The sequence below is a fragment of the Wolffia australiana genome, chromosome 4 (genome assembly GCF_029677425.1).
Source record: "Wolffia australiana isolate 7733 chromosome 4, ASM2967742v1".
Taxonomy (NCBI): domain Eukaryota; kingdom Viridiplantae; phylum Streptophyta; class Magnoliopsida; order Alismatales; family Araceae; genus Wolffia; species Wolffia australiana.
In genome coordinates, this window is record NC_135838.1 from 20865704 (window position 1) to 21009882 (window position 144179).

At 40.4% G+C, this 144179-nt stretch overlaps 6 protein-coding genes and 2 long non-coding RNA genes across 16 annotated transcripts; 4 read left to right on the plus strand and 4 right to left on the minus strand.

Annotated features, from left to right (window-relative positions):
* The first annotated feature begins 3265 nt into the window (after positions 1 to 3265).
* Positions 3266 to 6836, plus strand: LOC144702330 (uncharacterized). The gene is made up of 4 exons (XR_013581230.1): positions 3266 to 6128; positions 6235 to 6294; positions 6374 to 6433; positions 6530 to 6836. It is a non-coding gene; the product is annotated as an uncharacterized LOC144702330 (long non-coding RNA).
* Positions 6837 to 25926: 19090 nt separating this feature from the next.
* On the plus strand, positions 25927 to 35476 carry LOC144702331 (uncharacterized). 6 transcript variants are annotated; one of them, XR_013581233.1, is made up of 6 exons: positions 25927 to 26424; positions 28763 to 28908; positions 29516 to 30538; positions 31307 to 31423; positions 32604 to 34943; positions 35268 to 35476. It is a non-coding gene; the product is annotated as an uncharacterized LOC144702331 (long non-coding RNA). The 6 variants fall into 6 exon arrangements; XR_013581236.1 differs by having other exon boundaries at positions 25934 to 26424; positions 30481 to 30538; positions 31375 to 31423; XR_013581232.1 differs by having other exon boundaries at positions 25928 to 26424; positions 30481 to 30538; positions 31307 to 34943.
* Positions 35477 to 42497: 7021 nt separating this feature from the next.
* Positions 42498 to 44570, minus strand: LOC144702332 (transcription factor bHLH25-like). The gene is made up of 4 exons (XM_078574338.1): positions 44377 to 44570; positions 43917 to 44294; positions 43041 to 43385; positions 42498 to 42955 (listed from the first exon to the last, which is right to left on the minus strand). Exons 1-4 carry the CDS (start codon positions 44419 to 44421, stop codon positions 42881 to 42883), a joined length of 843 nt encoding a protein of 280 aa, XP_078430464.1. The 5' UTR covers positions 44422 to 44570; the 3' UTR covers positions 42498 to 42880.
* Positions 44571 to 52690: 8120 nt separating this feature from the next.
* WDR5A (Transducin/WD40 repeat-like superfamily protein) lies at positions 52691 to 56150 on the minus strand. The gene is made up of 2 exons (XM_078574339.1): positions 55394 to 56150; positions 52691 to 53266 (listed from the first exon to the last, which is right to left on the minus strand). Exons 1-2 carry the CDS (start codon positions 56063 to 56065, stop codon positions 52967 to 52969), a joined length of 972 nt encoding a protein of 323 aa, XP_078430465.1. The 5' UTR covers positions 56066 to 56150; the 3' UTR covers positions 52691 to 52966.
* Positions 56151 to 67356: 11206 nt separating this feature from the next.
* Positions 67357 to 70420, plus strand: SUT4 (sucrose transporter 4). Its single transcript, XM_078574341.1, has 5 exons — positions 67357 to 68447; positions 68840 to 69576; positions 69663 to 69726; positions 69803 to 69846; positions 70095 to 70420. The coding sequence occupies exons 1-5, from the start codon at positions 67991 to 67993 to the stop codon at positions 70254 to 70256; spliced, it is 1464 nt and encodes a 487-aa protein (XP_078430467.1). The 5' UTR covers positions 67357 to 67990; the 3' UTR covers positions 70257 to 70420.
* A 397-nt stretch (positions 70421 to 70817) lies between these two features.
* On the plus strand, positions 70818 to 72860 carry LOC144702334 (protein DETOXIFICATION 48-like). The gene is made up of 2 exons (XM_078574340.1): positions 70818 to 71247; positions 71335 to 72860. Exons 1-2 carry the CDS (start codon positions 71182 to 71184, stop codon positions 72772 to 72774), a joined length of 1506 nt encoding a protein of 501 aa, XP_078430466.1. The 5' UTR covers positions 70818 to 71181; the 3' UTR covers positions 72775 to 72860.
* A 654-nt stretch (positions 72861 to 73514) lies between these two features.
* Positions 73515 to 78314, minus strand: DBR1 (debranching enzyme 1). Of its 4 annotated transcripts, none has more exons than XM_078574345.1 (11): positions 78164 to 78314; positions 77837 to 78009; positions 77645 to 77754; positions 76885 to 77042; positions 76557 to 76678; positions 75901 to 76094; positions 74458 to 74640; positions 74266 to 74381; positions 74078 to 74181; positions 73919 to 74014; positions 73515 to 73846 (listed from the first exon to the last, which is right to left on the minus strand). In XM_078574345.1, exons 3-11 carry the CDS (start codon positions 77741 to 77743, stop codon positions 73749 to 73751), a joined length of 1170 nt encoding a protein of 389 aa, XP_078430471.1. In that variant the 5' UTR covers positions 77744 to 77754; positions 77837 to 78009; positions 78164 to 78314; the 3' UTR covers positions 73515 to 73748. The 4 variants fall into 4 exon arrangements, with proteins under 4 accessions (XP_078430471.1, XP_078430470.1, XP_078430468.1 ...); XM_078574344.1 differs by having other exon boundaries at positions 73515 to 73840; positions 77645 to 77761; XM_078574342.1 differs by having other exon boundaries at positions 77645 to 77761.
* A 43113-nt stretch (positions 78315 to 121427) lies between these two features.
* Positions 121428 to 123069, minus strand: LOC144702339 (homeobox-leucine zipper protein HAT22-like). Its single transcript, XM_078574346.1, has 3 exons — positions 122378 to 123069; positions 122206 to 122285; positions 121428 to 122082 (listed from the first exon to the last, which is right to left on the minus strand). The coding sequence occupies exons 1-3, from the start codon at positions 122786 to 122788 to the stop codon at positions 121776 to 121778; spliced, it is 798 nt and encodes a 265-aa protein (XP_078430472.1). The 5' UTR covers positions 122789 to 123069; the 3' UTR covers positions 121428 to 121775.
* Positions 123070 to 144179: the final 21110 nt, after the last annotated feature.

Here is a 144179-nt window from a genome sequence, read left to right on the forward strand (position 1 = left end):
CCTTGCCTACTTCAGAATTTAATATCTTATACAAGCTACTAACCTTATTTATTTATTTTTGTTAGCTTATTTATGATGGATTTATATATTTTAATTAATGGGATGTGGAATCCTTTTATATCTCCCCTGGCATTATTTAATATTATGTTTAGCATTTCTCAGGTTAATAAGAATAGATCTATGTTTCTTCCCATGACAATAATTACCTTGAAACCTCTCCTCATCCATACAGATGTTGAATATATCAAGACTCCATACACCTTCATTTGAAATTCTTCTTCCTGAAATTTTGTTTATTTAATATATTATTAAGGACCATACATATATATTTATGGGGGAAGAATCTTTTCAAGTTATGAATACAATACTGTTTTAATCAGAAGAAGTTATGATTTAAACAGAGTAGGGGGGGATATGCTTCATGAATTGAAAGATTAATCATAAACCCACTTGAGGAAGGCCTTTCATATTTGGTCTTAAATATATGATCAGAGAGATTAGGTTTTTGTAGCAGATTAAAATGATCTGTAGATGTTATGAGTCATGAATAAAGACACTCTTTATTGGCTTCTTAGTGTCTAGGATATCAACTAGGAATAGTAAAAGGGTAAAATTATGAGCATTGTGAAAATGAGTGATGTCTTAATTGATTGTACCAATATTCCTAGTTTTTAGGATTGTACCAATATGCCTAGTAGAAGAAAATGAGTGACTGATATCTCAATGAAAATAAGAACAATTCGATAAAGTATGAGTTATCATGTTGAGATATAATTGAGATAATGTTTTTAATGTGACGTTCAAAGTTAAATGGGCTTAGATATTGGGAAACATAGTTCTAAATACGAACACCTTTAAAATGTCAATTTCCTTAGTTTAACTGCATTTAGGCCGACGAAAATGAAGTACAATAACATACTGAAATTTAACAATTACATACTGAAATTATCTTTTTTAAAATGCTAAATTTATTAAATTTGAGACATTATGACTGCTTAATTCAAATTCGAGCATCTTATATTTCAATTATAATTTCGCGCTGCATGAGAATTCCAAAGTTTTCATTTCTAGTGTCTACCACCTCTTGCTGATATTCCTTTTTTTCTTCTATTCATCATTATCTTTTATCCAAATCTCCTCAGATTTTCTCTCTTATGTTTCCTCTCTCTCTCTCTCTCTCTTTCTCGCCCACTCTATTCTGTTCTCTCTCACTCTCCCTCATTTCCCTGATCAATCATCCTAATGAAGATCATCCTAGTGACTAATGACGGATAACATGAAAGTAATTCCTTCAGTCATCCATCCTGGCCTCCGGATGAAAGCGAATGCCGGGTTCTGGAAGGACGAAAGACGACCAATCATCCATGATTAGCAACTCTAGATTGACCAGAACGGATCGATCAGATCGCTATCCGAGCCGTCCTTTCTCCATGGCACCAGCGAAAATAGCGTCAAAGAGTTTCCGCTTACATCACTCGTCGTTGGATCCCGGATTGCTGGCTCTCACGGTATCAACATAATCTCCCTCTCTTCCACTATCTTCTCTCCTTTTCTTTGAGTCTCTCCACTTCTTCTAGCACTGCCTTTCTCTGCCACTCGCCATGGATCGCCGCGGAGGCAAACGCCAAGCAATGTCCAATCCTTCCACAGACTCGGTAAGGATCTTGGTCCTTTTCTTTTCTCTTTTGGATTTTCCGCAAGGCTTTGGCGTGCAACCGTGGAATATTCTGCCTCTTTTGCTCCATTTTATTTTTCATTTTTCTCTGCGCGAGTCGCTTTTAATTTCTGCAATCCATGGCCGCATCTTCTTCTTCTCCTTCAGTCCATGGCTGCATTGTTGGGGTTTGTCAGCCCCCCCCCACTGCGGGAATGCGGGAGAGGGGGGGCTTGACTTGTCAATGCCCCAATGAGGTGCATGGGAATTGAGGGGCGCCCCCTCCCCTCTTGTCCTTTTGTAAGAAATGGCCCATTTGGGGCCCATTTCTCTGTTATTCAAAGGGGTGTTCATCCCCCTTGAACCCTAATCCGTTTTAGCAGCCATCAAGTGTTTTCCTTGTTTATTCTTCTTGTCTCTTCCTCTCTTCTCCTCTCTGTCTCTCTCTCTCTCTCCCCCCTGGTTTGTCTTCATCACTCCTTGGTGGTTACTCCCTTGGCTTGGGAGTTGAATAAGGGGCTGCTCTACTGCACCACACGAGAAGCCAATGCCCTGCACCAAGAGCCTTGCATGTTGACGTCACGCTAGTGACGTAAAGAGGTTCTTGTTATCTGTCTATATATGTCAACATTTATCTCATCTGAGTTGATTCCGCATTTCTACCGTAGCATCTGTAGACTCCTCACGAAGGTCGCCCGTGCCTCTCAGCCGCTCTCACTCAATTGGAACAATCGAGTTTGAATGAAAAAACAATCGAAAAATGGAAGCGTCTCGTCTTGACAATACATCGAGCATCTTGCTCTTATTTAAAGTGCAGTCAACGAAAGAGAAAAGAAAGAAAACAGCCGTAACGGCCTCCCACGTGGCGGTCCAAGGTTGTTAGGGTAATCTTCCATCACACGAGTTGGCATGTGACGTGGAGTGCCGATCACCGTTATAACTCATGACAGTGGACGGCTGCGATCGAACCTGAAACTGGAAATAACAAACTGAGTGAGCACCGAAAACGGACTTCCTTGTTTTAGAAACAAATCTCCGTTCTCTACTGAAGAGTCTGGATCTTCTTCTTCAGCATCTTGGGTCGTTGTTTTCTTCAATGAGTTTCAACACGCAGTTTCTAGTTCATCTACGAGACATTTCGACAATCATCTTGGCTTCTCTCTCTCACTCACTTATTCACCCTCTCCGTCTCTGACTCTAGGGATCTCTTTCTCTCTATCATGGTCCCTCTCTATATATCTCTCTCTCTCGGACTCACGTTTCTTTGTCATGGTGTGCGTGTGTTTCTCTCTCTCTCTTCGCTCTTTCTCTTTTTCCTTCTTTAGGTCTGTGTTGCTCCATTCTGTTCGCTCGTTCTCTGTTTCTTTATTTTGGTCTCTGTTTCTTTCTCGGAATCTCCCCTCTATTTGTTTCTTTCAGTCTATGCCATGGTATGTTTCTCTCTCTCTCTCTCTCTCTCTCTCTCTCTCTCTCCTCTTTCTCTCTCTATCGATCTCCCTCTCTCACCGCTCTTTCTCCATTTCTTTCTTTCGGTCTGTGTTGCTCCATCTCGCTCGCCTTTTGTTTTCTCTCAGTCTCTCTTTCTCCCTTTATCTCTGTCAATCTTTCTCTCTTTTTTTCTCTCGCGGTCTGTCTTTCTCCCTCTCTCTCTGTTATTCTTTCTCTCGCTCTATTTCTTTCTCTCTCTCGGTCTCCTTTCTCCCTCTCTCTGTCGATCTCTCTCTCGCTCTCTCTCACTCTCCGTATATCTCTTTTTCTTGCTCTCTCTCTCTCAGGCAATCTCTCTTTCTCTCTTTTTGTTTTCTCTTTCTATCTCGGTTTACTTACTCTCCCCGTCTTCCGGTCTCTCCTTTCTCTATTAGTCTCTTTTTCTCCCTCTCGCGGTCAATCTTTCTCTTTTTTTTTCTCCCGCGGTCTGTCTTTCCCCCTCTCTCTCTGTTGTTCTTTCTCTCTCTAGGTCTCTCATTCTCCCCCTCTCCGTTAATCTCTCTCTCTCTTGCATTTTCTCGCTCTCTGTACATCTCTTTTTCTCTCTCGGACTTGCTTGCTCTATCTCTCAGGCAATCTCTCTTTCTCTCTTTTTGTTTTCTCTTTCTATCTTGGTTTACTTACTCTCACTGTCGCTGTCCTTCTCTCTCTCTCAATCTCTTTTCCCCTCTTTCTCTCGATTCCTTTATTTCTTTATGTATCTCTCAATCTCGCCGTCTCTTTCTATGCCTTTCTAGATCTCTCTATCTGATTCTGAGCGTGGGGTTTTAGGTATAGAGTGGTTTAAAGCTAGATCTCTCTCTCTTTCTCTCTCTATCGACACTCTAGAGGTCTATCGGCAGCTATTGTCGTCTCAGATCATAGACTTTTTGATGGGGGACCTAGATTTAACAACCATTGTGAGCTCGGCAGCGGCCTGGTGATGGCTCACGCCATCAAAGACCTTCATCGACGTCATCCGCCCCTCACGCCCGCGACGTCGAAGACCCGGTGATCGTGCTCAGTTATCCATTCTGTTTTCTCGTCTCTATTTCTCTCTCGTGTTTTGTCTTTTCCATTCTCGTTCGTCTCGTTTTTGTCATGTTTTGTCGCGCACGCGACGCCTTCGTTCATGTTTTGTCCATGTTCTGTCCATGTTTTGTCCATGTTCGTCCATGTTTTGTCCCTAAGGGGGAGCGGACCGTCCGTTGACCCCTCCTCCCCCCCTTGCCTCTTTCCCCTCTCTTTTCCCCCTTAATTTCCCCCTTTTGTTCATGCGTTTTCCCCCTTGTAATGGGGGAGCCCACTTATAAGGGTTCCCCAAAGGGACCTTTGTAGCCCACTTAGGGCCCATCCTTTCCCCTTTATATGGGAAGAGACGGCGCCCTAAGAAGGTTTAGACCTGTTTTTTCTCATTGGGACATTTCATCGAACAGAAGGCAGGTCTCCTTCCTCATGCGTGAGAAGTGAACAAGGGAAGAAGAAGAAGAGAAGGAAGAGAAGAGAAGAGAAGGAAGGAGAAGGAGAAGGGAAGGAAGAAAGAAGGCGCCGCCGCCCCCTTGGGTGATATCGCCGCGCCTTCGCCTCCCCATCCGCCGCCGCTTGCCCCTCACGCCGCCGGCCGCCACCGCGCCGATCTCCGCACGCGCTACCGCCGCCGGTCGCCGCGTTCTTCACCGTTCGGGCTTCCCTGCCGCGCCGCCGACTGTCCAAACGATCTCCCCGTCGCCGTTGAGCCGCCGCCGCCTCCGCTACCGAGCCGCCGCTGCCGCCGACGCCGAGCCGCCGAGTCGCGCCGACACTAGCCGCCGCGAGCCGACCGGTTCCGCGACGCGGACCGGACGACTCAGGGCCGACCGGACGACCGGTCTTGACTGGTCGACCGATCGGTCGACCCGACCCGATCGGTCGAACCGATCGTTCGGCCGGCGAACGATTGGCCAAATCAACCCGATCGACCGGGCTGATCTAGCCGGTCAACCAGACCTCGTTAGGCGGATCTGCCGGTCAGATTGACTCGGTCTATTGGGCCGGATGAGCCGACTGTCCCTTCTCGCCCCGCCGGGCAAGCCGAGCAAGCTGAGATGGACGCACGCAAGCACTTCGATTCCACCTTCCCTCCGTTGCCCTTTACATCGCTCTGGCACCCCGTGCACGTCGAGCTGCCGTATCTACTCCAGCGACCCTTCGTTCCACCCACTCCGAATCGCCGCCCGACGAAGACGAGGTCCTGCATTACGAGCCCGTTGACGAGGTACGCCGTCCTCTCCGTCGCCCGTTTAGTTATTCCTTGCATTATTTCTTTCATCCCGTCTCCTCCACGCTCGGGCTAGGTAGGTGAGAGAGGACAAACGAGTGATAACTACGTATTCGAGAGTCTTACCGGTATGGACGAGAACGTCCGTTACGTGCGCGCCCTACGGATTGAGTCCGTTCGGCCGTAGGTGCCTTCGTCGCTCCGAAGAAGTTCGAGAGGCCACCGTCGCCGTCACATGACGACCCGTCCAAGCTAGAAGCTCGGCGCCTCCCTCGAGTCAGAGCCTGCACGTACGACACGCAGGGCATCTCACTGCATCGTAGTTACATAGCCATTAAGGCTAACCGTTGGACGACGACACTGTCGTCTCCCGATACGTATCATTTATTGTCGCTGAGCCATCATACTCGGTGACGATGGGACGACGTCTTAGATGCCCGTCCTGCATCAAATGGCCACTGGTGAGCTACCCTCCAGAACTATAGCCGCCAACGCGCACCTCGAGCGCGTGCCATGAACCAGGCCCAAGCAACGCCTTGAATGACAACAGCGTGACTCCTCAGATTCCCCCAATCAAGAGATTGGCGGGATAGAGCTCCCTTCTTTCCAAAGCCCCCTGTCGACCATTGAAACCACTCGAGTCCATGAGACAGTTGGTGTGATATCTGGCACCGCCCATTGAGGAAGCGGCCGAGGGACCCTGCGTCCAGATAAATGGCTCTGAAAGCATCCCAACTGCACTAGTGACCGGTGCGCACATCACTTACTCTCTTAGCGTTGATTCTTTTTGTTTCATTGTCATGTGTATCATCATGGGCATCACAATGCCAATCGTCTTCTTTTTTTATTTTGCTAGATGTAGGAATGGAAGATGATTCTATTGATTGGAAGTCGCTCAAGGCCATGCTAATGGAAGGTGTTTTAATCACCTTCATGGTCTTCTTCTTTTTCCTCGTCATCTTACACACATCTTCACCTTTATTGTGTAAGTGTAGACTTGGACGACATCATTCCTCAGAGTTGGACCCATGACGTCTCGGTCCCGTCTTTGATCGGTGCGTATATGGCCCTCTTAATCTTTTTTCTCTTATCATCTTTTTCATCACCTTGGGCATCACTATACTTCTCATGATCTTTTATATTTTTTTTAGATGCAGGACCAGAAGATAGGATTTTTTAGAGTGTGAATATTCACTCGGAAGGAGGGCTTACGGAACTCGACGAATTTTTCGCGTTACTAGACGACACTCCTTGCCCAAGCCATTGTCTCCTGGCAACTCGTAAAACCGTTGAGGGCCGAGGCCCTCAGGCCTCTCCAATATATTCCGATTTTGTTGTTATTTTTGTGTCGGGTAACAACATGTAGAGGGCATCTATAAGTCATTCTGGCCCTGAAAATGTATGTTTCTTTATTATTCTCGCTTCCCCCTAAAACACACGCTCGACCATTGGTATCGTCATTCATGAAAAGTCAAGCTCGTCTTGTCTCGTACACCTCAACAGGTCAGTTCGGCCTAACGAGTTGTTGTGACGATGGCATTGTCATCAGTTCCACCGCTGGCAATCTTAAAATATATTGATAAAATTACCTTTTTAAATTTTTTATTATTATAAAATGATATTTACAAGTAAATGCTAAGAAGGTAGTCTTGTGATGATCCGAATAATCCAGATAAAATGCCAAAGTTATATTCTTGCCTACATCGCCGAGGAGATCAACCTATTAAAACTTTACAGAAGTCAGGGACAGATGCGCATGTTATTGATCTACCTTATGAGTGAGATACAAGCACCCACATCCAATGTTTCCGATCTAGTTGTAATATCCCTTGGGCCACCAAAAGAAAACTTTGAAACCATGTTCACCAGCTTCACTTCACTAGCTAGTCCTGACCAATCAAATATTATGCACCAAATCATACATATATATTTATAAGCCCTGTTTAGGCATAATTATGCTTTGTATTATCTTCATTCTAGTAAAAAATTAAAAATAAAAATTTATCTTCCATTGATTCATAGATGTATATTTAATTAAGTCTGAAACTGGATTTCTGCATTTTATCAAACATGTTGTACTCCAAAATTCTAACATTTTTTTTCAGATTTTCCATTCAAACTTTTATAATAAATAACTATTAAAACATATAAATCTATCTCCATTCGCACTCTCTTATCTAACCTACCTTCCTTTTATCTTATTTTAATATATAAAATTAAGCCTTAGTTCCACCTTATTATTCATATTTATCACCCATTCTCCTCTCTCTACTTGATCTCTCTCACCCTTTCTAAAGAGATTAATATATTTTGAAAATTTCTCTAATTCTTTATCTTCCTTAAATCACTATAACTAACTCTCCTATCAATTGAAATAAATAATATGTATCCGCTAATAATAGTATTATATTAATTAATCCATCTCTCTCTTTCACTTTTCCTCTCTACCATAATTGTTTTATACCGCATTGAAAATTGAAAAGACATTTCCTACTATAAATCTAAACCACTATTCTACTAAAAATACTGTAGGATCATTTCTTATCCTCACAATTATGCACTTCATGTCACAATATGTTATTTCTAAGATATTATTAGATAATAAATGATAGTTAAGATGAAGTGATACTCTAGAGCATATGGTCTAATTCAAATTATGAATTATGAAATGAAAAATTTCAGTGAATCTCCCAACAATTTTTCAAAAAGTTACAGTCACAATTACAGTAATTTTTGAGAAATTAAAATTCAGGGAATATATCATGATGACATCAATGATGGATGAATTTTCAAACCAATTTTAGAACTTGAATGCAACATTTTTGGGGAGTAACAAAATCAACTATTTACAGTTAGAAGAAGTGTTATTGAATCACAAACAAGGCACAGATCTGGAAATTCTTAAAAGAATGATAGATCAAGAGCAAGATCAATAGGGAACTTGGACTGATCCAATTGGGAAGCTCTTTAGGATTATCAAGGAACTTGAGGATGCCACGCTACAACAGGAGATTCACCATCTCCAGAAATTGTGCATCTAGTGGCTTCTAGAAGGTGATATAATTACACATTTCTTTCACGCCTCGATTCGTCATAGAGCTCGACCTAATTATACGACCCTATAGGGGCATATAATTACTATCCATAACAGTTAGTGACAACTTGTATAACGTACTTTAGTTCCCTTATTACCTCACAATCAATTGAAGTGACTGAGGATCTAGTAGCCTCCATCCCACACTTGATGACCAGCCAAGAAAATGCCATACTTACACCCCTTCCTACGCACGCAAAGATCAAGGAGGTGGTCTTCTCCTTTAGTAAGAACAAGGCCCTAGGGCCGGATGGGTTTTCAACTAAATACTACAACACTTGTTAGGATATAATATGCACAGATTTAGTGCAAGCTATCAAGGAGATATGTAGATGTAAAGTCTTCCCTAGAAATTAGAAATTCCTTATTCGTACGCTTATCCCAAAAGTGGATAATCAAGTTTCTTTTCGAAACTTTCAACCTTTTAGTCTTTGTAATGTACGGTACAAGGTTACATCCAAAATCATTAAAAACGGTCTTGGACCTTCCTTAATAGGCTCATCTCTTTTGAGTAGTATAGTTTTGTCAAGGGTTGATAGATCCACGACAATATCATGCTAGTTCACGAGTTGGCACAATTTGTTGGAGACTCATATTCTATGTTTGAATGGCATCATCAAACTTGATAAGGAGAAGGCATTTGGTAATGTCGAGTGAACTTTCCTTACCATAGTGTTACGATGCTTTAGTTTCATTGATGTATTCATCGATCTAGTTGACACTTGTATTAGAGAGAATCACTTCTCTCTCTTGGTGGATGAAAACTCCACTAGTTTCTTCATTGCCAAAGGAGATCTATGACAAGGTGACCCTATCTTATCCAACCTTTACATATTTATGGAGGAAGACTTTAGCCGATCACTCTTACCAGTGACCGCCCGAGGACTCATCCAACCATATTATTCAAAAAGAGGTTGCCTGATCATCTCGCATTCTCTATTCATAGATGATGCTATTCTTTTCCTCAATGGATCTAAAAAATCCATTAAGGGGCTTATGAGTGTACTCACCATGTACGAGCAAGCCTCTGGCCAACTTGTCAATTCCATGAAGATTTGCTTTATGGTCGAACATCCACCATCATAAGTTGTTCACATATAACCCAACAATATACTTGATACTCATGAGGATACCTTCCTTTTAACTATCTTGGATGCCCCATCTTTCTCGACCCCCACAACATCATTATTTTGATGCCTTGTTGGCCAAGATGAGAAAGAAACTAGATGGATGGAAACTTTGCTTTCTATCTCCTAGGGGATGCATCCAACTCATATGACATGTCCTCATGAGCTTTCTATTACAGACCTTACCCGTACATTCATTATTGCTCCTTGTTGTTTACTCTATGGAGAGCGTATGTGTGTGTTTCCTATGGTCGGGTCACCTCGAAGGAGTCCATAGACACCATTGGGTCTCTTGGCAAAAAGCTTGTCGACCAACGGATGAGGGGGGGGGGGTCTAGGGATGAGGCACCCTCAAAGTGTCCAAGACATGCTTCAAAAGAAGCTTGTGTAGTGTATGCATACCACAAACTTGTTGGGGTGCTTCATACCAGCCAAGTACAAGCAATGGGCTTGTACGGAGTCGGAGTTCAAGGGTCACATAAGGTGGCATACTTGGCAACATCATTGGCTTAGCTCATCACCCTAACTTTGTCCACCATAGCCTACCAATGACCATGTCCTTCCCTTAAATTCCTTACTGCAGGCTATGGCTATTGCAACAGAGACCTTCCCAAATTGCCTTATTTGAACACTCACACTTTATGGGAATTTCTCATGTCGGTCCTCTTGGAATCATTTTTGAGAGAGATTCCTTACACAGACTTGGGATGGACGCATCTAGCACTCGGCAATTGTTACTCACGTCTCATTCTTCTTTTGGAGATTCATGCACCATGTCTTCCCTACAGATGATTGGGTGAACCATTTTGGTCACTAACTTAGTCTGTGCTGCCATTGTTACCCAATATCTTCTCATGTTGAGACTATGGAACACATTTTCTTCCATAATGAGATAGTTATAGACTGTTGGAGCCAATTTACTCGCCATTGGCATCCGCTATAATGCTCCCATACTACGTCAACACCGATCGAGTGTTTTGACAAGATCTTTATCTCGTCAACACACTCTAAACCTAGCCCTTATCTATACATCACTATAGCATACTTGCAATGGTAGCTACTAAAAGGGAGAAATTCTTCTTGTTTTGTAGGGACTACCATGAGACCATTAGACGATATGCAACACGTCAAACAATGACAATGGAGAATGCACCATCTTGTACCACCCATTGCCCAACGCTCCTCTGTTACATGTGATATACTTCACACCTGGGGAATATTAACTGCTTTGACTTCCATCTTCACTTGGCTATAGATTGTCCTTTGGTATCCACCACTAATAGGATTTCTAAAACTCAATGTGGTTGGTGCAGCCAAAGGGAACCCGGGCCCATCATGTGGAGCTGGTATCCTATGAGACCACACATGGAGTATCATTAATTGCTTTCTCATCTTTCTATGGAGTACATTCTAATACAATAACCAAAGCTATAATGATACGTGATGGCTTGCTCCTCTACGAGGAGTAAAATCTTTACAATAACATCCCAGAATCAAACTCATATTTGTTGGTCAACATGCTTCGTGTAGGCTCATGCTCCTAGAAGCGTGTACAGAGAGTCCCAAAAGACATCATACGATGTCGCCCATACTTGGCCAGCATTGGCCATCAATTGCGTGAGGGGAACTAGACATTGGATGCACTTGCCAACTATGTGATACGCTCTCATATCCCTTCCCTATACATCACTTGGCACGACCTTCTTGAGGCGAATCGCAGCTGCCATCACTTTCAAAGCCTTGGCATGCTTGCTCTCCGCACCCATCACATCCTTTTGAATGCTTGCCCTCGTGAGTGGCGTATTACATGGAGCACTAGAGGTGGGAGTGTGCCACCTCTCACCTAACCGGTGTATCCTCTATGCAACTCCATGACGATATCTGATGATGGCACGAGGACTGCTTATACTCCATGCATCAACACCTCCGTAGGACACGCGCACGCGATGGACACCTGCGGTCTTCTCCGAGAGTTGCACCGATATCACCTTTGTATATTTTTCTTTTTTGCGTCATGGGCATGTACGAGTCGGGTACAAGTGTAATTGGGACATTTACGCTCGTCCCACACCTATAAATGCTTATAAACACTTTATTTAATATATAAAACCTCCCTATGTGGTGTCCAGGGCAATGTAAGATCGGTCCACGGACATAACCTTAGGTTTGGCTGTACCTGACACCATATTTTTTACCAATAAAAAAATAGCTAGAGAAAAAAGAGTGCAAGGATGTGATAGACATAGGGGATGCTAGATCATGGGAGAGAGAGACAAAACGACAAATTGTGAGAAAGAGAGAGAATGTCAGATCAAGAGACGAGGAGAGAGATATAGAATGCTAGATCATGAGTGAGACAAAGAGAGCTTGATCATGAGAGAGAGTGACAGATCATGAGAGAGAGAGAGAGCCAGATTGTGAGGGAGACAAAGTCAGATCATGAAAGAGAAAAAAGAAAGAAAAATAGTTGAGAGAGAGAGAGAATGCCAACAGTTTTATTTATTTACTTTATGGTTATTTCTTAGGTTCTAAGGTCTTGAAGTAGAAGATGAAGAACAAAATCAAAATAACATCACTAAAACAAGGAAACATATCACTTCGTCTCATATCACATCAGTGATTTTTTGGATCTTTGAGGGAGACGTGTCAAGATGCTCATGTCTACAACATTTAGAAATGTTCACAAAGTCGATGGCATGTTGAATTTCCTCCTTTAATGTGATAACCTTTGCGCACACTTTGCCATCATCATCACATCTTCTCAATTACATCAGAAATGGAGAGGAGCTAAGGGAAGAAGGGAGAAGAAGGGGAATAACCTTGAACAATACTGGCATGGATGAATTCTTTTCAGGGCCATTCCCTATTTATGCTAAGCGGTTATTTTTCATAAAACCCCCAAAATTGAATTATATCTTACAAATTCTAAAAGACCATTTTTGTGTGACTCTTTACGCATATGTATCATTCTAGTTAATAAATCCTACATCCAAATATACTTTATTGATAATTCAAATTAACTAACTATTTCATCATATAGATTAATTAATGACATACTGATTCAACCCAATCGATAGGTAGAGTCTCTAGCCAATGTTGTGCCAAGCTACACCTAATGCTCTAGAAGATACAAAGGATTGTGTTTGTCATGTAAGCTGTTTGTCATTATTTTTGTGTACATATAGCCCCTTATCCATTTGGTGCACCAAGGACAACTTAGGTTATCTTCAATTGTCAAAGCCTAATTGGTCATCCAAGTTAGTACTAATGCGATAAAATATCATATGAGAACTCTTGTATGATATTCTACTGCGTTAGCCAATACTTCATCACATCTTCCTTGAGCTGTCTCCTCTTATACATAGGACATATGATCCCATTTTGACTACTAAATTCTTTTCATGAAATTCTTTCTGTGTCCGAACTAAGATGATTTAAAATTTCATGATTAGGAACTCATTGGCTATAGTAAAGTAAAACCGTCCATCCACAAGACTTATTTTGGTACAATACCATTGAAGGATTCGTATGGATCAATTCAATTGAGCCTTTCTACTGAAGAGTACACACTATCTATCATTATTGTCTCCACCTTAATGACCATGGAATTGGCATATTCATGATATGAATGAGAAAAGATAATTCTATTCTGTCTCGATACTTTGAATATGAATATTTAGAAGACATGCTTAAAGACTAGTGATCTCCGTCTTACAATCTCATCATAATTCACTAAGTTTAATCATCAATTCATGTACTCCATTATAAGCATCACACATGTGTTATAATAAATGCAATGTATTAATGAATATAGAATGAGAAACAAATGTTTGATTGGCTTGCCAACCACATGTACTTCTATAAGTCTGATCAATGTTGGGTCGTCCAGTTCTTTAAAGTAAAATAATGGTTCATTACTTCATAAAAAACCATTTGAATAATAAATCTAAATGGTTTAACAACCCGAACAAACTTCTAATTACCATCCTCGAAATGTGTCATATTCTTCGTGATGTCTCTTCAACTTTTCGTAAAAAATATTCGTAGCCTTTATCATTTATTTTAAAAAACAATACATGCAATTAAAATACTCAAATAATCTATATAATGAACCAAATACTAACATTAAATTTAATCATTAAAAATTTAATACTATATAATGAGAAAAGATAATAGGAAAATATGATAGTAGAAATTAGCATGTTCGTTTGATCATTTGGAATAAAAAAAATCATTTTTAAGGATTCATTACATTCTGACGTCTAGGGTGTGGTAATGGTCTCCCGAGTACTTCACATATCTCCTTGATAACTGCATTCTATTTCTAGGGATGATGATTTGTTTGCTTTCCATTAGACGACTCCTGATATTGGTTCTTGGAAAATGCATAGAGTCACATGACTCAACCTGCTAGATTTATTCAGGGACATATGTTAGATTTGGTTCATGCATTGTGATATTGGTACATTTGCCTGACTCACACTTGGTCAAATGTGCCTTCCTATTTACACAGTCCTTCACGTGACCAAGTTTGTTTCATAAATGACACTTTATCTTATGACCTTATTTGTTTCCCTTTTATGTATGTTCATAGTATGTTTCTTGGGTTTCAAGATAATGGACTCTTGGTTCGTCATGAACTAAAATGTTCACACTATTGATCTTGGACTCAAGCATCTTATGTTCTTAATTCATTAGAAGATCATTTTCCCTTTAGAAAATTATAGGGAAGTTTGAAATATTTGAAACTGCTGCTGGTAGCATTTAAGTCTCAAGATAAATAATTTGTCTTAAAATGTTCCACGTGATGTCCTCATCAACACTTTATTCTCATGTATAGCGAGTCAAGCTTGACTTTACAATATAAAGTGTTGCTTTATGGTGTTTATATACCCAGAATCTGGAAATTCTTGAGAAACTAGACCCCTAATATCACATGGTTCATGTTTTCATGTAAGATAGTGACAAATTTAACATAATGAAATTTGACCCTGGATCACTCTCCTTGGAGTACAAAATTTAGGTTATAAGAAGCATAAGCCTAATTCCATTTGCTCATGTTGGAAGGCCAGTGCTTCTTCTTTTCACGTAATTAGCACACTCAGTATCATAACCCTAATATTGTGCACAAAGTGAGTCATGCTCAGCCATGCTAAGGCATGTACTTAAGGCTCCAGAAGGGAAAAACTTGGTGAATAAAAAAATGCAAAAAATTATTTGAGTTTAATCAATAAAAATTATCAACTAATTCTCATGTAATAATTCTTGCTACTGGATGAGTAGGGGTTGTCTCCATAGGGCACATATCATAGGGATTTAACTGTCTCTAGATTGATATTTGGGTTGGACGATAAGAGATATGTGTAAGGTAATATATAGTGATGTGATCAAAATGGTGAGATGAGATGAAAAATATTAAGTATTTCACTTGGGTGTGATGTGATGAGTAAGATGAGGGGAAATTAGGGAGTATGATAAGTGAAGACATAAAGGCGAGATGATGGATGTAGGAGGTGAGTGATAAGGGAAGTAGATGAAGATAGTAGTTTAAGGTTGATGATTATTATAGAGGGGAAAACACGGGATGAGATCATGAAAAGTTAGATGATGTATGATGTAGATGATAGATGGTAACATAGGGATTTACCATCTATCAAATGATAGATGGTAAGGAACGATGGTGGATGCCAATGAAAATAGTAGTATTGATCTACCAAACGTATTTGAGAGAGAAAAACCAATGTAAGGCAAGAGACCTCCCGTAGATACCCATGTTTCACTGGGATTAAGGTATTTTCCTGATATAGATCAGCCACTCCTCTTCTCTATTGATATTATCTGAGAACTCAAGACACATAAAAACTCCTAATGGAGCTTCCCTAAAAATTTCATCTTGTTCAACCTTGCCATTTGGATCATCAAATGTTAATCCCCAAAATTGGATGACATCAAGCCTTTGATTTAATCTAAGATTTTTCTCTCATCATTCTCATCACTAATGTCACATATCTTTTAGGTTTTTTTTTGTCTTCAGCATTGCATTAAATGAAATGATTGGTTAAAATACTCTCACTTCATGATATAACACGATGAGAGCCATGATTGGTCGGCTCGTGTTACAACACAGGTTAGACATTGCAATTGCTGATTAAGGCAATGAGTTGAGATTAAGGAAATGTACGGTTAAAACCAATGAGAAAGACGTGGCAGTTGCTGATTAGAACGACAATCGACTAAAGATTCGGGAGTAGACTGATCGCATTCAGACTCCCAATGACCCAATGGGATCAACTAGACTTCTAAGAGGTGAGGAACACAATGTGTCCAGAGGCGTCATCGACCTCCGCTGTTAGTGTACTTGATCGTCGTCTCTAGGAAAACCCTACCCCTCATGAATTGGTGGCTATCTGTATAATATCGGTTTAAAGTCCTGCAGAGGAGCACACATGAACACGTCACTTAAAGAAATAAGACTATTGCAAAATAAAGGGACGCATGGCGGAACCTGAGGTTCATGGCCCCTAAGTCTAGGGTGGGATCGAAACCGTGATAATCCATGTCCAAGTGTAGAAGGTGAGAGGCTGGTGTTGCCGATCGCCAAGGCTCAAAGCAATTGGGGGCCGATGAACTGGGCAGCCGCACAACCACATAGTTTGGATGATGGGCCAATCGGATCGTGGCCGCAAGCTGGTTCAATGTTGGGGAAGGGGTGACTGCGACAGCAACCTTCGATGGGCGAAGTCTACAGCGGTGAAAACCCAGTGGGTTGTAACTGTTTCTCTTCAGCGAAAAATTCATCGTCTATGTTCTCACGGTCGAGAAGTCTTGGGAAAGATCCGTTAGGGAGAGAGGGCCAAGATAAAATGGATCTAGTCAAACGACGACTGCGGGGTAATCTCCTGTGCACCGCGGTGGCAGGCGAACAACACCACGATGACCGCGAATAAGAGACTGAAGAAAGAGAAGGATGACTTGAGAGAAGATGGCCGTTGATCGACTAGTCACGATGGAAGTCTATAGAGTGTCACTAACCTAGCGATGTCGGCGACGATGATATAATCTGTGGTACGACGCATGAAGATGCATGCACATTAATCCATGGCACAATCAAGAACAATCTTCGGGATCGTTATGGTAAGCAAGAAGAACCAATAAGCAGTGGCGGCAAGGGTGTCGGGGAATCGGACAATGCTCGATGTGAGGCTTCCCACGTCCCACTCTAAAATAACTGTAAACTATAACTTCCCAAAGGAAGGAGGGCGGGAGCACAGTTGAAGAAAATGCTTTCAAATTCAAAATGAACTCCAAGGGCTTCCTTGGGCATGCCTCTCTTTAAATAGAGTAGGGAGGATGCCCAATTGGGTCAAACAAGGGAAAACCGTCTTGCAATGAGAGATTTCCCCTTAAACGTACATCAAAAAAAATAAAACAAACATAAAAAACGAACGAGGCCCAAGCACGAAGGCCCATCGAGCAATTCAGAAAATCAAAATACATAGAAATAAAACAAATGCTCACGACTCATCGCTAGGTCGTGTACTTGAAGCTGAGGTAGTGGATGTTGGCTTGAGCTGCATGGTGAGGTTGTTGGTGTCTCGTCGCCTGGCTAGTGCGATGGTCCCCTATCACTTCATCCTCTATTGACGGTTAGCGTCGCACCACACGTACCTGCAGGCTGATAATAATATTTGGTCATCATAATAGTAAAAGCACTAGTATGATGTGGTAGTGCATTAGTGCATGCTAGATGGGCACACTTTTTATAAGACACAAGACAAATGTGTTGTATTATTTGAATATTATAATTAATAAAAAATAAGGAAAAAGTACATTATAGTTAATAAAAATGTATGTTGTAATCAAATGCGCCCTACATTGTTCACACGCATATTTATCGCAAAAAATCTCCTTTTTCCATTTGGCCACATCGTCCTGTAGTTACAGAAATATACAAATAATGCATTAGTATAATTTTAATGATTGGCTGATGCATGAGTATGAACATGCTGTTTTTTTGTTGATGAGCATAAAACTAACCATCTTTATACCTACATGACTTTCATTAGACTAGAATGTTACATGATTTTATGCTCATCAAGCTTGCCTTTATCTTTTCAGCTAACATTGGGTATATATTTTCTCAATTTAAAGTTCTTCAATAATTTGGATGGTTATAATCCATCTGGGATTCTGATGGACACCATAGTTTTCATTTAAATATGTAAATATAGTAACGCCATTGCCCACTAATAATGTGGTTCCTATAGTGTCATGTCAAATCACAAAGGAAGTGAATTTTAAAATCAAAAGTGATGTATCATTTTGTTTGGAGTTTAGGTAAATAAGTTTGTCTTGCTTAAACTGCATACAACAGAAAGAAGAACAAGTTTTGTCATTCTGCAGGCATGTATAAAAGTCTCATCAAAAGGTTCGCCTGAAACTGATGAGAGAAAAAGAAACAAAATTAATCTCTGAATATTCAATTGTCAGTTTGCTTCCTAAATGTATCAAAGTTGGTGCTTGATAATCACAAATAACAAGCAAATCTTAATGCAATTGATTTATTATTATTATTACCACTGAAATTATCATGTTAATGTTACTATGATTTATTAGATTTTAAGAATGAAGCTCATAATTTTTATCTTTTTTAATGGTACTTTAACAGAGTTTATGAAATTAATTTGTTTCCAAAATATATTTTTATAAGTCAGAAAATAGAATTTATATAAAATTTATTAGTGTTTTAATATTCCAAGAATAAAATTCTGCCTTCTCTAGATTCTCTAGTATTTGTATGGAATTGTCTGATGTTAAATTCATGAAGAAGTAATATCAAACTAATAATATAAGCTATTTGATTATTTTTTAATGAGATTTTTGAGCTTTTTCAAGTCTTCCTAAAATTTTGCACCACCAATCTGCCACAGGGATTGAAGGAAATAGAAAATTGGATGAGAGAAAAAATTGAATGGCTCAGATTGCTCCAACCTCAAAATGATGATGTCAAACAATCCAAAAGGAGTTTTGAGCTGAAATTTTGAGAGTAGTTCCGCCTGTACCTTCTCTATCCACCCATATACATACATATATATATATATATATGAACCTTCTAATCCTTTAAAAAAATCACCTTTATATTATATTCCTAATTATGATTAGTGGAGTGATTTGCTCATTCAAAAGTCCCTTCTCATATGCAACAGAGACGGAATAAGAGGTGACATTCATATCAAGACTCATAAAGAGAAAACACAACTTGGCTTGTTGGGGACTTCAGAATGAGGTTAATGTGATCTTTGTCTTTTTCTAACTCATGTCTTCATCCTTTTTCCTAGGTTACCGTCACTGATAGCCAAGTTTTTCACTATCACACGCACCACCTCCCATCTACTGCTCATCGGCACTTATTCTCCTCCATCTCCATTGCCACTGACAATGATAAAATCATAATCTCTCACCCCCCCTCCACTACTTGTTGATGTGTATCCAACATCATTTCCATTGCAATCAGCAGTGGTGTTTATGTCATCCCCTTAAATTCACTCACATTCATCATCATAGCCCTCACCAAAGTAGTCGGGGTGCAGAAAAATTTGCTTTCATTAGAATTAGTTTGTATTTCAAATTATTAAATTTTATTAAAAATTATTCCATAAAATTTATTAAATTATATTATTGATAAATTATTTTTCATTAATTTTCGAAGTCATTTTGAATCAATTTTAATGTATTTTCCCTATTTTATTTTATTACATTAGAAAATAAAACTAAATTAAATGGAAACCAAATTTTAAATTCACTTTTTCATTACTTTCTCCCTATGGAGTCGACCCTTACTCTCTTTGTGCGTGTATGACAAAAATACAAATATTTTTGTGTACAAAAGTCCTAAATGGCTTAATTAACCCTAATTTCATGTTTATTAGTGGTCACATGGAGAAGTTTCTCATTTGACAGAGATGATCCTTAGTTGTGCACAACTTGTTACTGATTTCATTTTTCAGTCTTATTCCTAAAGTTATCAAAGTCAGTATTTATTCAGATAAGCTTCTTCTTTCTCATGCTAATCTTGGTCAAAAGCACTTTGACTTTATTGGCTAAGTCCTCCCTTTTTAACTCCACGCCTTGGATCATGATATTGATTATGGAAAGTGTATCCTTTTTGCCACTGAGTACTTCCTTGTAAGCCTTGATGAGAAGATTGATGGGAGCTCCCTAATAATTTAATTTCCTTGCTCTTTCATCACTGTATGAGAATGTGGAATGTCATACTTATGGGAATCAGATTTTTAAGGTTTAGTGCTCTAAAATCTGAGGAAGAAACTTGCCTCAGAACAAATTCTTTAGTGTTGTTAACAGCCTCTACTAAACCTTTTTAATTGTTTTATTACTTTTCAGGATTGAAACAATAATCGGATCGATTTTTCTTTGATATTATATGATACCTGGTGGATCCTACTCAGGTTATCTACTCATCAGTTGTGAATAGATCTTTAAAAGAAACTTCAATGCACATGGACAACATATGTTTTTATAGCTTTGTCAATGCACATGGACAACATATACCTCATAAAATCAATACAAATGTGTTTTTATAGCTTATTTTGCAACTTATATTTAGATTTGAACATGAATTATTCACCATTAGATATAAAATTGATAAGATTATAATTTATTTTTTCTACTTTATTTTACTGTATATTTTATTGATTTCTGAGACTAATCCCACTTGAAAATTAGGAATCAAGTTGAATTTTTGGCATCTTCTAGTTGTTTTATTTGAATTAATAATGCAGTCGAATTAAATGGTGTCTATAGATGGCAATTGAAGAAAAAAGAGAAGCCCGAACCACGTCCAAGACCATAACATGAACCCAAGATTTGTCTACGACTGAAAAAAGGTGCAATAAGTTTATTACCAAAACCAAATAAGCCCTTTAATAGCGAGGTTAAATAAAGGTAAGAATTTTTTTACGAGCCCTTAATTTAAAATTTAAAACTATATTTTTCAAATCTGGAAAGGAAGGGTTGTCGATTAACGCTGGAAATTAAGTGACTCTAGTCCTTCAATTCCTTGACAAGTGTAATAAAGCTTGGGAGAGTTAGGGCAATGTTATCCCCTCTCTTTGTATATGATTTTAGATTATGCTCATAATAGTTGTTGGAATCCAAGTGAATTATATGTATTTGGAATCCTAGTGAATTATATGTCTTTGATACATATTTTTTTACAGAAGTATGGGAGAGAAAGTTCATGTTTGATTGAGATTCTAGTAAAGAGTACCACTAAGCTCTTGGGGGAAGTGAGGATGAGATTTATTTTATCATCAACAGTTTTTATTTATTTTTATCTTGGTAAATATTTCACAGGATATTCTAGATGAAAATATTTCTAATGCCACTCGACACACTCAACACTTCCTTTTTTCTTCAGCATTTTGTGCCCACTGCACATCTTCATACAGCTATGCCACCTATGACCATAAATTCTGCCCTGGGCAGTGCAACTATTTACAAATTATACTGCACATGAACTGGCCAGTGGTACTGAATTTATTTATATGTATTTTATTTTAGGTGAATTTGCCTCCGAGAAAATATTTTAAATATTAGAAAAGAAACAATACATTTAAAACAATTGTTACTCTTCTATTACATGCTGATAAAAAACAAGAACCTCTACTTACCTTGAACTAAGGAACTAAAGTTTTATAATTTTTTTTCACAAATCACAGCCTTAGAATGGCATATTTTAACATTAATCTTTGGTTTATCAACAAGAAAAGCTAGGTAACCAACGGTTATTAATCGCTTTCAATAATAAAATCAGAGCCAGATTTTAACTACCTTCACCAACAAAAACCTTGAGGAAGATCTGTAGATGATACAACTTGAGGTTTGTACATTCATGGGGTTTAAAAAAAAATCAAGGATTGTGAAAGCCCATCTTATGTTGAAAGCAAGATCTTATGAATTCATTAAGATAGAAGATGAACCATGTGTGTAAAATAAAACCAGTAGATGATGTCTTACTAATTAAAAATGATGTAAGAATTTTATGGTTAATAAAGGTATGTATGTCGAAGAACTTTTCCATGAAAAATTGGAGAGAAGCAACATACACATTAATAATAATTATATATAGATAATTATATGATTAAAATCTTTGGGGTTCACAACTCTGAGAGATGTCCAATACTATTAAGCATAGATTTCAGACATTTAAGGAGCATTTGTGTAAGACTTCTAATTATATAATGATGACAAAGAAAATCACAGATGTCTACGTAATTGAAGCCATCATGTATGTAATGCTATGGACAAGTACTGATGTGGCAGTGCCTTTAAATATTATAAAAAAATATCACCATGAGATGCATCTAGCTAGTAGCCATGAGATGCATCCTTTACTAGTTGAAGACTAATAATTTATTTACGATTTATGGAGGAGTGGAGCTAAAGCTTTAAGGTTACACTGATTCGAGATTTAGTGATACCTAGATGACATGAAATCTACATCTATATTTTGTTGAATAAAGGCACATTGATCTGGAAGAATTCCAAGAAGCACACAGTTTTGGACTCAAAGACAGGAAATAAGGATTTCTTTGAACTTAATAATGCTGAGGTGGTATGGTTGAAGACATTAATTAATTGAATTGAAATTTTTCCATTGATATTTGAATATATTCCCTTGTTACGTGACAAACACTTGTGTGATAACATTATCAAGAGTTAAGGTCCCATTATAAGTCATAACACATTCTGAGGCACATTCAACCAACAACATTGCCTACCAACGAACAAAGCATCTAGCTCATTATATTATTCAGCATCACAAAAAATCTTGGATTTTTTCATAAAGGAGATTGATATTAGTGAAAATGGTAGATTGATTGATTTCTTTGGCTTGAAAGGCAATCACACTCTATGTCTAATTTATGTCAAATAAATACATTTATTCATTATGATTATCTCATGATGTTTATGTTGAACTCCATGAATATATCTAATGACTAAGGGAATTATGATCATACCATAATTTAATGATCATTAGTTTTTGAATATGTACTAAAAATATTTTTATTTGAAGAAAACTTGATATGGACATCAAAATATCTAGTTAGATGTAAATGACTAATCTAATTCATATGATGAGTACAACTAAACATTTATCCATTAGTACGTAGTTACTAAGGATAGATAGTGAGTGCTCCCTAGTAAATAGTTCACTAAATTTAACAATATGAAACCATTAATAGTTTTATACATAATTGTCAATGAAGTTGATTCATGCCATAGTTTTATAATTAGTCGTTAGACTTTAGACACCAAGTAAACATTGTTGATGGACATGCATGACTAACAAGTCTCTAACAACATGATTCAAATTAGAATCAACTTCAACACGTCAATAATGCGATAAGGGTGATTAATGCAGCTTTGGTACTAGAACAGTGTAGGAACACAACTTGAATCTATAAGCCTTGTTCTACTTAAAGCAGCCATGTCTTGAATCCATAAAACTCACGTCTCCAACCGTCGAGTCCATAAGGGGGTAGTGCTTGATTCCACAAGCACAAGAGCACTCTCTCAAAAAGAAAACACTAAGAGGGGAGAAATAGGGTTATCAGGAAAATAAAATATATACAAAATGATCCTTTTATAGACAAGTGCAAGGTTGCCCATAATGACAGTTTGCTTGAAAAGACAACTTAAAACATTGGGAAAATATCTCTAACATGAGAAAACAAAATATTGGGAGCATGTCAGGCCTAAGTAGAGCTATTATGTTTATTCTGTTGCATGTAGAACCTTTCAGAAGATATTATGTGGCTCAAGAAAACCCTCACAAGACAAAACAAAGGTCTGGACCTTTAAAAAGGTGCAGGAGTGATGGTGCACGCCATCAAGGATCGTCAACGACACCGTCCACGCCACCTGCCACCGTCATCGAAGACCGGGTGAAGATGCTCGTTAACGCTTTTGATTTTCATCGTCTCTTGTCGTGTTTTGTGTTTTGTTTGTGTTCATCATCCCATTTTTGTTGCACCGCGACGCATCCCATGCCCGCGTTTTCATCGTCTTGGGAAGGGGTCTTCATGTTCCCCTTTTCCCCGTTTTATTTTACATTCCCTCCACTGGCCAAATTTGGCAATGATTCACTGCCGACTGCTCGCGTTCAGATTGGCGGAGGCCCAATCCCCTTTTGTTTTGGACCAGGGATGGACAACCTGAGCGGGCGTTGGAGACATTTGTCTCGCCTTTGACGTTGCAGGAGCTCCCGTCGATCTGCTGATTCAGCCACCCGTCGGCGGACCCCCCCCGACGACTGCCCGATCGGTCGACCATCAGGCTCCCGAACCAACCGGCCTCTTTGTAACAGTCGATCTAATCGACCCGGTCAACTGACCCGATCGACCCTGCGAATGGTCGACCGCCTCGACCGTTTGGACGACCAAGCTACCGATCGACTAGTCCGATCGATCAATCGATCCATTCGACCCGGCCGAGCTATCTGACCGACTCGGTCAATCAACCCGACCGACCGGCTGCCCCGTCCAATTGACCAAACAGATTGATCCCGCCGACCGAACTGACTAGTCCGACTGATCTGACCCATCAAACAGGCGGATCCGGCCGACCATCCTGACCGGTTCGGTTGACTGATCAGACCGGCCGTGTGCGAGACGAGACAACGACTCGGATGGCTGCCCCTGACTCATTGGATCTGCTGTCCTTGTGAGTCTTCGTCGGTAATCCATCCCACTCCGATAGCCACCACGCGATTGCACGGGTACTCCCCGTCGGGGTTACTCCATTTGCTGCCGCCCGCTTGCCTTGTTCGACCATTTCTGCTGGTATCGCGCTGTCCTCAGGCCGTGCCGGACTGGTCTACTATTGGCTTGAGCCGCGACTACCGCTGAGCTCATCTTCCTCCTCGCCTCCAACCTTTATTCATAGCTCCGGCACCTGCATTGCTCGTCGAGCCGCCGACCGCTCTCTAGCGCCTCTCCGCCACACCCTCTTCGACCAGCATTGACTGTCAGCGAATTCTGCATCACGAGTCCGACAACGAGGTACACCATCCTCTCCCGATGCTCGTTACTTACCTTATGCAGTATAATTTTGAAATGACTCCACCGCGCTTGGGCTAGGTAGGTGAGAGAGGTTTGAGAGAAAACTACGACTCTGTGAGTGTCTTACCGGTACGGATGAGTACGTCCGTTATGTGCGAGCCCTGCGGATAGATTTCGTTTGGCCGTGGACGCCTTCGTCGCTCCGACGAGGTTCGAGAGGCCATCGACACTATCACTCGGCGACCCCGTCCAAGCTTGGAGCTCGGTGTCTCCCTTGAGTCAGAGCCTGCACATACGACACATAGGGCACTCATTTATTTCATCGTAGTCGCATAACCCGTTAGGGTTTCATCCGTTGGACAACGACACCGTCGACGTTTGATACCATCATCACTAATCGGCACCGAGCCATCATACTCGGTGTCGACCGGATAACGTCCTAGACGACGTCCGGCATCAAGGAGAGATATTAATTCCAGATTTGGGAAAAGAAAAATTTGTTAGAGGATTTTGTTAAAAAAAATGGTCAAAGGATTTTGTGGGTCTGTAGGTATTTCTTTGGAAATCTAGTCAGCTTCTAGAAGGATCTCCATCTTGGGTCACCGGTTGCTAAGTGGCCTTTAGGTTCTGGACTAAATCAATGATTTTGTGCTCATGATGAAATCTTCCACCATCGGTATATTACGATACTAACTCGAGGAGGAAGATGTAGTTAAACTATCTAGGGTTGTGAAAATATTAAAGAAGGTATTCGCTAGTGATTTTCCCCACTCATTAATACAAATTAATATCGGATATTGGGGTTTGATGTTAACCATACACTAAGCCAACACAGAGTACTGAATAGGGTTATACATATATAATAAATGATGATAATATAGGTTCCATGAGAGATTTGACATGTTTATTTAAACCATGAGGTGAAGCATGACCTCCAATGGCGTGACAAGTCAACATATCAAATTGGTCTAGTCGAACTTTATTCTCTAATATATATGCTGATATGGTTAATTAATAAATTTATATAATAAATAATCAAAAGTCGTTATAGTTATTCAGTGGACTGATACATGTGCATCAAGAGTCACATGCCTAAGATTTTTGGACAGTGAATATACTCTAGTTTTAGGAACTTAAATAAAATTTTCCGGAGAGTATATATATGGGATGAAACCCATTTTGAAGTGTTCACGCAAACCAGATTTGAGTAGACATGGTCGTTCTGTTCCGTTGGTGTGAATTGGAGCGAATTGTGCGTTCTGTTCGGATTTTCGAACAGAACAATGTTGAAAACAAACAGAACCTCGCACAGACGGCTGTGCGGTTCACATTGTGCGAATTTTGCAAATTTTTTTAAGGATTTTTGTATTTTTTTTTTCTCTTGTTCTCTTTTTCAGAGTCCCAGTCTCCCTCCCTTGTTCTCATTCTCAGAGTTCCAGACTCCCAATCTCGTTCTCGTCCTCAGAGTCCCAGCCTCTCCCAAAGTCCTAGTCTCCCTCATACTCTCGCTCTCTCCATCTCTCTCGAGTCTTGACGATGGCCCGTACACACCGTAATCCCGTCTCTCTCCCGTCACTTCTATCCTCTCTATTATCTGCTCTCACTCCATCACGGGGAGAATCCCCGAGCTTGAAATCATCGGATTTTCTCCCGGACGATTTGGCAGCTCTACTCCGAACTCGCATCTAGCGCCAGATTCGGATGAGGGTCAAAGTGGAGGCAGAAATAGGAGTCGGGATTTGGTACGTTTTTTTTTTTGAAGTATTTTTAGGTTTGTGTCTTTCTTTTATTCTCTTTTCTTTCTTTCTAATTCTCTGATGCTACCTTGTTCGCTTCTAACTATCTGATTCTCTCTTACTTTGTCTCTAATTTTCTCTCTATAACTTTCTTATTCTCTCATTCACTCTGTAATTCTGTGTGTCTCTCTCTAAATCCCTGTTTATCTCTTTCTCTCCCGCATTGTCTTAATTTCCCTCTCTATCTCTGATTCTCTTCCTCTCTCTTTGCCTCCCTTGCTAATTATCTGCTTCTCTCTTTGTTGCTCTCTAATTTTCTCCTTCCCTTTCTTCCTCTCATTCTCCGAATTTCTCTTTTTCTATCTCTGAATCTCTTTTTCGGTCTCTCCCTAATTCTCTGATTTTCTCTTGCTCTATGTCTAATTATCTCTTTCTCTCGCCCTCTCACTGATTCACTATATCTAAACGGCTTTACTTCTCTCTCTTATTTTATAATTCTCTCTCTTTTCTCATTGGCTCTCTGATTCTCCGATTTACTCTTTCTCTCAAATTATCTATCTTTCTAATTCTCTGATTTTCTCTATCTCTATCTCTGAATCTCTCTTTCTCTCTCTCTAAATCTCTGATTTGCTCTTCCTCTACCTCTAATTCGCTCTCTCTCTCTCTCTCTATTTCTTCAATTCTCTATCTCTAAATCTCTATTATTCTCTCTCTCTAGTTCCCCAATTCTCTCTCTAATTCTCTATGTAATTCTCTATTTCGCTCTCTTTCTAATATTTTCTTTCTATCTCTCGGTCGTTCTCTCTTCCTCTCTCTCTTTATTTCTCTCTCCCTCACTCGTAATCTATCTCTCATTCTCTCTCTCTAATTCTTTCTTTCTCTCTCTACCATTCTCTGGTATTCTCTTTAGCTCTGATTCTCTCTTTCGCTCTCTTTCTAATTATCTGATCCTCTCTTTTCCTCGCTTTCTCTCTCTCTCTCTACTTTTCTATCATTCATTAACTCTGTCACTATGTCTCAGTCCCTAATTCTCTCTTTCTCTCGCCTGAATAATCTCTTTATCTCTTTCTATCAATCTCTGATTTTCTCTTTTTCTATCTCTAATTCTCTTTCTCCCTCTAATTCTCTGATTCTCTCTCTCTTATTCTCCCTTACTCTCTGTCTATCAAACTCTCCGTTGCTCTGACTTTAATTCCCTCTTTCTCTTCGTCTCTCTAATTCTGTCTCTAATTATAGGATTTTCTGATTCCCTCTTACTTTCTCTCTAATTTTTTCTCAATAACTCTCTTGTTCTCTCTTTCGCTCTCTGTAATTCTGTCTGTCTCTCTCTAATTCCCTGTTTATCTCTTTCTCTCCCTCATCGTCTAAATTTCCCATCTCTATATCTGATTCTCTTCCTATTTTTCTCTTTGCCTCCCTTGCTAATTATCTGCTTCTCTCTTTGTTGCTCTCTAATTTTCTCCTTCCCTCTCTTCCTCTCATCCTCTGAATTTCTCTTTTTCTATCTCTGAATCTCTTTTTCGATCTCTCCCTAATTCTCTGATTTTCTCTTGCTCTATGTCTAATTATCTCCTTCTCTCACCCTCACTAATTCACTATCTCTAAACCTCTTTACTTCTCTCTCTTATTTTATAATTCTCTCTCTTTTTTCTAATTCTCTGATTTACTCTCTCTCTCTCTCAAATTATCTATCTTTCTAATTCTCTGACTCTATCTCTGAATCTCTCTTTCTATCTCTCTCTCTCTCTAAATCTCTGATTTGCTCTTCCTCTATCTCTAATTCGCTCTCTCTCTCTATCTCTCTCTATTTCTTCAATTGTCTATATCTAAATCTCTATCTTTCTCTCTCTAATTCTCTTTATGTAATTCTCTATTTTGCTCTCTCATTCTCTCATTCTCTCTATCTAATTATTTCTTTCTCTCTCTATCATTCTCTGGCATTCTCTTTATCTCTGATTCTCTCTTTCGCTCTCTTTCTCATTTTCTGATCCTCTCTTTTCCTTGCTTTCTCTCTCTCTCTCTCTCTCTCTCTCTACTTTTCACTCATTTACTAACTCTGTCTCTATGTCTCCCAGTCCCTAATTCTCTCTTTCTCTCAACCCAAAAATTTCTTTATCTCTTTATCTCGTTCTCTCCCTATATATATATATATATATCTCTCTCTCTCATTTTTCTAATTCTTTCTCTCTCCCTTTCCCTATCCATATGTTTATTACCATCTCTATCTTCGGCTTATATTTTATCAACCCCTGATTCTCTTTGTTGATCTCTTTATCTCTCATTCTCTGCGTATCTTTTGAATTATCTCTATTGGACGTTTCGGTTGATTTCTATCTTATTTCAGCAGGAAGTCATCTGTGGTATTCTGAACATTTCTCTGCCTTTCGATACAAAGCTCTATGCAGCATTCTATGTACTCTCCATAACGTTCAGAGCATTTATCTGCCTATTGAACCATTCCTGAATTTGCCTCGGAGGCAATTTAAAAAGGTGCGTACTTAAGTGACGAATGGAACATGGATTGGAGAATTTTTCAATTTATGTTAATTGGCATATATTTCACTTTGTTTGCTTTATTGTTTACCCGTGTGATGTATGAATCTACATTTCACCTTTGTAGTTGTCATAAATTTCTTACTTTTCTATTTATGAATCTGTTTGAACATGTGTACTTTATGAGTGCACATCAAACAATATTCGAATTCAGCTTGGTATTAGATGAATTTTTTAAGTAATATAAAATTCCAATTGTAATTTAGGATGCCTAGGGAACCTCTATCGTATGCCTGTGGTTCCCATAGAAGCTCGTCATCGTCCGAGGGGAGTGTTGGCCATGGCTGGAAGAAGAAAAAGAGAAAGAATGAATACGATGCACGGATACACTTCACAGAGGTGGCGCCAAAGGTGTTCACATGCAACCTTTGTGCGACCCATACTTGGGGTCGTGTAGTGATTGTAGAGCAAAATAAGCATAGTTGCAGTACGATCCTATGGCGTCATTTGAAAAATGTGCACTGTAAAGAGTATAACGAGCTGACGGCTCAAGATTGCAGCTCTTCTAACCGACCATCGTTGGCCAAAATCTTTGATCGACAAGGTGTTGAAAAACTGTACTTCACTGGTCGCTTGCTGGAGACGACAAAAGAAGAGCTGGTACATTTCATCTGTTAGTCAGCCTCACCATGGAACATTGTATGTAAGAAATATTTCATCCAACTGCTTCGATTCATCGCACAAGAGGAGATATCCATTCCATCGACAAGGGCTGTGAAGGAAAAGGCTTTCAAGCTTTATATTGAGTTGAAGAGCGGTATTCGTGACTGTCTGGAGAGTGTTGATAGAGTGGCCATCACTCTGGATTGTTGGACTTCTACGAATCGAATATCATTTATAGAACTCACCGTTCATTGGGTAGACACGGAATGGAAAATGTGTGAATGTGTCCTCGCTATACGCTAGTTGGAGGGAACCCACACTGGGGAGTACGGAACGGCACGTCCGGGACATGACGCCCCGGACGTGACGAGACGGATGACGAGTTGTGGCGGACGGTGATGTGATGAAATGTTCATCACGTCACCGTCACGTCATTTGTCCATGAATTTTCAAAAAAATCATCGCCGACCCGTCACTCGTCCGTAGACCCTCGTCACCGTCACGTCACCGTCACCGTGACAGATAATAATTTCATTTTTATATCTTATGTATTTTTATTCTTATTGTTATTGTGTATTTGTGTTACGTCACCGACCCTCTCCCGCTCTCCCTCAACTCCTACAATTCTCCCCTTACGATCCCTCCCTCTCCTTGTCCCCTTACAATCTCTTTCTCTCTCTCTGTCTCTCGCTGGATCGCTCCCTCAGTCCCTCTTCCTCTTCTCTCTGGGTCGCTTTGTCTCCTTCGCCCTCTCCTTCAGTCCTTCTCCCTCTCCCTTTGTGGATCTCTCCCTTGGTCCCTCTCCCCGTCTCTATTTGGATCATTGCCACTCCTTCTCTAGTTCTCCCTCTCTATCTGTGGAAGAAGTTTTTTTCTTCTCTCACGCGGACAGGGATTTCCACGTAGGGTTGGATACCAGATTGGGGGTCGCGATCAGCCTGCTGATCTCTCGGGGTATAATCAGGTAATTCGTTAGAATTTCATTCTTCGCCGTTTGTATTTATTTGCTGGAAAATGAGATTGAAAGTAGATTGAATTATCGCTCGTTTCTCGTTTCTTCTGCAGGATTCTCCATTTATTTCTGTCCCTCCCTCTGTATCTCCCTCTCTCCCTCTCTATCGTCGAGATTCTCCATTTTATTTGGCATCGAAGTGGCAATATTTACCGATCATGTTTACTTGTGATGAAGGGGGAAGCTAATATCTATGTTGATATTAAGTGTTTGATAAGAGAATATCTAATATTCTCACCCTCTCTCTACTCTCTCTACTCTCTCTACCCTCTCTTGCTCTCCCACCCTCTCCCTCACTCAATTTAATTCCCGTTAATTATGTCTTAATGATGATTTTTAATTGGCAAAGTTTTTATCAATGTTTTTTGCTGGTTCCCCTGATTCTCCCCTCACTATCGGGCCACTTTTATCACACACGACTACCACCTTTTTTAACAATTGTTATTAGGTTTTCTAATGCTTGAGATTATATTAAAATGATCTACGTGATTAGAAGATTATAAAGAAATCTAGGTGAGTTATATTTATACATTAAATTTATGCCTGTTCAGTTCCTGTTTAACTTTGAAATATATTCCGGACACATTTCCTCTTTAATACACGCCTGAAGTTGAGTCATAGAAAATGTCTTTGGAGCTTCCAACCTGTATTTAGCGTCAAAGCATCGTTTTCTTATATCATATGAATATTTGTGTTCTGTCGTACGTTGTATGATGTCAGACTGTGCGTCACAGAGCTCAGCTTTACTGACCCAGAGTGCTACTCCCTCTGTGGCTCCTGCTTCTCAGCAATTATCTTCTCAACTTGGAGCGAGTCTTGCTGCTACTGCTGCTTCTGGTATGTTGTATGATGGCAGACTGTGCGTTCAAGTTTATTCTCGATCGTATCATTTACCCCAGTAACTCTTGGGGATCTCGTCGCTCATTAGATGTTAAAGCATCATAACATTTGTTTCTCTGTGCTACAATTATATTTCATGTTTGGATTATAACACTCTAACTGATCATTATTACTTTCTTCTATTTTCTCTATCTTCGAGCGTGTTGTGATCTGCAAAATTATTTTAAACATTGATCTTTATTACTCTCTCTGCTACCTTTCTAGAGTATGATGAATATGTGAATCCATGATTCTCTCTCTCTAAACCCTGTTAGTGCCATGTGCAACGAATCATGTCTGAATACACGATTTATTCTATTCAAAACATGCTACGTCTAAAAGGGAAAAGCAAGTCATACCTCTCTTTAGTGGTCACGGAATGAGAAATTCGGATGTTTTGAATAGAAAGCTGGTCTGTAATTCACCTTCATGAATCCATTTTATTTATTATTTATATCTGTTAATTTTGAAACCACATTTATCATGGACGAATGATCAGCTTCTGTATCTCTCTCGTAAGTGATTCATGGACACCTGAGGAATGCTGAAGTTGATCATGTAATTCATTTACGTATAAACTCATTCTTTCCATTATTAGTTCGTACAAATCCATTCTTTCTTAAGTCACATGTATGGTAGACAAATGTTCTTATTTTTATTCGCACATACTCTTTTGAAAATAGAAATCTGTGGTATCAGAAGGAATGGGACAGATCTTATTTCAGACTCGTGTCTTTCTCACCTGAAGCCATATAACCACCGCATTTCTTTTCAAAGCAGAAAATCATTGAAACAAACACAATTGCAATTCTCTTTTAGAAAAGACATAGAAACTGGTGGATAACCTTTCTTATTGTTTATAAAGAGATCGATTGTTGCTTGATGTAGACCGACAATATATTTTCCTTAGCCTTGTCAATATTTAAGTGATGATAAATGTTTCAATTTTTATATGCATTCCTCAGAAATGCTGTATTCTTTATTTTGGATCCACCCTCTTCCAATTTTATTTTACGATTGAAATTGACGATTGAAATGGACATATTTTATTTTAATGAAGGTTTTGAAATGTACTCGTGTAGTTAGTTTCCATTTTTATACGAGAAATTGTTGCAACTTATTTCGCCTGTTTCTCTAGGACCTAGTCGGCAATGGGCACTCCAACTGGCGTTGAGTGCGTTGACCTGACTGTAGAGTCCTCGGATGAGGACATACAAGAAACGACCCTACCAATGGTAGCGCCGTCACGGCCCAAACGTAAAGGGAAGGCTGAAATACTGCTGCTTCATCGAGGTTGGCGCAGGCGTATGGGCGTGCCTACTATGCCGCGACCAAAGAGTGGATCCATTGTGCAATAGGCTGAAGCGACGAAAAGAGGGTTCTACGAACATATTTTCGAGGCATCTGGAGTGCAGCCATAGCAGAGTATACAACGAGATGAAGGGCATTAATCTCGATCACCGTACGATAACCGAGTCGTACGGGCAGGGCGGTGCCGTCAAAAAGACGTCGGAAAAAACTAAGGAGATCATAGTGCACTTCGTCTGTCTCACAGACTCCCCGTGGGTTATAGTGGACAACATGGGGTTCAAGATTATGTGGAAGTACGCCGTGAACACGACAATTGACCTGCCAGGTTCGAAGGCAATCAAGGGTGCAACGCGCAAGCTATATGGGAACATGAAGGGAAAGCTCGTGTCGTTATTAGAAGATGTCCCTGTGTCCCTAACAGTTGATGCGTGGACCGCCGAGAATTCGTGTGATCTTCTCGGCATCACAGTTCACTGGGTGAACAGTCAGTGGGAACTATGCGAACATGTACTTGCTATACGTGAGCTAGTCGGCAAACACAGTGGCGAGAATATGAGCGCAATAGTCCTCCAAGAGTTGGAAGACTTCGGCTTGAAAACGAAGAAGCTCTTAAACTGGCTTCACGCCCGTTTAGGAAGACTAACAATTTTGACATGTAGGTTAGTTCAATCACCACCGACAATGCGTCAAGCAACATGCGGATGGTAGGGCTGCTCGCAAAGGAACTGAAATCGATTAACGACCGGTTCACTCAGGACCGACATGTCCCGTGTGCTGCCCACGTGTTGAACATCATCATCTAGGCTGCACTACAGTCATTACGTGTATCAGTGATCACAAATCCTCCTAAGAATGCTGACAGCATCGCATTGGACGCAACGTATGAACCAGACTATGACGCTAATACAGACGACTTGGATGCCATGCGGGAGGCTGCGACAAGTCATGCAGAAATGGTCAGCCATGATGGTGGCCTTGTTCTAGGAGATGAGATTGCCTGTGTTCGGCAATTAGTGACGAGTATCTAAGCATTGACACAACAATGACAACAGTACGTGAAGACGTGCAACGACATGGGGAAAAGCCACAACCAACTGCCATTGGATTGGCCGACGCGGTGGAACAGTACGCATGACATATTGCATGCTGCATTGGAGAAGAGAGAAGTCGTTGATTTCATGGCGTTGTAGATCATGTCGGTGACCGACAAGGACATCAGAATCTCACGTGAGGAGTGGGAAATGTTGGCAGACTTCCGCGACATTTTAGGGCCATTTTATTGGACGACAAAGTATGTGAGCGGCTCAAAGACAGTCAGAGTCGTGGAAGTGATCCGCATCCTGAAGGCATTGTTGCGACATGTCGACACGATCCTGTTGAAGTTTGATATGGCCACGATTTTTGCATCGCGAAGGAGGATGACTGCCGCACAGATTGCGTCCATTCGCAGAGTTTGTGAGAGCATGAAGTCGAAGACGTTAAAATATGAACGACATCTGCAATTCTGGACCCTTTCAACAAGGGAGCGTCGCTTGACTCCAGTGACATTCAGGAATCACTTGCATTTGTCCGCCGACTTATGCCCCAACATGGTGAGCAAGACCTTATCTGAAATGACACCGAGGATGAAGACTGGCTCACCGAACTTATTAATGGCATATCACCAGCTAGAGAGAAGGAACGATGAGTGCCAACGCCAGCCGAGGAATTTGAGGCGTATCTGCAATCGACAAAGAGGAAGGACAACAAGACAATATTGGGATGGTGGGCACGTATTGGTGCACGAACCTACCCATGGCTTTCTACACTAGCGCAAGAATTCCTCTCAGTATGTGCAACCAGTGCGCCAGCAAAATGTTTATTCTCGGTCGGACGTGCAGTTGTCACTTTCAAGCGAGCAAATCTTAGCGCTGAAAGCATCGAGCTCTTGGTTACAGTGAAGTGTTGGTTATGTGCCGAGAACAGTCAGCTGTGCGATGGAGATAGGGGGGACGATTTTGCTGACAATGAAGACTAGTGTAAGTCTTTGGTCTTATTTTCTTTCAGCAATGGTCAATTTTTTTACAACGTAACCAATTGTCAGTTTTTTTGGAGGATCGTCTGTCTTGGGGTCATTTTTTTGCAGCGTCGTCAATTTTTCAGCAACGATCATTTCAAGATTGACATCGTAAGTTATTTCTAGCCGATTATGTATTCTTGTCAAAACTTATATCAAGGATTTATGTTAAATTTACAATAATGTAGTGAACTTAGAAGGGAAAATTTTAATTATTTGTAGAGTAATGCATGATCCAAACATTCCTAAATCAATCTGATCGGAATGTAGAGAATTTTTTTTTCTATTTACCGTTTCTTGTCTGTTTTAAGGCTTGAAAAGTCTATAAAAAACTCACCGTGTTAGCTTTGACTTATGAGATAATCAGAAGAATGGAGATTGTTTTTTCTCTCTTTCTTTTTAATCTCAACATCAACGTTCTACGTGCGTTTTCAGGTGGGCGATGTCAAATGGACACGTTGTTCTTTTCAGCACCGTGCCCCTCGGAAAGGACCTGATCGCCGGAGTCTATGCACCGATCGAATTTACCGTCTTGCCTTGATGGCATTGCTTGTGATGCCACAATGGTTTTGGCTTTTGATGATTGGATAATGTCAATCATGAATGAGATTTAATGATGAGTTATTGCCAATCATTAACGGTAACAGTTGGTTGCTCATCATTTGTCAAATTAAAGGGCGACATGTGCCATAGTGAAAATAAAAACCCAAACATGTCTTAAATATATATAAAGCTAAATGTATACCCAAAAAAGGAAGTAAATTCAAAATCTGAAGAGGTATAACAGGGAAATAAACATAGACAGAAAATTGGGAAAATTTACGCGAATTAATTTTTTTTAGGAAATTTGAAATTGCTCTAAAAATAAACAATAAGGAGAAAATTCAATAATATGAGTTTTCTTAATCTTCCAAGGGTATGTATATATCACCAATGCATTGGAATTTTGGAGATGTTCAAGAGGGAAATCAAAAGATTTCAGAGAATGTCACCATTTCGATCCATGTAAGAAAACATTTTGCCTTAGAAGTTGATGTGTTTCCTTTCTGGCCAACAAGTATTAGGGCAAGCTTCCTCACTATAGTTATGTTTTACATAGTCATCAATTTTTATGTGAAATGAAACTTATTAGGTTTATGGAGTCATTAACTAAATTAGTTAGTGGGCCTGGATGGTCAAATGCCTAAAATGTATTAGACTTCAAAGGATATATTTTAAGTATATATTTAAATGAAAAAATCTGATGAATTTTAAAATATAGGAAGTGTAATAAATTAAAAAATATGGTTTATGCGTCTTTATGTAATTTTGACATAGCTGACAATACTTGTGAAACTTTTCTACCTAATTAATTAATATCAAATATAGGGCAAGGGGTCATTCCATAGGGGAGGCAGGAATTTAATTTCTGAACTTTTCTTTACCTAGAAGGTATTATAAATAGGTTGAGAAGTTAAAACTGTAGTTTTTGGAAAGATTTTATCAATACATTTCAAGCCATCCATCTCATTAAATCAATAATAAATTAAATTAATATTAAATTATAATTGTATGAAAAATTCCATCCTAGACGTCATCCGTGACGTCCGACACTCGTCGGGACCACCTCGTCACCATCACCGTCACCGTCACAGGCAATCCGTCACCATCACCGTCACCATCACGGACCCTCTGAAACGTCACCGCCACCATCACGTCATCCGTCACGTGACCATCACGATGACGCGTGACGTGACAGATGATGAATGCAGATCACTACTGGGGAGTGCTTGAGCGAGATTGTGTTAGAAGTTGAGTGAATGCCCGTTTCATTGCAAAGAGGCATGTCTAGTGTATTGCGCATGTGATCAACTTAGTTATGCAGGCCGGATTGAAGGCGCTCAATGTCATCGAAGATGGCCCTGAGTCAAGTTTCATTGACGAAGTAGACCTCACAAACATTGATGTTGTGATGGATGCGGAGGAATATGATTCTCCTGCAATTTCCTTAGGGGATGTTGTTCGACGCTTAAGAGAGGTGGTGATTGCTGTACGAGGATCGACGAGGCAAGAGGCGAAGTACTTTACATATTGTAGACAGTTAAATATGTCAAACGCGAGGAGGAAGATTGCCCTACTAGGTGGAGTTCCACTTATAAGATGCTATGTGGGTGCATTGAAAATAAAATTGTTATCGATATGATGATGTCCACCGCTCTTCGAAAACAAGCTTTACTTGACGCAGAATGGGAGCTAGTGCAAAAAGTTGTCGACTTATTCAAACCACTCCAGCTTGGTACCTCTGTTGCTATCCAAAGCAAGGCACCGACATCAAATGAGGCTATAGTCATTATTAAGGGATTGATGACGCATCTAGAGCAAATTAATGTGCGCGTATCGAACTCATCCATGCTTATAGTTGGTCATGCTATCTCCGCTAGGCAAAGGAAAGCCTTATCTAATGTTTGTTCTGCTATGCGGGCTAAGCTTGATAAATATGTGTCTATACTAACACGAAATGAGGCTTTCACTATCGCGCCTTTACTTGATCCATCTATGAAGCTTCGCTTGATTGATCCACAAGCTAAGAATGAGGTTCTATCTACCGTCTGCAATATCATGGGGACATATTCAGTATAAAGGAACCCCAGGAATCGGTGCACCGAACCAACTGCTCTATCAACAACGAGTGATTTCATACAAATGGAGCTTGAAGAAATACTAGATCTGTCTGAGCTACCACAATGAGTTGATCCGATTGCAGAGCTCGATGTATATGCGATGGCCCCCCCAACATTTGATACGCAGGTGTTACATTGGTGGAAGACGACATGTATCATATAATTTGCATCGTTTATATTCAAAATCTTGTGCTTTACTTATTGAATTTCTGACTACTTTTACCCCGAAAACAAGTCAGCTTTCTTACCTCGCGTTAGCACTAGTGGCGAAGGAATTCCTAGCAGTTCAAGCGACGAGTGCCGCGTGTGAGCGTCTATTTTCAGAGGGTCGCCGAGTAATCAAGTACAGGCAATCGAGGCTCATGGCAGAGAGCGTTGAAGTGTTAATGATGTTGAAGTCATGGTACAACAACGACGACTTGAGAGCAGATGAGAACGAAAACGGTGATGAAGATGACGGGCCATTTAACATTCGTTTGAATGCACCGACGGGTTAGACTCTGTCCTTGCTCCTTGACTAGTGTAGAGAGCTCTATTATTTATCTTTGCCTTGATGAACAAAAATTATGATGATGTGATGGCAAATTATTTCATTTTTCAACACGCAGATTAGCGATCCACCACATAATACCGGCAACAATGATGGAAGAATCCCGCAGTCTAAATGCGAGACTCCTCTAGTTTTTCTCTCTCCAATTCCCCAATTCTTCCTCTAGTTTTTTCCTCTCTCTACCATTCTCTGGTTTTCTCTTTATCTCTGATTCTCTCTTTCGCTCTCTCTCTAATTATCTGATTCTCGCTTTTCCTAGCTATCTGCTCTCTACTTTTCTCTCGTTCCCTAACTCTGTCTCTAGTTTTCCCTCGGACCCTAATTCCATCTTTCTCTCTCCCTAATTATCTCTTTCTCCCTTTCTATCATTCTCTGATCTTATCTTTTTCTATCTCCTAATCTCTCTCTCCCTCTAATTCTCTGATTCTCTCTCTCTCTCTTATTCTCCCTTACTCTCTATCTATCAAATTCTCCCTTGCATTGTCTTCAATTCCCTCTTTCTCTTCGTCTCTCTAATTCTGTCTCTAATTATAAGATTTTCTTAGTCTAATTCTCTTTCTTCCTCTGTCTCTAATTATCTATTTAATTATTTGATCCTCTTTTCTTTCTTTCTAATTTTTTCTTTCTATCTGTCTCTCATTCTCTCTTCCTCTATCTCTTTATTTCTCTCTCCCTCACTCATAATCTATCTCTCATTCTCTCATTCTCTCTCTCTCTAATTCTTTCTTTCTCTCTCCACCATTCTCTGGTTTTCTCTTTATCTCTGATTCTCTCTTTCGCTCTCTCTCTAATTATCTGATTCTCGCTTTTCCTAGCTATCTGCTCTCTACTTTTCTCTCGTTCCCTAACTCTGTCTCTAGTTTTCCCTCGGACCCTAATTCCATCTTTCTCTCTCCCTAATTATCTCTTTCTCCCTTTCTATCATTCTCTGATCTTATCTTTTTCTATCTCCTAATCTCTCTCTCCCTCTAATTCTCTGATTCTCTTTCTCTCTCTTATTCTCCCTTACTCTCTATCTATCAAATTCTCCCTTGCATTGTCTTCAATTCCCTCTTTCTCTTCGTCTCTCTAATTCTGTCTCTAATTATAAGATTTTCTTTATCTGTGCAGAGCGGGATTGCTGGTCATCAAGCTGAGGGCGCTACTCAGGATTCAACCATCGCCAATAGAGCATACTCGGGCAGGAGGCGAGAAGCTGGTTCTGCAGCTAGAAATACCCAACCAGAAATCTGACTGGAATTTTGAAGGTTTGGGTGAGAAGAGGGACTTCAATTTTGAAGTGAGTTATTTTTCTTCAACATTTGTCCTATTCTTCAAAAAATTTATGTTGTACCCCACGTTTTGGATTTGGTGGATTAGTATGTATATATACTCAAGGAAATTTTCTCCACACAGTGTTTAATTTTTCTTCAAAAATTAAATTTCCCACCATGAGGAGAGATTGTGGCCTTTGAAGAAAAATTACTGATGAGAAAAATTGCAGAATTGTGCTCTCTAAATCTCTGATTTTCTCTCTCTATCTCTGAATCTCTCTGTCTCTCTCTCTAAATCTCTGATTTGCTCTTCCTCTATCTCTAATTCACTCTCTCTCTATCTATTTCTTCAATTGTCTATCTCTAATTCTCTATTTTTCTCTCTCTCCAGTTCCCCAATTATCTCTATAAGATTCTCTCTATCTAATTCTCTATTTCACCCACTTTCTAATTTTTTCTTTCTATCTCTCTCTCATTCTCTCTTCCTCTCTCTGTTTCTTTATTTCTCTCTCCCTCACTCGTAATCTATCTCTCATTCTCTCTCTCTAATTCTTTCTTTCTCTCTCTACCATTCTCTGGTATTCTCTCTATCTCTGATTCTCTCTTTTGCTCTCTCTCTAATTATCTGATTCTCTCTTCTCCTCACTTTCTCCTCTCTACTTTTCTCTCATTCCCTAACTCTGTCTCTAGTTTTCCCTCGGACCCTAATTCCATTTTTCTCTCTCCCTAATTATCTCTTTCTCCCTTTCTTATCATTCTCTGATCTTCTATTTTTCTATCTCCGATTCTCTCTCTCCTTTTAATTCTTTGATTTTCTCTCTCTCTCTTAGTCTCCCTTACTCTCTATCTATCAAATTCTCCCTTTCTCTGTCTTTAATACCCCTTTCTCTTCGTCTCTCTATCTCCCTCTCCCTTTCCTTCTCCAATTCTCTATCTCACACTCTCACCGTCGCTCTCATTCCCTCTGTCTTCCTCTCTCTCACTCACCCTCACCCTCTCCCTCTTCTTCTCTCTTTCACTCACTCTCTCCCTCTCCCTCTTCGTCTCTCTTGCTCTCTGTCTCTGACAAAACTAGGAACCCTAACATTTGAATTCATTACGGTTTGGATACACCCATCATATCTTCTTTCTTAGGTATGAGAACTAAAAAAAGTTATATCATTATTGAACAAATACCTAAATTTATTATTATTGAAATCTAATCATTCCACCGTCTAACCAAATTCTAGAAAAATATGGAAGTACACTTCGTTTCATGTAAGTCATTTTAATGAAATTAATTCTCAAAAAATCTATTAAATCAATTAATTCCTTTCCTTTAAAAGTGAATGAATTCAGTTATGTCACCCAATGAAATCAAATGAATTACCAAAATGAATTCAGTATAATCCCCTCTTCTGAATAAATTACCAAATGAATTCATTAAAATAATCCAAACTTTTTTCTTAAATCTAAGTGACAACAATGACATAAACCCCTCACATATCAGGTACCATTAAAATATAAATGCCATTATCACTAGATTCAATGACTGTTAGATTTGTACTGATAGAATTATAATGAATATGGTGTTTTGTGGCTTGTGAGTTGTGAATTAGTATAACCTCATAATAAATAAGAATATTTTTAGTATAATATACTTTGGTAGATGCATAACAATTTTTTGCAATTTTTTGCAGTTTTATGCAATTTCCGAACAATTATGTTATTTTCGTGCGAATTTTGTTCGTTTCATGCAAATTTTGATCATTTTGTGCGAATTTGTTCGTTTGTGCGAATTTTGTTCGGTCTTGCGAATTTGTTCATTTTGTGCGCATTTGTTCAGTTGTGCGAATTTTGTTCGGTCTTGCGAATTTGTTCGTTTTGTGCGCATTTGTTCAGTTGTGCGAATTTGTTTGGTTGTGCGAATTTGTTCAGTTTGTGCAAATTGTTCGAACATCTGTTCAATTTTTCGCACATAAAAAGAACAACACACTGAACAGACCCTGTGCGGTTCGTTTGTGCGAATTTTTTTTTCGTTTTAAACGAACAGAGCAGAACGACCATGTCCAGATTTGGGTGCCCTTCACTATCTTCTATGATTATCTCAAAAGTTTGTCTTCTAAGATTTTATTCAGTGATGATTGAGGGAACAATGATGAGATCCAATATTTTGAAAACTGTAATGTTACGTCTAAAGGTCAGACATGTGATGGCTCATTCACGGAACCCAGTAATAGTAGAATCTGTGCCACGCAAGGTGAAAAGATGGTCTGCTAATCTTATTTAATCTGCTTGATTCATCTCATTGGTGCTTCACAAATCGTTTCAGATCCTTGATCTAGTCTTTAAAACTCAACACTCTATCCTCAAAATCAAATGCCAAGGGCTAGGTTCAAATGCCACTGCACCTAACTCAACCTTCTTTGACGGATGAGCTTCCCTGGGAGTATTGAAGATAGAGTTCTTCTTCGCATACTTGCTGACGCTGCACCTAACTCAACCTTATTTGACGGATGAGCTTCCCTGGGAGTATTGAAGATAGAGTTCTTCCTCGCATACGTGCTGAGTAAAGAACACAATGGTATGGCCAATTCGGCAGAAACATGATGGCTTCAACCAGGCCAAAACTGGTTCACCCAGGATCTCTTGAGTCGAGTCAAAACCGGTTCACTTAAATAGGCAAATAATACCAAATGTAGGAAGAATAAACACAACCGCCATAAATTTATAGCCTCAATAAAGAAGCCTATTTTGTAGGTGACAAGTAGACGTATTGAACGAGTCTTTTTTATCTCTACCTTACTCGGCTCTCATCTCTTCTCTATTATCTCTTTCCTTATCATATTACTCCGTGGAGGTTGCACGCGTGCTCGCCAGATAGAAAATCGCGAAACCGTTGCCTATTCTGCGTCTGGGATTAGTCTGGCCTTCTAAGCTCTGCCGTCTCGCTCCATCCTGACGTGATGTGATATTCCTGTGGCGTATCGAATGGTTACAGAAAGATCTTCCCATATCAGTGCTGCCTTATCTGCTTCACCGATTCACATATTTAGTTGTCGCTATCAGACATTAGCTATCACATCGAGTTTCAATCAATGCCAGCGATGATTTTATCTCGCCAGATCCATGGATATAGGAGAGAGAAAGAGTTGTCTCATGCCGTCATGCGTAAGGGAATGACAGCGGCCGTCGTTCAGAGAACCAACGATTCATTGGAAGATACCTAAAAATTTAACGAGTATATTCACGGGCCGCATTTACAGGACAAGGATAAACAAGGGGGAAAGGGGAAAAAAAATCAAAGATCTTGAGAAAATTCCTCCTCCTCCCGCGCTCAAAACTGTTCTAACTTGCTCCAGATTTCCAGGAGAAAGAAAAGAGCACTTCTTCCTCCTCCAAGCTTGGGTGCAGGCCTTGACGGGAGATTGACAACGACAAGAAAGAAAACGCAATTACCGATGTACGTAGACACTTCTCTAGCCTGCTCCGTTGTCTAAGGGGGCAACGTGGTCGAATCCTCGACCACGTAAAAAAGGTTTGACCCCAAACGGATAATCGCCAAAGAATCTTATCAACTTCTGGGGAAGCTTTTTCTGCAGGTTTTTAGATAAGCTGACGACAAGCTACGTGGAGATGCTTGACAAGATCTTTCACCGAGAGGGAGAATCCGTCGTCCACCTGAGACACAACCCACGCGAGATCAATACCTATGAAATATTTTTTTATATTTCCTTTGGGTTTTAACTTCTCTCGACGTTTTTACCTGAGCTGTCACCGTTATGTCGAGTGTGGTATTGGCGAAGGGTATGGAGCTGGTGCTGACGACGGAGAGATGAAACTTCTCCATCTCGGCCAGCAGCCGGGTGAGCACTCCCTTGCGCTTCTCACAGTGCACTCTTACCAGAACGTTCTTCTCGCAGAGCTTCACCTCGATCTCTGGCCCTGGCGTCCCGTCTGAGTCCTCCTCATCTTGCCCATCCTCATATTTCCTAGACAGCACCGCAGATTTCATTGTTCTCTCTGCTGTCCGTTCTTCCAGAGCAGCCACCCTCTGTTGCAGCTCTTTGACGTACTTGATGGCGTCACCAAGCACCGATGCCTTATCCATCTGCATAAAAAAAAGGAGAAAAAATCTATCACGATACTATGATGGAGACATGCGTCGTGAAATATTTATGGGAAAAACGTAATTTTTAGAGAAGAAAAGTGGTCCCCTTCATTTAAGCTATGAATCCTAGTATGGTAACAACTGGTTGCAGGTTCAAATCCTAGAATCTGGAGACATAGTTGGCTAGAGGCAAGGTTTGTAAGGGAGTGTTAAAGAATCTTAATATGGTATATAAGCTATGGGTTCTAACCGGAACAGTTTGAATTTTAATATGGTATTCAAGCAGATTCAAATCCTAGAAGCAACGCGCTGTGCTTGGGACAGATAAGCTATAGCTTGTAAGGACGGTTAGTACGCGTTTAAATCTTAACAGAGTATCAGAGCGGGTTGCTGGTTAGAACCCCAGAAGCAGCAGGTGTTGTGTTGGGTGAGAATTGAGTACAACATCCTGACTAAGAGGAATCTAAAGCGCCCTTGCTATAGCTTTTAAGCACAGATGGTTAGAGATCTTGAGTCTGGATAGTAAATCACCTTCTTCAGGCCGGGGAGAAGGGCCGAGAGACCAATGAACCTACGGTTGAGATTCTCTCGGCGCTTCCTCTCCGCAATGATGTGATCGTGGGCCTGCGCCGGCGGCCTCACCCCCGTCTTGATCCTCTTCTCGTTCTGGGAAATCGTCATCTCAGAGTCTCTCTTCAGTCCTCGAGTTGCAGGAGAGTTAGAGAAGGAGATGATGCTGGGAGAGGACACATCAGCGCCGGAGGTGTCTGCGGAGGAGCAGCTGAAGGCGTGCCCCTCGGCGGGGCTGCCAAAGGAAGCCAAATTGGGATACATTGTGCTGTAGCTCGCCGACGAGTACGAGCTAAGGAAGTCGTCTTCCATGGCGGCCACCATCTGCCCACCTATCATCTGAGGGAATCAGCCAAATGGTTAGTTCAATGGGGAGAGGCGAACTCTTCTTTCGCGGGCGATGGGACCGTCGTATTCTCACCAGTTCCGCGGCCCAGGGAAGAGAAGCCAACTCCGTGTACGCCATTCTTCTTCTCTGCAGTCCACGTTCTACTGGGGAGAAAATATAACAGAAGACGATCAGGTTGGGTTATACTTAAGGAAAATTAATCTACCTTCTTAGAACGATAGCCATGGCATCAGCGCTTAGATCATGGGCCGTTCACTACAAGACACGTAGCACCGACGGGAATCTTCTATGCCCGCGGATCCGATATCGTTCTTCTCCAGCCGCCACGTAGCGCCGGCCAAGAATAACTGCCGACAAAATCTTCAAATGGGAAAAAACAATGAAGGCCCATCAGTCGACAGCCGGCGCCACCGCCCACGGCGGGAGATTCAGATCCGGTATATCCAACGGCGGAGATGGCCGCCAGAGGAGACATCGCAGCTCCGGCGACCGTCCGATTAAGAAATGAAGCGAGAAGTGGGGAGGAACCTGCAGTGTCATAGGTGGCTGGCTCTGATTGGACTTAGACTTTGATCGATCGATCGTTCTCGAGGGTGTTGGAGGCTATCATGTTGCGGGTCGGGTGGCAGGCGACGGCGATGACGGTGTCCACGTGTCCCTCTAGACGCTGCGCTATCTTGGTGACGGAGACCGGGATGCGGAGCTTGGTGTTGACGTGGCCCGTGTACGTCTTCAGAAACTTCCCCGTAGAGAAATTCCATAGCCTCTGTCACAAGTGGAAGTAAGCGCGTCAGTTATTATAGAAATTCATTTGACCAGGAAAGAAGCTAATCGAGTTTGTATGTGTTTAAGTCGCAGTCGAAAAATGTTTTAAAGCAAAGTTCAACTATGTTGAAACGTTTATCATGCCGATGAAAGTATGTTTTCTACAGTATTGTTGAATCAGATTGTGATCGCGTTATTGTCTTCAACCAGAAACGGCCGCTAATTCATATCCCATCCTATTCAGTCTCTGTTCCATTTCACCACCCCTCTAACGTTCTCTCTATCTCTCTATCTCTCTCTCTTGATTTTTGAACTGTACCATCGCTCGGTGTGGCCCACTATAATGGCCTGCTAACAGCCAAAACTTATATCGACTATCAAACATAACTGATCGACATTATTGCCTGATTTTTGTTTCCTAACATAGCTCTCCGAATGTCTGCGCCTTATCTTTCTGAGGATCACACAGAAAACTGATACGGTCCTCTATGGGCGGAAAGAGGTGCTAAACTTTTCTTGGATTACGGGTCTAAGTGAAAAGAACTGAAGCACTCTAGACAGGGATGAGAAAAGAGGAGGAACCGTTAATTTTACTCCTCAATCCCCGCTGAAACAATCACAAAGAAGAGAGATTTTTTAGGGAAGAATGAGAGGGAGGAACCGTTGCAGTTTACTTATTTCCAATATTGCCGTTGCCTTGTTTTGCCGCTTCCTTTATTGGTTTCTAGTTATTTTATTCTGAATGGTTTCCTTTTGTATTTTGAGGCGACCTTCTGTAATTTGAGGACTAAAACTTCTTAATCTTCGACACTAAGTACTCCCGTCATGTAATGAATGAGGGGGGATAGATATTTTTACTCGTTTTATTATTATTTTTCTAATGCTGTTATCTTGCACCTCCGAGTCATCCTGAGCCCCAATATGTTCTAAGAAATTTTGCATGCTTAGCCTGCTCCTGTCCAACCAAGTCCAGCACGGAGAGAAATAATCAACTCAATTGCCGGGGGGGGCATTCCTTATGGCAACATTTCAATGAAGTTCATTAGGGGAGATCCAACAACCGAGCTTTCAAGGAGAAATTATTCTTCAGCCGTAATTTAATTCCTACGCGGGATAAGATTTTCATTGTGATCTATAAATTCACAGAGTACGTCGTTTCTATGCATAGGTGCATGCATGTCGAAGGACCAATCATTCCATATTTGGCTTTATCCCAGCTCCCAAATCTTACATCACTTTTGAGTTCTTCGCTCCACAGATCCTCACCTTCTTCGTTTTTAGTGACTTCTTATCAAGTTCATCTGAATTTATTATTTACTTTTGTTGCCACATGTTCAGAAGAATGGTGATGGTAGTCAGCTATTTTCCGTCGATTAGCCGGCTCCCAATCAAGCCTTTGTACCAGATTCATTCTCCATTGCCACAAATGAACAATTGGGCACAATCCATGGGGACCAATTCTTTTGATACTCGCTATCCAAAGGATACCAGACAAGTTTGGCAATGAGATCCAATATTTGTTTTATCCAATATCTGGGATCGTCACTGATTATCAGAAATTGCTACTGTAGAATCGGCAATCCAATTTCGACTCCTGGACCCAAATCTTCATTTACCAGACTCTCACTATGGGATGCCAATATGGGAATTTTTTTCGCGAAAATTGGATTAAAATATCAAATTAGAAAAAAAGTTCATTAAGAACACAACTGGCATATAATTGGAACGCAGGCCTACCAAAGCTGTCCAAGAAGTAGCCAAATGGCAGGCGTGCAGGCCACTGGGTACAAGAGACATTAGTAATATGTTACGATGAACAATAAAATAACCTTGAATTTTATATGAAATCACGATAAAAAGTTTACATACATTGTTAAAATTCAAAAAAATTAAATCATACTGGCTGTTCAGTTGTGGGTAGGTGCAAATAATTTGGGGCATCCATCGGATTCTTGACCAAAAGTCCTCAAAATAGTACCACAAATTTTCTTATTTCATCACATTGGCGTAACATCTTCAAAGTGATGATTGATGCCCTTATTGAAGGGAAATTTTTTTCTATTGAAAGGGCATTTTGGTTCCAATTAAATGGGAAAACTTACGAATGAGTCGTCACTTTAAAGAGTATTTATGATATCGAGTAACTGATAACCAAAATTTGATACCAAGTATCATCATCTGCTATTGCCCACATATTATTGATAACCGGACTGATATTTGAAATCCGCTACGTTGACAATTAGGGTGCTGTAGTTCAGAATACGGACATGCTTGGGATACGGAATACAGATTGTGTTTCATTCACAGTTAGTACGTTACCAACATTTTCATAGTCGACATCCAATATCCATTATTGGATAACGATATAAGATAACAGATAAATTTATGCATGTTATCTGTTACAGTTCCATTATATGTCACCGTTCCAAGTTTTAAAAGTATTTTGTGTTTCGATTCCGATAATTATATATGTATTAGGCCAATAGGCATATTTCACATTTTATTGGTCCAATACTCGTTTCCTACAGAATCTGTGCGATGGCATGACCTTGTGTTAGGGCTTGGTGTTCTTCAGATTTGGCTTGTGGTGATGCTGGTGACAGAGTTTTGATGGGAGGCTGCTGTGAGATGGACGTCTGGTGGTGGTGTGAGGGAGGTGTGAAATTTTGTCAGAGGTGTGATGAGAAGTCTCTTTTCCTCTTGTATGTTCTGGAAACCAACAATCTTTGATTTCACATTATATTGAAATCCAGTGCATACTGGTTATAGAACTCTCGAAAGAAAAAATGGTATAATATAGTTCATACCATCCAATATAAATAAAAACATAAAATAAATTGAACACCCTTCAAATAATCCTCAAATCATGATCCAAATATGTCATGATTTGGATAGCAAAATTGTCTTTGAAGTTTTATCACCCCTGCTTGGCTCCACTTGCAAATGTGCACTCTAGCTTTTCCCAGGCTCCTCGTGATGATTTCAATTTACTAATGTATGTCAAGATGGTCTAGTTTGCTGAAGAAATTTCCGTATGTGTTGAATCAGAACTGTATGGGGTTCATTACATATTGAACTTAATCTTCACCCAACCAGCTGCAATGTTGACGACGGAGAGTGCTTTTCCCCAAATAGACGGAGAATTGACTTAAGTGTAATTACCAACTAGTGTTCGCCCGTCTCGATACTGGTACCGGATGACGGTATCGGGACGGATGCTGTAATGGATACCGAAAAGGGAATTTTGGGTATCTGTTTTTTTCGATATCCAAATATCGGATATCGGTATCAGATATCAGTTACTACAGTGCCAATATCCGATATCGATATCTGTCTCGATGTCGTCATCCGCCTCCGTCTCAGGGGGGAGGATGACGTTATAGGATATTGGTGTTGGATATCGGATTCCGATATCCAACTTAGAGGGGTTGTATAAAAAATATATTCGAGCAGACAAATCAACTTGCGGAAGAGAGTATCTAGAGCTTTTTAATTATTTAATGGCACGTTTAATGTATACAAGTCGAACTTTTTTTTTCTTCCATTTGGGATAACAGCAGGATTCCGAGTTTAGCAAACTCCGAATACTTTATCCCATATGGAAGAAAAAAGAAATTTTGGGCTGTATTTATTAGACGAATTGTTGATATCTTAAATATATTATATATATTACTGGCTCAAAAAATAATGAATGTTTATTAAAATATTATTATTTCATTTCATAAATATTATACCTTGTTTAATTTATACAGCGCACGATTTCGAATATCTCCCATATGGGATAATAGGATTCGAATTTTAATGTGAACTGCGAATCCCGTTATCTCATATGGAAGAAAAGAAAATTATTACACTGTATCTATTAATCGAGGTAAACATATTAAAAAGTAAGTCGTTGGACATTAATAAATCATTGAATGAGATGAATAGCATAATTCTTTTCAGTCGATACCGGATATCAGTTTCAGGATACCGGTTTCGATATCCGGATTCGTCCTCAATATCTGTCTGCACCTAATGGACGGATATCGTCTGATATCCGGATATCGGATATCGGTTGTCCGATACCGGATATCAGAGAAATATCAGTTGGACAAACACTATTACCAACAGTGCACACTGCTGATGCATCAGAGCTACATGGATAAACAAAATGATCCCCCATATTAAATACTTAATTCTTGTCGGGGATTCCAGATATGAGTGTGAAATTTATTGTACCAAGAACATGAGAAAGGTTGTCCAATTGTGGTGCCCAACAGATGGTAGTATAAGTGTCTTATTGTGCCCTTTCACATTTGTTCATTCAAAAAAAAAATGATGAGCTAAAGAGCAGCACTAATATGTAATATTGTACAGATGACTTCGCAAATGATGGGACACTAGGTCTCTTCGACCGAAGGTGACCCATGAGGAGTCTAATGCCAGAAGAGATGAATGATGTCCTTCGTCGTCTAGTTTGTCACATTGATTTGCCATGGAGTTGGGTTGGTAATGATGCGTGGAAGGGGAAGTGGTGATATGCGATGCATACTACGGTGCCCTCTCCTAGTGCATGAGTCATGTGCACACTATCAAATGTTGACCATGTGTTGGCCACATTAAATGCATGGATGACGGAGAATGGTCGGGGATTCTTGGGTGTAACAGCTCATTGGATTGATGCATATTGGACCTATTGTGAACGTGTTCTCACCGTTTGTGAGCTATGTGGGAAGCATGATGGGTTAAGGCAGAAATTATTGTTGATGTGCTTGAAGAATTTTGCCTGGACTCAAGTGAGTTATGTTAAGAGAATTCGTGATGGAGTTGTCAATTATGGGATAAAATGTTTATTGTGCTTTCCATTGCAAGTATTCGCATTGACCATTGAAAACATATATTAGTGAGAAAACTATGCAACAAAGGTATGGTGTTTAAAGCCTGATAACACGTTCCATGCATCCACACATAGTGAACATCGTTGTTGAAGCTGCGTTAAAGAGTCTTTTCTATTACCACAGTGGGAACCGTAGTTGAGGAGGAGAGTGATGTCCATAGGAATACCGACCTTTATGACAGTGAATCAGAGGAGGGAGTAGAAGAGGACAGCTCATTACATAGACACATGGGTTGTCTCAGTGACACAATCACTAAAGTGAGAACAATAGTTTGGGCTATTCGTCGAACATCAAAGTGACAAACATATTATGCTGATCTTTACAGGACACATAAATTGAAGCCAATGTTACCCTCAATTGAATGCTCTACACAATGGCATAGCACACACAAAATGCTAGAAGAACCCATTGCAAAGAGAGATGTGATTGATGTAGAGGTTGCATTCTTCACAATAGTGGGCCCGAGAAAAAGATCTCACATGAAGAGTGTGATCTTTGTCATGATGGTGACATCGATGTTGAACCATAAATATCAGGTATGATTCAACTTTTATCTATAAGTTATGTTTAGCATATGGATTTTCAAATAATTGTATATTAATTTCAGATATCGTGATAGCTTCTGAGTGATACAACGTCTGGACAATGGGCTTACGGCATAGTTCATGAAGCTTTATGATGTTAAGGCGAGACCAGTCCAAAATTTTGATTTCAACCACAAAAACATTATCTGTCATTATTGTTTGGATAATCCAAGTACACTATTTGCTACTATTCGGAATGTGATATTTGTTAGCTGAAAGAAGAGTTTCACTTTTCACTTCCTATTTGAATCTTGCATCAAATCTTACTAATGCCATGTAACGCATTACAGGTGCCCTACTGCTGCTTTAGGAAGTGGAAGCCCGTCATTGACACATACCACATCGGAGTGTGCGATTCTCATCGATGAAACCACATGAATCTAGTGTCATGAGCTCTGCTTCTGAATTTGACGATGACAACAACATTCTTAGATTCTCATCAGAGCAAATTTAGCTGATTCAGCCTAGTTCAAAATGAATCTTTGCAAGCCTTTATCTGACTCCACTTGATCCCATAGCCAAGTTGCACATCCTAGTAAGTCATGATACATATTTTGACTCATACACTGATCGTACGTACCAGAGCCGCTACAACTTTTTCCCAGAGATGATTAACTTTGTCCAGTTTCAGGTTGCCCACAACCTCTATTGAGTGCTACCTCCATTGCCCCAAACCTCCGCCGGGGGGGGGGGGGGTGGTGGTGGTGGTGGGGTTGTGTGTAACTGATGGCTTGTGGAATGAAATACTGTGGCCTCAATCTCACCAAATGACACCCATTATGTTTGGTTAAGTTTCCAAGATTGACTTCAATTTGGAACATTAATTAAGCATTATACATTTGTTTTATCTACATTGTCCATTTATCTAACCCATAAATTATACTAATTAACAAATGAATCTGAATATCTAGCCTGTTTGATGATGAAAAACCCTAAATTGTTTTGCATGGTATCCTTTATCTGTGCTGATAGTGTTCTTTTTATATGCCAAACAATCTCGATCTCCAATGTCAATATCCATCTAACGTTATCCAGAGCTGCTATCGGTTCATCAACGTATAACGATATCAGTTGTTGATATCCAAATCCGATATCATTCGGGTTCATAATTTTTTTTTTTTTTGGGGGGGGGGGGGGGGAAACTGATGGCTTGTGGAATGAAATACTATGTGGCCTCAATCTTACCAAATGACACCCATTATGTTTGGTTAAGTTTCCTAGATTGACTTCAATTTGGAACATAAATTAAGCATTAGACATTTGTTTTATCTACATTGTCCATTATCTAACCCATAAATAGTACTGATTAACGAATGAATCTGAATATCTAGCCTGTTCGATGATGAAAAACCCCAATTTTTTTTGCATGGTATCCATTTTCTGTACTGATAGTGTTCTGTTATATGCTAAACAATCTCGTATCCAATGTCAATATCCAACAAACGTTTTCCAGACTTGTTATCCGTTCAGCAACATATAACAATATCAGTTGTTGATATCCAAATCCGATATCGTTCGCGATCATATTTTTAGGATAATGATACCGCGATATTCTGTTACGGATATCGCATATGGACATTGGTAGTAGAACCCTATTGACAATTCCCGAACAGACATTCAATGTAGGCATCTGGATCCATCCTAACTTTTCCAGACACCCATATAATTAGGGTTGATATTGGATATAAGGATGGATACCAACAGGTAAATCCTAAAGGCAATTTGGCTCCCTCTGTAGTGAAGTCCACATCCAATGAAAAGTTTTTTCACCCTCTGATGCAAACTGGGAATATCTCTCCACTCTCTGTTACTCTTGTTCATATTTTCACCTTGGAGACAAGGTACTTAACCCAACAAGGGATGGGGATCAAACCCCTTCCCTACCAATAATTGCAGAAGGCAAGCCCACAGAAAGGGGGGCTTACAAAGGGAAGAAACAACGCAGAGAGGTAAAAGGGAATGGGAATAAAAGGATGGACAGATCGCCTTTTCTCTCTGGTCTTCCATCGTGGAACTGTGACGTTTTTGGGGTTGAAACAGATTGACTGAAGCCTGATTGAATATTCAGGTTGATGTTCTTATGGTCAAACTCGGTGTTCTGGAGGCATCCTCTAAGAAAACGATTTTGAAGGAGAAGGTTTCTAAGACAGACTTACATAATCAACTTTGAAAAAGATTCAATTCCACACTTTGCTGCAGCCATTCCTATAAAAGAAAAAAGTGAATAACTATGAGATCACTGCAGACAAAATTATCAAATGGATAAAAAACAATGAAGGCCCATTCGTAGAAAGCCGCTGCTGCCGCCCACGGCGTAAGATTCAGATCCGGATACATCTGACGGAGGAGATGGCCGTCAGAGGAGACAGCGCAGCTCCGCCAATCGTCTGATTAAGAAATGAAGCAAGATGTGGGGAGGAACCAAGAGTAGTGCTAGGTGGCGGGCTCTGATTGGGTCCAGACTTTGACTGATCGATCGTTCTCGAGAGCGCCGGAGGCGATCATGTTGCGTGTCAGGTGGCAGGCGACAGCGACAACGGTGTCCACATGGCCCTCTAGACGCTGCACTATCTTCCGGGATTGTAGGTCCCACAGATAGACGGAGTTGTCCTCTGACCCGCTGACCACGTACTTGCCGTTGGTGACGGAGAACACGGCCGGGATGCAAAACTTGGTGTTGAGGTGGCCTGTGTAAGTCTTCAGGAACTTCCCGGTAGAGAAATTCCATAGCCTCTGTCATAGGGGAAGAAAGAGCGTTAGCTATATAAGAAATTCATTTGATCAGGAAAGAAACTAATTGAGTTTGTATGTGTTAGAGTTAATTGAGAAATAAGCAGTCGAAATATGATACAAAAATGAATTAAGGTGGGAGGTTTTAAAGCAAAGTCAAAAAATGTGTTATGTTGAAGCATTTATCATGCCATTGAAATTATGTTTTCTACAATATTGTTGGAACCAAGTCGGTAAGAACAATGGAGGATTAACCCTTCATAACTATGTCACGGATTCAATCAGACTGTGATCGCGCTATTGTCTTCAAACTAAAACTGTCGCCCAAGCGTCCCCTCCTATTGGATCTTTGTACCATTTCACCACCAACTGCTCAGATCCCATCAGTTAATCCACAACTCCCAGCTAAAAACCAGTTTGGGATTCTGGATCTAAATGTGCCCTGCTTGCACCCCTCTTCATTCTAGAGTTCGTATTTGCAATGTGGCTCCCTCTCAGGTGAAGTACATATCCAATGAAAAGTTCTACCAACCTCTAACGCAAACTGGGAGTATCTCTCCATTCGGTATTGCTCTTGATCAGATTTTCGCCTTGGAGACAAGGTACTTGAACCAACAAGGGATGGGGATCAAGCCCCTTCCCTACCAATAATCATGTAAGGTGAGCCCACAAAAAGGGGGCCATAAAAAGGGAAGAGACATGGAAGAGAGTTGAGGGATAAAGTGAATAAAAGGATGGACACAAGGAGGGGGAGCGGCTTCTTGAACCACCTGCCTTTCTCTTCCCTTTCACCATCCTCTATTGTGATATCCCTATCCACATAGCGTTCTTTTTGCCTTTTCTCTCTCTGGTCTTCCATCATGGAACTGTGACGTTAGTGGGGTTGAAACAGATTGACTGAAGTCTGATTTGAATGTTCGGATTGATGTTCTTATGGTCAAACTCGGTGTTCTGGAGGCATCCTCAAAGAATACGATTTTGAAGGAGAGTTTCTATGACAGACTTACATAACTAATTTTGAAAAAGATTCAATTAAATACTTCACTGCAACCACTTCTATATGCGTGAGCAGTGGATAAATCCATCAATATCAACATGTCGTGGCCAGGTTTTCTTTCTTCTACTGACACTGAGCGAGCTGCAAGTGTAGGTTACAAAGTCATTTCCAACTAGGTGGGGTGTGCTAGCGCGCTTACTCTTCTGCTATCAATGATACTAAAAATAATGAGTGTTTCGAAGAGATCGAGATGCTGTACTGTTGTCTTTACAAATGTCATACATACAAAGATTCAGGTGCAAGGTATGAGCAGGCGCGACAGTAGGAATAACCATGCGATAACCTTAAGCCTATGTTTTTTATGAACTAACAAGACATAACGAACTATCTTTGTGATAAAATGGTTCCAAGGGAAATGGGGATGCCAGCTACACAAGTATCCTTCAAAATCAACACAAGAAACATCGAAAAAACTAAATCTATTGACGCAAAACTACAGTGTGAAATGCAGAGAAAGAGCGTCTGGCGGCATTCTTAATGTTGTTCAATTGATGTTTTGGAAAAGAGAAAAGTAAATTCAGGTGACACTAATCTGTCAACGAATGAACGATCTTCAATGGATTCTCATGCAAGGCACACAACATTTTAGACTTGAGACACTAGATAGATAAATAGAACAAAAATTTAATTCGTATAGGCATGTAGCCAGTAAAACATACAAATGAAACTAAGAGAGTATTCAATGGGGAAATCAATATATATAGGTATAAGTGTTCAATACTAACAAACGAAATAACTCTGGTGTATATACATGTCTTGATCTCCAGGATACTTCGACATGAGAACCTAACATTTTACCTTGAAATATAACATTGCTTCATCATATCGCATGATAGAAACCATTTTTCCGAACGACACATCCTTTAGCTGATATCTAAAGGGCAGTCAGCAAATAATCGTCCGGCAAGATTTATCAATGATCCGACTGCCGTAATTAACTGGAAACATAATGAGCATAAAACTAAAAAACTAATGCTTTGGACCCTAATTATGACATTCGCATATTTGGAAAAAGGAAAATTAATCAGTTGAAATAAGGCATGCTACAAGAATAAACGGAGCAGAATACATACTATTGTGCTGTCGAGTGTTGCCGTAAGTATAAACTTCCCATTGGGCGAAAACTTCACAAACGCAACAGGAGGGTTCTCATCATCAATTATGGTCTTCATGCATTGGCCAGTCGAAGCGTCCCACACGCGGCACAAACCATCATAGCTGCTCGACACAATCAGAGACCCATCACGATTGAAATCAACGGCAGTGACCGGGTCTGAATGCGCAGGAAGCACACGAAGACATTTCCCAGTCTTGACGTCCCAGACACGAACGGTTTCATCAAACGATCCCGATGCAATCATGTTAGATTGCGGATTGAAGCAGGCACAAAAGACATAGTTAGTGTGACCGATCAATGTCTTTAGGCGAGACCCAGTTTGAATATCCCAGATACGGACGGTCCGATCGTCAGAAGCAGAGCAAATGTAGCGCGAGTCGGAGGAGAAAGACACGTCCGAGATGCCCTCGTCATGGTCGGCGAGCTCAGCGCGCAGAGAGAAATCTGACGTAGACCATAGACGGATTGTTTTGTCGGCAGAGGCTGAGGCGATGAGAGAGCCGTCGGGGGAGAATTTGACGGAGGAAACGGATCGCTTGTGACCGATTAGAGTTTCGGAGAGGACATACGGATTACTGATCGTCGGCTGCGATCCTGGTGAGCTCGGTGGATCGTTGCGGAGCTCCATGAACAACTTCGCGAGCTCTTCTAGGGTTTTTCGACGCGGGAGAATCTGCTACTCGCGCGTTCAACTAGAAACTGTAATCAGAAACTAGATATTCTTAAAGGGGAGTATGAAGGAAAATAGAGCCTAGTTCTTGAATGGGCCCAATAGGAAGAAGTCCATCAACCCCTCTCATCATCTCCAATGACTGGTTTGTCCTCCCATTGATATATTTATTTTTTATAATTAGTTTTTTGTTTTAATTGCTCCCTGATGAATTTTTAAGGAGGTAAAGAGTCCCTCATTGGAGATGGAAATTATTATTTTCGTTGTTTGAATTACTGATAACGAGTCAACTAAATTTAAGGAATAATATAAATTGATTTGATGAGTGAAACAATTATGTTGTATATTATTTTGTAAAAATCCTATATATGTAAACTTATTCAATATGCTACTAATTACTGAGAGTGGCAGAGATACAAAGAAATGGATTGTTGACTGAGATTGATTACCAATTTTTTAAGGGACTGTGAAATTGAGGCTGGGAGATGATTATATATGAGAAAGATGCATTGAGAGGAATCAAGAGAGAGAGAGAGGGAGAGAATGAGAGAGGCGGAGAGAGAGAGGGAGAGATAGAGAGAGAGGTTTTTTGAAATAATAAAAATGGAGAGCAAGAAGAAGCAAGAATCATGCATAGAGATAGAGAGAGAGAGACTGAAACCAAAGTAAAGAAGGAAAATATAGGTTGATTAGTTGGCTAAGTGATTGATTGAGAGACACGTCAAAAGAGACAAAAGAGTCAAAAGAGACTAGTATCTGATACAAGAATCAATTAACAAAGAGATACGTTGACATGTACATAGAAGGAAATATATGCATTGATATAGGAAAACAATAAATCAAAGATAGACTGAACGAGAGAAATACAATGAGACAAGTGGGAAAATATTATTGGAGCACAAGATGCATCTCCTTCACAACTATTATTGGATCACCATAAGGAGTGGCTACTAATATTGAAAAAAAAAGTCTGTGTTACAAATGTAGAATTAAACATTATTAAGATAATTTCAAATAATATTGATGGTTAGATTTTCCCAAATTTTTATTTTCTCATTTTTCACATTTCTCTTGCTCTCTCCATCTATCTATTTCTTTTATAAACCTAAAATAATGGCTTAGAACAATCTGTGGTTAGGGTTTCCCATTCAGAAGGAAACATGTAATCATCATGAAAAATTTGTAATCGTCATTATCATCATCATCAAGGATGCCCAATGGGAGAATGATGAAGCAAATTCAAATCCAGATGATGATATCTTTTAATAATGAATGATGTTGACGAGGAGTATAATGTGGATAAAAATTGGATGTAAAGTTATTACTAATATTATAAACTATTAATTATAACATTTTAATTTTTCTAGTATTTGTATAAAATATTTGGTAGCAATGATAAAGGGCAGTGAGAAATGGAGGCACCTGCAATGTATATGGCGACAGAGAGTGATAAATCCCCTCTACTTCCTCCTCTACTCATACTCTCCTTGATTTTTCAATTGGTTGTGTCCTCATACGCCAATGACAATCATGGGGGTGATAGTTTGTCTATGAATGTGACTGAAATTATAATGATGACTTTTGATCATCATTGTGATTGGCATCCCATATTGCATGAACAATGATGACAATGACATGCACCATCATCATCATCATCATATACTTGTCTTCATCATCAGGTAGGGAAACTCTAAGCTCAATGCAGAAGTTCCACTGAAATTCTGAATTTCATGTTACCTGGTTACCCTCTCTTGCCCCTTCCAAAATGATTTCTACCCAACCTCAGTTATCACTTTTTACCATCCAGTATTGCTCATCATCTTCCACCATCCCACTTCCTATAGTCATTACGGTTCATCCTACCCCCCATTCCACGTCTTTTTCAGCATATACAATTCACATTCCAATGACAAGTTTGTTGAAACCTACATCAATAGTTACTCGTAAAGATTGCACAAAAATCTCACGATGGCTATCCCTTAGCACAACAAGTTCATATGCTATTCTTGTACATTTGATATTAAATAATTTCATCTAATATATTCCCAATAGTAAGTACCTTAGGTTCAATTATAGCAGGATAAGTAAAATTTCTCCATTACCATCATCAACAACCACTCAATACATGAAAAGATGCACAATACTTTATTCCAGCTCATGCAATACACACTCAGACCTATCCTAATATTCTGACTTTGGATATTTGATTTTTGTGTACGCCTTTTCCTTATATTATAATTTGTTCCTCTTCTGTGTCCTTTGGTGTTTTTCATAACATGTGTTTCCTCCCATGTAAAGTATCTGATGTCAAAAGAATATAAATTTAGTCTCATATGACCATAAAATCTTGTATATTTACTTGATTTATGTATAATCAAATTCATAAGGAGAATAAACAAAAAAATCTGGAAAGGGAAAGATCCCAAATTCAGTAAGCTTTATAGCTAGACTCAAAGACATTTTCAACTGCTTGGATGATCCCGCAATCCTATTTTGGATTGCACAATCGTAGTCCTCCAATTCATTTTTTTTAATGGTGTATATACTTTCCAAGAAATCAACCAAATTACAGACAAATTTCATAGAGTCATACTTTAAATACATTTAAAATGGTACTCTGTATATGTGCACATGCATTGGTGATATCATTTGTAATTTCAACTATGCTATTAATTTTTCGTATTCTAGAGCAACATAATGATAACATGCACTTTTAGTACCATAACATACACCGTTTACATTTTTATTAGAATCAAATTTATTATATATGCATGTTATCAAGCTTAAAATTATTAAATAAATATTTAGAATGATGTTCTGAATTTACTGCATTTTTAATGTATTTTTGGGGATTTTTATGACAATAGATTCTGAAATAATATAATTTTCTGATTCAGAATATGATTTTTTTGGAATTTTTTGACATTAAATTAGGAAATAATGATCTTTCTAAGTCAAAATATATATTCATATGCATCTTTTGGACCTTTATTTTATTAAATATGGATTTTAGAAATCATTTTTTGAATATATATTTTAGCGTCGCCTTGTGGAATCGAACGGCGATGAATCACAACTAGCGTTAATGACTGGCAACAGCTAATCATAAACTCAGATAATGATTGACATCCACCAATCATTTAGCCGAGCATTCATGGAATCATGATTAGCAACGCCATGATTGCATTTATGATTAATGAACCAATTTTTAAATTTCTCAGGCGAAGGGGAACATGAACCAATAAAAAATGAGGCTTTTTTTGCAATACATGTGCCCGTGGGCTGAGGCAGAAAATGACAAAATCCAACTTTTTTTCCTTTTTTCTTTGAAATAACGGCGGGGGGCATGGCGACGTGGCACGGTGCCACATCATGACCATCTGTACAGGTGACGATCACTTGTCAACTACTGAATGGATTTCAAAGTGGAAAAAAAGCTGATGCGCCGCCACATCAGCTACGAAAATAAGTAAGCACAACTATTTAAATAATATAAATATGATTCGCTACTGTCATTTTCCCCCTACAGGTACACGTGGCACCTTTGAAAAGCACAAGCATGGAAGACTATGCACCACGAACACCTAACAACGTGGCAGTTTGACAAAAACAGAAAAGAGGAATCGTCAAGGACCTTGACTAGGAGAGAAAAAGAAATCAAGGGCTAAGATTGCTCTAACTTCATACGGCAATATCTGACGATCTACAACTCTGATTGAACTGAAATTTTCAGCACTGTTTTGTCTCCCCCTCCTCTTTCCATCCATACCCTTTGATGTATGAATAGAGGTCTGGATCACTGTGAATTTCATCTTGAACTTGCTTCCTACTTGTGTGGGCTAATTGAAAGATAGTGAGTTTTGATATCCATCAAGCGTGTTCTTGGTGTCCTGGGTGTGTGGGAAAAAGTATTTGGGAAGAGGATGAACTTAGCGGAAATCATAAAGTGTCGTGATTCTCGTGAAACATAAGGATCTAAGGTAAGCATCTTCCCCATACTTAGCTCTTTTCCCGACATTGTTGTTAGCTTAATTTAGGATTTATCATGATTTTTCATTATCACTTCACTCCCTTAGATACCCACTATCTCGTCTGTTGATCTACCATCACACTGTTCATGAATTGGATCACTATCGTATCCGTCACATTCTCTACCTTATTCTCGTAACACGTCTCGTAATTCTACTTTTACTTCCTCTTTTATTTACTAACTTTAACTTTGAATCATAACTATTAAAACCTTTTAACTGATTTCACTGTCTCACGTATTACATTCTCGTCATTATATTTTCTTATATCATTAATCAACATAGTAAAAAAATTAATCCTTAATAATTGTTCCTTGTGGAGATGATCCGTACTCATCACTAGCTAAATATTCCTAAGAACAGTTAAATATATATTTAATTGAATAATCACAATCATCGACGAAAAATTAAAACCCTAAATTTGAGATAATCACACAACATGGCACTTAAAAAACCTTAAAGTCTAGTTTGTGAATTTTTCACAAATGATTTTATTTGATAGAGTGGTTGTCCTTGAGTAGTCCTTGAAAGTATATGTGACATGGAAGCCAAACACATATGTCATGTTTCATTCAATATCCATTGATATAATATTTTCAATGTGATGCATGTGCAATGCTTATAATTGGAGTCCATAAATAGATGTAATGACTTCTTAATTTATGATGAGAACATAATTTGGTGATCCCATTTATTTTAACATGTGTTATAAATATTCGTATTTAAAAGATACAAAAGGACATCAGAATATGCATATAATAGAATTTTCAAGCCTCACTCCCATGGCTATCCGTGTGGACACACCAAAGAAAGAAAATAGATTTATTTAGGGAAATAGTTTGCTATATTAATATGCATAAATCAATCGACTTGATTCACAAGATGGCACACCAAAGGCATGGCACACCAAAGACAATGTGTGGATGAAGGGTTATGTTTTGGCTATGACCTACATTTCTCTATTCACAAGATTCTAATCTTTCCTAGCTTGAATATAGTAATAAGTCCATGATGGTGACTATGCGAAAAAGAAGGAAATACTCCTTTATATGCTTTTAGACAAGATGTTTAGCTTTGCAAGCCATGGACTAGCTAGTAAATCAATCAGTTGTGTTAAATCAATAAGAAATAATGTGAATCAAATTAGTTAGTTAATGCATAAGATGATATAGATAATTAATAAGGTCGGCCAAAAAAGGTTATCGGATCATTGTTATTAACTAAATTGATACTAGGGACAAGGAGGTCTCAGACATAAGATTTTGAAATGTTTGGTGGATATATTCAAACCTTAGGGCATTATATGATATTCCAGGGGGTAGGGACTTTTATAGAATTTTATGAAAATTTTGTAGATATTAGATGGAAGGAGGCAACTTCATTTAAAACCCTTGCAAGTCATTTCAAGTGTTGCAACTAGTGAGACTAGATGGAGAGGAAATTGGACATATGGTATCACAGTTCAAGGAGATAAGAGGAAATCCATCACTCCAAAGACCGTGTAGATATATCTAGAGGTGGGTGATGAACTGGAAGTTGAGGTTAAATAACAATGTCTATGCAAAAATATTTATAACTTCCTTAAGAGCATAAAGCGAGCAAGGGTTGAATCTATACAGAGCAAGTATTGAATAAGTGAATTATAAATTTCATTTTCATGATTTAAATACAAATATAAAAATTAAATCTAATCTTATAAAAAGATAATGAAAATAAAAAATTCCAAATCATGAGAAAATAATTATCTCAATTAGTCTAATTTGTTCAGATTTATGGAGTAAATTTAAAATTTTTTATGTATTCTATATGATAAATTAATAATTAATTCTAATTAAATACCTCACTTACACTTTACTAGCTACTGTCACGCAAACTATTGGGTTATTCTTATGATTTACATATTCTGATGCATTTAAAACAATTATACATGGTGTCATCGAGTTTTAAATATTTTCTGAGTTAAAAATGTGCTCTGCCACGTGTTGCCATTTGATGTCATCATGATTTTAAATGATCAATACATTTTTAAGGAAATATTCTTATTTTCCAGATTTGATGGTTTCTTAAAGATTTTTCTTACGTCATATTCTTCAAGGAATTAATTTTCTAATTTGAAATATTGTTTCATTATTTTTGATCTTATAATCATGAAGATATGAATTTTCTAAGCCTATATATAATGAGTTAAAAATGTGCCCTGCCATGTGTTTCCATTTGATTCAATCCACTGGCAACCAATCAAATGCATTCACAATGATTAACACACTAATCACCACGTAGAGGTTCTATTATGGCATCACGAACTGCAATGCCATAATACGCCAATCATTAATTGGCAACTTGAATCTTTTTATTCACTGGGGCAATGTGGACCAATAGAAAAAAGGAGGGATTCAAATTGTAATAAATGTGATTTATATATTGAGATGAAAATAATAAAAGAGAGAGAAAACTAAAAAATTATGGCATTACGTGTACCACTGCAATTGATTAAAGAAGAGGCAAAGACTAACACAACACTTGAAAACACATGCCATCTCAGGCAATAATTGGGAAATATTCTTCTTTTTCTATTGTGTATAACACACATTAACGTGTCATTCAGTAGAAAAGGACAACATAAAGGAATCTTGTGAGGTGGTGCACAGCAACACGCTCCCACATCACAATAATTAAATAATGATATTTAAATTTTTTTGTCATTTTCTTCAATGCAAATACACATGAAATTCTTAGAGCACAAAATCACAGAAGACGAGGTGATCGCGTCAATCATTAAATGATCCTGATTTGTCACTTCATCTACCAACAAAAAATGAGGAGGCATCAATGTCGATGATGAGGAGAGAAAAATTGTAAATGGTCAAAGCTTGATATTTAACAATCTAGAAGTCTGATTGAGCTGAAATTTTGAACCCCTCATTCCATCCAGACCCTCTGATCTATAAATAGAATGTGGGTCCTTATCAAATTCATCATTTACTCATGTGGATCCTACTCATGTGGGATGCTTGAAAGATTCTGAGTTTCTTCGATCTATAAAGCATGTTCTTGGTGTCCTTGGTTTGTGGGAAGAGGCAACAAAGTATAGGGGAGGCTTACCTGCACTCGCAAATTGTCGTGATTGTAGCAGGACGTAAAGATCTACTATAAGTATCCCCCTCTTACATAGTTCTTTTTGAAGATCATCATTATATTAGATTGATTTCACCTTTACATTTCCTTGTGTCCATACACTCTCTATGATGGATACTATGTGGCCGTCAAGCCAAATCACACCACCATGCTTTACTTAAGTTCATCAAATAAAATATTAGTTCATTATTATTCAACAAGAAGTTTAGAATGAAGTCAATGAATACATGCAGTGACTTAGTGAATTATGATGAGATCATAATATACTGATTTCTATCCTTTAAACATTTATTCTGAATTCATGTTCAATGGATTATTGAGATGGGCATTGAATTATCGTGATATAATAACACTAATTCATCCTACTTATACAGTGAGTATGATTGATCTTGTGGCCATTAGTATGGAGACACTATGGACAAATGGTGGATGCTCTTTGGAAAAAGAGTTCCCTGAATTGATCTATATGAATCCATGAATGGTATTACATTTAAATATTAATCATGTTGATTAATGTCATGTTGTTTAAGTGATCCATTGACCTAGGACACCAAGGACATCTCGTGGATGGACGACTATATTTTGACTATGATTTACGAGTCTCTAATAATAAATTAAAACATGTTTTAGCTCAGACATAGAAAGAAGTCCACAAAGATGATTGTGTGGTCCAGTCTGGATCATCTGCCCACAATATGAGAGGAGATTGACTCAAGGAAACTGATGCATCCAAATCCCTGGCCAGGATTGCGAGGATATTGGAGAAGACATTCTCCAGTGATTCTTGTTACACATTAGTGCTAACCAATATGACAGATTAGAGTTTGACGATTAACCATACCTTAATTCTTACAGTAGTCTCGTGCGGACAAAGGATTATATATGTATGGTGACTGATGATAAGTAAGGTTATATAAGAGAGTTAAAAGACTACTCTATATCTTCTAGATCTCGAGGTTTAGCTTGGTACTCCACAGGATGGAAACTTAACCTATCAATGGGGTGAATTGATCCTTAATTAGTCTATATGTTGATATAGTTAGTTAACAAGGTTAGTCAATAAATGTTATTGGGCCTTAAAGTTAATAACTGAATGATATATGGGCCTAGAGGATCACACATAGAAGACAAAAAGGAAGAATCTAATGCTTCCTACGATGAAAATAAGTTTACATGCATCAAAACTATAGCCCCATAACACAACACTCTAGTCACGTCTTACCACCTTCATGTTAATGTCTCGTCGTTACCTCAGTCATTCAACTTTCTCTGTATGTCACTTCTATGCATTCCTCTTATCATCATCATTTCACCCTCTCTCTTGCTCGATCTTCCAAAATCTTAATTGTTACATCCTATTATCTACAATAATCACCTTAATTCTATTATTAATTATGATCGTCTCACCTACCATTTTCTCCTCACTCAACTCCGTATTTTATATGTATCTCATCTCATTACACTAATCACAATATTAATAATATTAAATCCTTACTCAGAGTTCCTTGTGGAGACCACTTTGCTAATTGTAATTAAGAATAAATCTAAAAATATCTTTTTAGAATGGTTATGCTGGATGCATAGAGGGGATAAAGACAAAACTATCCTCAATATTTGAGTCCAAAACTCTTTTCGGATTATTTGATATGATGGTTTGAAGTTGACTCATCCACACTTGTTTGATTTTGTCTCCTCCTTGATCCATGTAGTGGACTGCCTATCTGGAAAAAAAATTGGGGGACTGGAAAAAGTAAAAAAACCCTTACGATATTTAAACAAATTCACACATATATATCTTCTTAATGAATTTACCCCTTAAAATTGGAAAAATTGGGATATCATTCTAAAAATATAATAAACCCCTGTAAATATTTTAATAAATAATTATATATGTTATTAATTATCAAATTCGTTTATTTCATGAATTTAATTTAAGAAAATTCCACTAAAATGCTAAAAATAGGAAAATATTGAACCTCTAAGAATATTTAAATAAGTATAAATATAAGTTTTCTGGCTAATAAAATTTTGATTTACGAATGAATGTTATAAATTCTTTTAAATACCATAAAATAAAAAATAAACATAAAATTATATTAATAACCATTTTAATGAAAATATACACAAAAAATTCATGAAATTACATTTGAAAGCCTTGAATATGTTTAATGAACGAACCATGAAATCATGAAATCCATGATTTCATGGTATTGTTTTTTATTTCTCTTCCTGGTTTTAATTTACATATTTGACTTGATATTCAGCTGCACAATCAAGTTCTGATCAGGTCAATCAAAGATACAAATTTCCAGCAGTTCCTGCTTTATTAAATTCAAGGAAAGATGGCTCTAGGTTTATGCATGTTGAAATTATTTTGTGTTGATGATACAGAAATGGCTCAGGAAAAATGTGTGGTGATTGTAGACATATCAATTGAAAAACATAATATACTTGCCTTGTCTTTATGATATGTCTGATATGATACCTAGAAGATGACATGTTCAATATGATGTCCAGAAGTACTATCATTTTAAATTTTAAAGAATGATATTGAAAGTGGACATCAACAACTAATAACGTTTACATGGATATGATTTAAAGATAAAATCAAATCAAATATGGTTTTTGAAACGTCCTCCGTGATTTATTCATAGACTAATGTAGTTTATGCACTAGACTGGAAGATAATCATAAACCAGTTGCATGCTATTTGGTATTTTTATATCCCTAGTGTCTTCCAAAATTTAGCGAATAGTGTAAGTAGGTCATATATTGATGGTTGAATGTTTGATGATATATTGATCTATATTGCAGCCATGGATACTTTTAGGCCTTCCAAAGGTTTACGACCATGGAATCTCAAGAAAAGTTATATGAATACCAAGAGATTTACTTCTATGCCTCCTGATGTATATTACCTTGGTTTTATTCTTCATCAGGTGGGACATCTGTCCATCCCAAAATCATGATATCTATTCAAAAAATCAACAGCCCAATACTATTTATGAATTCCAGAGCTTTCATGGTCTTGATACCTTCTACTGATACTTTATGTACAATGGATCCCATACTGTTTCAATGAATAATATAAAATTTGAGGGGAGGGGTATATTTAATATAATTTAGAAGGCCTTTGAAGTAGCATATGACGTATCAAGTTTTGTATCAAGTTTTACCAAAAGACTACATCCCCCCAATCCCATGAGAGGCATGACCCCGTTATGGTTGTGGTTGATTTTTTGAAAATGGTTCATTTTCTGTATTTTTTCAAAGTTCTGACGCATCTAGATTTGATTATCATTTTTCAAGATTTTTATACTTACATGGTCTTCAAAACCATCAACTATAATGGCGATGTCCGATTTTGTTGATAATGTGGTTGAGTTAAAAATTACCATTAAACCATTCAGAGTCGTTGATTGTGGAGCTACTCGACAAAGATCTATTTTTCCTACTCATGTGAAACAATCGATCTTATAATGATTCCCAGACCAGCAATTTGCAATATTTTTTCTTCGTCTGCATAGGTTGGACTATATTGTTTTCAGATGACAATATAGTCCATTATCAGATGACATATATCAATAAGACAAAGATCAATAAGACAGATATCATCTGGATATACATACCGATATCCACTATCGGTTTCAACGTGGATGTCAACATCAGATATCGTTATGAATACCAGATATGGATAAATGATATCGACAAGTAAATCGATGTGTTTTTAAATTTTATAGCTTATCCGCATGTATGACCAGTATGAATTTTAATAAAGTTATACACTTAAAAAACAACCATTTCTTGTGCCTATCCATTAGAATTTCAGGGTTGGGAACCTTTCGCTGCCTCCCTACTGTACTTATCCATTTCGCTACTTCAGTGGCAAAGAGGTGATTTGATTTGTCCATTCGGAAGGATAATTTGAATGCCCCCATAGATGGAACCCGAAATAATAAATGTGATACAAGGATATGGGGTATAACCCATCTTCTCATAACAGTACCAGTCATCCATAATGATATATACAACTATACAAAAGCTCAGATATCCTCTTCTGATACCGTCTTTCATACAAACGTGATGTCACATACTATAAAGACCCTCCATTTTTCAGATATCAAACACGGTGGATATCAGCCGCTACCCGGCTACTGATATACTGATTTATGGCGATCAGCGTACCAACTGGAGGAAAATGAGACATTAACTTGTCGCCGAGTGAGAAACCCGCCCGTCTCTCCGCAAAGTCGCGCAGTTCGAGGCATGCACACGGCAGCAGTCCGTCCTTTTGCACTCTGCGCCGCCTTACAAGTGCTGGAAATTCCGAAACAAGCACATCCCCACCGTCCATTTGTAACGCAGACCCACAACAGAGGCCAAAACCCAAGCCCCGGTAGAACACCACTGACCGTAATCTTCTTCGGCGGAGCTGAGGAAGACGATGACGAGACTACGCCATTAGACTCGTTCCCAGCCAATCACGTCGGCAGAGGCAGTGGCGTTTCAACTCCTCCTGGTCCTACTCGGTTGTCATCGTCTTCGCCTGTGTTTTCACCAGGCGGCCGACACGTAACAGAGACGGAGGCTATACAATCCACAACGCAAAAATCCTTTCATTACCTTACCCGCTGAGACCCTTTTAAAGATAAGCGCGGGGCGGTCGAACCCGCCTGTTCTATCGAAGCTTCTTCGGAGCACCGATCAAAACGGGACGGGGATGGGTGGGGAGACGACGTCGCAGCAGAGGAGGGTTCCCCTTAAGCGGTTATTGAGGGTAGCGTCTGTGTCGTGCGGGGTGCAGTTTGGATGGGCTTTGCAGCTTTCTCTCCTCACGCCGTACGTTCAGGAGTTGGGAATTCCGCACGCGTGGTCTAGCCTGGTGTGGCTCTGCGGGCCGCTGTCGGGGCTTCTGGTGCAGCCGCTGGTCGGGCACACGAGCGACCGCTGCACCAGCCGGTTCGGCCGGCGCCGGCCGTTTATCGCTGGCGGGGCCGCCTGCATCGCCGTGGCCGTGCTGCTTATTGGCTACTCCGCCGACCTTGGCAGAGTCATGGGGGACTCTGGAACGCACCGCCCCCGCGCCATCGCAGTCTTTGTGGTTGGGTTTTGGCTTCTCGACGTCGCCAACAACGTCATTCAGGGACCTTCCCGCGCCCTTCTTGCTGATCTCACCGGTAATTCGTTCCCCCGTCCCTATCTCTGTCTCGCCGAAAAAAAAATTAGGATAAAAATGGGAAATTTAGGCCGAAAGAGACAGGTAGAATTAATAAGGCCTATTTCTCTCTCGGTCTGGTCAGGAAAAAGGGAAAAAAATACTTGAATTTTTTAGTTCTAAGATGAGGCACAGTAAAGCGATGTGTAGGGGATTACTCTTATGACCAAAGTTGAATATAAAAAGTTCGGCCTTTGGTGCATGCTTGAAGATTTCATGTGTATACATCTTTTCATCAGCATCCTCTTCTACAAAACTTTCTCAAGTAATTCGTGGGCTTAAAATTTGATTTTATCTTACTTTTTCCAGTTGTCCAAAAACTTGCATTGTGAGTGTTCTGCTTTTTGATTGTAGGAAAGGATTATAGGAGAACTCGCGTTGCAAATGCTTACTTCTCTCTCTTCATGGCTCTCGGCAATATTCTGGGATTTGCGACAGGGTCCTACAGCGGCTGGTCCTCCATCCTTCCCTTCACTGCTACATCAGCATGCGGCAAAAACTGTGCTAATCTTAAATCTGCTTTCATTCTCGATGTCATTATCCTGTCCATTACTACGTTCATTAGCCTCTCATCAGCCCGTGAAACTCCGTTAAACACTAGCTTTAGGACCACAGGATTAGAATCTCAGACGGAAAGTAGTTCCGAGGAGGCTTTTCTTTGGGAATTATTCGGCTCTTTTAGGTATTTAACTTCCCCAATTTGGGTAATCCTGACGGTGACTGCGTTGACTTGGGTTGGATGGTTTCCCTTCTTGCTCTATGACACGGATTGGATGGGTCGGGAGATCTATAAAGGGGCTCCCAATCAAGGGCAAAATTACCATTCTGGAGTCCGGATGGGGGCGTTTGGCCTCATGTTGAACTCTATCGTTCTTGGAGCAGTGTCAATGGCGATAGAGAAGATGTGCAGGAAGTGGGGTGCCGGCCTGGTCTGGGGAATATCGAATATCTTGATGGCCGTGTGCTTTGTAGGCATGTTGGTAATTTCCCTTGTTGCAAGTAATCTGAAGCCTTCACAGAGTGGTCTTCCTCCGGATGGCATTGTCATCTCTTCCCTTGTCGTTTTTGCAGTTCTTGGCATACCACTAGCAGTGAGTGCATTGTTATGGGTTATGTTTCTCGGCTCTATATTTTCTTTTTCATTGATTATTTTTTTTTGTTTGTATCAAAATTCTAGATCACGTACAGCGTTCCCTATGCCATGATGTCGACGCGGGCTGAACCTCTGTGTCTCGGCCAAGGTGAGAAATCTGCTCTTCGCCTCTGCTGTTACCTGCTGTCATCAACAGTGGCTGAATGAGAAAACATTTGATGCAGGTCTGGCAATGGGTATCCTGAACCTGGCAATTGTTATACCACAGGTGTGCTTCGGATCGATCAATCTTTTGTTTATTTCTGTCTCTTGTTTAAAAAATTCTCTCAAATAGTTTATGCAATCTGAAAAATCACTTCTTGTGGTTCATAGAACCCATCAAGGCAGAAAAAGGATAAAGGCTGACCTGGGTCGACCTAAATTCATCTCGGACGAAAAAATTAATCTCTGCCCATCTCGAAAAATCAGACCTTGGAGCTACCACCATTATTATTTTTTTGACAGTATTGACCGCAGGTCATCGTCTCTGTGGGGAGCGGGCCCTGGGACCAGCTCTTCGGCGGAGGTAACGCGCCGGCCTTCGCCGCGGCCGCCGCCGCGGCCTTCGTCAGCGGCCTCATCGCCATCCTCGCTCTTCCGCGTTCTCGCGTGGCCAAGAAGACGACGATCCGCCGTTGATCCCCGTACCCCCCTTCAGATTCTCTCCCTGTCCATTATCTGGGGAAGAGCTTTGCATGCTTTTCCTATACACAGATTAAACTTGCCGGGGCCGAATTCAGAGTATAGATCTTATGCATCACCTCAAGCAGCCTTTTTCTTATACAACAAATGATTCGATAATTTGAGCAAGCTTCTTCGATTTTGAAGTACTCGGATAACTTTCCCCCGTGAGATAGCCCATGTCTGTCCTTGCGTCATCCGCCGCCCCCGGCAGCTCCCCTGCCGCAAAGCCCATAACTTTCCTCTGCCCGCATCTGGACAAGCCGACTCGATTCAGAATCTGCAGAGAAATAGGCAGATACAGAGAGAGCATGCGTGAGGGAGAGAGAGAGAGAGAGATGGAGGATATTTCGCAGAAGAAAGAGTTACACGACTCATGGATTTCAATGGGGCCACGTACGGCCACCAGGCGGTGTTCCCTGTCTTCCGACTGCTGCCTCTGCTCGCAACCAACCCCCTGCCACGGCCCAGATTCACCTGCTCTCTTCTCCGATCCATTCCCGTCCCTTCTTCAGACTCTCACGCGCCTCCTTCTGCTTCTTCTTCCGCTTTTCGTGGGGTTTAACTGGACTGTAAACTTGGGGGATAGATTACCTACAGTTGTCGCCTGTTCGATGTGGTAAGAAGCAGCCGGGGCCGCTGAGACTAGCTGTTGACCGTCCTCTACTCGCCGATTGGCCAGGCTCGATGGAGGTCTCCGGGCCCATCTCTGGCCCAGCAGCCGCTTCTCGCGGGGAAGACGACGACCCACTGTCTGTCGTGGACACTCACCCCTCGTCCTTTCTCCCCTTCCCTCCTCGCTATATGGAGCGCGCGCTGTCTCTCCCTTCCTCACTACCCAACTCCTTAGACTTCCCTCCTCGCCCACGTAGTTACACCGGAGATGCGCAGCGCCAGCAGTCCGTCTCCCCGACCGGACCCTCTCCACGGCCGGCTCACTCTCTCCGAGGTAAACTTACTTGCTGGCTCACTTACAAGTTATACAATCTTGCGTCAGGTAGATAGAGTGAGTAGGACGTTCGCTGGTGGTGGTCAGGTGGCGGAGGAGATGGCGGCGATATGGAAGATAACGGGGCCGACGGCGGCGACTGGGCTGGTGCTGTACTCGCGGGCGATGGTCTCCATGCTCTTTCTGGGGTACTTGGGCGAGAGGGAGCTGGCGGGGGGGTCTCTAGCCATGGGGTTTGCGAACATCACCGGGTACTCGGTGCTTTCCGGGCTGGCCATGGGGATGGAGCCCATTTGCGGGCAGGCCTTCGGCGCCAAGCAGCGCAAGCTCCTGGGACTAACTCTCCAGAGAACCGTGCTCCTCCTCCTCTCCGCCTCCGTGCCCATCTCCTTCCTCTGGCTCAACATGGCTCGGATCCTGGCCTGGTGCGGCCAGGACCGTCGGATCGCCGCCACGGCCGGCGAGTTCATCTCCGTCGCCGTCCCCGACCTCGTCCTGCTCTCCTTCCTCTACCCTCTCCGCATCTACCTGCGCACCCAGAACATCACCCTCCCGCTCACCTTCTGCTCCGCGGCGTCCGTCGTCCTCCACGTCCCCCTCAACTACCTCCTCGTCGTCCGGCTCCGCCTCGGCATCGCCGGGGTGGCGCTCTGCATGGTCCTCACCAACCTCAACCTCTGCCTCGGCCTCCTCCTCTACATCCTCGTCTCCCGAGTCCACGCCGACTCGTGGGTGGCGCCGGGGGCGGACTCGGTTCGCGGCTGGGCGGCGCTGCTCCGGCTCGCGCTGCCGGCCTGCGCGTCGGTCTGCCTCGAGTGGTGGTGGTACGAGCTGATGATCCTCCTCTGCGGGCTCTTCGCCAACGCGCAGGCCGCGGTCGCGTCGATGGGGATACTGATCCAGACCACGTCCCTGGTCTACGTCTTCCCGTCGTCGCTGAGCCTGGGGGTGTCCACCCGGGTCGGGAACGAGCTCGGCGCGGGCCGACCGGGGCGCGCCCGGGCGGCCTCGCTGGTGGCCATGGCCTGCGCCGGGCTCATGGGCGTGGTCGCCATGGGCTTCACCGTCGCGGTGCGCCACCGCTGGGGCCGTCTGTTCACTTCCGACGAGGAGATTCTGCGGCTCACCGCCATGGCCCTGCCCATCGCCGGGCTCTGCGAGCTCGGCAACTGCCCGCAGACCACGGCCTGCGGGATTCTACGCGGCAGCGCGCGGCCCGACGCCGGCGCCAACATCAACCTCGGCTCCTTCTACCTCGTCGGCGCGCCCGTCGCGCTTCTTCTCGCCTTCGCCTCGGGCATGGGCTTTGCCGGCCTCTGGCTCGGCATGCTCGCCGCGCAGGCCTCCTGCGTCGCTCTCATGTTCCTCGTTATCTACAGAACGGACTGGGTCGCTGAGATGGAGCGCGCTAAGCTCCTCACTCGACCTTCTCCGCCTCCCCCTGACTCGAAGGTGGCCGAGCTCCAGCGCGTCGTCCCAAACAAGGACGACCCCTCCCTCGAGACCCTCCCTCTCCTTCCTGTATGATGTATGAGATCACACGTCCCGCTTCTTTCACCCCCTTTGTTAATTCCGCTTGTGAGATTCTAGGTTTTATCCTCGTTCTCTCTCTCTGTAAATGTCCATAGATTATCTGTGGTTTTCCCTGGTATCTGAATCGCATGAGAGAACGATATCTCGTCCGTAGTTTTCCCTGCCGTCTGAATCGCGAGAGAGAACGATAGATTATCTGTGGTTCTCTCTCTCTCTCTCTCTCTCTCTCTCCCCCCCCCCGTGTAAGTGTCGATAGATTATCTGTGGTTATCGCTGGTGTCTGAAGACGAGAAAGATTCTGTAACAGGAGAGACAAAGAGGATCAAATATCATAACCCTAACCCTAACCCTAACCCTAGAATTATCAGCCTCATGCCGGCAAGATTCATCGGTGGTGGGGTCTCTGGCCCCGCCGTTATAGGAATGGTGTCGGGCCCTCGACGAGACTTTCCTGTCTTCTCTCCCACGACAACCCGGCACCAGTTTAGAGCTCAGCCACGGCCTGTCTGACCGGTGGCGCCGCTCGCTTTCCATCTGAAGCTCGGCAGCCACCGCCGTGGGAGAAAAAAACACTGAAAAAGAGACGGTTCGTAGTCTCTGAAGAGGAAACGACCTTGTCCTCGTCGTAGACTGCTACCATATCTTTCTCAGCAAAGGCAAAGTGGGCATGTTTCTCTCGCTATTGGGGGCTTGAAGGGTTTGACCGCCATGGGAGATTCTCATAAAGCCGGGAAGGAAGAAGGAGACCCCACCCTTCTACAGAAAAAAGCCAGCAAATGCCTCGTCTTTGTTGACTTGCATGTGTCTTCATTAAATGAATTGATGGGAAGTGGCCAGATTTCTACCGAAAGTAGGAATCGTGGACTCGCCGGGGAAGGCAAGGACAGGATGAAACTTGCAGGTCTGCCAACATGGCGACAGTACTAGACATGTCTAGACTAGCTTGGGTTTCTGCGTAGAAGCCGGGCTCACTCAACAGCAACTCTCAGCTCCTCCATTTCGTCTACATCGTCGGTAACGAGTCCGTTTTCTGGGTCATCTTCCATGGGAGATTCATCCTCTGCCCCTACATTTTTTTCCGATGAATATAAGGAAAAGAAATACGAGAGGAAAAAAAAGATGAATTTCTTGTTATTACCTTGAGGGCCCGCATCTGTTTCTCTTGTCGCGTCGAGGAGATAAGGAAGCTCTAAAAACTGCAGGAAAGATTCCGTCTGGGGGTTCCTCTGAAGACCTGTGAAATATGGACGATGAAGTTACACCGATGAATATCAAATTATCAGGTTAGTGGGCTCACCAGAAGACGGGGGAGTCCGCACAAAGTCAAAGGGCTTGCTCCCTATAGCCTTTAACTTGTCTTTGATGTGCTGGTGAAGATCCTGGTCTTGAATTGGGGCAATTCTGAGTAAGATAGATGGATTAAAGTCGTTCAATCTTTAATTATGCATGAAATTACAGAATTCGCCGAAGATGGAATGCGCTTACGCCGGCCAAGGCTTCCGCGTCAAAGGGAAGACGGAATGGAATTGGTGTGTTATTGCAAGCCACTCTTCGTCGAACAATAATTCATGGGGACCCGGGTCTGATCCAATATCCAATATCTGCATGATCATCATAATCATCGGATAAACATTACCATAGCATGGATATTAATACCATTCAGGGAGCTGTCAGTACCTGTAAGAACTGACGCCTTGGGAGACACTTATCAAGGGCCAGAAATTTAGTCACCAATCCATCCTCTCCGTGCTGAATTACAGCAGGAAATTTGCAGTGAAGATGAGCAGAGAACCAATACGGTGGCTTCAGCTTGTTCAGTAGCTGCGCTGCAGCCCTGCTTCCCAGACTTCTTTCCTCAATCTAAGAAAAATCAAAGAAAAACAATATCAAAGAACTGACTCAACACTCTCTCACTTATTCTTTTCAAGAAAGCAGAAATCAGACCGGAAAGATCAGGAAAAAGGTCAACAGTTCAAGGTTTTAAGACTCTCTACCCTGGGGATTGAATTATTATGGTCAAACGACAATCTGATCTATCAAATCCAGCCCGATCAGCGCCACACCTGATCTGCAGACAGGCCCACTGGATTGTTCTTCGTATCTAATGGATCAATTAGCAAAGTTTATCAAGGAACTGGATGATCAGTGACCAGGCCCTCCCATCTATAGAAAGGATCGTTGGTAAAATCACCCCACAGAGGGGATCTGTGTAGCATCCCTGATTGGTTTTAAGTTCCACTGTGAAGTTCAGTTTGCACTTCCCCTGATTGGTTTTAATTGTGATGTTCGATCAGAATTGCTTAGTTTGCAAATTGCACAAAGTTATCCATGTATGCAGGGCAACAGCTGTAGGGAAGGTTCTATTCTTTTTTTTTTTGGACAAATGCAGGGAAGGTTGTGGTATCCAGTATGACATCAACTAAGGAAGATCAAGTATGGCAGCAACATTGGCAATTTGGTCCACCCTCCTCATCGTCTATAAACGTTTTTCTCTGCAGTTTGTCGACGGCTATGTATGGACAACTTCGTTTGCCAAGTATGTAACTTGGCTAAAAATAAAAGAACTTACAAGTCATCTGATTCTTCCACCAGTACTGTGTTGGAGTTAATTCACTGTGATGTGTGGGACCTGCTCAATTCACTGATTTACATGTTTTTTAGGTGGTTTCTCATACTTACAGATGACGTTAGTCCTTTAACATGGATCCACTCAATGAAACAAAAATCAAATGTCTCATTTATTATCTAAGGATTTGTGGCAATGATGCAAAGACATTATGGTGCTCCCATACCATGTGACGGTAGAGATTTCTGGGTTGGATCAGAAATGGGGAGGGGAGAAGTCGAAGATTCAGAAAGAAAAATAGACGTCTGCTTTGCTTCATTTAGGTCAGTCAATATGTACAAGGTTTATTGGGCAGAATTACACATAGCCCAATTCGATTGTATAGAGACTAGCCTAGCCGCTACTACATAAAATAATGTGCCAGTAACCAAGCCCGTGATTGCTCATCATTTCATTAACACTAATCTTTAATCAGATTTCATTCGATACTAGATGATCGTGAAACCATGCTCTAAGCTATCTGGAATATCAGTCGGAGGCAGGTATGCACGTACCTCCCTCCTAAAAAAGGGTTTCTTGCGGATAAGATCATCAGAGTCGCCAAAATCTGTAATACCGAGAGGCCAATCATGGGAAATGAAAATATCGATTGGCTGCTTGATCTGCATGAGCTTAAGAACGTCATACTCCCTGACGTGGTATATCGACCTGATATCACTCTCATTATAAGGAGGCCTCTCGTAGTGTCCTGTTTCAAAGAAGGGACATCTTATGATAGACTTAGCAATGTTATGCAACTTAAACAACTTCAAGAGGTTGATTTTACGTCACATGTAGAATTAGAATTTATAAGGTCATGAACTTAATGCCAAGGGTTGTGTTGCTCTGTCAAACTTAAGGAATTTTAGGAACCTCTCGAAATATTTTCCCTCGTCAAAGCCAGTGAGCAAGTAAGTTAGGTTTCCGAATCTGAAAAATATATGAAAGTTCGCAGTGAAAATAAGTTGTCATTCACTTGGAATATGTCGAAGAAATAAAATCATGCGGCAGAGGAATCAGAATGTACACGAGGCTTTTTTTTTCCAGGACAAAATTGAACATCAAATGCGCAACAAATTTAAATCGGTCAGAAAGTTTGGGCAAGTTTAGAATGAAAAAACGAGTCGTACAACTCACTAACCAAGATTACAATTATCTGTAGAAAACTAACCGAGATTATAATGACGTGGATTGAATATTCCTGATAATCCCCCAATACGAATATCACCGAATTTTACAACCCCAGCATAACCCAAGAAGTAAATGTTGGGTGCTGCCCATCCCCCATAATATCTGACAAAAAATCACAACTGTCAATATTTTCACTAAACAGACCTTGTCTTATTCAGATGTAAAAAATTACACGGTCAAAATATGTCCACGGCAATTATAATAATCGCCCTCGACAAATTACATATGAAAACTAATTTTCGTTGTTGCACAAAAAGCCTTATATGTTCAGGCGTAAACTGAGAAAGAACAAACGAAGGAAAACTCACAGTTCCCACAGATAATTGGAGGCTTCATGATTACCACCAATAAATATGGTTGGATAAGGAGCTATCTCTTCCCCACAGTAGTATTTCCAAAAGGAGTTCATTTTCCTATACTTTGGCAAGACATTTACGCTGGTTAAGTCGCTTTCATATCTAACCGCCTGCTCACAGAAGAGGGAAACAATTACATTACTAACTAATACGTCTTGAAAGCGAAGGAAATACCAGAGAAAAAGCAAGCAATTTTCAGCAATAGAAATTTCCCATGCTGTAGAGGGAATTATTCACCTTTTAATGCTAATACGACTCATGAAAGGTTTCTTAGGAAATAAAGATGAAGGGTCATCTTTCCATCCGACAAGCTTGCCGAAACTACTCAGAAATCCTTCAGCAATAGTAACGGAAAGAGAGATATGATGACTGATAAAGGTTCACGAAGAACAAGAAGACGATAAACCATCTCCCGGCACAAATTTTAGTCCCATCTTGTATCGAATGATATTATATCATAACTTAACTAAATGAATAATAAACTATAATCACAGCAAACCTAGACATCCAGCGCAGTCCTCTAAACTAAAACCTGAGGCCATCGTAACATAATGCATAATCCAGATTTCTAAGATGAAGAAAAGACAGTGTTTTTCATCAAGTAATCGGGAAATCCAGTAATGAAGGCCTAAAGGCGCGCAGTCGATAAAGTGATCGAGAGGTATCGAGAAGCGTCCCCTAATAGAAATTTGAAACGAATGACGAAGAAAACCTGGAAATCACCGCAGCAGATTAAAAGATCGATCTTGATGTTCTCCACCCTCTCCAAATGCTGCATCGCAGCGTAGACATTGTCGAGGTCACCGTGCATGCATCCCTCCACTGCTATCTAATCCTCAGATATTAAAAAAAACAATAGAATTAAAATAATTTCTTCAATAGATGTCGGGATCCTTGATCATACCTTCATCTCGCGCGGCTTACATGGAAGAGATAGAGAGAGGGTTTATCCAAGATGCTTAAACCCTTCAAACCCCTCACTGCACTGTACAAAGTACCCCTTTTCAAACTATTAAAACGATGAAAGAGGGAAATGGGCGGTCTTCGAAGCTCCTGACATTACTTTCTGCAGAGCAACTACAACGACAATTGAAAACAATGAAATTTTGTTAAAATTTGTCTTCTATCAGCCCCTCCTTTGGCAAGCGGCTGAACAGAGCACACATGTCTTTACCCCATCGACGATCTAGGAATGAATAATGCGAGGAAAATGAGGAACAAGATATATAACCTGGATTAGCGACCTAAATCAGGTTTATCGAGAGATTCTGTTTTGCAGAACTCCTTCGCACTGATCTCGGCTATTTCTTTATTCCCGATCTGCAACTGAACATCTAATGCAACCATCCAACTATTTTCAAAATCAGAGTAGAAATTTTGTTCTTGATCTCATACAAGCTTGTTTCTTCTCATCAGTCATCTTCCATCACGTTTCATCACTCACATCATCAGACAGCCGTCATCCGTCAATCGTTCCGGAAGATGACGGATGACAAAATCAGATGGAACGGATGATGATCCGTCATCCGTCCAAGAAGCCTAATATTATTTCTTATTATGCTGTAATAATTATTTCGGTTGTATGATTCGTCATCCGTCTTCGACGCTTACCTAGATGTAGATGTCACGTCACACATCACCATGACGGAAACGTGACGGATGACGTGAAGGTGACGATGACGAAGTTCAGAGGTCGTGACAGTGACGGTGATGAGGTGGCCTGGACGCGTGACGTGAAGGAACAGCCGTCACGGATGATGGCCGTTACATTAAAGTTCTAAATACATTTAAAAGAGAGATTGAAACTTGAAAGAGATATCGATCGAGAGAGAGAGAGAGAGAACGAACCACAAACGGAGAGCGACATAGAGAGTTTGTGGAGAGAGAGATAGAACGAAATATCGAGAAAGAGAGAGAGAGACAGAGAGATAGGAAGGATAGATAGAAAGATCTTCAACAAGAGGAACGACCGAGTGAAGAGCGCCAGAGAGAAAGAGGAACAATAGAGGGAGGAACGAGAGATAGAGAGAATAGCACGAGAGAGAAAGGGGAAGAGAGAAAGGCAAGACTAGAGCGCCAGAGAGAAAGAGGGAGAGAGAGGTACGAGAGAGCTACAGAAGAGCGCCAGAGAGGAATGAGAGAGAGAGAGAAGCGAGAAAGAGGGATAGAGGAACGACAGAGATAAGAGCGAGGAAAGAGAGAGAGAGAGAGAGAGAGAGAAAGAGGGAGAGAGAGGAACGAGAGAGCTACAGAAGAACGCCAGAGAGAGAAACGAGAAAGGGGGAGAGAGGAAGGAGAGAGAGAGAGAGAGAAGAGCAAGAAAGAGGGAGAGAGAGGAACGAGAGAGCTACAGAAGAGCGCCAGAGAGAGAAACGAGAAAGGGGGAGAGAGGAACGTGAGAGAGAGAGAAGAGCAAGAAAGAGGGAGAGAGGAACAGGAGAGAGAAGAGTGAGGAGAGAGAGAAAGAGAGAGAACGAGGGACGAGAGAGAAAGAGGGAGAGAGAGAGGAATGAGAGAGAGAGAGAAGAGCAAGGAACGAGAGAGAAAGATGTAGAGAGAGAGAAGAGTGAGGAACAAGAGAGAAAGATGCAGAGAGAGAGAAGAGCGAGGAACGAGAGAGAAAGATGCACAGAGAGAAGAGCGAGGAACGAGAGAGAAAGATGCAAAGAGAGAGAAGAGTGAGGAACGAGAGAGAAAGAGGGAGACAGAAGAACTAGAGAGAGAGAGAGAGAAGAGTGATGGACAAGAGAGAAAGAGGGAGAGACTGTGAGAGAGAAACGAGAGACAGAGAGAGAGGTGCACCAGAGAAGAAGAGGGAGAGAGAGTCGCCGGGAGAGAGGAACGAGAGAGAAAGAGGAGCAAAAAAGAGAACGAGAGATAGAGGGTGGTTTTCCTGTCACCGGTGATGGTGACGCCGTCACGGTGACGTGGACGTGACGGGACGCCCAATGGACATAAGCGTGATGGAACGTGACAGTTTTTTTGTATTTTCTGGGACGTGTGACGTGACGGTGACGTGATGAAACTTTCGTCACATTACCGTCCGTCACGTTCCGTCATCCGTACCGTCACGTCCAGGGTGTCACGTCCAGGACATGTCGTTCCCTACTGATGACGGATTGAACAAGGTGAGTATGGATATATTTTTTAAAAATGAAATAATAATGTTTCAATGTCTACCATCTTCTGCCTCTTCTCTCTACTCTCTTCCTTCCCTTCTGGATCTCTTGCTCCGTTGTAACTGCCTACACTTCATTTCTCTCTCTCTCTCTTCTCTTCTTTTCTCTTTCACAGTGTCTCTCTCTTTCACTCTCTTTCTCTCTCTCTCTCTCTGTGTTTATTTCTCTCTCTTTCTTTCTCTCTCTCTCTCTCTCTCTCTCTCTCTCTCTCTCTCTCTCTCTCTCTCTCTCTCTCTCTTCTCTTTCACAGTGTCTCTCTCTTTCACTCTCTCTCACTCTGTCTATTTCTCTCTCTCTCTCTCTCTCTCTCTCTCTCTCTCTCTTCTCTTTCACTGTGTCTCTCTCTCTCTCTCTCTCTCTCTCTGTCTCTTTCTCTCTCTCTCTCTCTCTCTCTCTCTCTCTCTCTCTTCTCTTTCACAGTGTCTCTCTCTTTCACTCTCTCTCACTCTGTCTATTTCTCTCTCTCTCTCTCTCTTTCTCTCTCTCTCTTCTCTTTCACAGTGTCTCTCTCTTTCACTCTCTCTCTCTCTCTGTCTATTTCTCTCTCTCTCTTTCTCTCTATCTCAGTGTCTATTTCTCTCTCTTTTTCTCTCTCTCTCTCTATGTATTTCTCTCTCTCTCTTCTCTTTCACAGTGTCTCTCTCTTTCACTCTCTCTCTGTCTATTTCTCTCTCTCCTCTTTCACAGTGTCTCTCTCTTTCACTCTCTCTGTCTATTTCTCTTTCTCTCTCTCTCGCTCTCTTTCTCTCTCTCTCTCTGTCTATTTCTCTCTCTCTCTTCTTTCACAATGTGTCTCCCTCTCACTCTCTCCCCATTGTTCTCTCTCTCTCTGTCTCTCTCTCTCTCTCTCTTATTGAGGAGTTCTGCTGGCCATGACAGCCCAACTCCGACTAGCAGGACTTAGCAGAAGATTATTGTAGTAATATTGGAAACATTCTATACTTGCTAGATAGGTGTTGCGGTTAGGATCACATATAGGAAAACATAGAAGGTAAGATTCAACATAGGTAGGAATAATAGACGATCAGAGAACATCCATATAGGAATGTTATACTGATTATCACGTGAATGAACAGATTTAGGAAACTTACTAAATCTAGTATCACTACACCACTATAAAATACCAACCCATAAAACAATATATCGCTGTGGAATAACAGCGATCATTAGCCTTCTCTGGTCCCATTCTCTCTCACTCTCTTCTTCTTTTCTTCCATCTCTTTCCCTGATCTTTTATGTGCAATCTCGAATTCTCAACATCTCTCTCTTATTCACTATCTTGCTCCTTCGCTTCCTCTCTCATCGTCTCTGTCTCCCTCGCTCTCTTTCGTTCTCTCTCTCTCTCTATGTCCCTCTCTCACTCTTGCTTTCTCTCTCTCTATCACTCTCTCTTTCTCTCTCTGACTCGCTCTCTCCTCTCTTTCTCTCTCTATCACTCTCTCTCTGACTCGCTCTCTCCTCTCTTTCTCTCTTTATCAGTCTCTCTCTGTCTCACTCTCTCCTCTCTTTCTCTCTCTATCGCTCTCTCTATCTCACTCTCCCCTCACTTTCTCTATCTCTATCACTATCTCTCTGTCTCACTCTCTCCTCTCTTTATCACTCTCTCAATGTCTCACTCTCTGCTCTCTTTCTCTCTCTATCTCACTCTCCCCTCACTTTCTCTATCTCTATCACTATCTCTCTGTCTCACTCTCTCCTCTCTTTATCACTCTCTCAATGTCTCACTCTCTCTTCTCTTTCTCTCTCTTTATCACTCTCTCAATGTCTCACTCTCTCCTCTCTTTCTCTCTCTATCTCGCTCTCCCCTCACTTTCTCTATCTCTATCACTCTCTCAATGTCTCACTCTCTCCTCTCTTTCTCTTTCTATCTCGCTCTCCCCTCACTTTCTCAATCTCTATCACTCTCTCTCTCTCTTTGTCTCACTCTCTCCTCTCTTTCTCTCTCTATTTCACTCTCTCATCTCTCTCTCCTCTCTATCTCTTCCGCTCTTACTCTCTCTCAGCTTTTGTGCTGTCACACACTCTTTATATCTCTAACCATTTCATCATCCATCCATCTGTCATCCATTCCCTTTTTCATCGCGGAAGATTGGTGGAACATGACTATGGTGGCACCCACGACCATACCCCATCATCCGATGCGACAACGCCACTACACGAGGACATGACTCGTGTCACGACACATCGACATCGTCAACCTCGTACCTGATATCCAAAAATTTTCACTATTCGATTTGACTTCTTAAATTTCTTTGAAACCTCTAGTAATTTTTTCTTTCCTCCAAGGCCTATAAATAGACCATTCCTGTAATGGATCATTGGTGATTTTTGGAATTAGAATCTTTCCTTTCAAATATTGCCCTAAACCTCCTCTCTCTCGTAGCTGAGAGGAAGCACCCTGTCGTGTGTGTCGTCTAATCATTGAGCGCTGCCAGCACTGCACACACCACCATGCAGCACACAACCGTCCGCTCAGCCACAACGCATAGTCGCCGCCTGTGTAGTTACCGCTCGCACGGCCACTACAAGCAGCCGCCAACAGCTCCCACCATTGAATGTGTCCAGAACTTCCCGCATCGCCCTATCGCGCTACGCCTGCACTAAAGGTCCACTCTTCCCTCTTTGGTGATCCTCATTACTTTATCTAGTATTTTCTCTTGTGTTTTTCCACCGTCATCGCACTAAGTAGAATAAGTTAGTGGAATAGGTTTTGTGTCTTTACATAGTTGATCGTTCGAGAAATTGGTTTTAGAGCTTTATTTTTACCGCAGTGGTTGTAAATCAGTTCCCCCACTCTCAAGCAAGAAAAGGGGCTACACCATCATCATTTTCTACGGGTTTAAATGTTCTAAAATCAATTGTGTTGATTTGTGGTCTGTTTTATCCATCCTTAGTTGAACTTTAGTCTATCCTACTGATAAGCCAAAAATAGGGGTAAATTTTATGCAATTTTAGACCCTTGTCGTTGTCAATTTTAGCTTATACAATAAAATTTATAAAAACTCCACTTAAGATGTGTAGTGATAAGTATGAGTGTCGTCCAAGGGAAGCTAGTAAGGAATCCAATTGATGTTCTTCTTGAATAATTTTAACCTAATTGGGGTTAATTTAATCTTCAATAGAGATTAAATCACCCTAATTAGATGAGAAATTTAGAAAGGGGGTAGAAGAGAGGAGAGGAGTAGATGAAATAAGGAGCTCTAAGTTGAATTAATTGATCCAATTGAAAGGTTCAAAGTATTCAATTAGAGAGATTAAGAATAAAATTTAGAAGTGTTTTGGTTGGTTCTTTAGGTGTGACAATTCAGTAATAACTACTCTATTAGACAATGAAATGGAAAATTTAATATCCTAGAATGTTAACCCTTTTTATAAGTTTTTTTATAGTTTTCTTTTAGATGCACTTGGAATAGCTAAGAAATCTCTCAATTTATCCTCTAAATCTTAGTCAGGGCTTGTACATTCCGCTCAAGCCAAGCGATTTAGAAGTTCAGACAGGGATCAAGAAGAAAGATTAAGAAATTCAACAAACAACATCCAAAATACACCAAAAGTTCAAATACAAAGAAGGAAAAAATACCAAATAGGTTGATCCAAGCTGGAGCTCCTCTCTGTCGTGCAGCTGTGAAAGAGCACCATCAAGAATGAGCTCCCCCTCTCGAAATTTAGCTTTTATACTTAGGTTACATGGTAAAAATCATCATTTTACCCCCGTTTAGTAATTAATTTTTATCTAACAATGTAGGCTTGATCTGAATGATCCACCATAAGATAGAAAGAGGGAATCAAGACGAGCAAATCCATAAAAAAATCATCTCAATCGGACTTCAGGATCAAAAGTTATTAATAAATGAATTTTAAACCTATTTAATCCATTGGATTTAAATTGATTTATTTATTCATTTCTTTTTTTAACACGCCATGACGAGTCGCTCTCTCATTGGCTGGAGCATTTTGAATTCTCCTTTTTGCAGAAAAGTCCTTTAAAAAGGCCAGAATTGCTGCTGGACGCCGCCCAAAAGTAATTGTGTATATGCCCCTTGCGCACTCTCTCTCCTCTGGTTTCTCCTAAAAATATTAAAAGTAATGTTAAATAATTGCAATAAAACCCTGGAATAGTTTAAATAACATCTTTACGCCTGCAACTACGACCGAGAGCTGTTTTTGAGGGCATTATTGCAACTAAAATTTACGAAAAGCCCCTAGAAGAGTAGAAATTGCTTTAAAACTCATTTTCTCATTATAAATATATCCTTTTCCTCTTAAAAAATTCATTTCTCACTTAAATAAATCTCAAAAAATCCAATTAAATCCTAAATAAATTCTATAAAATTTAATAAAATTCTAGAAAATTCAGTATTTCATCCCCAAAATAATTAAGCTCGAAATAAAATTTTAAACCTTCGATTTTCATTTAAAAATAATTATTTCAAGCTCAAATAAATCTCAGAAATTCATAAAATTAACAGAAAATCAGGGAAAAATCAGAAATCACTTGGAAACATTAAATTTATGTAAATATATGATAACAACCCCATTTTATGCTCTTTAAATGCATAAAATTGTACTAATAACATGAAATAAAGACCGAATTTAGGGTGTTATCATATACGCCCCTACTTTGACGTTGCTAGTCCCTTAGCAACATCTAGGTATTTGCCAAATTATATTCTTTTTTCATTCTGTTGGTCAAAGAAACAAGTGTTGGAATAGGTAAATGCATCAATCACAAGCTGAGATAAAACACTAAATGACATTTTGAGTTTCGACCTTTTCAGGAATGTGGGGTTCTGCTCTCATTGGTTTGTATGGCTACGTAGATGAAAAGGGAGTGTACTTGTCACTAGGTATGACACTGTACTCCTAAGGTAATCTCCCTTCACTCATTTGATACTGGCCTCACATCTCTCGCAAGCAAGATCACTCTCTCCCGGGGTGGCGGCCACCTAGTACTTGTCTCTCCATTAGCTTTTCTCCTACCCAAGAATAGAAGAAGCCATTTCCTCCTCCTGTGGAGCACAGAATATGGAAGATAACAAGAAGAATATATGGCGGACTTGTAAAGATTGTGATAGGGAAGATGGAAACCTTGTGAAGGGGTTAGGGTAAGCATTAACAATGAGATAGATTTATGGTCCAATGGGTGTGCTGCTACCTAAGATAACCTACTCCCAAGATTTTCAGAAGAAATGGGGGAGATAGAAAAGATGGGACCAATATGATGATAAAAAGATAGAGAACAATATGACCATGAATGGAATATTAACACAAGAAATTTGCTCAAGTCAAACCCCCCCTTTTCTCTTCTTCTTCTTCTTTTTTCTTTTTTTCCCTCAAATTCTTTTTTTACTCACCTGTATATTTTTTTCTTTCTGCTTCTTCTTCTTCTTATTTTTTCTCTCTCTTTTTTTTATCGAAGAGGGGCGTGACAAAAATTAAACACTTTCCATCATCTAAATGGTTTTCAAACATCTTATCACAACTAGCATGAGTGTCATAACAATCACATTGGTCCAGAGAGAAGGGATAGAAGAATAAGATTTAGATAATGCAGAGTGAATCATGGATAGAAAAAGAGGTGAATAGGCGATATCAGATTGATACCGTGGAAAGGAAGATAGAAACACTTGGGAGATAGGTATATCCTCAGTAGTGGAATCGAGGTGATGATCGGTAGAATGCGAAATGTGCAGGAAAAATGAGGAGGTGGAATCAAGTTGTGATGGATAGATGTGAAGTGTGCGGAACAATGAGGTAGGTGAGGACGATGTATTCTGCGCATAGGACTTGGAGAATGAGTCACTCCTATTATGAAATAAGAGTAGGCTAGTGGTGAGACACAATACATACGTGGGATCGGTTACTTCGAGCTAATGGGATGGGGGACCTCAATTCACTCATCCCTCAACCTTTGGAGCATAGAACTTCAATCCTTTGACTTTCCATCATCTAATCACCAACTAGACACTCTCCCCAATTTGAAATTGAACTCACATTGCTCAAAATCACACGTGTTTCACCTCTAACATGCTCATGATCCGCTCTAGGAGCTTAACTTCTCTACACATGTTCCCAAACCCATGGATTAAAAGTATGATTCATCTATATGGATGTTAATTATGGTTGTAAGCAGGTTCAATTCATGTAATATTCATCAAAATTAAATGCATAAGTCACCGTTTGCCATATAAAATGAACTAGTTCCCCCCCCAACTAGAACATGCATGGTCCTCAATGCATAACTAAGAAAATAATGAAAAGGAAAATTGAGGGAAAGAATGGCAAACAGTGGGGATGGACGTTGTCGCTCGTCGTTGAGATGATATATATAAAGATCCCGAATTAGTCGTGGCTGCATCATGCGTTATAATTGCTCCGGCTTAGTAAACATCCTGGTAAAAAAAAAAAAAAAATACCACAACAAAACTGATAGAGGTTCCACATGAACAAAATATTTGAAGTTGGAGCAATCAGGTTGAGGACTTTGGTCCTAAAATATCTGGTTGTGGATAAATCTTCAATCCCGCTCCTCCTTATGATAAGGTTGCATCCCTTGATTCCTCCATGTGGGCTCCACTTACTTGGTGTGACAGCTAAAGAAATAGGAAAAAAGACGTAAAGGAGAACTGGAAAAGGATCCCAGTTCCCATTAAGAAAAGGAAAATAAATGAAACTAAATATTATGTCAATCATAAAGCCAAATTTGAAGCATCGTGTATAAGAAACTCAATGCCCATGTGTACATACCGATATTTGAGAATGAGTTTCCTTGTAATTTTTGCCCACAAAAATAAAACATTAAAGATATCAAAATCCATTCAAAGAAATGATCATGCCAATCTATAAAAAGAATTTTGCATAAGAAAGGTTCAACCTCAATTTCATTAGAAATTTTTGTCCTCCTCTTAGGTTGAACTTTGAATAATACACTACGTTTACTGCAAAATTCTTTCTTTATTTCTTTTTGCATCAACATCATCCTCATTGAATCCTTCACATTGATAATTTCCTTCACATGATTTCTGTCATCAAGAAATAACATGTAAACATCAGAGATTATTTTATCCACTTCTTCCATTGAGATCCTTGACTCCCCAAAATTATCCCTGCACAATTTTCCAAAAAAATCATGTCTTGAAAATTCTTTCATCTCTTCTCCATTCCTATTATATATGGTTTTACATACAATTCCAGTACGCAATGCTTCTGGAAGTGGAATAGGAGGTTGATACTCTTTAAGATGAGGATGGGTGTTTTCAAACTGACCTTCCTCATCTCTTTCCACCGTTTCTCGCATATCATCCTGAAAATTTAACTTAGAAGCATCTGATTGTGATTCCTCATACCCATGTATTTCATCTTCATAAAAATGTAAATGCAAGATTTTAGAAATCTCCATCTTAAAAACTTTCATTTTTCTGAGAAAATAATCTTCCTCGAGGGGACCACTTTCTGCTAATAAATCCTTCAAAATTTTACAAACATCTTTCTCCATATGTAAGATCCTTAGGAAGTATTCTCCCCTTTCATGAAAATCATTTGTTTTAGTAGGAAACCCTCTAATCATATCATGAAGTAGAATCATTTTGGAAAGACATTCGTGTTTGAAAACATCCTCATATTCAAGAAAATAATTCATCATAAACTGGTCACTCTCTTCGGAGTCATCAAGTTGAGAAATTTTCTGTTGAATCCTTTCAAACTCATTAACAAACACATGATGCTCGTTGGAAAATGAAGATGATGCATTTTGGAATGAAATTGTAGAGGAAAATACTAAAGATTGTGATTGCCCCCACTCATAGTGTGGCTATTCCAAAGGAGGTATGGCATGAGTGTGGAAGCCATGATCGTGGCTATTATGAAGATAAAATTTAGGGATCGTCGCCTCACTAGATTTAGGATAATACGAATGCTCATAAAGATTGGGGAAGGCCTCATTTGAATGGTCACAATCATACGTATAAGGATTGATGCCACAATAACTTTTTTCATCATGATGCAAGGAATCTCCATGATCAAGAGAATATTCACATTGTTAATTTTCATAAAGACAATAATCATGGTGATAATTTTGATGCAACTCATGATAATAAGAACTTTTTCCAGCATAGTGAGACATGGTTGCTTCATATGCTTAAAAAATATTATCTATTATAAGCAATGCAATGTAGTGCAATAATAAAAATTAGATGAATACTAAGCACTTTAGAGAAAATTAAACCAAAACAATTTTGAATACAATTTTAAAGCACTCAATTGATAGAAATGAAAACCAATTGAATTTCCTTAGCGTTGCTTCCCCGGCAACGGCGCCAATTGATAAGCCAAAAATAGGGGTAAATTTTATGCAATTTTAGACCCTTGTCGTTGTCAATTTTAGCTTATACAATAAAATTTATAAAAACTCTACTTAAGATGTGTAGTGATAAGTATGAGTGTCGTCCAAGGGAAGCTAGTAAGGAATCCAATTGATGTTCTTCTTGAATAATTTTAACCTAATTGGGGTTAATTTAATCTTCAATAGAGATTAAATCACCCTAATTAGATGAGAAATTTAGAAAGGGGGTAGAAGAGATGAGAGGAGTAGATGAAATAAGGAGCTCTAAGTTGAATTAATTGATCCAATTGAAAGGTTCAAAGTATTCAATTAGAGAGATTAAGAATAAAATTTAGAAGTGTTTTGGTTGGTTCTTTAGGTGTGACAATTCAGTAATAACTACTCTATTAGACAATGAAATGGAAAATTTAATATCCTAGAATGTTAACCCTTTTTATAAGTTTTTTTATAATTTTCTTTTAGATGCACTTGGAATAGCTAAGAAATCTCTCAATTTCTCCTCTAAATCTTAGTCAGGGCTTGTACATTCCGCTCAAGCCAATCTCTCAATTTTCTCCACTAAATCTTAGTCAGGGCTCATTTGTTATCAATCTTTTTTATTCATTATCCAATATGTGTTATCCATTGTGGAAAAACGATAGAGGATAACACATTTTTTGTATGTTATCCATTATCACATCCATAATCCGTGAGCGTTCTTCATATTTGCATTTTTTATGCATTGATATCCAATACCGTGAATGAATATCAGATATTATAATTACCTGATATATTTAGGGCATGGCTGTTCGGCAAATAACCATGCCCATTGCCCCAAGTGTTCCCCAATGGGAGTGGTGAACTTGGTTGTGAACTCATCACAACAGCAATGGAAGCAAACCTGTATTTAGCCGTAGTGACCAATAGGTTACAACGGGGATGACAACCTTGTGGCGGTGAGCCTCTTGGCGGTGAACTTGTGGCAGAAATGACAACATCAAGCAGGTAGCAACAACAACGCCAAGTAGTTGGCATTGGCATTGCGGACAACGATGGTGGCAGTGGGGGTGGGAGCAACATTGTGCATAGTAATGGAATAAGTGTCTGGGAGAGGGTGGCAACAGTGGCGATGGTGAACAGCCATTAGTGGTGTATGTGAATAGCCATCAACAGTGGTGTTGGCGAAGAGGCCACTAGAAGAGGCTGCTAGGAGAAGGTGGTAGTGATGGCGAACAAGTAGCTGAAACAACGAACAAACTACAATGGTGGCAAGAGTTAAAGGTGAATGGTGTGGGAATAATAATGGTGGGATAAGGTGGCAAGGACTGTGGCTGTAAAGCCTTAATTTTCAGATACATTTCTAGAAAAAATATGACAAATGAAACATTTTTTTCTTGTAAAATAACAAAAAATAATAAAATGATGTGATAAACATTTAATTCTCATGTTATTTCAAAGAAGTTTATGTTGATTCAAATAATAAAAAACCTTAATTTTTCTTAAGTCAAACATTTCCTTGAAAAATGCAGACTTATAGTTTTATCTTAAAAGGATCTTGATATCAACTCGTATTCATAAATAGTTTTCAAAAGTAATCAAGTTTTATGGCTCTACTTATTCATTGCATATTATGTTTAGTGTTGATTGTTCGCTTCGACAGTTGCCATGTAGAAGATGGAGAGTGCATTACATCAACTGGTGGAGGACTTAGCAAAGGAGGAAGTTGCACGAGACACAACCTGTGAGTTTTCAAAAGTTCGTAGGTGTTCAGAAAGGTATTCAATACTTAAATATTTTACACTGGTCAGGGTTTAAATTTATGAGTACAAAATATGTCACACCAAGAATGCGACAAATATCATCTAAGTAAAGAGACCGTGGGATAGTAGTACACATGTCTTTTGGTGAACTTTAATTTTTCCACACAAAGAACATGATGTGCTAAAGGGTGTGCTACCACACAATGATGTTTGGAGGAGGTTTTGGATGATGGGAAATCACGCCTCTTTAGAGGTAGCCAATCGTTATGGGGTCGAACAATTGAGGAAACAAATGATGTCACTTAGTCGCACTCTTTGTGTCATCAATTTGCCATTGCGTCGTGGACTCTGATGCATGGAAGGAAACTTGGCGATATGTTACACAAACATAGGTGGACCCTCATAGCACACACATCATCAAGCCATGGATGATAAAACATTTTTGCAGGATGAAGGTGGAGATCAAGCGGATGTTATTTGTTGTTGACTAGATATTGGTCTTAATTGATGGGCGGATGGATGGCAGAGAACGGTTGTGGCCTATTAGGCATAACCATTTACTAGATTGATGCTCAAGCAATATCATGAGCATGTCCTCTGCGTTCAAGAGCCATGTGGGAAGCGTAATGGGGAGTATTTGACTGCAATCCTCTTAGAGACATTTTAGGAACTTGGATTGAACAAAAAGGTTGAACACTGAACACTGTCCTCATCTATCACATTAAATTTAGTGGAACAAAAAATTATTTTTATTTTTTTCCTTATCAGGTTTTCATAGGGACAACATGCAACACATTAAGTAACAAAATATTGATGGCCATACTTGGATGAAAACTATGCGATCAAAATTTCAGTGCCAGATGACATGTTCCGTACATCAAACACACATTTAACCTAGTTTCATTGTGCATTTAAGAGCTTTGATATTCCTTCTGCAATACCCATAATGGAGATGGAGAGATATGTGACAAAGATGACCAACTTGTATGATAGTGACTTCGAGTTGGCGGATGGATTAGAAAAGGAAGACTCATCATGTTGACACACTATTTCTTTGGGTAAGGCGGTGGCCAAGGTTAGGACATTGCTTCAAGCCATATGTTGAACTACAAAGTGAGAAATGTATTATGCGACGATTGGAGGATGCACAATTTGAAGCCAAAGTTAACTTTTCTTGACTTTCATGTGTGGTTGAGTAGCACTCAAGATATGGTTGAAGATATTGTGAAGCAAGAGGTATCTGATGCAGATGCCTCCTTCACATCAGGAGGTAAGTAGACAAAGATATCTAATGATGATTGGAAGCTGCTCAAGGAGTTCGCCTGCCCTACACTAGCAAAGATTGCCCATGAATATCTGTTAATGTCTACAATAATTTCTCTGTTAGAATGGTTGTTCTTGATAGGATGAGATAATATAAATTATGAGCAATCTTTGCTAGAGGCTTTTAGCATTGAGGCGGTCGTGTGTGTGAAGTGTTGGTGTCAAAGCAAAAAAATATAAAATGATATGAGATCTCTCTAGACCATGAAACCAACGAGCAATCAAAATAGTCGTGTACAACACATTCAATTTAAATTTTTTTGTCAAAGAGATTATGCTTCATAGATTAAATTTAACTTTGTTGTCAAGCCCTATGATGACTTACTAGGGGATAGGGCACCAAGGTAAGGAAAATATTGACTTAATAGGCACCTAAATATGTTACTCATGGTTATTACAGACTATTTAGAGAATTTTATGTGGTTGACATTGGGATGTTTCCTTTAAAAAAAAATTAAAATTTAGTACATATATGTTGATCTTTTGTGCATGTATTCGTATTCTTGCAGGTAGAATGAAGTATTTTGTGGCAAATATTGATGTCTCACTAATAACACACATTTTTAGCAGGTTAATCCTACCATATTTAGATATTTATTTGCATTAAATTGATTATATATTGTTATCAAGCTTAAAATGATAAATTTAATTTTAGAATAATAATATGCATTTATGAATTTTTAATTATTTTTGGGGATTTTTCTGAAAACACATATTTTTCCTGAATTTTTTTGACATATAATTCACAAAGATATAATTTTTCTATGTCTAAAAACATATTTTTTATATTTTTATGAGTTATAATTTATTTATATTAATTAATTAAGTTTTTATGTTTTAATTTTTCACTATGCCATGTGTTGCCATTCACTTTGATCAGATGGCAACCAGTCCTCATTTTCCGCGATGAGTAACAAACTAATCATTGTGAAAAGTGCCATGATGGTGTCACAAATCACAAAGCCATAACAGTCAACCATGACTAACATTGTTTATGTATTTTATGCAAGCAATGATGTGGCCCCAAAAAAGAGGACCAGACCTTTTCTCAATAAATGCAAATTTGAAAGTCTAAAAGTTTGAACAACATATTATTTTCTTAAACAAAATACTGATCAACAATGACAATGCCGCCTGCATGTTAACACAAAAAGGGAATACCCTGCAAACATGATAGCACGTGGACACCTTCCATTGGCAGACATATAAAATGGGTGATGTGGCAAGCACTGACACAACACCATTCCACAAGCAATATCAAATATTCATTTATTTTATTCTCTATTGTTTTTTATTTCAGGGACCCGTGGCTCAATGACAGCCACTGATTGAGAATGACTTGGAAAAATCTAGGCCATTCATCACCTTTAATTTCCATCGATGAATGACAACAACCCTAACGCTGTGTGATGGAGACGACGTGATGAGGAGAGAGAATATTAGATGAAATCAATGGGTAAGAATATTCCGATTTCCAAGCTTGATATGTGACGATCTAGAACTCCAATTGAGATGAAACTTTAAGAGTAGCTTCATCTTTATGTCCTCTATTCGTCCATAGGATTGGATCTATGAATTGAGCTCCCGATCCTTATAAAAAACCTCTTTAAGCTCACTTCATCCTAAAGAGGCAGATTGAAAGAAAGTGAAGTATTAAAGTTCCATCAAGGTTGTTCTTGGTGTCTTTCGTCATTGCAGAGGGTCAATAGAGAAGTGGGGAGGCTGATCTGCATTGAGAAGATGCCTTGATTATCGTAGAACATAAAGATCTAAGGTTAGCCTCTTGCCTTACATTGATTATTCTTCAACACGTTTAGGTAATTCATCTATCACTCTCATCCTTCATCAACATCCATCATCATCCCTATCTATCATCACCTACCATCCAACTCATGTGTCACCTACGTCATCACAATCTCATAACATGTTCCTGCTCTACCTATTTATGAAAAATTAAATCATTAACTTCCCCATTTTATCCATTACTCTATTCCTACTTTCGTGATGTTTCCTCCCATTTCTTCCACTCAGTCTTTCCTTCACATCCACCTAAATTTTATTAAACCCTAAACTAGTAAACCCTAAATTGTGACACCCTAAATTATTATACCCTAAATCAGATATTTCTTATCTTTAACTCTCATTCGCTATCAGTTGCGCTAGGGCAATCAAACAGCAGATGCCCTTGCTAACCATGTGGTATGCTCTAGAACCCTTACCTCCATTTATCTCACCTGGTAGAAACTTCCTCGAGCACCTCCTAGAAGCCATTGTGTTGAGCGCCTTGGCTTGCCAGATCTTCGCATATGTCACACCCTGTCGAAGGATGGACCCCGCGAGTGGTGTATTGCATGGAGAAATAGAGGCAAGAGTGCTCACCCTCTTGCCTGATTGATTTACCTGCCTTGCACCTCAACACTGACTCATGATAATGGCGGCCTGCGCACACTCCATGCATCACCCAGCTGCGGGGTTCCAACACATTGTTAGCACCGGGTTATCTTCTATAGGTTCCTCCTAGGTATGACTGATGTATTTTTTCTTTTCCTTTTCATGCACTATGGGCGTGGTCGAGTAGGGCTGTGTGTAATTGGGAAATTTACCCTCGTTCCACTCCTATAAACACTGATAAACAATATACTTAATAAATAAAAACTCCCTAGTGGCATCTAGGGCATAGATGGATCGGTTGACATGCACAACCGTGGGGTTGGACGTACCCGGCACTGTTTTTTGCCATTCAATTAAAAATTTCATCTCGTCTCATATTCACCTCTTTTGCTCTTCCTTCATTCTGCACTCTAGTTCCTACTCGCTTGATCACAATGCATTATTAGTATGATATTCATCCCATATTCCTAAATTACTGCTACCTCTGTCGTGATCACTTTCTTTTTCCAATCACTATCTCTTATGCTATACATAATCCTTTTCACCTTTTAAACCTCACCCTATATAAAGAGCTATTTCCTAAATCTGTTGTCTGTGAAGCTGACCCTTGCTCATCACTATGCAGATAAATTATTCACAAGTAAATTTTTATAAATTTGTATTGATTAACTCAAATATCAATGACAAATTAATCACCATAAATTTGAGTTCATTAGTCACCCCATGATGTTGAAGGCATTGTGGAGCTTCTGAGGGAAATAGCAATCCAACCTAGATGCATACCACGCCAAAGTGTGTGATTCCTGTTATGATGACTGGCAAAGCAACCTCCAAAACTCCCGTGTCATCTGTCTCAGCTCATATTTTGAAAACAATTATAATAATGATGACACCGCCGAAGAAATGAATGATAAACCAAGCAAATGAAAACTTAAGCTCTTCTCCTTGTAACATAATGCACTTATTTGAGCGATGGAAAATAACCCATTCAATATAACATACATAAGTGGCACCAAATGAAAAACATTCTAGCCTTGTCCCACCTTCTCCTAATCCTAGTTTCATTTAATTGTCTCTAGAATAGGATTCGGCAGCGGTCATCCATCATGTCACACATCACGGTGACGACACCGTGACGGATGATGTGATGGGGACAGTGAAAAAATTAGGGGCCCGTGATGGTGACAAATGACAAAATGGGTGTGACGGTGACGTGACAATGATGGGGGGATCAGATGGGTGACGTGATGGGAGGGCCGTCATGGATGACGACTGATAATCTCAATTTTAGGGGTAAAATTCGTCGTTGGTGATTGAGATTATTCAATAAAAATATATTTAACCGTAATTAAAAATAATTTGTTAGTGATGAGTACGGATCGTCTCCACAGGGAATGATGATTCAGGAATTACTTTCTTATACTAGTGATGGTCAACGAGAGCATTGATAAAAACAAGATTCAAAGATGTGAACTAGTGATATCGATTAAAAATACGTAAGTTATAGGTTAATATAACTTAAAAAGAAGAGTAAGTGCACGTGATTGACGTGATGATGGACGATGGCTCGAACAATGATAGTGATTGGATGTGGAGTGGTATGGTGATGAGGATGGAGAGACGAGAAAAGAGAGTAAAATGAGAGCGCAAGTATGATTATAAACCCTAATTACATTTACAATAGTGACGGGAAAGAGACAATATGAGGCGAAGACACTTACCTTAGATCCTTATGTTCCGCCAGGATCACGGTGATTTACGAGTGCCAGTAAGCTCCCCCTCTTCTCCAATGCTTCTTCCCACACACTCACGACACCAAGAACACTCTTGATGGATCTCAAAACTCACTATCTTTCAATCAGCCCACAAAAATAGGAACCAAGTTCAAGATAAATTTCACAAATATTTAGGCCTCTATTCACAGATCAGCGAGTATCGATAGAAAGAGGAGGGGAAGACGAAGCAACACAGAAAATTTCAGCTCAATCAGAGTTGTAGACCAAAAGTTATGGCCGTTTCAAGTTGGAGCAATCCTAGCCCTTATTTTTTCTCTCTCCTCATCAGCACCCTTGGTTTTTGTGCCCGTTAAGAAGTCAAAGCACCTTATATTCCGTGCTTTTTGTATTCCCTGCAGGCACCCTTCATATTCCGCGCCACGTGCGCCTTGAAAGAAGACAAAAAGAGAAAAGAGAGCAGAAGAAAAAAAAGAAGCACATTAAAAACATGTTTTTTCCGGAGGCTGACGTGGTGACGCGTCAGCGTGCCATGTCACCCTCTTCTTTCCTTTTTTTTCTTTGTTTGAAATGAGTGGACATGAACGTGCCATGTCAACCTGCGCCAAAAAAAGCCAAAAAAGTTAAAAATTCATATTAAACAAAATAAAAGCCAAGAAAATGTATAACTATATTTTTTGACTCAAAAAAATCATATCTTCCCAAATTTAGTGTTAGAAAATTCTATAAAAATCATATTCTATTTCACAAATTATATTTTTTATAATATAGTGTTAGAAAAAATCCCAAAAAATGCAGAAAATTGAGAAGTTCATTTCATTCTAAAAATATATATTATCATTTTAAGCTTGATAACATGCAAATATGAGTAATTTAATGCAGATAAACATGTAACTATGATCATATACGGTACTAAAAATGCATAGTACACCTTCCTCTTGAGAGAAGACCCAAGAAGGAACTGCAAGAGACCTTTTTAAAAGATTCAGATTTCAAGGAAGTGGCTTGTCTCCCAAGGGTTCCCTCCTCTATGTGTGTATGTGTCTCTCTCTCTACATTAGATCTGCCAAGGGATCTAAGAAGTGAGAAGTGTCCAGGGCTCGTGGAGGTGGAAGGAGAGGCCTACCGGCCAGGTAAGCCAGTTTTTTCTTTCTCTACCCTTCTCAGTCTTGATTAATTTTGATTTCTTGTGATAGAAATCTAGATTAGGGGTTCTTTCTCTCTGTACACCATCTGCCTTGTGGGTATTGGGTGTTTGTGGCCCAAGAACACACCTAATTACATTCACAGCACTTGGCATATCCCACAAGTGTGGAGTGAAACAACTTGCAAATCTTGGTCAAAATTCATTTTTGACCAAGATCTGTTCAAGAAGAACAAGTCGATTTTTTTATTCTACATTTCTTCTCGAATTAATTTAGATGAATGAAATCGGATGAAAATCTATAAAATAACTAAATATCACTAAAACGTATTTTGAACTTACCTGAATTTTTTGCACTCATTTAAAGTCATTCAATGTTCTTTAATAAAAAAAAATTTAATATAATTCCTAAAATGCTTACACACCCGTTTTTAGCTTAAATCCACACAAAGTTAGTCTATTTTCTCTCTATGGTTTGACCTTCACACCCTTATCAGAGAGGAGTATAAATTCATTGATAAATCTAGGGAACTCCTCACTCGACCTAGATTAATGATACTTAGTATCAATAACTAAGAACCCAAGTTTTCTACATTATCAGGAACGCACTTTAAAACATTTATAATCTAAAATAAATATTTTCATATTTTTAAATCAATTTCATGATGAATCATTCACTAAAAAATTCTTTAAAAGTTCCAAAAAATATGTCAAAAACATATAATCACAACTGCTATTTTAACAATTGGATGTACATATTGAAGGTTATGAACGAAATTTCTTGGCTAATCTTTCATGTTATAATAAATATTCAATCTCAATGAGTGGAGAGAATTTGAAGGATTTTACTTAGTTGATACATTCTAATGTATGTGATCCAATATGTGTCCAAGTAAGAAATGGGTTCTTGCTCTATCGCTTAAATTAATGATTTTCGTAGATGTACATGGGTATACTTATTGAGTTATAAATTCAAAGTTTTTGATAGATTCCAAGAGTTTAAAAATGCAATTGATAAATAAGATGGGAAAATTATGAATACACTTTGACCAATGTTAGTGTTATTCAAGTGGCTGAGGAATAACATAAGAGGATGGGTAAATTAGATACTTTATATGCATTATTTTTTATATTTTAATTAACCTTGGATTTTTCTACATGGAAAATGAGATAAAGGAAATGGAAGACACGTTTATTTTTTAAGACAACTTTGGCTAATCCTTAATGCTACTTGCGATTATTCATCGTGAGATGATGATGCACCCTACACGTGTTCTATAAGCAAATTACTTGGAAATAGGGCTGAACAAGATACCAAAAAAGGAAAAAGTCAATGAAGCTTTGTCGTCCTCAACTCCCAAAGTCTTACACGGAACTATGCCCCTTGACCTACTTAAACTTGGACCCCAAAGTCTTCTTCTTATGGCCCCCGAAGCCTTAAACTGATTAACAAAAAATCTAACAAGAGAAATATATCTTTGAACAATATCTTCTCCTCAACAACACTTAGTATAAGCCATCCTTAAGTAGTATTCAAGACATGGCCTAAATTCATGTATTTCAGCATGAATATTTATAAACCAATAAAATTATTTATTCAAAGATAAAAAACTTTAGATCAAAATTTATTGCACCAATACCTCCTTGTTTTTGGCATTTCTTTACTCAAATCCTCTTCTCCTCCACCTTTATTTTTGGATAAAATTTTTTTATTCATGTTTCACATTTGGTGCTTAAAACTGAAATATCTTCTTCATTCCTATACCAAATTATATTATTCTACCTGATAATGTTTTTTAAGATGATTATAAACGACATTATTTCATAAAAATATTCAAAATCGAATCAAAACAATCTCCAGAATTCAATCTTTCAACATTCTTAGTGAACCGTCCAATTCCTTTCCGTCCAAGTTAAAACCCCTATAACTCTTTCAAAACTCAACCAAAAGATGTGATTTAAAGTTCTATGGATCTGTATGGATGCTATAAACTATTCATAAGACGAAAAAATCTCAAAAACAATATAAAAACTATTTTAAAGATGTCAAACTTATCACAAGGTCGAGGACATCTGAAATTCAGAGGCCAACCTTATTTCTTTTGAATCTTGAATCACCCTTCATCAAATTTTCTCTGAAAGAATGCAGAAAAACTAGTTCAAAGTTGATTCCGGGAGTGAAATATCTCTCTAGCTTTTGGACTACAATATTCAATGAGCATGGAGAAGAGGGAGTTTATAATTAGGGCACAAAACTATTATATGGACTTAGAAATTTGAAAGGGAATAGTGATAATTTTTTACAATTCCAAAAGTCATATATGTATTGATTATGATTTGACAAAATGTAACAGTGACTCTTTTACTTTGAAATTTTTATATTTACTTTTTTTGCCATAAGTTCAAAGTACCTCTCAAGTGTTAAGAGTAAAAACTAGTCGTTACACTTATGTTTTCACCTTTAAAATAATCTAAAATTTTTATATATGTTTACTGCATCATTTTAATCCAGATATCACCATTGGATATTAATATTTCTTTGTAATTAATCTTCACTTAAATCATCAATAAATTCAGCCTTAAATACCTGAAGGTAGTAAGTAGGTATTTGACAAAGTGATTAAACCAATTAAATGAGGTCAACTTTAGAAAAATATTTGAAAAGAGTTAGATATCACATTGTCCAATCTATATCTATCTTTTATTTTTTACTCATGTTGCAAGATCTTGATTTGTCCATGGTTACTGAAGAGCTTGGTGAGCCCACACCCTTGGCAAGAAAATTGGCGGATGGAGCAGATAAAGCTGATGTGGGCATATTAATATAGACGCAAATCAAACTCCTAGGGGATAATCTTGTCTTTCTCCACTTGTATCATCATCTCCATTGGTCAGCCGGTGGATGCCAACAATGGGGAAACTGTCAATCTGGTGACTCTCGGATAGCTACATGAGAGAGTAATATGATGAATGATTAGCAGAGATCTCCCTCTCCCATTTAAAGTGCATTTTTTGGCTTGATTTTGGTATCTCTCATTATAGGAAAAGAGGATGGTAGAGACCCATCTTGGGATTGTTCAGGTTATCTAGAGCCCAGAACAACTTCAGCACATTGTGGCTTGCTCAAGACGGCACTAAGGAAGCTCCAGAACAGCTCAGATGCACTAAAACATGGAGGAAAGTATGCAGAGATGCACAATAAAGCTTGGGGGTCCCATCTGAACCATGGGGACTCAAGTGGATTTTTTGCTATTCCCTAATAGATTCCTACATGCTTCTCATTCTTAGATCGTTGTATCCAAGTAAAAGCATAACAATAATTGAATTTTGAATCACATTTCTTAGAAGGAGATGATTGAGGCATTTCATGGAACACATGGTACTCCTGCAAATTTTTTCCTATTTTCTCCCATTTTATGCTATAAAAGTTCCCAACTATTAGTTATTAAATATAGTAATAAATATAACTGTATTCTATTAAGGTAAATTAACCTGTTATCCTCCAAGGAGCAAGGTTGATATGAGCAAATGGGTATCACCTAGATTGTGACAGTTTTCTTGGCATCCAAAGTATACATTGGGATCTAGTGGCTTTTGTTGAATGTATGAATGCAAATTTCTTGCAGCAAAACGCGTAAATATTTTTACAATTGATAAATGAAAGAAAATAAAGTCATGTTAATTTGTGGGGAACTAATTCCACCCTTGGCTTACTCCTTGGAGGAGCTTTTCAAGCACTTCCTTTATCCAACTTTAAGACAGATCAAATCTATCAATGTTATGATGGATATCCTCTTCTTCCTCACCAAGTCTTCTTGAAGACCTGATTGCTCTCCTCATAATCAGGTCTAGGTCAACATAATGACCGGAGTGTAAGAAAGGGGGGCCTATAGGTTTTGCTGGTAGGGGAACCTAAAATGGGTGCTGCCTCTCTATTTATACTTATGAAGGTACTTTTGATAAAAATCCTTAAAACATTCAGGTAGATCCACCAACGTTAATTACTCTTATGTGTGTGACCCTCTATGACCTTCTATTATTCAAGTTGATAGTTTTAATGGCTCAATATCACATATTGTCCTACCTAATTATTTAAATATAATGACATATAGAATAATTAACAAAGGATTAATTTAACCCAATCAATAGGTTAAATTCTAACCCATGAGGTGTCAAGATATACCTCGTGCTCTAGAAGATATAGAGTAGTGGTTGAACAGCCCCATGGAACCTTTGTCATCTTTAGTAATAGTAAAAGTATGATCATTTATTTGTGTAAGACTCCTGAATGACTAGGGATATGGTTAATTTTCCAACCTTAATATGCCATTCAATCAGTACTGATGCAAAACACAGATCATTAGAGAACATCTTAACAAATATACTCACTATGCAAGTTGGATTTGATGCATCTTATTCCTCAAATAAAATCCATGTATGCCGCATGCAAAATATCCCATCTAGAACACTCAATCATCTTAGCAAAATTCCTGCTATATTTGAGTTAATATCTTTCAATCAACCCACATAATCTCCATCTGTGTTGGCCATGGCATGATAATCCTAAAATCAGGGTTTTCAGTTGTCATTGGTATCTTTGATATTATTCAATAAAAAATAAACATTTAGTCAGTAATCTTAGCTAGTGATGAGAACAGATTGTTTCCACAAAAAGCATTGATTAAGGATTCAAGATTCTTCTTATAGTGATTATTGAGATGAGATACATGCTAATTACAAAACTGAGTGATGAGAAAATTCAAGGCAAGATAAAGATACTAAGTTGAGGTGAGTAGTAAGTAGATAGTGGTTATTTGGATTTGAGAAGGTTGAGTTAATGTTAGAATGAATAATGATGGGAATGAGGTGGAGAATGAGTCGAATACAGTAATTTAGGACTAAGTTAACAATCGGACAATGGCTTGGAGGTAAGATGTGATTAAGAGAACATATGGATGTGATGTGATGATGAGAAGTTGAAGTAAATTAATCAAAGCTAATGACCATGTTGAGAACTAACAATGTAAGGTGAGATACTAACCGCATATCCTTATGTTCTGCGAGGATCAAAGAGATTTGCCAGTGCAATAAGCTCCTCCTCTTCTTTGTTGCCTCTTTCCGTACACCCAAGGCACCAAGAACAGGCGATGGATCTCATAAACTCACTATTTTTCAATCAACCCGCATGAGTAGGAAGCAAGTTAAAAGAGGAATTCGACAGTGATCCATGCCTCTATTTATATATCAGATGGTATGAATGGAAAGATGGGTGAAGAAGTAGCATTATTGAAAAGTTCACCTCAATTGGACCTCTAAATCATCACGTATTGCAATTTTCTCTCTCCTCATCATCGGCGCGATTGCCTCATCTTCTTTGATCGCACGCATTGGGAACACCACGTGTACCTTCAGAAAACAGACAAAAAAATCTTTTTAAAATTCTTATTCAATCGAGACATGGCAACACGTCACAGCGTGCCACATCATTTTCTCTTTCTTCTATTTTTTTCCAATTGTATGACATGCTGAAGCATGTCATTCATCTCAGAAAGAGGGGAAGATTCCCCCCTAATAGACTAATATGGCTTGCATGTCCATGCACTAGGGAAGAATCTATATCCCTCTTTAATCAAAAGTAGTGGTACACGTGCATGCCAAGTGTATCACTGCACTTTTTAACTTTTCTTTCTGCAAATTTTTATTCTTTTTTCTCGATCTAAGAATCACATTTATTGCCATTTAAATTTATGAATCGATGTAATTGGTTCGCATGATGATTGGCATCAAATGTCAAATGATTATTGGCTCATTATGGCATCACAACTGTTAAGCCAACTTTCTTTTTGAGGATTGAGAGGGTCCAACGAGTGGGTTTGGCCTTGGCTATGGGCCCGCCACGTGTTGCAATTCGATTTCTTGAATGGCAACAAATCACGAGTATCCACAATGATAAGCTGCACTAATCATTTTGAAAAGGTGCAATTATGGCCTCAAAAAAGTCAGAAAAATATAATAAGTATATATTTATAGTTATAACATTCATACCTTGAACAGTTCAATACAAACATATTCCGAATCAAAAAATTATGTTCTATAAGAATATGATGTCAAAATTTTTAAAAAATACATTTAAATAAAAAATCAGAATATCAATTTAAAAATAGATTTAATCATTGAACGGTTAATAAGATGTTTTAATTAATATTAATGCATAAAAGTGTAAATTTCCCAGAAATAACCCAAGGATTATGTGTTATCACCATGCAGCTGGCGGCAGCAGTTGTGTTGAATAATGATCGCACAGCAGAAAATATTGGAATGGCAAAGCTAGGAATTTTTATCAAATCTTAGAGATAAATCTAGAGTGAGAATAATGGAGTTTGTGAGAGAATATGACAGATTCTAAGGAGAGGAAGTGGGACAAAAGTACCATATTGAGTGGGAAAGTGCAGCAAAACAAGAGGAAATTAAAGGACAATAATGGGGATGATGTAGAAAATGTTAACCTAAGTTCTTTATATGCTTATGATCATGTCTTAAGCCCTCAATGCCTCTTCTTCAATTTGGAAAATGTGGACTTTTTAAGTAGAAACTAGAGTGAGAATGTGGGCTTTCAAGAGAAAAATGCATGAATCAAGAGAGAGGAATTGGCGCAAAAGGGAATAATGTAATGAAAAATTCTATTTTTCATTGAAGTTAGAGGGGTTCGCTATTGCATCAAAGACATGGCCCACTGATAATATCAAATTAGTGCTGATATGTGCCCAAACATGTTTGATTCAATTATTTATTTTCAGTTACGAATACATATTAGTCACCATATATGGTGAAGTTATATAAACCTAAAATAATCACTAATTCCTGGTTTCTTTTTGTTCGTGCATTTATTAATGAGTTTGAAGAATGACTCTACTTGACTCCTATTGGTCATGTAGACAAACTCTAATATTTTATTTACATTTCAGGTAAAATTAAAATTTACCTTAAAATTTTTGGATGTAAATTGGAGAAGACCAGGAGCCCAAGCCATTACCTGCATTAGAGTAGGAGATCCAATATTCAAGAAAACAAGTTCCAGCTAAACCCTCTATAGAGACCCATTCCAAAAGGAGACATGCTTTGTGGAATGATGACATGAAAATTACTGTTGGAAATCATGCATTCACAGTTTCATGTTATCATATTTTAAATGCACTAAAATAACCTTTGGTATATTTATAATATTTATATATTTATGTATTGGTATAATTCACAGATTTTTCTTGACTTTGAATTCATTAGGAAATTAATTCTACAAGTCAGATAATGTTTTTGTTGAATTACTAATGGGATTCACTAACTTTTCTGGATTTTCCCAAAATTATTCTACAATTTTTCAAATACTTATTGAGAAATTAATTTTAGTAGCCAGAAGATATTTTTTATATTTAAACAGCTTCATCATGATTTAAATAGGTTTTCCCACATATACCTTGTCCCCAGGCTAGTGCTTAACCCGACCAATCATTGGATGTGTCACATTTTTTGGACAAAACATCGACACCATAGATGTGCTAGAGTCTTTTATTATTATTAATTATCTAAAATTCATTTTAAAACAACTTTAAATGTGGTGCACAAAGATTTGATGAGGAAGGCATATTATTTTTGGTGTTTATCTAATGTACACTAGTTACTCACCAATCATGCAGGAACTCATGTATGCATATATCTTTGTTGATGTGACTAAAGAGTGCAGGACTTTTAGTGCCAATTATGGCCTTATTTTCCATGCAAGTTACATGCAGAGCAACCCTAATGTGCTAATGTCAATGTAAAGGAGAGAGAAAACGTTAACAATTGGAATTCCTCATTTTCAAGACATGATATATCAATATCTTACCATCAGATCACTGAAATTTTAAGTTCAGTTATGTCTTTTTCCTCTATTTCCATCATCAACTTGTAGTAGGGAAAGTTAAGGGAGAAAAATCCTTATGACTCACACCAATATTGGTTGGGCAGGAAGGACTCAGCGAACTCATGAAGTAAATTTTTCTGGCAATTTTTGGATTGATTTGTTAAGTTTCTTCTAACTTTGTTGATTATCTTACATTTCAGTGATTTTGGCACTAAATGTTCCCAACATTATCAGGCTACGTGACTAAGAGAATAAATAAACCTCTTTTGGCATTCCAATCTTCCCATATATTGTGAAAACTCAAAGCATGGTTAAAGGTAAATGCTCTAGGATAGGTCATTTATGAAGAGCATCATAATAGTGCATGTAAAAATTCTTGAAAACTTTTGTAAGCTTACTTCTATTGGTAGATAATTATTTGTGCCTTTAAATCTTGAAATCCACCTCTTATTTGACGTTCCTGCTCATTTGATTGAACAGATCTTAAGGAAGATCATGATAACTCTATGACCATTTTCATTCTCTCTTAGGCTTTGATACTTCAAAAAGAATCAAGTTCTAGGAAACCCTCATTATTTTAATTCTCACCTAAACCTTCAATAAGAGGGTTTGGTCAGCTTGGATTCCTTATCTCCTGTCACACTTGATACCTCATTTCCAAGTATTGTCTTCCCTTTTAAATTTTCTATTTATCACAATCCCTAAATTTCATTTCATATTCTAAAGCTCATCCTCTCTATGGACAAACCTTTTATTCATGCTAAACTCACAAGAATTTTGAGGGATATTTATAAATATTATATGCATATATTTAAATTTTAATGACACAATTAATTCACATTAATCACACCCATTTTAGGCTTACCATAGAATTATCTTTATAATTCCATTTTGGGAAGTTAAATTCCTATTTGAAGATACATGAAAGCATAGATTACCACTGGGTTTCACGATATTGCAGCACCCTCTATCCCTGAAATTAAATGTGTGAAACCCTAACCTAGGTTAGGAGGAAGAAGATGAGATTGAGAGAAGAAGAATAATCCCATAATAGTGAAGGTACATGAGTTGGGTATATATACCCTAGGAGAGAGAAACGAGAATAAGAGGGTAATGGGCTAAACATAGAGGCCCATTACCCATACAAGATATATCTCACTAACAGCCCCCCGCAAGCGAGGTGTGGATGTCGTCCATGCTGAGCTTGGAGACAGCACGTAGCAGGAGGGGGTTGGAGAGGCCTTTGGTCAGAACATCTGCAGCCTGGTCGGCGGAAGGAACAAACTGGAGGTCAAAGATGCCCTCATCCATCCGCTCCTTGAAGAAGTAGCGGTCACGCTCCATATGCTTGATCCGACCAGTCTGGCCAGGGTTCTTGGCCAAGGAAATAGCCGACTTGTTGTCGCAGTAGAAATGAATCGGGCCGGTATACTTGACGCGAAGTTCGCACAAGATCCCGTAGATCCACTGGCCTTCCGACGCCCCATCGGCAAGGGCACGGAATTCTGCCTCGGCGCTGGAGCGGGACACCTTGTCCTGCTTACTACTTTTCCAGCTGACAAGGCGCAATACCCGGTGGTGGATCGGCAGTCGACGACGGACCCAGCAAAATCAGCATCCGTATAAACCTTCACAGTCAGGTCATTGCTCCGTGGGAAGAGTAGGCCCTTCCCGGGGCAGCCTTTCAGGTATGCAAGGACCCGATTGGCGGCCTGGCGATGAATCTCATGCGGAGCGTGCATGAACTGGCTGAGAAGGTTGATGGCGAAGCTGATGTCCGGGCGAGTGTGGGTCAAATACAGAAGCTTCCCCACCAGCTTCTGGTACTGGTAGGGGTTGATCGGTGGAGAATCGCCCCCTTCGCCCAACTTCACGTTGGGATCAATGGGCGTCCGGAGAGGAGAGCAATCAGTCATGCCCATCAGTGCCAGGAGATCAACAGCATACTTCTGCTGAGATAGGAAGATGCCGCGAGACGAGTAGGCAACCTCAAGGCCCAAAAAATAGCGGAGAGGGCCGAGTGCCTTAATCTCAAACTCCCGAGCAAGAGCGAGACCGAGGCGAGAGGCTTCAGTAGTGTCGGAGCCAGTAATCAGCATGTCGTCGACGTAGACCACCAGGATGGCAACCCCGGCCGGCCCGTGACGGAAGAAGATCGTAGCATCACCGTTACTCTGAGTGTAACCTTCAGCGCGCATGACGGAAGAGAAGCGTCCGAACCACATCCGCGGAGACTGCTTCAGTCCATACAAGGACTTCCGCAATCTGCAGACTGTGCCCGGAGGACCGAGGGGATACCCGGGGGGGTGGCTCATGTAGACCTCCTCCTCAAGATCGCCGTGGAGAAAGGCGTTCTTCACGTCAAACTGCCGGATCAACCACCCATGATGAGCGGCGAGTGCCAAAAGGAGACGGACGGATTCCATCTTCGCCACGGGAGAGAAGGTCTCGAAATAGTCGATGTCGTAGGACTGCGGAAAGCCCGGCGACAAGCCGAGACTTGCGGCGCTCAAGGAGCCATCCGCACGGTGCTTGGGTGTGAACCCACTTGCACCCCACGGCCTTCTTTCGGGGAGAGGAACGACGTCCCAAGTATGGTTTTTCCAGAGCCCGCATTTCTTCGTCCATGGCCGCCTTCCAATGAGGACAGGCAAGGGCATCGGCCAGGCGGCGTGGGACAGAGACCGAAGTAATGCGGGTCAAGAAGAGACGGTATGAGGGACTCAAGCGGTCGTAGGAGAGGTAATGAGAGAGGGGGTAGAGAGGTGATGCCGGACGTCGTCTCAACGGCGTCCGACCGTCACCGAGGGTAGGAACTCGGTGTCGTATCACTAACTAATCGGTTCACGTCCGCGACGTCAACCGATGGATATGCGGAGAACAGAAATGTATGTATGACGATAACGAGGATGATGGTCCTACTATGGTACGTGCAATGCGCCGACAAACTATGAGAGCCAACCCGGAGCGGGGACGGGGTCGCCAAGCTGGGTCGACCCAGCCCTCCAAGTTGTCCGAGGTGGGTCGAGGGCGCGCACGCCGTCGAATGGGATAACTCCCACTGGGATGCTCACACGCGTCGGGGCGTCCCGACTCGTACCGGACAGGTAAGACGCTCGTCTTTGTTTCGTCGTTCTCTCAATCTGTCTCACTCACCTATCTAACTCGAGCGCGGTGGAGGCAATACGAAAGAGTACTGTAAGAAATAAGGACCGAAGAAGCGAGGGTAGCAAGGTACCTACGTCGCGGGGCGACGGTTGACTCGAGTAGGAGCTTCCACGAGAGGAGCCGCTGGTGAAGGAGTATGCCAATCACGAGCACGTGACAAGGGGAGGCGACCGGGCGCAGCAGCAGCAAGAGCGGGGCGGCGCGCGCGGCGCAGCTCGGCGGTGACGAGCGATGCGGACTCACGGTGCAAGCTCACGGCGGACCCGGCAGTTGTGCTTGCGGCGCGCCGGTCGAGCAGGTCGCACTCACGGGCTCGGCGCGGCAGGTGGCAGCACGCGGCGCCGCGCGACAGGAACGGCGGCAGACACGCGCGCGACTCGGCGGCGGCGGCGGTCGGGCAGACACACGGCGGCGCACGACCAGGTCGCGCACTGGTGGCCTGCGCGGTCGCGCAGCGAAGTCGCGGCGGCAGCGCGCTGATCGGCAGCGCGGGCGCAGTGGCGGCTGCGCGCGCGGCGTCAGCGCTGCTCAAGCGGCGGCGCAGCGGCGCTAGCGGCGCGCGCGGAAGCGGCTGCTGGCGCGGCGACGGCTGCTCGAGCAGCGGGCGGCGCGGCACGGCGCCAGCGCGCGGCGCGGAAGCGGCGCGCTGGCGCGGCGCGTTGATCGGCAGCGGCGCTGGCGCGCGCGGCGCGGCGCGGCGCGGCGTTCGAACGGGCGGGCGGCGCAGCGCGGCGCGGCGCGATCGGCGCGCGGCGCAGCTGCTCGAGCGGCGCAGCGGGCGGCCCTAGCGGCGCAGCGCGGAAGGCGGCTGCGCGGCGCGGGCGCAGCGTTACTCGAGCAGCGAAGGCGCGCGGCAGCGGCGCGGCGCGGCGCGCCGGCGCGGGCGCGGCGCGCTGATCGCAGCGGCGCTGGCGCGACCGGCGGCGGCTGGCGCGGCGCGATCGGCTGGCGTGACGCGCGGCGAGCAATGAGCGCGGCGCGGCGATCTCCTTCCCTTCTCTTCTCCTTCTCTTCTTCCTTTCATCTTCTTGTTCTTTCTTCTCTTCTTCTTCTTTCTTCTCTTCTTCTCCACGACCTGACCCTTCTTTCTCAAAGTGCAATTCTTCACAATTAGGTCAAAGGTGAGGGAAGCGCCCACCTCTTCCCCTTATATATGGGTGAAGATGGGCCCTTCCTTAAGTCCAATAACACAAAAGAAAAGGAAGGAAAATAAGCAAGAAAAATAGGAAACGGGCTTGTCAGGCCCAACATAAAAAGGGGGGGGGGGGAAAAGGGTTCCTCATATGGGCCCTTCCCCCGCTACACGACAATACGAATAAAGGGAAAAACTATAAGATAAAGTAACTGATTGTAACGGTGTGCTCCGGTGGTCGGCGTCCGCGTCATGCCGAGTAACGGAATGCGGGATCCCGTGTTGCTGCGGCGGCTCGTCGTGGTGGCTGGACTCGTCTCGGTGGCGAGCTGGGTAGTGCCGGCTCCTCGGGTGCTGAGTCGGGGACGTCCTGCTGGTCCTCTGCTGCTGGCTCGATGACGACCGGTGGTGACGCGCCATCAAGAGGTGTGCGGGTGCACTGGCGGACGCCTTTGCGAAGAGCGATCGGCCAGTCAAAAGAGTCATCGTCAGCACTAGAGGGGGCCGACGGAGAGGGAGAACCAACGGGAGTAGGAGCGGAAGCAATGGAAGTGGGAGAGGACGGCCTGGCAGGAAGAAAGGACTCGGGTGGAGTGGGAGGCAAAGGAGAGGGGTTACTCGGGTCCAAAGTGGAAGACAGCTGAGGAGGGGACGACGAGGGAGGAATCACGTCCGTAGGGGAATGACTGGCTGGGGACGCAGCAGGAGGAAAGGGATCTAACAAAGGGGATGAGGAAACCTCGCCAAGCGGAAGGCCGAAAGAGGAGGCGGCGAAGAAAGGTTGAAACTCAGCGAAGGTGGCGTTGGCGAACACGAAGAAGCGGCGAGTGGGAGGGTGATAGCATTTGTACCCCTTTTGGAGAGGAGTAGCCGGCGAAGACGCGCTTGAGGGCACGGGCGTCAAGCCGTCAAAGTGGGCGCCGTGTCATGGGCGTATGCCCGTGCACGAAGACACGAGGAAGGAGGCCCGTTACGTAATGTCACACTGGAAAGGCGGTCGACATACGATCGAGCGGACTACAGAACTGAAGAGTCTGAGGCGGTAGGCGGTTGGCGAGGTGGGTGGCGTCAAGACAACCGCCCGATATGTCCAAGGGACAGAGTAGTTCACGAGCAGAGTGCGGGCGGTAGATGTCACGTAACCAATCCGACGTTCTGCCATGCCATTCTGCTCCGGGGTGGCAACGCAGGACGTCTCATGGAGAACACCACATGTAGCAAAGTACGAGGTCAGCTCCTGGTTGACGTAGTCGCGAGCGTTGTCCGAGCGGAAACATCGAATTGGGCGGCCAAACTGAGTCTGAACCATTGTGCAGAACTGCTGAACGGTGGCGGTGAGAGCGGACTTGGTAGGCAGCAAGTAAGTCCACGTGTAGCGGGTGGCTTCATCAACAAAGAGGAGAAACCAGCGGTGCCCCTTCAGACTAGGCGGGCGGGCCCCACACATCACTGTGAACACGATACAATGGCACCGTCGTATGGGAAGTAGATGGAGAAAATGACGAACGTCGATGTTTGGCTAACTGACATGCCTCGCAAACAACGGTCTGAAGGTCCAAGCCCATACATAAGGACGGAAGCAAACGCTGTAAAGTAGAAAACGGCGGGTGGCCGAGGCGCTGATGAGTGAGCTGAAGGCGGTCGCGGCGAGAGTCAGCCGGGGTGTGAAGGCTGCGCTGCACCATGAAACACGATCGGCCCCCATCCTCGAACAGCAGCAATCCCCGATCCCGTCTAATCGGTGTAATCTTCACACCTTGTTAGACAAGAAGATCCCATCAGGTTGGATGTGGAAGGAACACTGAACCGCATCAACAAGGCGTTGCGGTGATAGAAGCAAAGCTCGAAGAGACAGAACATGGAGAACGTTGGGGATGAAACCAAGACCATCCACGTGGATAGTCGCGATACCAGCCACTCGAAGACGCCCGCCCCGGCGATGAGGACAGCCGGTTCCCACCATGCCTCTCATAAGATACGAACCGGTGATTGAACGGGGTCATGTGTTCCGTGGCCCCCGTATCAAGCACCCAAGTGGTATCCGACAGGAGAGGAGCGGTGAGAGCCGTATGTCCGCAATACCACGAATCAGAAGTAGAGGCAAGAGGCGCACTGAGCGTCCCGAAGGAAGCCATAGGCTGAGTGCGGAGGCGGTCATCTACGCATAACCGAGCAAGATCCGCCTGTAACTGCTCCATGGTGACGGTGGCACCGCCCGAGGAGAGAGCCGGGCAGGGACAACCCGCAACATGAGCTTTGGCATCTTTGGCAGCTTGGAGATCAAACTGCTTCTTCCTGCACCGCTTCGCCGTGTGGCGGCGCTTGCCGTAGTAAGTACAAACCAGTTTGTCTCGCGGGTCGGCAACTGAGTCCGGGGGAGCAGAGTGGGAAGGCACCGGTGGACGCGGCAGTAACCCAGGCGAGTCCCTAGAGCGGGAGACTAATGCAGTGGAGTCGGCCGGGTTCGCCATGTCGGGACGATCACGGCGAAGACTGCTCTCCAGCTCAATCAGGTCCTTGACCACGGCATCAAACTCCGGAGAGTGCCCGGGTGTGCAAGGTGCGGCGGCGCACTCGGCATACTCCGGGTTGAGGCGATCGAGGAAGGACAAGAAGCGGAGACGAAGAGCATGACGCCGGTCCACTCCGTGCGGGTCACGAACCGGCATGTAGTAGTCAACCTCCCGCCACAGGGCATTGTGAGCCAAGCTGTAGTCCATGATGGACAACGTCCCTTGGCGGAGAGCATTCGCGACGCTCCTGGCGAGAAGATGCGCCGGTGGTCGGCATCATGGCCATAGTACTTGTGGGCATAATCCCAAATCTCCTGGGTAGTCAAGTGGAGGAACTTATCGAGACCAAGTAGACAGCGTGTGATTCAGCAGCCAGAGTGGATGAAATTTTGCTCAGCATCAAAGGCACCATAGTGCGGGTCGGTCGGGCAAGCGGCGGGCATATCAAATGTTTGTGGAGAAGCCGGCCTTTGAGTGTCGACTCCACGAACTTGATCCAGGCCAACAATTGAGGAGCGCTCAGCGGCAGCACTCTGGAGCAGGAGGAAGAGGAGACCGATCTTTGGAGAAGGGAGGTCTCTCTCCGAAGTCGGCCGCGGTGAAGACGGAGGAGCTGCAGGGGGTTCTTGTCGACGAGACCACGAGTGAGTTGGCGGTGACATGAGGGGCAGGCTGGCGGCCTGCTGCTGCGGAGCGGCGGCGACTGGCGGCGCGGCCTGCGCGCGGCCTGGCGGCTGGCTGCGCGCTGCGGCTGGCGGCGAGCGGCGGCGGCGGGCGGCGGCGCGGGCGGCTGCTGCTGCTGCTGCGAGCGGAGAGCGGCTGGCGGCGCGGAGGCTGCGGCTGGCGGCCGCCGCGGAGGGCGGCGGCTGCGGGCGGCGCTTAGGGCGCTGCGGCTGGCGGCCGCCGCGAGAGCTGACGGCGCGGCGGCGCTAGGCTGCGGCTGGCGGCCGCTGCCGCGAGGCGGCGGCGCGGGCGCGTTTAGGCTGCGGCGGGCGCTGCAGCGGGCAGCGCGCATCGCGGGCGGCGCATCGCGGCGGCGCTAGGCTGCGCGGCTGGCGGCGCGGCTGCGGCGCGCGGGCTGCGGCGGCGCTGCCACTGAGGCGGGCGGCTGCGGCGGCGGCCTAGGCTGCGGCTGGCGGCTGCCGCCGCGGAGGGCGGCGCGGCCGCGGCGCGGCCTAGGGCTGGCCGGCGCTGCCGCGGCGGGCGGCGGCTGCGGCGGCGCTTAGGGCGCGGCTGGCGGCCGCTGCTGCGAGGGCGGCGGCAGCGGCGCGGCCTAGGGCTGCGCTGGCGGCTGCGCCGCGGAGGGCGGCGCGGCGGCGGCGGCCTAGGGCTGCGGCTGGCGCCGCTGCGAGAGCAGGCGCTGCGCCGCGGAGAGCTGCGCGGCCGCGGGCGGCGGCCTAGGGCTGCGGCTGGCGGCCGCTGCATAGAGCGGCGCGCGCGGCTGCTGCGAGAGCGGGCGGTGGCTGCGGGCGGATCGCCAGAAAGGGGAAAGAAGGGAGAAGCAAGGCTGGTGAGTCTACAAGGCAGACAGTGGCAGCCGAAGCAAGGAGGAAGGTCTGGATCAAGAGCTTTGCTCTGATACCATGTGAAACCCTAACCTAGGTTAGGAGGAAGAAGATGAGATTGAGAGAAGAAGAATAATCCCATAATAGTGAAGGTACATGAGTTGGGTATATATACCCTAGGAGAGAGAAACGAGAATAAGAGGGTAATGGGCTAAACATAGAGGCCCATTACCCATACAAGATATATCTCACTAACAAAATGCATTCACCAAAGCATCAGGGCTCCTACTTTCTGATTCCCCTTCCTCTTATTTGCATCCCAATATGAGAATTTTTCCCCATCAAAGGCACACCAAGTAAAATAATATTTTTATTAAGTCAATTATTATTTTTCAAGATTATTGATTATGCTTCTGATGACATTGGATCAAATGGTTTAAGAAGAAGGACCAAATTTACTTTAATTAAGAGTGAAATCAAGGTTGATTGAGTCTTTTCTCATTAATTAATTGTGCTATTTTCCTATTTGTCAAATCAGTCCTAGAAGATAACCAAGATTTCAAGCTTTTTCACAAAAAATATATTTTTTAAAAATCCTCCTATTACAAAAGTAGCAAGAGTTTAGGTGTGACGAACCAGAAATTAGGTTTAATTACTTTTTTAAGGCTCATAGTTTATGAAACAATATCTTACTTTAGATAAAATCTTAGAAGGATTATGAGTCAAGACCATAGGTTGCAAGTATCGAAAAAGTTAATTTTAATTTATACTTTTATTAAATTTTGACAATTATTTTAGGAATTAAATATATCTTCTATTATTATTAGATAAAATTTGATAAATTAGGTTTATTAGGATACATATTTTCCCTAATTCAATATATTTTGGGAATCTCATGGAACTTCTTATTGAGAAATCTCAACTTATTCTAAGTAAATTGTTTAATCATTGCATATGAAGGAAATACTACAGCTGATTGTGGCAATGGTGTTTTCACATACTTGAAGTAGTGGAGACAAGTGGTGTGGACTGTACTATCAACAGTGATGATTGAGATGGAGGCACATACACACAGCGAGTAGCAAAGTCAGTGGTGGTATGTTGGATAGTGAAAACCTAGGGTATTGATGATGATAACCTAGGAAAAATGATAAATTTGTGAGTCCGAAAAAGATGAAGATGGCAATAACCTTGTTGTCATCTGTCTAATTGGCCCAGTGGTTTGTTTTCTTCACTTGTGTTGAGCATACATTCTCTCCAATGATATTTCGCCCTTAAAACAGATGAACATACCCAAACAAAATTTTGTATGAAAAAAGTACTTCCCCAATTATAATTTTAAACAAAATTCAATGCCTCCTTTTTAAAAAGTGTGCGGGATTTTATCTAAAAAAATGGTGGATAGATAGAGAAGGAAATTACTGCACCACCCTAAATTGTTTAGCTCAAAACTCTTTCTAGATCATTAGATATATTCATTTAAACTTAGAGTGATCTGAGCCATTCAATTTTTTCACTTGTTAAATTTTTGTGATGTTCAACCATTTATAAAATTTGAAGAAGACCAATTCCTTTAAAATATGAAAAAAATAATTAAATTTTATTTTATGATTTATTAAATTATTTTATTATGAAATTTTGGAAAATTTTATTAAATATCCAAAAATCAGGCACAATCCCAAATTTCATTCTAAAAATAAAATAAACCCATAAATATAAATAATATATATTCTGATCCATTTGGTTATTTTATTCATGAATTTAATATCAGAAAAAATTTATAAAATACTTGACAAGTGAGGAAATATATACTCATTGACTAATAAACATATGTTACTCATGAAGTTTTTGTCAACAAAATCTGCTAAAACACAATAACATTAAGAAAAATAGTGACTTCATTCTAAAAATGTAAAAAATATTTTTAGGCCTTTATAAGATGGTTTTATGACTTTTTTAATGGAATGAAACTCATAAATTGCATATATTTCTTATTAAAATTAGCATCTTAATTGTAATTATCAAATACCCGGCAATGTAATCATTGATACTCCCTTATAAATGCTTAGTATGTTCTTTTTTAATTTGTCCCCTCACCCATCAATAAAAGGAGTGAACACAAAAAATGTGATATTTTATTTATAAAAGGAGGAAGTATTGGTCAAATAGAAAGCTCTTGTATTATTAATCCCATGATTTTGAAAAAAATAAGTATATTGAAAATAAATAGATGATAACAAAAAATCTTCATTAGAAGGAGTTGCTATCAAGGAAGATTGATATCACAAAGGGGAGATGAAGGGAGATGAGAACAAAAAAACTTTGGAGAAAGAATATCATAAGTAATTAGGAATAATAGGGGAAAGATGGGTTCCTACACGAGTAAGCAACAAGTACGAGAAATGATGAAGATGGGTGAGGATGATATGTAGGTTTCAAATATATTTTAAGATGGTTCAAGGAATGGTGATTCTGTGCTGCAGAACTTGAAGACATGCATATTAGCTTGTCGGTTGCCAAGACATAGGTAGGTCAACTCATAAAAGGTGATGGTGAAGTGGGGGTTCACGCAAGTCACTTATCAAACAGTCGGCAGCTATATTAATTCAACCCTTTGAGGTCCATGTATGTTTGTCACATGTATACGTATAATTATCCACTAGACACTCCTAGGGAATCTTGTTTAATGATTAGCGAATATGACTTTTTGGGAGTCGGTATCAGATTGAGGCAAATACCTATAGCTATACCTAAACTTTAATATGGTCTCTGTCTGGTCAGAGTTTGGTTTTGGTTCAGTCTAAAACCTATAACTTCAGTCACATGCCTCTGAAAAAGATCATATTGAAAGTTTAAAAATCAAAGTCAAAATTTAGGTATAAATACGAATTAAAAGAGTTAACTAAAAAGCTTTACTTGATAAAGATTTCATTACAGAATCAAAGGCAAAACTATATTTGTGCACATTTTATATATTTATATTAGATTTTATGTATTTATAAATTTATATATCTATGTAATTACATTTTTGTGTAGTTATGTATTTGCGTATTTACATATTCCTGTCATTTATGTATTTATATTATTTGTATTTGTATATTTATGTTATTTTCGTGTTCCCATTATGTGTGTATTTATGTAATTTTCATATTTTTGTATCCTTCGTATGTGTTATTCATGTCCTTATCTCATTTGCTCATTTATGTATTTTTTCATATATGTTATTCACATATTGACATTATTTGAGTATTTATCTCATTTCACATTTATGTATTTTTTGTATATGTTATTTTCGTATCTATCTTATTTTTGTATTTGTGTATTTCTTCTAAAATGTTATTATCATATTTATGGAAATTTTTATATATGTTATTTGAATATCAATATCAGATGCCTATTGATGTTATTTTCATATTCTATATTTTTGGTATATGTTATTTGCTTATTTATATCATATGCCTATTATTTTTATTTTCATATTTATTATTATTATTGTATATGTTATTTGCATATTTATTATATTATTTGATTATTGATGCTATTTTCATATGTATGAATTTTTTGTATATTTTATTTGCATATTTGAATTATTTGCTTATTGATGTTACTCTCATATGTATGAACTTTTTTATATATGTTATTTGCATAGTTATATTATTTTCCTATTGATGTTATTTTCATAATTATGAAAATTTTTGTTTATGTTATTTGCATATTTATGATTTTTTCTATATGTTAATTGCATATTTATCGTTGTAATATTTATGAGTGTGCAACATTTTAATTTAACATTGTTCAATAGTTAACATGGGTAGCGCAGTTGTCACAATGTGCACGTTCATGGGTGTCTGACCTAGGTTCAATTACATCTGTCCACATTTTTATTAATATTTTTCCCTTCTAATTTTTGGTACAGTTTTTGGTTCGGTTAGCTCATGAAACCGAACAGGATACTGAACTTCCCAGAAATCTGATATTCTCGAACTGACATTATCGGATTGGTCCAATTTTACCAAATTTTGGTAAAAAATGGTAAATCCCATGTATAATCAACTATCAAACCCAAATCAGTCATCCCAATTAGTACATATGCGTTGAATAATCATTTGCAAATTTTGATTTGATACTATTCTACCTTGGCCAATTATTTCATCTAATTATCTTCCTTGCGCTGTCTCCTCTTATATAAGAGTAAAAAATCATTTCTTGACCAACCAATCATCTTCATGAACTTCTTGCTGAATCCACACTAAGATAGTTTGGAATTCCAAGAATAGTAAATCATAGTTGATCATCAAAAGACAAAAATCCATCCACCAGATGTCGCTATTGTATAAGAGCTAAGGAATACTTACAAAACCATGAGGTGAATCAACCTGATTGTGTAAGTGGTCCTTAAATTTGGGACACCAAAGACATTTTGTTGATGTATGATTGTGTTTTTTTGATGAATGATTATGGATGACCTAAAGGTCAAACACAAACGGTCTTCGGCACATCAAATTATATACTTACAGTTTAGGAGTTCATGAAAAATTCATGTTAAGTATAAATAGAAGAAAATTCATCCATGAAAGAGTTATTCAGGTACATATCCTTTCTTCTCGCTTCTCTCCTTGGTTTCACGCCCCTCATAATGCGACCATAACAACCAAATACTGATAGTTTATAGACAACGAGGCTCATCGAGATGAAAGAAGATATGTAAGGTACCCAGGAATGTGTGGATACATCTAGAGTCTAGATGCATGAACGTGTCAAGATGAATCTATAGAGGAATTCAGAAATCATGAATCTGAATTGTGCAATGGTTATCCAAGCATTGGGTTTTCATTTGTTGTAAAGGTCTGCTACAATTATCTTTTGTCTTCATCTGCACAAATGATGTTTGGATCATGTTGATCATGTCCTTAGTATCCTTTCAGTCAAGAAAGCCAACTAGATCCATGAAATCACCTCACACTAATATATGTCTTACAATTCTTTAATTCTTTAACCCCCTTATTCTCATCCTCTTAACGTAAGGTCTACATTTCCTTACATGAAATTATTTCTCCTTTTTTGTTTCATTCCATCATCAGCTACTATTATTTAAAGATTACATTTTTGTGAGGTAAAAATTGATACAGATCCCTCTTAGGGTAATACATTTATTTATAGTACAGCAACACATGTTGAAAACACCATTTATTGTCTACATACTTGATACATTTGAAAAAGAGAGATTAATGACAAAGACAAAGTTAAGTCTACATCTTCAAAAACCCCTGTGTAAATAGTCATGATTTTGAGAGAAGATACCAGCCATATGCTTTAAAAAATGAATGGTAGGTACGGCATATGATACTTTATTACACGTCATGCACCACATTAATTGTGGAAGGTGAAGGTGAATGGTGATCTTTGCTTTAATCAAGGTGAATTATTTTTGCCGACTTAGTACACTTACTAGTAAAACAATTATAGCTCTTGGAGTAATGTGTAAGGTCATGAAGTGGACCAAAGCATATAATTGGAGCAATAACTTGATCCAATGAGCTCCAAATACAATATCCCATCCTTGGCTAGGGCCCGGCCATTATTTTAGGTGGCATACTAATATCATCTTTATAAATGCTGAATTCAGATCATACTTGAATCACTTTTTGACTTATTATACTTTTAATTTTCTATGGATTTCTCGGACTGGAAATTTTTGATTCAGGGTTATAATGCAAGATGTTATTTGTATCAGATTATCCGCTAGACTGATTGAACTCTTTCATGCGATCATTTAATTTTCAAAATAATTAAAAAAATACGCATAGATTCTTACATATAGTTCATTTCTTTTTATTTTTAAATTTCTCCTCAATTTTCGTGGAGACATTAATTTTCACCAAAAGTTTGACAAAAAATAGTATCAGCAAACCAATTACATTGATATATCAAATAATTTATTTATTTATAAAATATAAATTTTATTACATTCGTCCAGGTCATCCGAATGGCCCACGAGCCAGCAGGGCTGAAATATTAAATGATTTCTGCTCACTTGATGCGCGTGGCATTTTCTTTGACAAAATGATTCATCATTCTTGAATATAATTGCATGCTGGGGCACTACGCGGGTTGATTTTTTTTCTTGATTAAAAAGCGCGCATCTATTCTGGATCAACGTAAAAGACGCATCTCAGTTTCATTATAGGTTATCTTCATCTTAATAAAAGGATTTCTATTTTATCACCGACGTAAAAAACAGCATATTGACAAGTAGCCTGCCAAGTAATGTTTTAACTTACGTTTCGAGCATAGTAATGTTTTTGACTTACGTGTCGACCATTTATCGAAATTAGTCACACGCAGCTATAATCAAAAGCCGTGATGATTACAACCTAATGAACGACCGGAAGAATTTTCCTGAAGGCCTACATAAGGATAGAATGGAGACTCTTTCCTAGACATGAATTAAATTGTCTTGACTCTGGAACCTACTACTATTAAATAACGATCGGTGTGACCACGTCATGATGCAGTTCGAACAGAAGATTCATCATTTAAAATCTCCAAACGTCTTCACGTCCATCCTTCTCAGCGGATACAAATCGTTGCGCTCGGTTCCGTGCTCCACAATAATAGCTCACGATCATTTACCATGGCCGAGGGTACGTCCCTGCCGGAGCGTGGAAGATTCAAAGCCACAAAAAGAAGAAGATTATACCCGTAAGGAACAGTGACGTTGATTATGACTTCCTTCCAAACGGGCCCGTTCAAGTTGCTCTCTTGTAACAATTTTCTACATATATTGACCTTGGCAACAGCCATTTGGCAAGAGATTCCAGAGCATTAACCATAATTTATTGACAGCGTTCATCCATAGAAGCCACAGTCAACAGGCAAGACTTTTGAACATCAATCATCCAATGATATGCATACTTATATTTTATTTTTTTGAGAAAGACAGCACTACAAATGTGAAACCTTCGAAAGTGGAATCTGGATACCTCTCTATTTCATCAACTGGAGGTCAGATCTTCTATATATTTTTGTTTCGATATACAGACATACCTCTCTCTCTAAATTTGCCTTCACCTAATTCGAGGGATCCAAGAAAGTCAATGTGTTCTAACCCAAGTCTGCGTTCAAAAGTTGTTGTAACTCGGGGCCCGACTACTGTAAGAAGCCGTGTCAACCTCAACTACTCTGTCTAGTGCTTGGGCGACACGTTCAAAGAAGACTGAGCGAGGGAAACAGGGTTAGAAGCCGTCAACGTCTTACATTACTCGCCGGTTTGGTCCAAAATCGCTTGCGGACGACCTCCACAGAAGCGATTTCACGATAGATTTGGGGTATCCGATCCACATACTCCGGAATTCGAGGTTTATTATTTTAAAGTCTCGCCCGGCGAGAACGTTCTGTCAACACTCGCGTGGATATAGATAATTCATCGAAGGCGGCTAGGCAGCGACATCAACATCAGGAATCCCTTTGAAAAACTCTACGTGATCTCATCATCCCCTTGGCAGTCATGAAGAAGATAACGCTTCTCCGGTGGCGTTTGAACCAGACGACAACAGGCTATAGACAGAGTAATTTCTCGGGGAAATGCATAGAAACTGCCACTGACACCAATCAATTGCAGAAAATATGAGTGAAAAACGTATTTCAATTATGGTTATCCCAATACCCGTTCTTGCTCTTTTTAGAACGCATCTGTGTTACCACAATTCATTTTCTTCTGTCTCCACGGGCATTGTGGGCAAAAGCTAGAGTAAAGAGAGCTTAAGATAACAACTTTCCTAGCCGAAATCGACAGTCATTGAATAATCTTACTTGACATAAAAACTTAATCTACCCACCATCGAGTTGCAGATTGATGATATCTAACGCGTTGAGCCATTAGACTTTGACGCCCTGACACGGTTTCTGGGCGGCGAAGTTTCTTTAGATTGGACTTGGTTGGAGGTGGCCAATGATTGAATGGAGTTCACGTGGGTGCTGACCCACACTGCATTATATGGAGAATGGTCGTAAGTATCATATTCCCATTTCGTAGTATGCTTTCGTGCCTCTCTTCATATCGTCATCAAAACATATCATAGCCTGTGACACAAATTTTTCACTTCATGTCAAGAATTAAAGCTGAGGCTGATACAGTGGATTTCATTTAATTAACATTGCCTCGAGTAAAACTATGTTTCATTCAAAATCATTCGAAAGAGTCTTGGACATGACGGCGAGTGTTGGAGCGTTATTGTTAGATATGCAGACAGATACATATGGTCTTGGACATGACGGAGACAAAGAAAGATACATACATACATATGTAGCTGGATAGGTAGATATTGAGCTAAATAAATTTATGTATACGTATAATATGTACAGGTCGATCGACTGGCAAGTACCTAAATAGATCCGTAGAACTGTAGGTAGATAGACAAAATGATAGGTAGATAAATATACCATAGATAGATTCGCATATTACAAGAACTGAAAATTGGGAGTTTTTACTTGGAGGGAAACTGAAAAAGAAAAATCAGACTAATGTTTCTAATACATTCTGTACAATAAGGAAGATCTAGCCGGAGGCATTGAAAACGATGGTCGGGAAATCATGGTGTTGTCTCTGGTGATCGCTATGAAGTTATCGACCGCTTCTGTTCTTCGTGTTCGCATAACGTGTATACCATCTGATCGAGGTAGCTGTTTCCCTGTCATCAGATTTGGATGAATCACCCTGGTTGCGGGATAAACCGGGAGTTTGGCTGCCTTTACGATGGTGAATAACACTTCTCTTCAACAGGCGGCCGGCGGTGGGTTAGCTGCCGTAAAGGTGTTGTAAAGGTAGGTCTTTGGCGGTAAGGCGAGGTGACCCGCGGCGGGCGAGGGACACTTGGCGACGTCGTTGGTCGCTGTAGTAATCCTCTCACAAGATGGACAAAGAGTGATTGTCGTGGCCGGGAGCTGCATATAAAGAGGTTGAGCGAATCGGATAGCCCTTAGCTCTTGCAGCTCCTTCTGAAGTTTCCTGTTCTCCTCCGTCAGGTTCTTGCAGCACCGCTTGAGGAACTCACAGTCTACCTCGGTCTGCTTCAGCTTGGTCCTGCCATGGTTGATTCCAGATTAGCTTGATTTGATTCATGTACTGTCGGCGAAGGACAATAAAACTCGTATTTGTTTTGTAAAAAACGCAGATAAGAGGGATTGGATCGAGATGGATACAAACCTCGCTCTGCGGTTTTGAAACCAGACTTCGACCTGGCGTGGCCGGAGATTCAATTGCCTGGCCAAGGCCTGCTTTTGCTTCTGATAAGGAAAAAAATATGTTTTTAGCCATTTGTATGGTTAAGTCTCTCAAAGATCTAGATAGACGTAGAGAGATGGGCGAGCAGACCTACCGGATTTAGCGTGCTGTGTTCCTTGAATTTTTCTTCTAAGAGCGAGGACTGGTCCTTGGTCAGTCTAAGCTTCTTCCTGGCGTTGCCATCCTCTTCGTCGCTGATCCGCGAGGATAGCCTATCGGCCTCGTCCTCCTCGTTCGCCGTATCCTTTTCTTTCTTGACGCTGGCTGTCAGAGCCGGGTTGGAGAAGGAAGAGACGTCGCTGACACCATGGTAGGTGCCATCCGATAGACTCAGCGTGAGCAACGGCTCAGCCGCCGTCTTCCGCTGGGGCGCTTCTTTCGGCTCCGCCTTGACAGCGCCGCCGCGTCTGCGGCGGACTTCGGCGGCCGGCTGCGTAGAAACCCATGATTGATAACCCAGTCCGAGAACCAGACCGGTGTCGCAGCCGCTATTCTCTGTTGCCATGTCCAACTTCTTCACCCCTTCTTAGGATTGCGGCCGCTCTTCCTTCTTAATTCCTTGTCTCCCTCTATATCTTCCTCGCCTTCGCTTGTATCCCCAGATGGATGGGTAGAAATACGGGGGGCGGCTGAGCGGACAGTTATGGAAAGAATTTCGATTTTCTGAGGCTGCGTAGGTTGACCACGGAGGCTGTCCAACTCCATCGCACCGTGTGAAAAGCTCATGATAACATCATCCCTCTCTCATCCTCTTATTTTAAAGCGCATAGAAATAAGGCAAGCCATAAATAAATTAAACGTATTAAGGGTCGAATACACACATAAAGAGAGTGACCTCAAAATTTTTGGCCCGCGTTGCCCACCGCCCAAAACGCCGTGGTCAGCAACACTTTCTCATCTTTCCTCATGTTGGTTTTTTCTTTGCCTCTCCGTTTCGTATAAACCGCGTCCTATCCGCCCTTTGCCTATGGTTGAGTGCCGGAAGTTTCGTAGCCATTAGCCGTGGCAGGGCCGGCAAGACTGCCGGCAAAAGAGGAGGCCTCGACATTTCTGCCATGAACGCTACGCCCATGATTGATCGAGCCGGTCCAATCATCATCACATGAGCGGGGCCAAGATAGGAACCGGACAAATTCACGTGCTCTGTTGACCTTTACCGCCAGATGGCGGTAAGGCGAGGGCGACTCCATATTGGACCTAACCGCGTGTAACGCTGAAAGGAATTATCAAATACGCCGACGAACACCGTTGCCATCTTTCCCACCGAATATTCATAGTTTCGTTCCCCTTGATTTCCCCAAGCTCAAAAATTTGGGTTGACTTGGGCCTTCCCCAAGCTCACGACGAATCGGCAGGAGTTGACTCGAGCAAATCCCGCGTGCCAGAGGATGAGATGCCATTGTACCGCCTCGTGAATGAGCGGTAATTTTATTTCGGCATAACGTGTAGATCGCACTCTAGGGTTGGACAAATGATGTGCCACCGTTCAGTATTGTTTTAAGACCCAAATAATTGGACATGGATAGATATTTAATTATACTCCTAGATAAATAAATGAGAGACATAGATAGCGATGTAGACGGAAAGATTGATGCAAAGATAGAGAGAGAGAGAGAGTTTGGGTTACTTCTGTGGTTGGCAACCGCATGCACTGCGACTGGTGGGCATGGACGAATAATTGTGAGTAGTAGGCGATGCGTTTGGTCTTTTTAAAGGAGACGAAGGAAATGACCGCTTTACTCTCCCCCTTCCCACCACTAACCGCTATTTTTCTTGTCCTTACTGAAGACTGGCCCCAAGCTTCCCGAAAATTATCTAACGTGGTCCATGCGAGCATTAAATATTATTAAAAAATCCATTCTGTAGCGATGGTCGAGCGGGACCGCAGGTGGCCCAATGATTTGAAGGAAATAAAGTCGACGGTTTTACTCTATAGCCTTTATCCTCTATTGGAGAAGCTCGGTGATGGCGGGCTGCTCCGTGTAGGACCCAACATGGAAGTTCCTCACCCGCAACGGAGCAGCGTGTTCCACCGTAAAAATAACGCAGATCCCTTCCCTACTTCAATATGCGATCAGAATCATTACCGCGTCGCCGTCAAGAAATCGTCAAAATCTTTGGCTGGCCCGCGGCCTTTAACCCCGTGAGGTGTGAGACGTGAGGCAGCCACCTTTCCTGTTCCCCCGGCAAAAATTACTCGTCTTGACTGTATCCTGACAGTTGTTCCAATGATACAATGTTCTGACAAAGCAATCATAGTCCCCGATGATATCACTTGTGTCCCAATGCTTCCTCCTCTCTTTCCATTCTATCTCTCCCTTCTCTGTCTCTTATCGTCTATGGGTCTCTATCTCTCTCCCTTCTCTATCTCTTCTCGTCTATGGGTTTCTATCTCTCTCCCTTCTCTATCTCTTCTCGTCTATGGGTCTCTATCTCTCTCTCTCTTCTCTGGGTCTCCCTGTCTCTCTCCCTTCTCTATCTCTCTTCTTTCTGGGTCTTTTTATCGTTCTATCGTCTCTATCTCTCTCTTTTCTCTCTCGGCATCTCCATCTCTCTCTCATCTATTGGGGTCTATCTATTTCCCTTTTCTCTCTCTTCTCTCTCTTCTCTCTCGGTCTCTCCCTCTTCCATCTGGGTTTCTCTATCTCTCTCTCGTCTCTCTATCTCCCTCTCCTCTATCTGGGTTTCTCTATCTCCCTTCTCTATCTCTCCCTCTCCTCTCTCGGTCTCTCAATCTCTCTCTTCTATCTGGGTTTCTCTATCTCCCTTCTCTATCTCTCTCTCTTCCCTCTCGGTCTCTCTCCCTATCTCTCTCTCTATCTCTCTCTCTTCTATCCGGGTTACTCTATCTCCCTTCTCTATCTCTCTCGGTCTCTCTCTCTTCTATCCGGGTTTCTCTATCTCCTTCTCTCTCGGTCTTTCTGTCTCTTTCTCTCTTCTATCCGGGTTTCTCTATCTCCTTCTCTCTCTCTCTTCTCTCGCGGTCTTTCTGTCTCTTTCTCTCTTCTATCCGGGTTTCTCTATCTCCTTCTCTCTCTCTCTTCTCTCGCGGTCTTTCTGTCTCTTTCTCTCTTCTATCCGGGTTTCTCTATCGCCCTTCTCTATCTCTTTATCTTCCCTCGGTCTCGCTGTCTCTCTCTTCTATCTGGGTTTCCCGATATCTGTCCTCTTTGGTTCTCTCTATCTCTCCGCCATTTATATATCTCTCCTCTCTCGGTCTCTCTATCTCTCTCTCTCTCTTCACTTTCAGGCTCTCGGTCTCTCACTCTTCTTTCCCACTCTCGGTTTCTCTTTCTCTTTTTCGCTCTTTCGGCACGTCTCACTCTCTCCTTTCCTCACGTTCTTTCGGTTTATCTCTCTCTTCTCTCTCCCACTCTTTTGGTCTGTCTCTCTCTACTCTTTCTGACTCTTTCGGTCCCTCTTTCTCTTTTTCTCTAAACGTAATCCAGCCCGTGAAGATATCTTTGAGTTTTGGTGCTTTGATCGGCGTGTTCGACCCGACCAGCTCTTTCTGCGCAACTGGGTCGTGGCGTCTTCTTCCCCATTTTATCCTGGCGGCTTCGTGATAGTAGCCACGGCGCCCGGCAACTTATCTGATCAATGGACGGCATCATGAACCTCATGCGTGACTCAGTTTGATGAAGACGGTTATTATCCTCGCTTGGCCGTAACTCGTTTCTGGAGATTTGCGACCTGACTCAGTGAGTCCATCCTGACCGGTGGAAGAAACGAAATCCCACCATTATTAAAGGCATGTGACGTATCGGTTAACTTTCTTCCTTTGTCTGCGGCCTCCCACAGGTCGCCCAATAGAGCCAAACTTTACTTAGATCGTCCGATCCGCCGAGCGAAGGAGAAGCTTTCTATCTCTCTACATGGTGCCATAATGCCATGTTTGGCACGATCCTGTCTCGCGGTGGCTGCCGACATCTTTCACTATCCCAACGCTATCATTTGCAATGCCGATGACTTTCGGCAAGTGGTTGCAGGTATCGGATAATACCCACATTAGGTTCTTAAATCGTCAGGTCCGACTAGATTCGATTCATATCGGAAAGTAGCTTCGAAAACACGCCCTCTTTTGACACCCCAGGTACGGGGAGATATGTTACCGGAGAGATGATTGATGATGAACATGCCTCCACTACGATTATGCTCTTCCCCACACTCTACCCGTTTAGAGAGAGAACGCACGTTGTTGGGATAGAATGAGATAGGAATATGGATGGACAAAGGCCACTGTAGATAGAGTGAGAAAAGTATGTTTTCTTCGAGGTCTGGAAGAGGCTTAAGAACCGACCTAAGCCCTCCGGCATAATATTTGAATCCTCATGACAACTTCACTTTTTTTTGAATCGCATCGAATGGTGAAACTTTACGTCTATGCTGTTGGAATTAAAGCGCCTCCCACTCTGCTTAGATAATGCTTTTAACTTTTTTCTAGGTAGGTTTTACCTTTTATCATTCTTGTACAACACCTTCCGCCAAACTACAGACTCAGTTAATGTATGTTGGGCCCTAGGGTTTGAACACTCAACCTCATCATCTGGTAGGACTTATTGAAATTAGGTGCCCACCACTCTGCCAAAAGCAATAGCCGATGGTAGGGTTTGCCAGTCTCAGTCAGGTCCCAGCTTTTAGCAAAAACCTAAACCTTACCTAAAGTTATATCTGGTTCCTGTCCAGTCTTGGTCTGGTCTTGGTCTGGCTCTATGCTCAGGGTGACTAGTCAATATAGACTCAACATTTTAAAAATTTTGCTTGGACTTCTTGTACAAATATTAATAATTTCTTTAGGAGTGATCTCATGCATTTATTTTTAATCAAGTAAAAAACATCACATTAGATGTCACTTCCTAGCTTACCGTTCCTTCATTTCACTGCATCTAATATAGCGCAACTTATGCATCACTTGGTTACTTCAACCTAAAGTAAACAGGCATGAACATGAAGACTAAAAGTGCAAACATGAAAATTTTTAATTTTCGTGGTCATAATCTTTATTTTCCATCACTTTTCCATAACCCTTTTTGTATTCCTCATTGGCCTTACAAGGCAAGCATTTCAAAGTCATCATAATGGCTGTAGATTCTGCAGAAAGTCATTCTCTTTGAAAATTGGAGATCACCCGTCCTTATTAAAAATGGACAATCTGATGTAGCATTCAAGGCACAAACAGAGAGGAACTCCTTTGCAATTAGTACAAGCCTTCGATATTTTGTAGACCAAACTTCACACCATCATTTGAGTGAATCATCACAAGAACCCAAGCAAAGTTTTTTTATGTAGTCATCCACCATCTTTAGCAGATCTTTGGATTTCCTTTTATGCATGTTTTCTCTAGCTTCATCAGTGCAATCATCAACATTGAGTGATTCATAGTTACTGTTAGTTTTATAGATGGCGGATCTTAAATAATCTACTGGTTATTTGAAGCTGAAGCAGTGTTAAATTTGTAGAGAATTTTTCACATTTGAGTGGATAAACTCAACACAATGTTAATTACCTCATTACGGATAAACTCAAGCCTCTTTCTTAGATCTACTTCAACACAATGTGGACCATAGGCTTAAAGTTCAATTGATGATGACATTTTATTGTTGTGTACACACTTGTAAGCAACCTTGTGCTTTCATTTCTAACAGGCCGTGGTTCCAATACATGAATTTCACACTATAGTTTATCTAATAAAATTTCTGCCCTAAATAAAGTAGATGCAATAGGGGATATGAATTTAAAAGTATGTTGGTAGCAACACAAAGACATTTTAATTTATTTTTAAACCTTATAAAAATTATTACATTCAACCATGGTGGAATAGGTAACATTTTTTTATTCATGTAATCCATCACCATCCTTTCTTGTACAACCCAATGGGGATATCTTCAATGAGTACTGCCTCCATCATTTCATGTGTACTACCCAATGGGGATATCTTCAATGAGCAAACCATGTCTACATCATGGGATAACATAGGATATTGGTAAACTCTTCACATTTAAATGACGCTTCTCGTCAAAGTATGTCCAAATCAGATTTTTCTGAAGGAAAACAGTAGACTATCCTAAATTCTAAAAATACATAAGAAATTGATGAAAATTTCTGTTTTTTTATCTATTTTATTAAAAACCTTTAATAAAATAATCAATTTTTATTTTATGAGATAACGACCACCATGTGTAAAAACTCCTCATTCTACATTTTTCTAACATGAAAAAAGGAAATTTACAAATATTATCAAAATGCCTAATCACAAAGGACATGATCAATTCACAATAATAACAAAAAGGTAAGGCGTATAAATTGTCTCCACACGAAATATATATTAGGGATTAACTACATGTTATATGGTAGCTAAAAAATGAGAGGATGAGGAGGACTAAAAATAAGAATATTCTTAATGCATTTTATACATTAAGAATATAGTGAGATGAGGAGGACTAAAAATAAGGGTCTAATAATTAACGTAAATAAATTATTATAAACTGAAATAAAGTTGACACATTGGATAAGGATGACATATCTGTATAAATAATACAGATGAGATTGATATACAAGAATAGGTAGATGTGGATGATTACTGTGGATGGATCGATTATGTTTACTGGAAGTTAAGAAGGGCATGACACATAAGGGCAAGGAGAGTGAACTTAGATCCTTATATTACACCTTAGATGGATCCTCATCTGTCTACTCTTTCTTGAAATCTCTTTCAATAGATCTACTAAAGTAGGAGAAATTCTATGATTATTTTGAAATTCTATGATTATTTCAATAGATCCTAAATCTATTCTATGATTATTAGTAGGAGAATATCAATTGAAAATCTATTTCAATTTATATTCTATGATATACTAAAAATATGGTTACCGATGATGAAAAAGGTTTTAGGAGAGAGTTCAACCCTAAATTTGCACCCAATGGGCTAGAAACTTAACCTATCAAATGGATTGAATTGATGGATATTTAGTTATCTTTAATTAATTATTATTATTAATAAGGTTGTCTAGTAATTTTTTTAAGGGACTTAAATGTATTACTTGACTGATACATGCGCTTGGAAGCTCACAAACATTAGATCTGTGGATGTTGATGAATATACTTGAATTAAAATAAATTTATTGATAAATCCTTTAAATCGGTATAAATAAAGGAAAGCACCCATTTTGGGGGCCCTTGCCAGCCAGATCTTGTCACCCTTTCTAATTTTCTGTTCATTCCAGTTGATTCACTAATGAGAAGATGGTGGCAAGAGAACATAGATATCTTCAAGAAGAGTTGGAAAAGAAGATGACATCCATGATTGCATCAATTACAAAAATACATCCAAGGGATACATGAACGGCTTGATGAGACTATCCTAAGGAATAAGTCAAGATGGAACTAGTTCCCCACAAGCAAATGTGATTATCGATTCTTTATAAGATCAATTATGAATTGGTTTAATCCAGCTGTATGAAATTTGATTTCTTTAAATCAATCAAACTCAATATAATTTACTCCTGATGAATCAAATTTAATTTATTTTAATCAATCAAATCAGACAGAATGGAACCCTACTTGTTAAAGAGAAGGATGGCAATGATGTAACACTGTTATTTCCATCCATACCCATGGATAACCTCAACTCCTGTACATCCTATCCTAGTATCTCCGATATTAAATCCCCACTCACAACTACATAAATTATAGTCTAGGTATCTACTATCTCATCACGTAAAATGTTGAACACACCTTTGGTGTTCTCCCAAGGTTCATCAAAATGACCATTGCACCAATTCATAGTCCCTAATTTCTGACTTCCTACATGAGTATGTGGTCAGATATTGATATTCAAAATTGTAGCTCTTGAGTTGATCTAGCACAACCTTCATATGTGACATTGCTTTTGTGTATGCCATTCATGTGTATACAATGGTAAGTAGACTAATGCCTTACTAAGAGGAATTCTTGTCTCTATGAAAATTCTATTATTTATTTGCATAAGGAGGAGATGCATAGAAGATGTTACACGATATATGATCTCTTTTCATCTCTCTAAATCTCAGCAGTTTTTGATCTTCCTATTTACTTGTAGCTCAGTCATAATGAGATTACTATTGCAAATTATCACTCAAAGTAAAATTTTAGGGGGAGAAAGTATTTCAAATATCTTGACGTGAATCTTTACATATTCAAATCTATGATAATATTTTGATGATTCAGATGATGATTTACCTTTCCACATAAACCAGCCTACACATTATTTCGATTAGTCAAAATAAAAGATAAAGTGTATCAAACAGATTTCAGGGATAACATCAAAGCCAAAATCAAATATTGCTTGACAGTTTAATTATCCCAGCATAGTACAATACATGCAGGTAGTAAAATATAATCGATAAAAAACATAGATGAAATTTGCATATAAGACATCAAATTTAAGAATCTCATTATTTTTCAATATTAAATCACATATCAGACTAGCATGATAATCATCTGAAGATGATTATATATGAATATTTTACAAAAATTTGATATGTCTACCGTCCACCTAAATGATCAGGTTGAAAAAATATTACTCAATATTTTTTAATACATTTTATGAGGATTTTAGAATGCAAACTTGAATAGTTAGACACAGATTGGACTTTACTGAAATATAATGTGTTCCTGGACTTTTAACTTTGTGTTATGATATCTCTCTCCACACAGATAAGATGGAAGTGATTTGGGTGACTATGTATCTGACTGGAAATGCAGAAGTAGTGTGATGGATATTTTGAACTCAGTGTTTCAAAATTCTTATTACATATCAAAAAAAATTATAAGTTTTTTGAAAAGAATTTTTGAGAAAGCTCAAAAAGTAAATTAAAGATACAGCAAATAGTTTTATGAAAATTATATTATCTCCCTAATCCAATTGCTAATAGTCACCAATTATGTAGACATCTGAAGACCACCATGATGGAAACATTTGTGGTGGCAAGCCATTCACACATTCCATATATGGTTTAATGTTCATTAATTAAATATATTCATTGTAGTGCATGTGTTCCACATATTATCAACTCTGTGATACATGATTGAACTTAGGGAATTATGATGAGATATCTTATTCTTTAAGCATGTGTTCCAAAAATTCCTATTTGAAGGATACTCATGAGGGCAATTCAAATTATCCCTGTAGAATATGTCCTGTTTGTTTACGTTGTTAGGGATAACCTGAGAAGGGGAGGGGTGAATTAGGTTGTCCTCTGGTTATGTATTTTTGTTTTGAATTATCGAACTATGATCGTAGATATCTTAATTTATATGTGAAGATGATGGGTAAAAGATGGAGGACACTACATATTTTTATACCATGGACATCCAGCCAGAGTTTTTTTTTAATCAATCCCTAACCACCTCTTTAAGCCCCCAAGCTAAACCAGCCTGGTAATAGGGATACATGGATATCCCCTATGTAGGAATTGAAATGGGGAACTGTCTCTGGCCCCCGTAGCCTTTGCAGGTTCACACGCCTTCTCGACTCCTTCTAGGTCAGAGCACCCAGGTCCTCTTGATTGGCCCAACTGGCCGGCACCTTGAGATACACTTACCTTTGTGCTTGAGTTAAGCAATGTAGTATGACAAATAATCACTATGCTTTAATGAACATTTTTGTAAATGGTCAGAAAATAATATTTGATAGATACAACTATCAGTTTGGTACTTTTGAATAGTTTGATCACTGTTGGTGAATGATCTATTACAAGTATTACCTTTTAAATTAAAACAACTTATATAAAATTTCTTTAATAATCATATATAACTCTTTCAATACTCTCAAGAGCTCACCTTAATCACTGAGCTGTGTTTGAATTTTAGTAAAATCTCACGTTTACCTGCCTAGTAGAAATCCAATGCTCTAAGAATAATCAATAAAATTGCCTAGTAAGTGATATTTTCTAGCTTTAACTTAGTATTGTAATTCATCAAAATTCCAAACTCAAGATTCATGTTTAAAAACATCAATCTTCAATTCCCCCTTTTTGATGAATTTCAAAATATTGACATATGCTTCCATTGCGCATTTCTCCCCCTTTTTTATTTCAATCGAAAAAGCAAAATGGCTCCCCCTCAACCAAATCTCTCCCTATATATCTGCTTCCATCAACGGAGGGAGGATCACCCAATTCATGAAAAGCACAAGCGAAGAACAGAAACTTTGATATGTATGAGACATCATGTCTGGGGTCACCCAATCAATAAATCAGTGTAATACATCATCAAAATTAAAGCACGATAAATGCACAACAAGATATAAAAAAAACAAAACAGTACACTGCACACGGTGAGCCTGGTAGTAGGATTCGTGATGGCTGATGTCGTTGAGGACGTCATCCAGTCGGTACCGAGTATGATGGCTGGGTACCAAGATAGTGGTGTCGAACATCGATGGTGTCGTCGATTGACGGATAATACACTAACTAGGTAAATGTAACTACGATGCATGATGAATGCGCCCTACGTGTCATACGTGCAGGCTCTGACTCGAGGGAGGTCACTGGGTGACGTCCACAGTGGCATCTCAAACCTCATCAAAGGAGGCGAGGGCGACTATGGCACCGAATGGAATCAATCCGTATGTCTCACACGTAATGGACGAACTCGTCCGTACCGGTAAGATGCTCCAAATTCTTGTTGATATCTCTCAATTTTCCTCTCTCACCTAACTAACCTGAGCACGGTGGAATCGATCAAAAGTACACTGCAAAAGGTAATATAACAAGCGACGATGAGGATGAAAAACCTCGAGGCGATGGCCCGTTGATGCAGAATTTTTGTCGATGGCGAGCACTGGCGTTGGTGCGGATGGAGAGGGAGCCGAAGAGGGATGGGGTACCTCAACTGGTCATAGTGTAGGACGGAGGAAGGGTCGAGGCGAATCAACGTAGCAGCCGTGACGTGCAGACAGAAATGGTCAGCTAACACGCTTTTTGGGTGGCTGGATAGTGTGGGCCGGACGATCACTTGTCGTAGGCTGGTCCTGGTCAGCTGTGGGTGGAGTGCCGGGGATGGGTGTCACGAGTCTGATGCAGAGAGGGCACAAGTTTAGGAGGCAACAACAACCTCAAGCACAAGTGGTGAGGCACGGTGCCCGCGTTTGAAAGCTTTAACTGCCGCTACTCTGTGCGGGTGCAATCAAACAGCGCGAGAGTCCACAAGCAAGACAACGACTAGGGCAGAGGCACAACTGCCTTGGGTCCAATTGGCGTGGAGATTGCCGAACGGTAGCGGCGTTTGGGGAAGGTCTCTCGACTCTAGCAAGTCCCGTTCAAACATTAATTGAGTGCAAATTCCCAGCACCGAGCTGAGCCCAGATATATTCTTGTGTCGACTAGACGGTCGACACAAAGACCACAATGGCTCTTCCTACAGTTGACCAGTCAGAGGCACGTCCTGGGGAAGATAGACCCGGATCGAGAGATGTCGACCGGTCGGCCTTGGCTAAAGCCTCGGTTAGTCCAGAAGTTGCAAGTACAACGGGCAGCAAAAATAACGGCAAATTCTCGATCCGGATTCTCCAGAGCCACCGTTTCCCTTTGTGCAGTGATCGGATGGGCTCGTCCTGGGGGGAATAGACCAGGGTTGAGAGATGTCGATCGGTCGTATTAGCCCAAAGTTGCAAATAGTCCGACAGCCATAAATGTAACAAGCGAACGGACAGAGCGACGAACTTCTCGACTGCACATGCGGTTGGGGTTGGTGCTGGAGGGAGAAAGAAGGGATTCACGAGGTCAATTCCAGCGGGAGTCAATTTACCCCCACATAGAACCTCCAGATCCTTCGCCCCCTTCGTTCTCCTTCTCGATCCTCTTCTTCTCGTTCTTCTTCTTCACTTTCTTCTTCTTGTGAGACCTGGTTCTAATACAAATAACTGCCACAATGATAAAACCACATCTGAAAGAGAACGTGGTGCCCATCATGGCCTTATACAGGGCTATGATGTGCCCCTTACAAAGAGTCCAACAAGTGGGGAAGAAGGGTGGTCCAACAAGAGGGGTCCTTATATAATGGGCCCCCATTACAACAAAATAAAAGGGGAACTAAAACATAAAAAGAAAGGGGAAAATCAAAGGGACGGAGTCCGAAGGACTAAGGTTCCCTCCCCATGATGACGAAGACACGAAACATGGATAAAACGACAGACACGTGGATAAAACGACTACTGGACGAAGGGGTGAAAGAAATCAAAACATGATAATTGAGCATAATTCACCCGGGCTGTCGGCGTCGGGTGTCTTCGTTGGAGCCTTGGCATGCCAGTCGACTAGGCACGACGGCAGGCAGTTGATAACAGTGACGGCAGTTCAGATGACGGCTTCGACGAGTCCAGACTGCAGGCGCCAACAATTCCCCATTGTCGCAAGATTGTTGTGATCCAGTGCCAAGATTAAGATTATCATGAATTGATTGTGAAGCTGCGGCTGGTTGCAATAAAACATGAAAGACAAATCTCAGGTGTACAGTCATCATAGTTCTTTCATGTGGGTCATGCCAACGGCTTGCAGAAGAGTGCAAAATCTGTCTTCACTTAATGGGTTCTTGAAAATATCTGCAATTTGTTGCTCAGTGGAAACAAATTTTAGACTGATATCCCTTTGGTGATATGATCCTTGATAAAATGATGCTTAACATCCATGTGTTTCGTCCTCAAATGCATAATTGGGTTTTTGGCCAGATTTATGGCACTGCTATTATCACATAAAATAGGTATGTCTGTGAGTGTGATACCATAATCTCGGAGATGTTTCACCCATAGTGTTTGAGCACAACACAGCCCATTTGCTATATATTCAGCTTCCGCCATGGATAAATCTATAGAATTTTGCTTTTTAGATGTCCACGAGATTAAGTATCCACCTAAAAGTGTACACGTTCCACTCGTAGTCTTCCTTTCGACTTTGCAGCCTTCAAAATTTGAGTCACATAAATTGACTAGAGCCAATTCTTGATTCTTAGGATACCATATCCTAAGGTCAATCATGCCCTTTAGATACCTTGGAATTTTTTTGACTACACGCATGTGAGAGTCACGAAGATCACTTTAAAATTGTGCACACAAACATAGAGTAAATAGTGTATCTGGGGGGCTAGCTGTAAGGAAGAGAAGTGATCCAATCATTCCTCGGTATACCGGTTGGACGACCTTAGACCATGAATGATCAGTGTACATCTTAGTGCTTGGACTAATTGGAGTTCCATTGGATTGATAGTCGACAACATTGAACTTCTTCAGAAGTTCCTTAGTGTGCTTTTCTTGCCAAATGAATAAACCATCCTTCTTTTAGATGATTTGAAGTTCAAAGAAATAGCTAAGCTCATCCATTAGGCTCATCTCAAACTCCCTTTTCATCATATTTGATAATTCTTCACACAATTTGGGATTTGTTGACCCGAATATGATATCATCGACATATATCTGAACCGACGATTAATTATTCATTTACTCTTTTTATAAATAAAGTGGTGTCTACACTTCCTCTTTTATACCCATTCGAATATAAATAATTGCTTAACATTTCATACCAAGCTCTCAGAGATTGGTTAAGGCCATATAGTGCCTTGTTTAACTTGTAAATCCATCCCAGTTTTCATGGTTGTCGAACCCTAGTGGTTGTTTTACATATACTTCTTCCTTTATTTGTCCATTTAGAATGCACTTTTTGTTGGGTTTGGTCCCTTGGTTCAGCTATGGAAGACACGTTCCATGGATGAGGAAGTAGGTCGATTGATTCACAATCGATCTTTAAAATAAAACATTGAAAGTACCTTTCGGGGAACTTATTCCACCCTTGACTTTTGATAAACCAAAAATAGGGGTGAATTTTACTAAATTTTAATCCCTTGTCGTTGTCAATTTCAGCTTATACAATAAAACTTATAAAAACCCTACTTAAGATGTGTTGTGATAAGTAAAGGGTATCGTCCAAGGGATGCTAGTGATGACTCCAATTGATGATCTGCTTGATTAATTTGAGCCTAATTAGAGTTACCTTGATCTTCAATGAAGATCAAACTACCCTAATTAGATGACGAATTTACAAAGGGGGTAGAAGAGATAGGAAGAATAGAAGAAATTTGGGGCTCTAGATTGGCTTCTTTAATCCAAAGAGGAGGGTCAAAGGGGTCAATTATAGAGGTTGAGAGGAAAAATTTGATTTGGTTTGGTTGGTTTTTGAAGATTGGTAATTCAAGAATAACTACACTATTAGATAATAAAAAGGGGTAATTCAATCTCCTAAAAATTAAATATTATATTTTTTAATAGTTTTTTTAATGTGCACTTAGAATAGCTAGGTAAATCTAACAATCCCTCTTCTCAATCTCAGTAAGGGCTTCTACAATTCGATCAAGCCTAGCGATTTAGAAGTTCAAACCAAGATTGACAAGAACGACGAAGAGATTCACTAAAACATCATCCAAAATACATCCAAAATTCAAATACAAAGAAGAAAAAAAATTACCAAACAGGTTTATCCAGGTTAAAGCTCCTCTTTGTCTTTCAGCTCTCATCGGAAAACCTCTAGAATGAGTTCTCTCTTGAAAGATAGACAGAGGAGGTCAAGACGAGCAAATCTATAAACAAAATCATCTCAATCAGACTTCAGGATCAAAAGTTATGAATGAATGTATTTAAACCAATTTTAGCCATTGGATTTAAATCCACTTATTTATTTATTTATTTCACATGCAATGATGCGTCAGATTTTGATTGGCTGGCGTAGTTTGAATTTCTTTTTTCAGGTTTGATCTCTGAACGCCACGTACCCCCTAGCAAAAATTAAACATAAAAAGAAAATATCAGAAAAATGTACATTGTACATTTAAATGTACTTAACGTACATTTTTTCGCAGCGGTAGTGAGTAGCAAACTGCCATGTTACCATCGGTGCATGCGCGTTGTATGCACTGTGCGGGCGGTGAACTTACCGCCTGGTGGTCATCCTCATCAAGCACCGTTAGATTCTCATCCGACGGCCGAGATAAGGCCATGTAGCTTGCCCGAAAACACTCTATGTGCTTTTGCATTTATGTCCTTTCTTAATAGCTGTTTGTCGCTTGACGACGCCCAAAAGTAATTGTGTATATGCCCTTCTGCTCTCTCTCTCCTCTGAAGTTTTCCTGAAATCATAAAAATACCATAACAAATTGCAATTAAATCCCTACAAAGTTTTCATAATTGTATCTATGCCCTTGCCTTAACGACCGAGAGCCGTTTTTAAGGGTATAATTGCAACACATATTCACGAAAAGCCCCTGGGAGTTTAAAAATTACTTTAAACTCATTTTCCCCTTATAAATATATCCTTTTCCTTCCTTAAAAGTTCATTTCTTCCTTGAATATATTCCAAAAAAATCCAATAAAATTCTAGAAAATTCTAGAATATTTATTAATTCATCCCACACTAATTAACATCAAAATCAAAATATGAAAATTGCCATTTTCATTTAAAAGAATTATTTCAAGCTTAAATAAATCCCAGAAAATTCATAAAATTAACAGAAAATAAGGGAAAAACCAGAAATCACTTGGAAACAATAATTACATTTTAATATATGATAACAACCCCATTTTAAACTCTTTAAATGCATAAAATTGGGCTAATTGCTTGAAATTAAGATCACATTTATGGTGTTATCAACTTTGCCTCTCCGAGATCATTCTGTAGCCGTTTACGTGTCCGGCCTCTAGAAGTATCCATGCTATCACTCGGCGCTTGGATCTCCACCTTTTCCTCTATAATTCTTCTTTGAGACTCTCTTCTTGGTTTATGTAAAGAATGAAGAAAGATAGGGGCTCTCAAGTGAGGCTTGCAAGGGTGCTTAAAATTAGACCCCTTTCGTTGTTTATATTTCACTTAAGGTTTTTCTTAAAAACCCTAGAAAGTAAAATGTATCCACCAATGCCCATATGACCTTGTGCGTGTGACCCTCGAGGCCCATCTATTATTCTAGTTAATAACTTTAGTGGCCCAATAACATTTATTGACCAAACTTATTAATCAACTATATCAACATATAGATTCATTAAATAAGGATCGATTTAACCCAATTGATAGGTTAAGTTTCCAGCCCGTGGGGTGCCAAGCTACAACTCGTGCTCAAGAAGATACGAAGTAGTCTCGAACTCTTTCATGGAACCTTTACCGTCATAGATTATCGAATATGTATAGTCTATCCTCCGAGCGAGACTCGAGAATGACTTATGTTATGGTTTATTGTCAAACCCTAATCCGTCATTCGACTAATACTGATGTGTAACGGGGATCATTAGAGAATGCCTTCTCCAATATCCTCACTACTCTGGCCAAGGAGTTTTCTGCATTGTCTTCCTTGAGTCAATCTCCTCTTATACTAAGGGCATATGATCTCGTCTTGATCACTCAATTATCTCTACATGCTTCTTACTACATCTGATCTATAACTTATTTGAATCCCATGATTAGATGCTCATAAGTCATAGTCAAAATGTAGTCGTCCACTCAAGAGATATCCTTGGTGTCTCAGGCCAATGGATCACTTAGATAACCGTGACTTGAGTCAACTTGATTAGATGCTCATACGTTTAGATATAATACCATTCATAGATTCATATGGATCAATTAATGAACTCTTTCTCCAAAGAGCACCCAGTATATGTTCTTAGTGTCGTCACATCAATAGCCACAGGATCAATTGTACTTCTCGCATAAGTAGGATCAGCTAGTGTTATTCTATCTGGATAATTCGATGTCCATATCAACTATCCATCTAATAGGAATATTTAGAGTACATGTGTAAAGACTAGTGATCACTCTATCATTATCTTATCATAATTCACTAAATCATTGGACGTATTCATGGACTTCATTATAAACATCACGCCGAATTATTAATGAACCCAAATATTTTATTCAGTAAACTTAAATAAACATAGTACTGTGATTAGCTTGACGTCCTCATAATATCCATCAATCTCCCACATGGACTAAAGCCAATCACCATTGTTCAACAATCCGATTGTTTGACAGTGATGCTCAAAGACTTCATGACCTAGTGGCTTAGTTAGTAGGTCTACTATATTGTCGGTTGATGGAACCCTTTCCTTCACAATATCTCCTCGTGTAATGATCTCCCTAATCAAGTGAAATTCCCTCAGAATGTGTTTTGACTTTTGATGAGACCGTGGCACTTTCACTTGTGCTATTGCACCATTGTTGTCGCACAACAACAGAATAGGTTTTGAGATGGAAGGAACAAAACCAAGTTTCATGATGAATTTCTTCAATCAAACTGCTTCCTTGGCGGCCTCGGCTGCTGCTATGTATTCAGCTTTTGTTGTCGAGTCTGCGGTAGTACTCTACATGGAACTCTTCCAAGATATCGTGCCCCCATTCACTGTGAACAGGAATCCAGATGTAGATCTACTATCGTTTGGATATGACTGGAAACTTGAGTTTGTGTAACCCTACAGCTTCAGCTCCTCTCCTCCATAAATCAAAAATAAATCTTTAGTCCTTCTCAAGTACTTAAGAATGCATTTCACTACTACCCAGTGTTCCTCTCCTAGGTCTGTCTGAAATCTTCTCGTAACACTTCGAGCAAAGGCAACATCAGGCCTACTACATAGCATCGCATACATGATGGATCCAATAGCTGAAGCGTGTGGAACTTTAGACATCATCGCTCTATCTTCAAAAAATTCACACAGATGATTGAATTATCAAGATAAGTGATAATCACAAATAACCTGCTAATTTTCGTATTATTTTCATTTATTTATGTGTTTATTCTCATTACAATTACAATGAATCCATGTAAGTGAGGCTTAAAATAATATATGACATTTTTAGGATGGAGTTCCAATTTTTCGATATTTTAGGGTATTTTAACATAATTTTCTCACATAAAGTTCATAAAGAAAATATTTTTATTTACATTAATTCAAATTTTATGTCATAAATTTTTGCTAAGATTAATTCCAATTTTACAAAGGTCTATTATATTTTTAGATTCATATGTCCCTTTGTTTGGATTTTCTAGTATTATTTTACAAAAAGTTGTGACCTTAATTCATAAAGAGCATTATTTTAAAATTCAATAAATATAGTATTGAATTTAGTTATATATTAGTAGCAATTTATTGAAATTCTCAATTCCTATAATCCGTGCCAAGCTGGTAATCCACCACAAAAGCTGGAGGAGAGAAAACTAAGGAAAGTGAAAATCAGATGGCTCAGATGTCTCAGATTGCTCAAAATTAAAACAATGATATCTAACAGTCTAGGAGTTTCAGGATAAAACTTTAACGGCATTTCCAACTTTCCCTCCCCTTTCCTGTGACCATTTGGATCTATCAATAGGAGCCCCCATCTTTGTAAAAAATCTACCTTGGATTTGATTTCTAATTATGATTGGTCATTAAAATGATGACCGGTCATTCAAAATCTTGTTTGGATTCGTCCTTGGACTCCTAGAGTGAATGATTGAAATAGTGATGTTCAGATCATGCCACATGAAGAAAAAGCACTACTCTACCCATTGTGCATGTCGACGAGGTTAGTATGATCATTGTCTTTTTCTAACTCACACATTCATCCTTTTTCCTTGGTTATCATCATTGGTAGCCTAGGTTCTGCTATCAAGCACACCACCTTCAACTTCACTGCTCATCAGCACATATGTGGCTCCATTTCCCTCATATTGGTGACTATAAAATCATCATCAATCACCCAATTCTTCCGCAGCTCATTGGTGTATATCCACCATCATCACAGTTTCAATCATCATACTATCTCTCTCATTTGTACCACTCCAATCACATCAATCTCTCTCTATTCTCATCTGTTACTCCCAAAGTGTCGGCTACGGTTGATGGCGACCACGACAACGCACCACTACAAGACGTGCCTCCACTTTCACATGAGACGTCCCGCGTCATGACACGTCACCAACACCAACTTCAGAACTGTACGTTGGCATGACACGTCGCCAACATCTTTTAATATTAGAATTTTTAAATAACAGTTATATTATTTTTTCTTTCCTCCAAGGCCTATACATAGGCCAATGTTGTAAGAAAAACTTGGTAAATTTTCTTTAAGGATTGAAGTTTTTTTTCTTCTCAAGGAAATTTTGCCTAGCCATCTTCCATTCTGAGCTGCCGCTGCGGCCACCGTCAAGGGAAGATCACTCTCGCCTGCCGTTTGTGCCTGGGTGCACACGGTCATCGCTACGTCTGCCCGCACGTGGTTTATTTTTCGTGCCCACGCGCGCATGGCCGCCTCCCTCACCTGTCGCGCGCAGGGCTGCCTCCCTTCCCTACTACATACAAGGCTGCCCACCCTACCAGCCGCTTGCGCCCGTGCGCACATGGCCGCTGCTCGCGCCCATGCACGAACGACCACCGCTCACACCCGCGCGCGCACGGCCCCCGGCCTTGCCTTCCGCGCGCTGAGCTGCCCCTGCCCAACTGCTAGCACCGTCGCCCGTCGCTTGGCCATCGCTTGCAACCGCCTACCCCAAGTCGCCCATGCAGCCATCGTCGCCGCGTATACAGTTGGATCCGCGACATCCTGTCGAAGTACACATCACTCGCCCCCGCTAACAATGTGTCAAGAATTACCCGCACCGTCACAGTGCACTGCTCTAGTACCAGAGGTAAATTCTATCCTCTTTGGTGTCGGTGTTCTTCTTCTAGTTATCCTGGATTGTTTTTCCACCACCGTCGGATTATCTGATTTGGATTTTGAATCTTCTAGCGATAAGTTGATTAGGCCTTTGAATCTTCTAGCGATCGACCATTGGATTTATTGAAATTGTTACTTTGTTTTCACCACAGTGGTTGTAAGATAGTACTCCCGCCCTCGAACGAGGAATGGGGCTGCACCATCAGTATTTACACCAGACTTAAATCTTCGACTTTGATCGTGTGAATTGTCGTCTGATTTATCCCACCCTACACTAGATAGTCTTTCCTACCCGGTCTCCCGTAGTCATGCTACATCAACGGTATTTAAAACTATAATTAATTTGTAATTTTATACTAGATACTTATATTAATATTTTCCCAATTATTCAATAAAATTTGAATATATTATGTTAAATATGAATAATATTTTTTTCACATTCATTTAACTTTTTGGGACTACTTTTATTTATTTTCCTTTTATAAAATTAAATTAATTCTTAAAATAACTATAAAAACCAAAAAATAGAAATTAAAGATAAATTTTGGTTACTCAATGCTTCCTCCTTGTGAATTCAAAGCTTGCTTGCTCTATGCTTGAGGGAAATTATAAATATTTTGTATAAACCAAAAGCCTTAGCTAACATATTTAACCTTAATCCTCAGTATAAGAGGAAACAGATCATGGAAGATGATGTGATTATGTCATTGGCTAAGACAATAAAATATAAGAGATGAGTTGTGATGATTTTATAAAGCATAAGTAATTACTCAAATGGCCGATTGGGGTTTAATAGTCTTCCTCAGAGTGTCAAGTGGATAAGAGAATATAAGTACACAGTAACCAATGACAGACATATTTCATGATTGAGTTGATACATACTCATGTGAATCTTCTAGAGCATGAGGTGCATCTTGACACCTTAAGGGCTGGAAGTTTTACCTATCGTTTGGGTTAGATTGGTATGTAATTAAGTAATCTATATGATTATATAGTTAATTTGGAAGGCCATTATAATTCATATGTCCCCTAGATTCATTGGCTAGTCTGATACATGGACCTAGAGGGCCATGCTCAAATGGTCCTATGGATGTCTAAAGATATACTTTATTGAAAAACACTTGCTTACAATAAATATGGGATCCAAAAACAATCATCAAGGCCAGAATTTTTCAATGATCTTCCCTTCTTGTCCCTTCTCCCATGGATTCTCTGCATTCCCAATGTGATGATGATGGGTTATTGATAAAGGAGCATGAAGGAAGATCGTTGAGGTGAAGGAGCAGATTTGACGTGCTAGGGATCTCATGGATACATCTATAGGTTTCACACTTTAGTAGCTCAACATGTTTCACTAGAGGATCTTTGAAATCGTGGATATGATCCGAGGAGAAATTATTTGATAGTAGTTTTGTTGATGTCATTTTTGCTTCATTAAAAGTTTTCTGCTCCAGGAATCAACACTCTAGAGTAGTGATTTCTTTCAAAAACAGACAAAAACTTAAACCTTAATATTGAAATATGTATATATGAATTATACACATTCATGAAATGATATATATGAATTATACACATATTCTATGAAAAAGCATAATAAGTGGACTAAACTGTACCAGACTGGTTTTGAGTGAAAAAGGTCTGGGCATCAGTGCAATACTGAGATTGAGAAAGTTGAATTGTATGCCTATTTCTAAAAAATAAAAACTCACTAAATCAGTCTTTTAATTGACAAAAACACAATGCCAGATATGACAACTCGATGGCTGTGCTTGTAGACTGGTCTAGTCATGCCCTAGACACCATCTAGGGGTTTTAAATATGTGAAGGTTTAGTTTTTGAAAAGTGTGAAAGCGTAGAGCGAGAAAAAAATCCCATTTATACATGAAGCCCTCTCACCCACACCAATGAGACAAAGGAAAGGCAGACAATAGTGACATCTCAACAGGTCACTAAAGAGTCCTCGAGAGGTTGAATATTGGTAATTTTCTGAGGAGTCATTGGATGCGTACGGAGTAGGAGGCTCTTTCATCACCATTGTTGAATGTCATCATAGTAGATTTGGAATGTAGGTAGCGCCTAAATGGGACATTGAATAGGAAATTTATCTTAACTTTAAGCCTACAATGGTTCCAATTTCCACATCCCCCACCAATACCTTACTCTCATTATCCACCAGAAACCCATCTTATACGCTATCCC

Bases quoted from the DNA above. Each gene is read 5' to 3' on its own strand.
- SUT4 (XM_078574341.1), top strand. From the start codon at position 67,991: ATGGGTGGGGAGACGACGTCGCAGCAGAGGAGGGTTCCCCTTAAGCGG. The intron at 68,448-68,839 runs GTAATTCGTTCC...TTTTGATTGTAG, and splicing joins CCTTCTTGCTGATCTCACCG to GAAAGGATTATAGGAGAACT. The intron at 69,727-69,802 runs GTGAGAAATCTG...CATTTGATGCAG, and splicing joins ACCTCTGTGTCTCGGCCAAG to GTCTGGCAATGGGTATCCTG.
- LOC144702332 (XM_078574338.1), bottom strand. From the start codon at position 44,421: ATGGCGTACACGGAGTTGGCTTCTCTTCCCTGGGCCGCGGAACTG. The intron at 44,295-44,376 runs GTGAGAATACGA...TGATTCCCTCAG, and splicing joins TTCCCTGGGCCGCGGAACTG to ATGATAGGTGGGCAGATGGT. The intron at 43,386-43,916 runs GTGATTTACTAT...TTTTTTATGCAG, and splicing joins TTCTCCCCGGCCTGAAGAAG to ATGGATAAGGCATCGGTGCT.
- LOC144702339 (XM_078574346.1), bottom strand. From the start codon at position 122,788: ATGGCAACAGAGAATAGCGGCTGCGACACCGGTCTGGTTCTCGGACTG. The intron at 122,286-122,377 runs GTAGGTCTGCTC...TTTCCTTATCAG, and splicing joins AACACAGCACGCTAAATCCG to AAGCAAAAGCAGGCCTTGGC. The intron at 122,083-122,205 runs GTTTGTATCCAT...CAACCATGGCAG, and splicing joins TTTCAAAACCGCAGAGCGAG to GACCAAGCTGAAGCAGACCG.
- DBR1 (XM_078574342.1), bottom strand. The intron at 76,095-76,556 runs GTTAGTTTTCTA...TCTTTGAAACAG, and splicing joins TCCACGTCATTATAATCTCG to GACACTACGAGAGGCCTCCT. The intron at 74,182-74,265 runs GTAAGCGCATTC...TATCTTACTCAG, and splicing joins ACGCGGAAGCCTTGGCCGGC to AATTGCCCCAATTCAAGACC.
- LOC144702334 (XM_078574340.1), top strand. From the start codon at position 71,182: ATGCGCAGCGCCAGCAGTCCGTCTCCCCGACCGGACCCTCTCCACGGC. The intron at 71,248-71,334 runs GTAAACTTACTT...GGTGGTGGTCAG, and splicing joins GCCGGCTCACTCTCTCCGAG to GTGGCGGAGGAGATGGCGGC.
- WDR5A (XM_078574339.1), bottom strand. From the start codon at position 56,065: ATGGAGCTCCGCAACGATCCACCGAGCTCACCAGGATCGCAGCCGACG. The intron at 53,267-55,393 runs GTATGTATTCTG...CCCCTATGACAG, and splicing joins CAACACTCGACAGCACAATA to AGGCTATGGAATTTCTCTAC.